At 39.1% G+C, this 144,179-nt stretch overlaps 1 protein-coding gene, 1 long non-coding RNA gene and 1 pseudogene across 6 annotated transcripts; all 3 read right to left on the bottom strand.

Moving 5' to 3' along the window:
* Window positions 1–10,128: 10,128 nt before the first annotated feature.
* Window positions 10,129–22,211, bottom strand: LOC139040753 (uncharacterized). The gene is made up of 3 exons (XR_011495075.1): window positions 20,947–22,211; window positions 17,528–17,643; window positions 10,129–10,792 (listed from the first exon to the last, which is right to left on the bottom strand). It is a non-coding gene; the product is annotated as an uncharacterized lncRNA (long non-coding RNA).
* Window positions 22,212–75,635: 53,424 nt separating this feature from the next.
* Window positions 75,636–113,547, bottom strand: LOC139040755 (olfactory receptor 5L1-like). 5 transcript variants are annotated; one of them, XM_070487727.1, is made up of 3 exons: window positions 98,226–98,362; window positions 79,612–80,296; window positions 75,636–78,456 (listed from the first exon to the last, which is right to left on the bottom strand). In XM_070487727.1, exon 3 carries the CDS (start codon window positions 78,373–78,375, stop codon window positions 77,440–77,442), a length of 936 nt encoding a protein of 311 aa, XP_070343828.1. In that variant the 5' UTR covers window positions 78,376–78,456; window positions 79,612–80,296; window positions 98,226–98,362; the 3' UTR covers window positions 75,636–77,439. The 5 variants fall into 5 exon arrangements, with proteins under 5 accessions (XP_070343828.1, XP_070343830.1, XP_070343827.1 ...); XM_070487729.1 differs by lacking the exon at window positions 79,612–80,296 and adding an exon at window positions 97,256–97,355 and having other exon boundaries at window positions 98,226–98,351; XM_070487726.1 differs by lacking the exon at window positions 98,226–98,362 and adding an exon at window positions 97,256–97,336 and having other exon boundaries at window positions 79,612–79,850.
* Window positions 81,829–97,384, bottom strand: LOC139040754 (olfactory receptor 5D18-like; annotated as a pseudogene).
* Window positions 113,548–144,179: the final 30,632 nt, after the last annotated feature.

The following is a 144,179-nucleotide window of genomic DNA, read 5'->3' as shown; positions in this document are numbered from 1 at the left end:
TAATATCTTATTGTGCTGCTAATTGTAATATGATTTCAGAACGTGAAGCTAGATGTGTTCACACACCTTCCAATGGAGAAATAGCTGTGTGCATTTCGCATCACTCCTGACTTTTACCCAGAGAATGAACTGTTATTTTAGAAACTACCCTAATCCAAAAGGTATTCCCAAGGGTGAGAAGTTGCTCAACATTTCCCAGCATTTCCTCAGCTCAGAGGAGCCAGAAGGAAACACAGTCTACGTTCCTCAGGCCAGGTGTTGCTTTGAATCACCAGCACAGTTTAAAGAGATTTTCACAGTAGCCTAAAAAGAAGCCATTTTAAACTGGTAATTAGCAGATTGTCTGCATTCGGTATTTTTTTTTTAATTAATTTTAAGGCCCAAAGGGCTTTTGAATGGTTGAGCAGCCCCATTACTAGTTGTTTAAGGCTTCTGTTATTAGATAATTTTTTAAATTAAAAAGACAGTGGAGAGCTCCCCTGATTGGAACTGTATTAGTTCCTTAAATTGTTTCTAAGCCTCAAAGCTTACTCATTTAGCTTGGCTTTCCTCATGTCAAAAAGTGCAATTCCTTAGAAAGTACAGATGAAGTCTATGTGACTCCTTTGAAGCCTGACTCCTGATTTCCATCCCTAAACCACAAGATGCCTGCGGAAGGCACTATCAAGATTGGTAACTCCTTCGGTTTATTTCATAAGGCCTTACTCATTTCCAAGATACTTAATCCACCGGGAATATGAAAATTAAACTTAATGTCTTGCAAAATGGATTTTGAATACAAAATACACTGAACTGAAATTAAAGTTACAGCACCTCACTCTTCCTTCCCCTTCCACCATCAATGAGTTGTATGATTTTAAACAAGTCATGTCCTCTTCTTAGGATTCAGCTTCTCCACCTTAATATTACCAGATAGTTTTTATCTTTAAATAAAGTTATAGGATTCCATATTCTATGGGCAAACTAGGATATAGAACAAACTGTGCTTTTAAAAATAAGTACCACAATTATATCTTTGTTCAGAAAAAAACTTGCTATGGTCAACTCATTCACTTAACTCACAGGTTCTTTCATTGACTCAAGATATAGAAAAAACACATGGAACTTTCAAAAAAAGTCAAGAGAAAAGTCTGCCACTGTATTTCAAATTAGTTCATTGTTATTTGGCTAACTTTGTTGGATTACAGTCTTAGATAAAGAAGCCTGTGCTTCATGGATGATTCCCACTCTGCCTGCGCTGTGTAGCTGGCTCTCTTCTGTGGATTCAGACTAGTCTCCTAAGGCTGAGCAAAACCACCTGCGCCATTCCCAAAGGCTTCCAGGGCAGCGGTGGTGGGTTGTACAAGTTAATTTGTATCTGCACTCACTGTTACAGCAAAAACAAATTTTCTTATAAAGGACACAGTGAACTTAGCATAGTTTAGAATCCAGATATAGGTATAAACAAGGAGAATTCACACACACCCCTTCTTCTTCAATCCTGCTTTTCTATCCTTGTAAAAATGTTGCTGAATACCTAAGGTAAAAATAAATCCATCCTCAGATAGAAGTTTGAATAAAATGAAGTGGCAGCAAGTTCATCAAAATAGATATTGTAGCTGCTAGAAAACTGCTCCGGCTCCACAAAATGCTTGCTGGTTTGTGTCTTGTCCCTAAACTCAGCTATGCTTCTTCCTAAGCATAGGGGAAGACATTCTGACTTAGCAAGATTTGATTAAAAAAAAGGGGTTGAGTAGGAAAGATGTTTCAAATGTTCTGACTCACCCTATAAGAGAGCCACATTCCTCCCACCAAACCCAAAGCTTAAGGTCAGTTTCAAAGCTTGAGAGGGCATTTCATGATAATTAATATTGAGTATGTATTGTGTGCATCTGCCTAGGCACTTTTCATGTATTGTCTCATTTAATCTTAACAACAACTGTGATGCTTAATTTCATGTACCAACTTCACTGGGCTAAGGGATGCCCAGGTAGCTGGTGAAACATCATTTCTGGGTGTGTCTGTGAGAGTGTCTCCAGAAGAGATTAGCTTTTGAATCAGTAGACTGAGGAAAGAAGACCACCGTCACCAATGTAGGCATCATCCAATCTGAATAGACAAAAAAGATGGAGGAAGGGAAAATTCCTCTCTCTGTTTGAGCTGAGATGTTTATGTTCTCCTGCTCTTGGACACTGGCACTCCTGGTTTTTGCGCCTTTGGACTCAGATCAGAGCTTATACCATCAGCCCCCCAGTTTTCAGGCCTTTGGACCTGGGCTGAATTATACCACTGGCTTTCCTGGTTCTTCAGCTTGCAGATGGCAGATCATAGATTGTGGGAATTCTTGGCTTCTGTAACCATGTAAGCCAATTCCTATAATAAGTCTCCTCTTATCTATCTATCCAGCTATCTATCTGTCGTCTATCTATCTACCTACCTATCTTATTGGTTCTGTTTCTCTGGAGAACTCTAATACAACAGCCTTATGAAGTAAAATCAATTATTAACTCCAATTTATAGATGAAGAAACACAGGCACGTATAGGTTCAATAATGTGCCTTTGGTCACACAGAATGTATCACAAAAAACAAGGAGTCAGGGCCAGCCGAGTGGTGCGGCAGTTAAGTGCATGCACTCTGCTTCAGCCGCCCGAGTTTCACGGGTTCGGATCTGGGTGCAGTCCTACGCATTGTTTATCAAGCCATGCTGTGGCAGGCGTCCCACATATAAAATAGAGGAAGATGGACACAGACGTTAGCTCACGGCCAAACTTCCTGAGCAAAAAGAGGAGGATTGCCAGCAGATCTTAGCTCAGGGCTAATCTTCCTCAAACAAAAAAAAGCAAGGAGTCAAGTTCAGGCTGTCTTACTCCATAATCCTAATTCTTGACCAGTAACAATAATAACAAAACAGCAATAAAAATTTAAAATATACAACTACATACTGAGGGGACTTGGCGAGAAAAAGCAGAAAAAAAGAAGATTGGCAATAGTTGCTACCTCAGGTGCCAATCTTTCAAAAAGATAATTAATACTGCTATTAACCATTATTGAATGTCTATTACATGACATGCACTATGACATGTCCTTTCTCATTCAATTCTCACTTTCTCCTTATAAGCTAAGTGTTAGTCCTCCCATTACACGGATTCTAAGAGGTTAACTAAACAGCCTGACATCACACAGCTTGTACATGAGAGAGCGTGAGTCAAAGCCTCTGCTTTTAGAGCGCTGTCTGCCCTGTTTTATGAGGATACGAGCAGTGTCATATTCTGTAATTGAGAGAAAATCGAGGGATGCTGGATAAAGTTCCAAGTGGCTGAGAAATAATCAACCAACCAAATATGGACAGACATAGCAAAAACCAATACAGAGGAAAGAAAGGCTGAAGCAGATTTATAAATTAAGCAACGTTATAGTTGAGACAAATTTCAGAACTGCTCTTAGACATAAGTAAGACCCTTTTCCAGCCATGTCTCACTCCACATGCTTAGAGGACCTGACCACTAAATACCCACGTCCTCTCTTCTAGAGCTTGTTTTGGTTATCCAGGACTTCAGAATTCTCTGCCTAAAATGGTCCTGAGCCCTAGATCCAACCTCCTCAGGACAGGCCACACCAATGATGTGCACACCCAAAGACTGGCCCTTAGCAGTAGTTTAAGGGATATAAATAGAGCTTGGATATGCAAACTGGGCTATCTGCCTTTGTGTGGAAAGGAGCTGATGATGGAAAGAGAAGTATGGCAAGCTATGGGCTAGGGGCTGGGGGCCCCTCCACACCATCAGTTTTCAGCACAGATTTGCGATAAATTTAAGAATTTTTAAATTTGAACCGGCCTTCCAGGATAATATGAAGTTATATTTGTCAAGGGAAGAGGATGGAGCATATTTCATGTAAACAATTGTAAGTTTGATTTATAACTTTTAAAGACCCATGTCCTTTAGATCTCCATTCGCACTCCTGCCTTGAGTCCCAAAATGCCAAGGACAGGCCCCAGACCAGCTCTTCTCTTCTCCTTTCCCCTCCCACCAGAGGCAAATGTGCTGCTAGGAGCTCACTGTAGTGTTCGATTGATAGTGGCTAACAAACTCACCCTGTGGCTCCACTGATGAAGCTTTCCAGAGTGTCATTAAATCACAGGTAGGGACAACTTCCTATAACCTCACTCCTCAGTCCCTGCGGAGGACAAGGAAAAAAATCACCCGGCGTTGTGTAGGAATTGCCATTTACATGACACTTCAGTGTTTACTTCTTTAGAAACAGCTGTTTCGTCAATTCATTTCAATGTTCATTAGCTTGACACATAAGATTATGGTGTTCTGTCTACATGATGCCAGAACAACCAGACGATTTAATCAAATTCAGTCCAACAAGCAGACGATTTGCTTTGAAAGAGAAATTAGTTTGTTTGTTTGCTTGGTTTATTTTTTAACTATCAATTCTATTAAATCAACAGAGAAATCAATCATCCCCCACCACCACCCCTCATCCTCTCCACTCCAGCCAATCAAATTCACATAGCAAACACACAAATCCAGATAGGAAGTCAGGCTATTAGTCAGTCAATGTCGGTTCTAGTACTTGTCTTCATCAAGCATCTAAGCTGATATTCCGTGCTGATGAGACATCTGCATCGGAATGCTACATAGCATAGGTCAGAACGCCTAAGCTAATGGACACACAAAATGCACTGGAACCGACACACACTCTAAGAAGGAGTCTTTGATGGAGGTTGCTAGGCTAGTCTTTCCAAGTCATGGTGGCTGCAGTCACCTCTCTTTCTGTCATGGGTAAGCTCACAAAATCCAAAATGTCTCCATGTCACATTCCCACAAGTGTCCAGCATTCCTCTACTGGTTAAGCATAGGAAGAGATTAAATCAAGGTGACCTTATAATAATCATCTGTACCATCATTTGGTGTCCAGGGATCACTTGCCTCAACCCAATTCCTGCTTGGAGGGAAGGGGCAAGACGTCATGTAATGGGAGACACATAAACAGACTTTGAGACTCAGTATCCAGTTGCTTAGATACTGAGTGAGATTCCCATCACTGACAGGCACACTGCAGCATTTATAAACTGAGCATCTAATTGAAATCCATGTGAGAATATACCTGATTCTTTTTCCGCGGGTAGCTGTTAAAAGCAATATAGAATGGTGAGAAAGCATTAAAGGGATTGGTTCAGCAGCCTTGGAGAAAGTGCCCACTCCTGTGGGGATGGTACCTTAGAGAAGTCATGCTCCTCCATTTAAAGAGAGAAACTCTTCTGGCCACAGAGAGCAAGATATTTTCCAATCTAACTTACGAGTCACTTGGGTCATAGTACAGATTTGGAAGGCAGGATGCAAGGAGTGAATTTTACTGATCATTTCCCCTTCCCAAGCAGCATTGCCTCCCAGGATTGCTTTGTTAGAACACAGTGGATCACAGCTTGTGGGAGGTAAGGCCACAGCCCAAGCTAAACAATTTCATTAGGCACATGCTGACTTAGCCCAGATTGCTCTCTTCAGGTCCTGGATCCTACATGGAATTGAATCATCCTCCATCATAATTACCGGAAGCATTTGAAGCAGCTGTTGCCTCCTCCCTGTGGCTCATGCTGGACAGCAGACAGCCTGAGGGTCCCATCCTCTGACAGGGATATGCTTCATTTCAGTGTGTGTGCCTGTTCATTCCACTGCCTGAGCCAGGAGTCTATCTGGCCACTCGCTGCTGAATATGGGGTGGAAAGTTCTCTCCACAACAGCGGAGCATAGCGAAGACAGGAATAGTGCTCCTACTCAACACATAGACTTACGAACACTAACCTTCACTGAGACCTGAACTATGGAATACCGCTGTTAATATTAATCATCATTTATTTATTCCTGCGACATGCTAAACACGAAGCTAAGTACTCTAGACATCATTTTACTCCGTCCTCCAAAAACATCTCTGAGATTCAAAAGGTATGTGGTCATCCACTAGAGCAGAAGGGAAAGTAAAACAAACCCTCTTCTTTGCACAGAGTCTATGAAAATAAGAAGGAAGGAGAAGACATGGAGCCACTGATCCAGAAGTTCTAGGCTGAGGGAAGTTAATCATAGGCAATAAAAACATTTGTGACCACCCACTATGTGGTAGGCCCTGCACTAGATGCTGGAAACACAACAGAAGACAGTGGCATGGGCTTTACACCGGAGGAATATAAAGAAGGTGATTTTTAAACAGTGTTTTGAGGATGAGGAGGGACACAGTTTAGTAGAGGGTGTGAGAAGGATGACGGCGCTAGCTAGGTATCGCAGCATCCCCATGGCAGGATTTCAGTCCGGAGACGAAACTTACTCTGAGGGACGGGGAGAGAGTTGACAAGGAAAGGAAAGAAGGCAGGTGAGCTGAAATTTTACAAAAATGTGCTTCATAGACCCATGTTAGAAGAGAGTCAAGAGCCCTAGCTCATCTAGGACCTCTGCCTCTATGATTGCTGTCGAACACTAAACACCACTAAGGAGGACTCAGCGTTTTGGAGGGCAAACAACAGCTTGAGAATCTAATAAACGATACGTGCCTTCTAATAAAAGAAAATGCACGTGCAGACACATGTATGTTCACACAAAATGATGTGAGTCGCTACGGAGGCATACGAGTATCAGTCCTTAGTTACAAACGTCTTGGGAAAAGGCTAAGTTGGAAAGCTCTTTTATTACATTCTCCATGCATAATGTAGTAAGGAATGCTGGAAGACCTGAAGGAATTGGAGTCTCAGGTTCTGGGGGGTTGGCTCAGCAGTACACCCCCTAAAATGTAACCCCATCTATGACTCCCACTGGAGAGTGTTGGCCAGGAGTAAACAATAACAAACCAATTTAGTCCTTATGACAGCCAGAATGAGATTATTACCCCAATTTTAATGATGAAGAACTAACCTTCCCAAGGCTATAGAACTAGAAATTGACAAACTGAGTACACGAGGTCCCCACGTCTCCAGAAGCTGTCTTCACACTAACTAAACTCCATTGTCTCCCAGGCAAAGAGGATTCCAGGCAAGTGAAAATTTATACGGAGAAGACAGGACAGGAATCTTACTCAGAAAACATCTGCATTCCTCCATCTTTGCTTCTCCATGGAATAGACATGCTAAGGGCATTTTCATCTTCAGTTGCTCTCGTCTTCATTACCACAAAGCAGCCCTCTGGTAAGATAAATCATGCCAGAATGCTACCTTACCCTGGACTACTTTTATTGTCCTGCTGAATGTTCTTTCTTTTTCTTTACAAGAAATGCTTATCATTAATGCAAAAAATTCAATTACTGTTTGGATTTATTTATTCATTAGCTTGATGCACAGCAAACACAATTCAACATTACACTCATAATGAAATCACCATATCTGACAGAGGGAGACAGTTTACATGTTCAGGCTAGACATAAACCAAGCTGACTCTAGCCCCACACTCGTGAATTATGGCCTCCAGCACACCGTGCTAATCATATGACCTGTTTGTTCTCCATGCATATGTGGTGATCAATGGTGACAGTAAATACTATGGCTGCATGAGCGGAGGCTGGAGCAGGAAATGCCCTTCCTGAGGCTGCCTTTCACATTCAGCAAATGAAACAGCAATGCCCTTGCCGGGCCCCTGACCTGGAGAACGTTCAGGAGAAAGTGAGTCTCTGCCCAGTGAGGCTTGTGTGAAGTAGCTTGTCTTACTTCCAAATAATAGGCTGACACAGCCATAATATCACAAGTTAGGCCAAAAATAAGGGAATTCTGATTTTGTCCAAGTTGCCTTCATATTGATGCAGGGGCTTGTATATCTGACTCCCTCTGCGGTTCTTGTTGGAGCATATGGTGCATCCCTGCCTGAGTTCCTGCCACAAGCAGACTCCGGGATATACTCAGTCATCAACAAGAATGTGCAGCTAATTAGGTGTCAGACACAGCAGCCTGGAGCAGGCAGAGGTGGCACTGAGAGTCACTTATGTAGAAGTAGTACTGTGAGGAGGAAGAAAAAGATCCATAAATTTTACATGTACCCAGGTTCAAATATCTGCTCAGCCCCTTACTGTAAGACTTTGAGCAAGTCACTTAATTTTTTTTTCTTTTATAAACTGGTGATAAAACCTACTCTGGATGGAGTGTGTGAGGATTAGAGATGTGAGGGCAGGCCTTCAAGAGTTCATTGGGATGATGATGATTCCACAAGGAGCCATCAAGAGCCACTACGGAAAGGAGATATAAATCTGAAGTCTAAGAGATGAACCAGAAATGTGAGCCAAAGACCATAAATCAATGAGTAAAAAGTAATAACCAACAACAATACACAGAAAGAAAAGGAAGGGCAGTTCATTTTATTCACCATTCACTGGGTAGCTCATTGTAAAGGAACCCAGTTGCCTTCTGGAGCCGATGGTGTTCCATCTCTCGCCTAAGATGCTCTCAATGAATTCTGACCACTCTGGCCCCTGAAAGCTCACCATGACCCTGGTGGTAGCACATAGTTTTCTCCTTCTCTTGAAAGCAGAAGCCCTTTATTACACTGAAATAAAGAAAAACGAAGAGACACAATAAGGACATTTCTAGTCTCAAAGAGTTTTCCTGCTGTTTCTGAGGTTTTAGCCATGGTTTTAAATGATGCCTACTTTAATTAGATTTGATATTTTCCAAAATCCTTTCTGGGTCAAAATATATAATTTTATGCTCCTATAACATAACTTTTAGTTGTGTCTAAGTCAAACCTTGTTTTTCCTTCTTCCTATTTGTATCTGTACAAGACTTGATTGTAGTCTGTCTCCTGCTACATGACAATCTTTATTAGTACCTCTGTCCACAAGACTGTAAATTCCTTGAGGGCAGAGAAACGATTTTATTTCCCTAAGACCTAGCCCGCTTTTGAGGATAGAATATCTGTATAGTAATACGATTATTATTACCTAAGTGGGTGCTCTGAACCACCACACAGCAATGTTGTGAATAGAATAGCTTATTCCCTAGTTTACTTTTCAAGCCAAATAGCTAAAATTATCTGAGGAAAGAGGCACTTTCCAGATTAGATTAGTGTGAAAATGTTACCAACTTGGTCATTACTGTCAAGTTTACCAAGTTAAGCTCTGAGAGTTAAAACTGTGCTTTCAAGAAGATAAAAGCTACAGTTTTTACAAAGTAGAGCTTTAAAATATGTTTACAATGGAATAGCCCATATGAATTACTCAGAAATATCTGGACAAGCTAGCATTTCCTTCTAAAATGATTTTTTTGGGGGGTGCAATTTCTCTTACTAGTCCCACCAGTAAGGATCAACTCAATCTCCAGCTAAACTGTGTAATTCCAATCTGCTGTAAGGCTACACACTGCATCTCTAACTAAAGCCAATGACCTTTCAATTATGTATCAATCAACCATAAGTTGAATTGACAGTGAAACTGAGCAATGGGTTCACTTTTCTCCCCATAATCTGAGTCAATTAATTACAACAAGTTAGGAATGGAGAAAGGAAGTTTTAATTTTATGAGCCAGCATAATCAGGAAGATGGTAGACTAATGTCTCAAAAAAACCATCTTCAAGGATTACAGAATCTTGAAGCAATTATATAGGGAAAGTGGACAGTAAGGAGAGGGTTTAGAAATGTCAGCCTTCAGGCATGACGGATTCCAGGGTCTTTCATTGTTCTTTTCTTCTGTCAGTGATGATGAATATCTTGTAGGTGTGTCTCCCACCTGTGGTCAGTCTGTTCCTAGAGAGAAATTCATAGAAGAAAGTTTTAAATTATCAAGCTATAAGGGAGTACATATGTAAGCGGAGACCATAAATCAGGAGAGCATGTGAATTTTTTATATGTGCAGAGCAGCGAGTAGTCACACAGAGGAGGGGCTGGGGTCATTTAGTGTAACAAGATGGCCTCACTTATGTTCACTGACAATAGTAGTAATAATACCTATCATTTATCAGGGGAGTATTACCTGTATGTCATTACTTGACATAGATTATCTCATTTTCTCTTCAAAACTACCCTCTGAAAGAGCACTACTAATATCCTTATTTTGTAGATAAAGAAACTGAAACCCCGAAGAAGCTATGTCACTATTCAACAGGCACGTGGATGTGTTCAGCCCAAGTCATTCACCAAAACTGAGGTTGAGGAGCAGGACTTAGAGAACATGCCTGAATGACAATGGGCTAGTGAGAACCTTCATTTGTTTTATAGGAACTCTCTCAGCTGTGGCATTTGACAAAATTTTATTATGATTATCTGTCTTGGAATTAGCATATCCTACAAGAAACACCCCTCGGTTAAAAGCAAAGAAATGATGCATTTTAATATAAAGCAGTGACACATCCTTAGTTACCATTGCATTTGTCTATGAACATCATACGGAACCAAATTTCATTATTTCCCAAATTCCCAGAAGTCCTGCAAGAGAAATACACCAGAGAGAAACACAGTGTAAAAAATGAATAAATCCCCAGACCGTGCTGCAGAGGCACAACTCTTAGAAAATCAGGGAAGGAATGTTATAGTTGAAGTGGAAATAAAACTATGTTTTCTACCTAATCCATCTATTTTTACATGTATGAGCTTCATCGTTATTTCAGCACAGTAATGCACAGTTCCAAAACCTTGAAGTGATCATCTTTGATCCTGAGGGAAGTTTGTTGTTGCTCTGAGAATGATGATGGGTTGACCCGGTTATACGAATCGTATCTTTTTGTAGAAAGGTGACACTGTTGGCCCACAATGAATCTCACTGGTACCTTGCTTTCTTGGTTGTGAACAGGACTCTTTCTTCATCTATCAACAACTCCTCAGAGACTGCCTGGCACCTACAACTAAAAGAAGAAAATTGGAGTTAATGGGATTGAACCTGAAAACAAGCTCTGATAATCCAGTTTCAAAAGAGATAATGTGGCAGAGTGGAAGAGAAGGAGGGAAGGAAATCAAATCAACTGTATAGAAAAGCCTATTTCTTTGTATTATCATGGCCTGAGAAGCCCCGTATCCTAACTTGCCTTTTTTTTTTAATTATCATAATCAACTTGAAAAAAGCAGAGAAAATAATCTTTCAAATCCCTGAACACAAAGTAAACCAAACTTCTGTCCCTAATTTAAGAGCCCATGTCTGACTTAACCTAGTTCACAGTATAAAACACTTAGAGAAAATGTTTCTTAGTCCTTTTAGAAAAGCACTCATTCCACATTGCCAGTTAATATCTCACTCTCTGCCCCCCTGCCCTTGTTGACCCACTCCTTGTCTTCCTGACAGCATCTCTCAACCTTAGACGACCCCTTAGGACTCATTGATTTCTCTGACCTCTTGTCCACTCTCAGGGATAGGGCATAATGAAATGAAAACCTTGAACAAGCGAGTAAAAATGATGCAGATGCCCAATGTCAAAGTCAGCCCAGGAGGTGATCAATGAGTTGTGTGATGTCCCAGTCATTAGTTGGATATCAGAAGGGCAGATGTCAAAAGCTCTGTGGAGTGCATAAAAGAAGTGAAAGATCAAACCAGGGCATACGAGGCAAGAGAAAATGGTAACCCAAGAAGGAGATTCTGGCAATACAAAAATGTTGGCAGATGGTGTTTCATTAAAAACAATAATAACAGTAACACATAGCATTTTTTAAGTGCTTATCAGGTGCCAGACCCTGTTAAGCTCTTTCACATTTACGTGACTTAGTCCTTTCATTAGCTCTATCAGAGAGGAATTATTATCCTAATTTTATAAATGAAGAAACTGAAACTCAGAGGGATGGAGAAACTTGTCCAAGGTCACACAGCAGTGAAATGAGAAAGACAGAAATCAAACCCAGTTCTGTCAGACTTAAAAGCCTATTATTCTTAACACCAAAAATAACCCCTCCCTTATATTTCATACCACTAAGTATAAAGTGCCTCCTTTTAAAGCTACATCAGTGAATTTTTCCGACAATGTTATAGTCCATCATAAAGGTTCAAACCCTTCGGCTTAGCTGGATTCTGGGTCCAGCTCCCTCCAAACCAGCCTAGTCCCATTAGCAGTTGTATTTTTTGGCTTTTAGTTCTTTATTCAGAGGCTGAACTCAAGTTCATATCCATATTAGCTAGTGCCATTTGCTCAGTGCCATGGATTGTTCTCATTTCTCATTCTTGGCTCCCTTCGGAATCTTTATAGTCTGTTTTTTCTGGACCAGTTGTTCACTATGACAGCATGTAAAGACTCAGAGCATCCACCAGCTTCCTGCCAGATGGCTGAACTCTAGTGAATGGCCACCAACCTATGGACGGCTGAGCAGTGACTGAATACTTCTCTGCTTAATGCAGAAACTCTTGCAGAATTTCACATGGGGCAAGCCTGGGATTTGACTGACCTCCAGAAAATTCTAAAATCTCAATAATAATAATAATAATAATGATGATAATGATAATGACAGTAATATATAATATTTACCAAGTACTTCTGAATGCTTACTGCGTATCAAGCATAGCTCCGAGCCCTTTAGATGTGTGTCATTTGATAATGTTAGTAACAACTGAGGGAGGCAAGTATTATTATTAGCCCCATTTTATAAGTGAAGAAACTGAGGCCTGGAAAAATTAAGTTATCCAAGTTCACAAAGCTGGAAAATAGTATATCAGGGATTTGAACTGACTATCCAATTTCAGAGTTCCTGACTTAACTGCACCATGTTCTGGTAAGGCAATATTTTTGGATTTATTTGTTGCACAAAAGGGAGCTCAGACCCAAAGCATCAGTCAGGAAGAGCAAAAGGCCTCTGACAGAAGCCTTGTTGACAGTGGTTCATTCACAGTGGGGAAGAAAATAATAGTAACAACTAGCTCATAATGAGCTCCTCCTCTGTGCACTTACATACATCCCGTCACGTAATCTCACAATAATCCTATGAGATATGTCTTAATATTAACTTCAATTAAAAGAGGAAGAAACCTAGATTTTGAGAGCAGTGTGTTGTGCAAGGACGCAGTTGGTAAGTGACAAAGACTGTATCAGATAGTTACTAACATAGTAACAATGCATAACAAACCACATCGAAACTTACTAGCTTAAAACAATCATCATTTACTTAGCTCCCATTCTTCAGATTGACTCTGGTTTGCTTTGACTGGGCAGTTCCTCTGTTCTTTTAGGGATTCCTCATGCATCTCAAGTCAGCTGTGGGTCAAGTAGGCAGCCTTGCTGATCTCGGCTGGTCTGTCTCATCTCTGGGACTCAGCTGGAACAACTGAGCTGACTCAGCTCCATTTACATGAGACAGAGTCTCTGTAGGCAGTCTGTAGAGAGCCCACAGATATGTGCAAGACCTCTTGAGGGCTCTGCTTGGAACTGACTCCATGCTTTCTACCACTCTCTGTTAGTAAAAGCAAGTCAGTAGGCCAGCTCAGCTTCAAGGGTTGGAAAATAGATAGGAAGGGCTGCAAAGGGCACAGGTCTACAAAAGCAAGAACAACTGTGGTCATTTTTGTAATCATCTACTGCAAAGGCGGAATTCAAACCCAGTTCTGACTAACTCCATGGTCCTTATTGCAAATTCAAGTTTGCATACTCCTAAATAGAACATTCAGGAAGTACAATTATAGCTCTTTTCTCTCAGCATTTTAAGTATTTCATTCCTACTTCTTCTTGCTTCCATGATTTCTAAAGAGAAGTCACATGTGTTTCTTATCTTTGCTTCTCTATAAGTAAGGCATGTTTTTTTCCCTCTCTGGATTCTTTCAAAATGTTTTCTCCATCTTTGATCTTCTGCAGCTTGAATACGATATGCCTGTGTGTCGTTTTCTTGGTATTCATCCTGCTTAGTGTTCTCTGAATTTCCTGGATCTGTGGCTTGATGTCTGAGATTAATTTTGGGAAATTCTCAGTCATTTTTGCTTCAACTATTTCTTCTCTTCCTTTCTGTCTCTCTTCTCCTTTTGGTATTCCCGTTACACATATGTTACACCTTTTGTAATTGCCCCGCACTTCTTGGATATTCTGTTCTATATTTTTTCCAATCATTTTTCTGTTTGTTTTTCAGTTTTAGAAGTTTCTATTGACATCTTGAACTTCAGAGATTCTTTCCTCAGCCATGTTTGGTCTATTACTGAGCCTGTAAAAGACATTTTCATTTCTATTATGGTGTTTTTTATCTCTAGCATTTCTTTTTGAGTCTTTCTTAAGATTTCCATCTCTTTTTTAAATTATCTATCTGTTCTTGTATTCTATCTACCTTTCACATTAAAGACCTTAGCATACTAACCAAAGTTGTTTTAAATTCTTGGTCTGATAATCCCAACATCCCTCTGATTTCTGAGTCTGGTTCGGATGCTCTCTCTGTCTCTACAAAGTGTGTTTGTTTTTTGCCGTTTATTATGCCTTCTAACTTCTTGTTGAAAGCAGGACGTGACAGAATGGATAAGAAGAACCCCAGTAAATAGGGCTTTAGTGACGTGGTGGCAAGGTACGAGGGGAAGGGAAGCGTTTCTTAGTCCTGTAAGCAGGTCTTAGTCTTTTAGTGAGCCTGTGCTGTTGGGCTGTGAACTTCACAAGTGCTTCTTAATTCTACCTCCCCCTTAGGGGGGACAAGATGGCAAAAGAGGGCTGGGAAATCCCTTCCCCAGGTAGTTAGACTCGGATAGAACCTCAATAGGTTAGGATTCTGGTAAAGTAGTTTCTCTTAAGCACAAGCTTTTTTAAGACGAACAAAATGCCCTAACATATTTCAAAATGGTTCCTTTTCCTGTCTCCTTACCAGAAACATGAGAGAATTTTCCTCCAATATTCACTGTGAAATCCTGCCAGAGCTCCTAGAGGTAAAACTCACATAAGCGTAGGGACCTTCCTTGTCCCTCATGGAGTTCTTAATTCTCAGACTTTTCCACACTGAGCTTCCAGCAATTTTTCAATTATAGTTTAGGTTTTCCTGCCCTGTACTTGTTCCCAAAGAGTTTTCTGCTCGAGAGTTTCTTCTCTGGTAAGTTAACAATTTTCTGAATTGCCTCTCTATCTCTCCAATTTTGGAGGGGGGCAATGCCTTGTCCTGTGACCTCACTTCTCTGGAAGAGCTAAGAAGAGTTGTTGATTTTCTTCAGTTTATTCATCTTCTTACTTGTTGTTAGACCAGAAAGAAAACTTCCAAGCTCTTTACATGTAGGGTCACAAATCAGAAGTTCCAGATCAGAAACCCAAAGGTATCTTTTCAATAAATATTTATCATGTTTCTATATGTACAAGTACCTAGTGAGCTGGATTTATCTTTCAATCGACTTGTTAGAGGACCCAAAGGAAAAGAGAAAGTAAGGGGTATGAAGATGATGGCAGCTTCAAAGAGGAAAGATTTCAAGTTTGCAGCAATGAATCTGAAATTCCTATAAACTTTGCATACTTTCTGGAGTCAACATCTGGCTCTAGAGAGAGAGTGAGTAATGAGACTAAGGGCAACTTTTACTAATGGGGACTTTACTTATGTGACAGGATGTATGTAAATGGCACCCAAGAAAGCCCAAATTCTTTGAGGCCAACACCAAGAAGCAGTAAAATTCCCATAGGGTTTCCAGTTCCCTGCCCCTCTCTCAGCCTTCATGTGTGCAAAGCATTGCACTAGGCGTTTCGCATCTGTACTCTTCGTTTTAAGCTATATTTCATTTCATAAAGAGCCACACTCAGACAGGAGACAACCCAAGAACCCAACTGACTGACTGATATTTGTGTTTCCATACGGTAGATCCTCTTATCTCCCTGTGGTTGAGAAGCCTCGCCTTGGACCATCCATTGCTTGAGTATCATCAAGAATTATTTCCTTGACCTTCTCATAAAAATGAAAAGTAAAGCAGCAAGCTAATTTTGTTTGGTTCATTTCCATTTTACTATTATTATTATTATTAGTTATGGTTTCACTGCAGAATTCTTCAAAAGAGAATTCAGGCTACGAGAAAACAATCTCTTAAAACTCAAAAATTAAAAAAGTGAAAGGAATGTAAAAATCACATAGCTGAGAAAATAGCTTATTTCACGTCTAAGTTTGCTTTTGTCCTAAGTTGATGCAAAATCTCCTTTAGCTGATAAATACCTTCATTCAAGGCAAGGAACATTTATTTCAGATAATGTCCTTATTCCTGGAGGAAAAGAAGAGGTAAATTCTGAAGTGAAGAATATCCTGGGGAAACAGTTTGGCAAATGAAATGACATTTTCCTGTTCTAATTTAATATCATAAAGGAATAAATATGGGTAACATGGAATCAAATAAAAGAAAAGACTTTTGGAATAATAGAATGTGAAATCAGAGAAGTTCCTGAGAGATCAGTGGCTCCAATATCTTTATTTTCCTGATAAGATCTGAGAAGAGAATTTCTTTGCCCAAAGTCTCCCTGATGGTTAATGGCAGAATTGAAACTAGAACCAAAACCTAAAACTCCCTATTCACTGTCCTTTCTAATCAGTTTTGCAGGACTCACAGTATCTTTTTCCAAAGTCTGCCCCTATTTATCAATGAACTTATATTCTCTTCTTCCAAGCTACCATATAGGGGACACAGTCCATCCTCTAGTAGAAGATGACATGTCAAGTTTTGGTACATAGATGTCACCTAAGGAAGTCCATGATAGAATTCAGGGTGTGTTGAACTTCAGTGGAAAAATATTTTCTTCTTATCTTCAGGTGTCTGTAAGTGAGACTGAGCATCTTCTTCAATCACAAATGTAGGCAACAAACCACAGTAAAAGTAGTAGTTTCTCTGACTTGATCACCATAGAAATCAGATGTTTTCATATCCTTCTGCGGTTTTTGTACATTTTGGAACATCATTTATGTTCGTAATGAGTTTGAAATTATGATACTTATCAGATTTGCTCCTAGATATTAATATTTAATGTTTTCATAAAAAGGCACATACATTGTCGTTTCATGAATGTGCTTTTTAATATTTGGTCATTGGTTTCCTTAGTAACTGGATATAACTTATTTTATGGCAGGCAATCATATGAAGTTGTACAATCCTCCCCCGAAAGTCTTGTGAATCCCAAGATACTTAAGAACACTTCTGGGTCTAGCTACATCTCTGATTTCAAATTGGCTCCATAGTCCCATGGCAGGGGAGAACACCTTAAAATGTGTCCACACTTGGGGAATAAACAAATGTGTGATCTCCCAAGATAAAATCAGTACAAGTAATTAAGCAATTGGCTTGAATTAACCAGATTCGGCAACAAGGCTTGAATGTTAGGGTGTGCTAACACATGGGGTCTGTGCTTCCAGGTTCAAATTAGGGTCGCGCTTGTCAACTCCTCCTGTGCAGCCTTTCCTACTACCCTGTCCCTTCTCCCCTACCCTGTGATGCAACGCATCGGCGAAATTACTGAATCTCTGGGACAAGGCTGGTCCAAGAGGAAAAAAGGGTTTACCTATGGTAAACAGCATGCCGGCAGCAGGGTGAGCTGCAGCCTTGAACAACTCAGAGATGGGCAAGCCAAACAGGGGTAAGGACAGTGTGGACCACAATTCAGTGGAACATCAAGTAACAATTCAGCAGAAGGAAAGCAGCAGCATCAAACCTCACAGCAGGCCCCACGTCACACATTGCAGAGTACCTAGTTAAGAAGTCAGGTCCAGGTCACAGAATGTCTAGATTTGAATTGATTCAGCCTCTTCCAAGATAAGTGATCCAGGCAAGTTACTTCAGCTTCCTGTACCTCAATTTCCCTGTCTGTAAAATATAATAATAGTTGGATCTACTTCATAGGGTTTTGTGGGAAGAAAATGAATAAATATTAGGCTAGTGTATCTAATAGGGCCTGGTACATTGTAAGCACTCAGTAAATGTTAGGTATTAGTGGTATCACTCTCTCTGAATACATGCATAGGACAGCTATGCTCTCTGGCCCATTGTGGAACTCTTCCTGAATGTAAAAACTGCCGTTGGCTTTAACAGCATATTCAAGTTACCCGTGCAAGACCCCTTGGAATCCTCAGAAAATTCTGAGGGATGTATTTCCTGGAAATCACTTGACTCTCTGTTAGTCAACTTGATGAGGCCTCAAGATATCAGATTTGAAGGTATGATTGGAAAGGTGAGGCATGAGACATGGCCATTAGTCCTTCAAAATGATCCTGTTATTTTTGTAACCCTTTAAGATCAAGAGCAATGGCAATTATGTGTGCAATAAGAATATTTAGTAAGTACCCGAATTACCTTCAATTTTAAGACTAAATTTTAGTATCCTAAGTCGTGTATTTTTTTTAACAACTTTTGCCAACTTTTTTTTTTTTCTGCTTTATTTCCCAAACCCACCCCCCGTACATAGCTGTATATCTTAGTTGCAGGTCTAAGTCGTATATTAATCCCAGTTCCTCACGCCTACAAGCAAGCGCCAAGTACCGTGTCTGCTCCATTGTAAGAATGCAATAAATGCCATTAGTTGCAGAATGAGTCCGTGAGAGGACTCTCTGCTTGAATGGTAAGTCTCACAGAATTCACAATGCCTGTGAAGTCTATATTATATTTCATTTTTAATGCAATTGATGACCTAGTATAATATACGTTCTAAAAATATGTTGAAAATATATGCATTTGCCTGAGGTGTAAATAAGTGTCAGTTATTAATTTGCTAATCTTTTTTCCCTGCTACAGATGTTATCTATGGTGTAGTGATCTGGGCCAGGTTATCATTTCTGGCTTTTTATTCTAACCTGGCACTGTCACATTACTTTGGTGACAATATTTTATGGTTCAGTTTCTCTGGAAATAATGGCCTACTTATTACATGTGACAGGGACACGTACTCACCCTCCTTCCTCCCACCAATTCGTATGGTAACTTCAGTTCCCTGTCCACGCAAAGTGACAGTAGCAAGTCTAAACCAATTGCTACTCACTTCTTGACTAGATATCCAGGGAGACCCTAGTGTTTATAAATGTCCAGGGTTGTAAATGGGATGCTTAATCTCCTTGGCCGCTGGGATGCCTGATTGACTGGAAGACTAGTGGCTTTTGTTTTGAAAACACCTACGCGGTCAAAGCAAAGTTGCAACATCCCTGGGAGTGTTATCTCCTGCACTGTGCAGTCTGGAATGATCCTCTAGTCTGCTCCGTGGCTCTAGGTTTGCCCATGTCTACCCTTTCCATTTTCTATTGGTTCCAGTATCCTACATGCTGCTAAAGATCCCCATATGTAGATTCTAACAGGCCCCAGTATCTAACCACTCACAAACTCAGAATCAGAACACCTTCCTTCCCCATTTCCTCTCAGGATTCTGCCATACCTTCTTTTAAGCTCTGAAATACACAATTCTGATTTCTAATAAATAACAGAATTTGAACACTATGTTTGATGTTCTCAATGCCAGCAGAGAACCAACATCTTTCTAGCTAAAGAAGACAGAAAAATGCAAGTTTGAATTTTGATAACATTTTGACTATAAATGGGATATTATGAAATATTCTAAAATTAATTCAAGAAAACATTTATTGAGAACCAGCTCCGTGCTGGATAAGATCGAGGCTATCATGAATGTACCTGACATCTTTGAGGGCCTTCCTTTGAGTGATAAAACTAACACTCTTGAAACACTCAGATCTTCTTAGTTAAGAGTAAGTTTGTTGGTACTGGCACAAAGCAAAGAAAGATACATGTGTTTGTCTGGATGTGGATGAGTGAGCATCATGGAGATGAACTTGGGTTGGATCTTTACATGAATCATCAAATTTGAATCTGCATAAAGTCTGGAGAAATCAAGAATTTGAAATCCTCAGTCACAAGATGCACGCACACACACACACACACACACACACAGGTATCTTAACAAACCTTCTGAAGACAACATGTTTCCTTAATTGCATTTCTGTGCTTTGATAATCTATTAAGCTGCCTCAGTGTTCCTGATAGATCGCGTGGTCTGGCGATATTTAAGTAAGCATATCTTTGTTCAGCTATCTTTCGGTATGGAGATGTATAGCTATACAAACCTCCCGTTTCCCCAGCACAGTCATCATCCCTGGAAGACAGCCTTAACTACATTGTGATCACATTCTTTCATATGGAAAATTAGCTATCAGGAATGCAAATAAATAATAACCACTTGGCTAGGTCTATGGTATTTTTCTTTTGGGATTCCTTTTAGGATGCCTAAAATTTTAAGCACAAAGATCCTACTAACTTCTTACAACTGCAAACAACGGAAGCACTCTTCTGTGTCCTCACTATGCATTCGAACCAAAAAGTTAGGCGCTAATGTCCCCATTTTATAGATGAGGAAACTAAGGCTCAAAGTGGTTAAGTCACTTGACCCAAGACGCATGCCCATTAAGTTGCCAAGTTGGGATTTGAAACAAATTCTCCCTGAACAGCTTCTCTTAATTCTTACTCAGTGGAAGAGGAGGATTCCTTTAACACAGTTCTCTGGTTTTCATGAGGAGGATTTATCCCCAAATACTACTGAACTCTCAGAACACTCTTATTTCTCTGTACAACTGTGGAGTGAATTATCTGATTGGTGGTGATAGTCATTGATCTAAGTTTCTCCAGTGAGTGAATCTGATCTATCAAATGGCTGGAGCATGGAGGATTTAGTATCTTTCTCCTCCTTTCTTTCCCTGAAACAGTGGGAGGCAGTAACCTGCATCCACAGAATTCAACTTTGCTTCAGGTGGGAAAATTCAGAAACTCAAGATTCTTCTCAGCAAACTAACTTTAGTGCTAAAACGAAGACAAATCCTCTAACCTAACCACTACCGAAAATCAGAAACTATTTTAGTTTTCCATTCTCTTGATTCTTTTGTCTTATTTTTCTATTGATTCAGAAATCAGTCCAGGAGATGCAGGCTGTTTTGTAATCTATTGCTCTATAACAAATCATTCCAGAATTTGATGGCTTAAAATAAAAACAGTCATGTTTTTGGCTCACAAATTTACAATTTGGGCAGAGTTTGGCAGGGCGGGCTCATCATGATCCCATGAAGCATCAGCAGCCCAACTGGTGTGAAGGATAGGTTTCCAAGATGGCTCACTTACGTGACTGTCGAGCTGGTGGGAGCTGTCAGCTGGGAGTTCATCTGGGGCTGTTGGCTAGCCCACTCCCTGGGGCTTGTTGGGCTTCCTCACAGCATCATGGCTCAGTTTCAAGGGCAAGTGTTCCAGGAGGCCCAGATGGAAGCTGCAAGTGTTCTTATGAACCAGTCTTAGAAGTCCCAGAATATTCCTCTGCAACATTCTGTGATCAAGCAAATCTCTAAGGCAAACTCAGATTCAAGAGGAGACTTGCCATCTTTCAATGGAAGGAGAAACACAAAATACTGTACCCATTGTTAATCTGTCATAGATGCTATTGATTGAATTTCCTCTAGAAACTCACTGTGCTGAAAGATAAAACTATATACAGAGTAAAATATGAAGCATATAAGAAAACAAATCATATCCCAGCTTGCTAGTTTTTCTGGAAAGTTTAAGAACAGTACCAAAAATATAAAAAGTCTATTCACAAATCTTTATAGTCCTCAGCTTTTTGGATAATGACTAATTCACGGAAGAATTCAGCAACTAAGAATAATTAAATGTTCCAGATCTCATCAGACATCAATATAAAACAGATTTTCTATCATTAAAGCATTTATTTCCTGATTTCCAATTTCTAAATTGTTCCTGAGCAGAACTTTAACCAGAATGACTTTTTAAAAGTTGTTTTTCATCTACTAGGATTTTTCTATTCCCTTACCGTTCTTTCTAAAATCCATTAGGGAGAAGAAAAAAATGACACTGTAAGCCTGAAGATGCCATTACAATTACCTAAACCAAAGAGGCTGAACCAGGTAATCAAAAGATTCTCTGAACTCCTATTTTCTTACAATTTCAATTAACTCTAGCATGATTACCGAAAATTTTCACCAAGACCAGCCCCGCGGCTGAGTGGTTAAGTACGCTCACTCGGCTTCAGCGGCCCAGGGTTTTGCTGGTTCGGATCCTGGGCACGGACATGGCGCCGCTCATCAGGTCACACTGAGGGGGCGTGCGACATAGCACAACCAGAAGGGCCTACAACTAGAAGACACAACTATGTACTAGGGGGCTTTGGGGAGAAGAAGAAGAAAAAAAATTTCAGCAGACACAAACAGAATTAGAAGGAATATGTCATGCCCTTCCAATGTGAGATAGGTGGGTGCTACTAATATCTGTCTATTTTGTCATGAAAGACCTTCACTACCATTGGCCATAAAAGTTCAAGGTGCGTGTGTATGGTTTATAAAGATTATGAGCAGTTTAATATCTACAGGTTTTATATACCAGCTTAAAATCTATTAAGATTTTAATAGATTTCTGAGAGATTCAAAGTGAGATTATTATCTCAAAGGTCTCTTCTGAAGTGGGAAAGAAAAACTTATGGGTTCTTGCTCTTTAATTTTATCAAGTCCAGGAACACAAAAATTTGCCATGTGGAGGTCACGTGGACACTAGAGGAAGATTCTGTTCAATGCCAGCTTTTTCATAGCAGAAGGGAAGGATTCTTCCAGGGAGGCCACAGATCTGTCTGGGAGATCCAAAGCCGTCTCCCTTTTCCTACATTTATTATGAATGCAAGTTTCTTTTTGTTTTTTTGTTTCTTTAAAGATTGGCCCTGAGCTAACATCTGTTGCCAATCTTCCTCTTATTTTTTCTTCTTCTTCCCAAAGCCTCCAAGGTGCCATGAAAGAAGTTCAGGCTTGTCTGCTGGAGACAGAGGCCACTTAGAGGAGCACTGAGGCTCCCCATACGTGAGTCAAGAAGCCTTCTTGGATGTCCAGGCCAGTCAAGCCTGCAGATGATTCCAGGCCTGGCTGTTCTCTGACTGTAATCCCATGAGGGATGATAAGCAAGAACCACCCAGCTTAGACTACTCAATCCATAGCACCCTGAGAGACAATAACAAATTATTGTTGAAGCATCTAAAATTTAGGGTACTTTGTTATACAGTAATAGATAAGCAGAACAAAGCATATGGTGGGGAAAGAAAGGACATTGTGTTGAGAAGAAACAAAAAAGGAAGATGCAGGTTATGCTTGCCAAAATGTAGCATCAAGTTCATCTGGAGCCCTTAACTTTGGAGCTTTCTTCTAACTAGAGGATTCTAGTCTCAGATGCTTTGAGTAGATTTTCTTTATTGCGTAGTGCAGAGAGAGGACCCATCCACCGACAGCCCACAAGAGACTGTGACCACCAACAGTGAATCACAGTTTCCCACTCTCATTTGGTGAGACCACAATGATTGGGAGATTGCTTTTCTCCTTGATATTTCCCTATAAAAGTCTAGTGTGCTACTACAAATACATTTATTAAAGTCTCAGGATTCAATTTACATAATTGAGGCCGTCCAGCTAATTTTAGGAAAATCACAACTTTGTGAAAAACAACTGTTATACAGTAATTATGGCAAAGATGCTCTGCTTTGTGTCAGGCACAGTAAAATCAATAGGTTTAAACATTAAGAACAAACACCTCTAAGCTCTCAATGTCATTTTAAAAGTGAAAGAGAGCTGTTAAGAAGCAGCTTTGCATGTTAATCACAGAGCTCGGGAACATTCTGCGTTAAGATATATGATTTTCAACCTTGTTAAAAGAAATATTGAAAGAGGGAAATTGATTTTTTTTCCCCAGAAAATTTGCCTGTCACCCTCCAAGATAAGTTACTGTTATGTGTGTCCATTAAATAAGTTTATTATATGAAAAGTCACACTCTAAGAAAAAAAAGTTCAGTCAGCATCGACTTCCAGGATTCATGCAGTCGTTTAATTCAAAGAATCAAGGTTAACTGAGCCGATTCTCATTAATGTGCAATCGAACTAGCTATGGAATGGGTAGCATAGAGAATAGGAACAAGTTATACCCTCATTAGGGAAAGTGTGTTGGTCACCTCAGAGACGGATTCTTGGGAATACTGTAATCACAGAAAGAGTAAATAAAAGTAGTGTTATATAAATCTGGCAGTAGTAAGCATATGTGCTAAATGTCTGGTAAAAGAGCATGCAATATTTGGTAGAAGAGATCAGTGAGAGAACGAGGTCATATTTTAAAGTGGAAGAAAACATCTAATCCAAAGATTTTCAAACTGTTTCCACAAAGCCGTGTGTGCCACGGAGATATCTGGGGACGGAGGAAGAGGGGAAGGGAGGCTGAGTGGATGGCTTGTTCTCCCTACCCAGCTGCATCCTCTTTCAACCACAGGAGCTCTGCTTTCACGTGTGTTCTGTACTGAGATGATCACGAGTGCATTTGAAAAAACAAGGAACTCAGAGCCTAAATAATGTGTCTTAGGTGAGTTCTCTCAGAAGATGACCCAGAAAGTGATTCCTAAAAAGGACCAAGGTAAGAGGGTGAGGGAAAGAAAACCAGGGCAGGTGTGAAAAGGTACAAGTTAACACTGCACAATTGGGATTCAGTCTTACTGGGGATCCCCGGGAGATGATGGAGAATACATCTCTGAGAGATTTACTTCACAGGGGTGAAGAAATTGAGGTATTTATTTACCAACTTTCTCCCATTATTGATCGAGGGCTGCTCTCAGGGACATTCATTTCCCAAAAATTCTAGCTCGCAATGTTCACAGGCCGAGATTTTACTTTTCTGCTTTCTACTCCCTTTGTCACATCAAAAGGAGCATCCTCACACACAGGCTCATTTTAAAAAAAGCCATTATCTATAATACATGCTCAATACCCTCAAAGATCCAGCATTTCACAAGGAATGATTTTAGAGTTTAAAAGTTTCCAGCTATTTTTTGTGATTTCTGTTTAAAAATAAAAAATGAGGTGAAAAGACAAAGAATATATTTAGTGGTGACCTTTTCCATGATTTATAATCCCAATATATTTTCAGAAAACTAGAATATTTTAATTTATTGATGGACACAACCAATTAGCACTTACTAGGACCCATTCATTATTAATACTTGGATATTTGGGGATACATGGCTGAGTAAGTTATTTTATGTAACAATTGGGATAGCTGGTATAATATTACTCAGCCAAATGCTCAGTTTTTAAAGATTGATAAATTTCTAAGGGTTATTAATCATCCTCCTTTTGAGTCCCATTTGTTTGATTTTCATTAGCATGGATGGTTTATACCTATATTTAAATACAGTGTATTTTTCAGATAAATTCAACAATAAATTTGAGAAAGAAGGAGCTGATAAACTACCCAGATAATTGCTTTTTCTTTTCATCTCTCGGCGTCATAGACATAGACATATTTCTTGTTGATGATCACATGGGTAGAGATGAAGTGGTCAATTTCATCACCAGTGGAAACATTTATGAAATCCTAATTCACTGGTATAACCTGGCTGCCATCCAGCTAACAGGCTAAATTGGGTCCAAAGTTGATAACTTGCCAAAACGCAAGGAAATTTAACTTTTTTTCCAAGTTTATTCTCTCATAATGAAACAAATATAATGACATAATGAAAAAGCTCCCTTTTCTTCTTAGAAAATCAATCAGTTAATGTTGCCATACGATATAATATTCAATTGAATCACTTGCATTAGAATTGGAGGAAAAGTGTGTAGCCTCTTAGCATGGATATTACCATTAGAACTCAACTCAGTGTTACGTTTCAAATCTTCTAAAATAGAAGTTCTCAGAATTTTGAATGTGACAAAGAGAGAAGGGACCAAAAGAGTGTCACTCAGCCATTTTTTCCAGTGAGGACATATATGTATATCTAACAAAATAAGCTTACTCCCATTCATCATCATCATCATCATCATCTCACGAAAGAAAGACCATTCTAACACCAACAAAGTAGTAAAGATAATCTCAAAATGAAGAATTGCTATCTCACAAAAGGATGTTTGAAAGAATTTAGCCGCAACTGATAAGCTTCCAAATGCAAAATCTTGAGTGTAGAGGAAACACTTGATTCGAGGTTTCATACCATTTTCCCCTTCAAGACAGCAAATACATTGAGATATATATATATATATATATATATATATATATATATAAAATACCATTTTTGCTTGACAATGAATTTTAGTTCAATGATGTACTTATTTAGAATCTTAAGTAATTAGAGAAGCCAAACTGAGATCGAAACTGAGTATATATATTTTTAAAAAATACATCTACACATTTCCAACTTCTCTGGGCCTCTAATCTCATCTTTAAAATAGTGACAATAGTACCTCCTTTATAGGATATTTGCAAAGATTAGATAAGATAATGCATGCGAAACATTTAGCACAGTACTTAGATGTAAGTGTTCAATATATGATAGATATACTATTATTATTATTAATCATCATTATTAAAAAAGAGTAGAATTGTAGAAAACTGAGCATTAAACGTTATTGAAATTTACTCACAAGCACCCCTCAATGGTAAAGAATTAATACTCTTCTTGATAAAAAATAGTTCATAAAATACTATGTTACAGAAATGTAGACATTTAGCTTCCATTTAATTACATTAGATTTACATTTTCCTTATTCTTTGACACTTTACCTAACCCACGACCACTACCACCTCTTATCCCTCCAAAAATCGAAGAAGGTGAAAAGTCTAAAGCAGCAGCCCTCGCCAATGAACAATGGAAAGACTATCCAATCCGGAGACGCTCAGCCTGACCCAAATTTCAGGAAGTCCATAAGAATGTGAAATTATGGGCAAAATTTTGTATGAAAGTTCACTTAGGTGGGGAAAAAGGGTCATTATTGGAAGGTCTATGCCTCTCAAAACAGTTAAGAACCACTGATCCTGTCCCACTCTGATTTTACAGTCGAAGGAATACTACAAAAGAATTGGAGTGACTTGCTCAAAGTCACACACTTCCTAGTGATAGAATTGTGAGTAGAACTAAAGATGTCCTGGTTCCTGGTCCTTGATGATCTGAGCAGAGATTCTGGTGACATTAGACAAAGGATGGTCGAGGGAAGCATGGCGGATCCCAAATGAGATGGACCTTATCAAAGTGGCAAGTTGCTAGACAGCGTGGAGCTTCGTTGTCCATGTCTGAGTGGTCAACCCCAGTCCAGATGTCAATTCCACCACTCATTTGTTGACTAAATTTGGACACGTTACTTAATTTATACGGGCCCTTGTTGCCTCATCTATAATATAAGAATTGCTTATAGCCAGGATTTGGAGAGGATTAAACTAGATCATATATACCAAGCAACTAGAACAATGCTTGGTAAATAAGAAGTAGAAGTTATTATTGGGAGTCTTCCCTTTTCTACAAAGTCTCCTTTGCCCTAGCCAGCTCAGTTCCTCCATAATCTTTCTGTTCTTTCCTCCTATTAACATCTAATTTTGGAATATAATTAAATAAATGTTTGCACAACAATGTTTAAAAGACTGATACCATCTCCTTGAATGTCACCTGTTAACTCTGAAGCAAAGCCCAAGACACGGTGTGTAGTCCGGTGATGGAACTTCAGCTTCAGCAATCAGATGGGCCAGAAATCCATTTCTTTATTTTGCAATGGATGAGGGGAATTCCTAAGCTTTCTTTCCAGGAATCACATTTGTAGGTGGATACCTTGTTCCACTACTTGCTGTGGGACAGACCACGTCCACCCAGTGACAAGTGAAAAGAAGCAGAGTATCCTCAGTCAAAAGCCTTTTCCTGAAAGCCCCCAGGAAAGCAGGAAGCATCTGAGCCAGGCTGATGAAGTCCACGAGGCAGCAAATGTGACTCAGGTGCCTGAATCCTTCGCCTAAATGATTCATTACCGCCATAAAAGAGCAATTCCCTCCGTCGACACTGAATACCATAGCTCTCTGCTCACTGGAAAATATTACCATCTCTAAGAAATAGCAGGTGATTTGTCCTCCATCTGCTTGACATCCCTGCCCAGTTTGTCTACACATTGAGATCTCTGCTGGTTTTATGATTCTAACCATATTTATTTTCATCCTTTTTTGCAAATTAATTTTACCTGCTTTTTATAAGTCAAATAAAACTTCTGGTATTGGCACAAAAGTGAAAAATTCATTTTTTACCCTCTCTTTGGTTTCAGTGTGTAGCTGATGTACAGGTATTCTTTACTTGGTAATTCAGTGAACAATATGCAAAAGCCGCATGAATGACACATGGTTCCTAAAAATGAATTAGTAGCGAATTATCAGCTCCTTTTTACAAAAATTATGATTATGTATGCAGTGTGTTCTTGCTGACATTAATCTTCAATTCATGGGGCACAAGTTGGTCCAGCCTTGTAATAAATGGTTTTAGGCCTTTATTCATAATTCACCTCTTGCTGATGTCTTTTAAATATAGCTAGAGCCGGGAGATAAGGGGCAGAAGGAGGAGATGGTGTTGCTAAGAACTCATTGTGGATAAAGTACGAACAGAACTAAAGTACTGTAGTGGGATCCCAATCCTCATGTTTACCCCTCAAGCACTAAATGGTTTGATTGCCTGTGTATTTAGGGCTGATTAGTGTTCGCAGACTTATTCAGGGATAATTCAATTGCCAGCTTCAAATGCCTGGGTTACCTCCACTTGGTTAGCCCTAGGACTGCTGTCCTCATGAAAAAAAATAATAGTAATAAATAAACCTTATCCTCCTCCTCAGGGTAGAAATGTTCAAAAAGCACTTGGAAGAGGAAAACACAGAATTGGCATTTTTCAAGGTGTTTTCTACCTCTAAAAGGGATTATGGATTGCACTTCTTAATGACCTTCAAAATGAATATCTGCTGCTTATCATTTTTTATGAATCTGATGTATTGGGTATTTTAAGTAAGAGGCACATTCACATAATGATCCCTCAGGCAGATAATATACACGAGAGCTAATTTTCTCGCTCAGGTGCCATCACAAGAAAAGCAAAACATGGTCTATTGGAACAAACACAAAGGCCCTGATCTCTGGCGCTCTCTGGCACGTCCACATCTGTGGACGTGACAAGCAATACTCATAGCTCACAATCCTGAGTCACTGCAAGATTCCACTACATTTTAAAGTTTAGAAGGTGGTCAGTCAGCACTTTATAAGGTTTAAAAAGAAAATAAAGTATGTCTGATGGGCGTTTTCTCAGCCTGTCTATAGCTGACCTCAATCTAGTGCAAGTCTCTTGCAGCAGAAGAGGCGTCCTTAATGCCAAGGCATAGGTGCGTGTCTCCAAACGCTCCCATGTTATCCTGGGTCCCCATTGTTGCACCATCAACAGCTCCTTCTAGGCTCATTCCTACAACTCAACTCTATAAGCTATTTGCATTTCCCGTGCCCCTTAGCTAAAACCCTTTACCCTTCTCCTCCTCCCTCCCCTTCACTGCGACACTTCAGTGATTCACCTCTACATCCAAATGGTTGCGCCATTTTGTGCCTCAGTGCCCTTGCATGTGTTTCCTGCTCCTCGATTGACTTTCCCAGTAACATCCACACATTTTTAAAGCTGGAGTTGAAGTATCCCCTCCCCTGTGAGCTCTTCACTTCCTGCCCCACACTCACCTTCTGGATCAGCAGATCCAGGTCCAACCCCCAAGGGTGTCAACAAGGGTGCTTGGGGTAGTGTCTCTATTTTGGCATCACATGCCACATCATAAGCACTGTGACAGAAACTATTGTCTCCCAATATCCATTTCTTCTTTTTTCCTCCTTTTTTTCTGCAGAAGTATAACTTGTGGAACTCAGAAGAGAAGAAAGTATTATGTCATGAAGTGAATAAGTGAAGAGAAATAGACCTAAGAGTATCCTTTAGTAAGTCTGAGGCGAAAAGAACAAGTTCTCCATCTTTGGAATTAAGGAGCGAGGAGTTATTCCCAGAAGGCCAAGAGAATGAGAAGAAGGTGAAATGGAGAATGACTTAGAGATTCAGGAAATATTTTTCACACTTGCAGTGAAATTAGTTATAGTAATAAATTCCATGATATTTAATTTCCTCGTGTTCCCAGATGTGGCTTACTTCATTGTAATGGGTTGTTCTTTTAGTAAATGTATTCTTTTAAAATATAACTGGATGAATTTGTGCCAATTCTTTTCTTTGGAATTTTTGCTGCAGCATCCTCAGTGACATTATTCTTTGCTTTGCTATTTTGGGTAGGTTTTAGTTTAAGTGTCGGGCTTCTTTCATAAAATACAATCTTGAAGTCTTCCTCATTTGTCTATGCTCTGGAATGGTTTAAATATTTTTCCTTTAATAACAATTAATTTGTCTATGAAATTGTTTGAGATTGTCATCTTTTGGGAGTTTTAAAAATTTCCTCCTTTTTCTTTTAGCGTTATTGGTCTATTCAAGATTTTTCACCCTTCCTTGAGCCAAGTTTGAGAAATTTTACTGTCCTAGAAATTCATCAAATGTGTGGAGACTTTCGAACTTATTAACAAATAGTGAGTATGTATATAAATAAAATCAGTCTTACAATTTTTTAATTTCCTGGCTGCTTACAGCTCTCGCCCAGGATGATGCTTCGTGGTGACCATTCTTATTTTTTCCTTCACCGTATCTCCTTTCCATTCTGGCCACAGTGATAAGATTTCAGCCCAGGGCTTTTGCACTTGCTGCTCCAGCTTTCTTCGTTAGCTAGTGAATTCTTTCACCTCCTTCAGAGTTTAGCTCAGTAATCCCTTCCTCACTAATTAGTTAAATTCCTGCTGTTTTGCATGCTAATATCACAAATCAGTTAAAATATCATTTTTAGTTGTAATTTTTTGATTAATTATGTCTTCGCTATGAGTTGGTACTGTATCTAGTTTCTCAACTCTATATCCCAGTGCCCAAACTGGTTTTTGTTCCTTTCTAGGTAACATTTTTTTTTCTAGATGGCTGCTTATATCAATATTCTTTATCATTATAAATTTAAATTTTTAGTAATATGCAATTAAAGGTCGATTTCTTTTCACAAATTTGAGTGGAAGATGGTGAGACATTTTACCTTCACATGTACAGATTTTTTTTCTTTCAAATTATAAATATTTTCTTTTGATATATTTTTAAATATTTTTCTATTCATTTGTTCTTTCCCCTATATATGAAACACCAGTTAGCTGTTTATAGCATTTCCGTTCTCTACCACAGCTATTCTAGTTTCCTTCATTGATTTCCACATAGTTGGAATGCTTCTTAATTTTATCGTCTGAATCAATAATCAGGTTTTCCGTCGCATCGCCTCTACTTTTTGCTACCTTCGGGTGGATTCTCTCTCTGCCATTTTATTAATATTTCTTTTACAATCCTTGCTTATATAATCCATATTCTTTTCTCAGCTCAACTTATTGCCTTTTATCTTATATCATTTACTTTTTCTAGATGATCATGTCATCTGGCCATGAAGCAGTTTTTAAGTATTCTTCTGGATCTTAGGTAATGTACAAAGGCAAGATTTTACTCTGAGTCTTCTGAAATATACACTTTTCCTTGATTCCCAAGGGCTATGCACCAAAACCTAACTCATTCTTTGTAAAAGCCTCCTAATATTCTATGGTATGGATGTGCCATATTTTCTCTCTCTTTTAAATTCCTTACTAGTACATTTCAGGTTATTTATAGGGTTGGTTGGTTTGGGTGGTTTGGTTTGGGCTTTGTGCCCTTCAAACAATGCTGCAGTAACAATCCTTGGGATATGTTCTTACCCTTACGATTTTTCCTGAGGCTCCATTCGCAAAGTGGGAAATACCACTAACATTGTATAACACCATCTGTGCCCTACACCATTGCCAGCATTCAATCCTATTGATCCTTTTCATTTGGTGATTTTGATAGTTTAAAAGTGGCTTCTCATGGTTTGGTTCTGGTTTGCAAAGGTCTAAGCATCTTTTCATATGCTTATTTGGCATTTTTCATTTTATTTTTTATGAATTGTATCTTTATTATTTTTTTCTTAGTTATGTGTAGAAATTGTCTGGACATTAGAAATCTTAACTCCTGTCTGTTATAAATATTGCAAATAATTTCTCCAGCCTACAAATTGTCTCACTTCCTTGTTTATTACGTTATTTCCCATTAAGACAAATTTTATTAATATGTAATCAAATCTGCCAATCCTTTTCTGAGTAGTTTTGGGCTTCCCATCTCATTCAGAATCTCTCTCCCACCCCAAGGTTACATAATAGTTTCCTAAAGCGTTCGAATGTTTTTATTGTTTTACTTTTTACACTTTGTTCTTTAATCAATCTGGAACATAAGCTATGAGGTAGAAATCCAACATTGTTCTTCCAGATAGGTAGCTAATTATGCCAGTACCACTTATTATGTCAACTATTATTTTACCACTGAATTTAAAAGGCATCCTCATCACATATAAAGGCCTCATCGTGCTTAGATCTGTTCCCAGACCCCCTTTTCTGTGCCAATGATCCATTCTCCCATTCTTATCCCCCGTCACACTATTTAGGAAATTATGCAAAGAATTAACATATATTTTACACATTTATTCTTTCTTGTGAATTTAAAATGGTGTTTTCCAACTTGAAAAATATGAGATTCTGAATGAAATTGCATTAACTACGTGTAATTTGAGAATAGCTTACGGTTTTATGATATTTAGTTTTCCTATTTGAGAATGCGTCCCTGAGATTTCTTTTTAAAGTCAAATATTATTTTTTAAATATATGATTACACGAAACATATTGTTTTGCAACTTGCTTTTTTTATTAAGCAATATAATGTGACTACTTTCCACATCATTGAATATTTTTAAATAATTATTCCAGCTTCACGGTATTAAATTATCAGGATATGTTCTCACTGAACATATAAAATATAAAAGACTTTGTTGAGTTGCTAGGTTTTCATTTTTTTTATTATAACTAGCATTATGTTTTCTTCTTATTACAGCTAGCATTGTACATTGAACTACTCTGCAGATAAATCTCTGATTTATTTTCATAACAAAAAGCAGCTCGCATTCAACAGAGAAGCCACGAAAAGCACAGAAAATCCCAATGGAAAAAAATCTCCAAAGTTCACTTGTGAATCTACTGTCTAAAGACAATTGCATAATGAGGATTTGTTGTGTGTCTTTTTAGTCTTCTTTCTCTCTCCATTTGTATACATGGAGAGTTATAAAAACAGTATCAGATTGTGTAAACATGTTAGCTGCTGGTTTTCTCACCATTATGTTGTGAATGTGTCAACTTTTTTTCCATTTGCTTTTTATTTTTGTTTGAATGTTCGTATCTTCTGTGCCTCTCCACATTCTGTCAACCCCACTGGCTCCTGACACTTCTTTCCCTGCTCAGCCTCAGCCGCTGCCTTGGTAAGTGACTCTGTGGGCACCAACTTGCCGCACACCCAGAGCCTCTGGCTCCTTTCACCATTTCCAGACTTGGACGAGGCATACCCAGTACATGGAATCTGGCTTCCTTCTTGGCTGAAGAAAAAGCGAGAGACACCACCCAGATGTTTGAAGGAAGTAAATCCCTGAAGGATGAATTTTGGTCACGGGTAAACAGGAGATTGAATGAGGGTCAAGATATAAATTCTTTTTCAAGTCTTTCCTCAGAGGATCTATTCCAAGGCACAGTTTTCCAGTACGGTCTGTCAGAAGGCAAGCCATGGCTAGTGCGTGACATCAATTTGCATTTACTTCTCACCCTTCTTTGCCTCATTTTTTTCCTCATGCTTGCTGCTCTGGAAGTACAACTTCCAATAAGGATTAACACTTAAACTTGTTCTCAGGATCTCTTTTCTATGGACCACAGGCTAAGCACCTGCATTGTATTGTATTGTAAGGATATTATAACTCACTAATTAATCTCCCATTGATAAACATTCAAATATTGCTTATTACAAATAATTCTGTTATAACTATACTTATCCAAATATATTTGCACATGTCTCTGATTATTTTCTTAGGATGAATTCATAGACACAGAACTTTTGGAAAGTGGTAGAAACAGTTTTAAGGGTATAGAAGCTTTGTAACAAATTACATTGAAGTTCTTTAACTCCACACTGCACGAGTCAACAAAGAAATTAGTTGGGAATTGCTGAATCCACACTTGAAGTGGGAATCTTTTTAGGCTTAATATATCAAACTTTAGAAACTATGTGGGATAAATAGTCAGTTCTGAGATCAGCCTCTAGCTCCTGCCTCATTAAGAAATGGGTAGTGAGTTGTAATGTCTGTAAGAGTCACCAATATGTTCAGTGGGGTTTCTTCATTTTCCAGATAGCCCATTTTCTATTTGTACAGGAACACTTTCTTCTTTCTTCAGGAATCCTGGGTTTTAAGCACATAGTTTTTGTTTAAGCACTTGTTTCATTTCTACCTCTGACTGCTTTTTGAATTGTTCAGAAAACAACAACAGCAAATAGGTTTTGTTTCTTTCCAATACACTCAGAAAAATTCTAGATGCTACCCTACCCAGTTAATAGGAATATCTGTGTGATATGGTAGTTCATTATTTCTCCGTAACTCCATTCTAAGAGGGCACTAAGTGATTAAAAAGTTCCAAGAATTTCCATGTGCTCCCGGCACTGTCCATGACAGATTGAATAACACATGCGGGCTATTTGGTGCTATTCTGCTATGTATTTTCTCATAGGATAGTTACCAAAGGATCACCATGCCAGGAGGGTGTGTGAAGTGTGGGAAGTTTGAGTGTCCTCATAGTTGAAAACAAGAAACCACTGCTCTAACTCCAGCCCTGTGTTCTGTGTTTGCAAGATTCCCAATTCTACCTGTGATCAGCATCCTGCATGTAGTGGCAATGGGGAAGAAAATTTTTTAAACCGTTTTGATGAGAATATTTGCTTTCTTTTTGATTCAAAACTGAAAAACACATGCTCTAAAGTATTGTACTACTGCGTATATGTCCTGTATACCCCAAGTGACATTTAGTGATTATAAGTTGGGCTCCAAAGTCAAAATCCTGTGTTCAAATACTGGCTCCACCGCTATGTGGCTTTGACAAATTGCCTAGCATTGCTATTTTTTCATCTTACCTCAACAGAATTGGGGTAATAGCCATATCTATTTCGTCGGATTGTTATGAGAATTGAGTGTGTTAATATATGTGACAGAGAAGAGCACCTGGCATGTGGCATGCATACAGTAAAATAAAATAATAGGAAAAATAAAAGAAAATTATTATTTAATCCCCTCTTTCCCCATATCACAGGTGGATAACACCTGATTAAATTATGTGACCTTGGACTTCCTCCAATATTTCCATAGATTTCCAGGGGAGGAAATGAAAGAGAAAAACAATTAATACTAATTCAGTACCTACTATGTTCCAAACCCCCTGCTGTTACACAGGGCTCTTCCTGAGCCTGTTAATTTTGGATGTTCCACATGGGTGTACACTAAAATATATCCATATTCTACATTATACCATTTTTGACATTGAAAAGATGGAGAGGATTTTTATAATTGTGGTATTAAAATCACTATCAACTTCAACTTTCTGGTTTTCAATTAATAACTTGAGGAGAAAAAATATTTTATGCCTCAAACATCTAAAAAGGCCCTTACAAATCTTATGGGTTGCAGGCATTATACCTACAGTAGCTAAGGGATAGTTTGGCCCTCTTTTACGCATCACATTTCTATCACCAAAATAAAATTTCTATTCTGTTGATGAGGAAACTGAGACTTAGAGAGCTTAGCATTCTTTACCAACGTCACCTTAGGAAAGCCTTAAATCCAGAGCTGGCCAAGATCAAAAGCACTTTGCTCCACATTACGTGGCCTCCAGAGTTCCCATCTCTTTCAGCTCCCAGTGGGACTGAGGAGCCTGTTTAGCCCCTTGAAGTAAACACATTCCCCAGGGTTCCTCCTCCCCAAGAAAGCAGCACTGAATCAGAGCTCTCCAGTTCTGAATCCATTTCAGCAGAAAGCCCAGATTTCTGGAACCTCATCTACTCTGGTCAGGTTTCCCATCAAGATTCAAAGCTCTGTGACTTCATGTCGCTGAAGCCCAGAACTCAACATTTCATTTTATCTTTAAACACCCTTTTGTTTCTGTTCTTATCCGTTAGATGTGTGTTTTATGTCCTGTCCGTTAAGCTTTAAATCCCTTTTCCTTCCTGGTATCTTGCCCAGCTATTGGTCAACGTGGCAGTGAGAAATAACCACTTCTCTGAATTGTTTGAAACGAATTGTGAAATTCAGGTCTATAGCCTGGAACTTGTAAAGATAAAAGTCTCGTGTTATCAGTATCAAAATACATCCTGGTGAAATGTGTGGCACCTACGTTTTGTTTCTCTGACAAATTTTTCTAATGTATTAAAAATATTTCTCTTAACTTCATAAATTTTTGCTTGGAAAGAATATTTATCTTATATGCATATAAAGGCTATAGGTGATCCATAAATTCATAGATGGGACCTGATCTTAGCCATCAGAGATGTCAGATAGGTCTAGGCATATAATGACAACTAATTTCTACCAAGAACTTTATAATACGAAACATAATTGAAAGTTCTTTGCATGTCTAACTCATTTGATCCTCTCAGCAAACCCAGGGATTCTAATCCCCATTTTAGAGAGGAAACTGAGGCATAGACGGATGAAGCAAGTTCCTAAAGTCACAAAGCTGGTAAGCGGTAAAGCAGAAATGTGAACCCAGAATCATGGCACCAGTAGCCACAGCCTTAACCACTAGCAATAGCACCTCTCTCATCCAGGGGAAAGCAATTTTAAGGGAGGAAGGACCATGTGAAAGAGATGCTGATGTGATCATGGAGGCAAAAATAAAGAAGAAAGCATTTCTTCTGTTGCCACCCAACTCGGCAGACTCATTTCTGAGCCTATAGCAAAAACTGCAGGAACCTTTTGCTGGGGGATTCAACGTGACTTCCGAGACAAATTATTATGTTTGAAGGTGGAAGAAGAGATAAAGGAGATATTCCTCCACTTAGAGCTAGGAAATAAATAATGACATTTGGTATCAGATGGAGCACTAAGACGCAGAATCCTTTGTAAAGATGTTGGTATTTTCATAAATATACCATGAGCAAAGGCAGCGTTAGGCATGATCAAATGACTTCCCAGAGAGAGTGGATCAAATTTGGGGATCACAGCAAGAGTAGAAGTAAGTATCCTATGCCAACTGGAGGCCAAAGCTGTCAGACTGATATGACAATGTAACCCATCTCCTGATCAGGAGATGCCACATAAGCAGTTGTGGGCTGAAGCCAGTGGATTTTAGATTATTATCCCTACATAATCCATATGTAAACAGAGGCTTGGGAAAATTACAAATATTAATGAATAGATTTAATTCTATCACACAACTAAGAACAATTTTACCAGGATGAAATCCAAAGTTATAACCATGAACACACAGTATAAAAAAATAGCCAAAATCAAGATTTAGAAATGACGATCATATGTTGATTTCACATTTCCATTTCTTTGCTGTTGTTTGATTCTTAATAAGCGTTTTGTCATTGACTAGGGCTTCTTAGAAGACACCAAAGACTTAAGAAATTTGTGAGTATAAAAACATTAAAGGAGAAAGGATGGACCAGTTCCTAGAATGACAAGATGACCCAGTCCGTCAATTGAAAACCGCTACTTTAGAACATCCAACATTAGGGAAGGCAAAGATTTTATTAGTTTTCTGGTTCAGGTCTTAGAACAGTTTTTATACCAACTTAGATTCCTGCAAGGAATACATGAAAGAAGAGTTAAGAAATGGTGTTGGAAAATGTGAATATGGCACACACGCTAAGCATTAACTTATACTCTGAGAGAAGAATTGGAAAGGAAGGAAAAGAACGAGAGCATCCACGCATCCCAATAACTGCGCACATTTGAAAGACATGAACAGAGAAGTGAGACCAGCGATTAGACCTCCATTTTTCCTGGACATGTAACACAGTTCACTGTCTTATAGACAGAACCCAAAACAAGGTGAATCATTAGAGTTACGGTTTCACCACAAGAAATTAGAGTAGGTTCATCTGTCAAATCAATACAGAAAGATCAAAACAAACGCACGATATAATATATCTTTTCTTTTGTAAAATCTTCAGTAATTGGAGTCCTGGTAAATGTCTCATTTTCACCTTGCAGGATATTTTATCTGGAGGTATCAATGATAAAGGCAAAAGCTCTTCTCTTCCTCCGCCCACTATGAGCATAATTCAACAAGAGCAACCTAATTTTGTCATATTATATACTAGTCTTTACTTGAAAGAATATTTTGACAAAAGAATTGAATATACTAAAAATTATAACTGTTTACATACATACAGACACATAAAAGGGAGGAATTAGATCTAAGGATGAAAATAAGCGTATGTTTAACTAATGAAAGCAAAAGATGGTTTAAAGACTAAAAAAAATAGAATGTCTTTGAAAATTTGATCAAAAACAAAAAAGAAAAGAAATATTACTAACATTAAGAACAAAGGAGAGCACAGATACATACAGAAATATTTTAATTAGAAGTAAACGCTCTGTAAAACTTTATAGCAATAAATTTGAAAATCTAGCTAAAAAGGATACCTTCAAGAAAAATTTAACAACGTTTACTCAAAACGCAACAGAAAGTCATAAGGAAAATAACCATTGTAGAAATTTAAAATACAATCAAAAGATATTTACTTTAATAAGACAGAAGATAATGATAATTTTATACCAATTTTGACTAAATCTTCAAGGAAGAAGTAAAACTTTTGTTATAAAAACTATGCTAAGAGCAAATACAGTGATGTGAAATTTCCATATTCCTTTTCTATTTATATGTCACAGATTGCCATAAACTCAGCTACTGAAAACAATACTAATATATTATCTCGAAGTTTTCCTGGGTCAAGAGTCTGGGCATGGATTAGCTAGGTCTTCCGCGCAAGGAATCACCAGGCTAAAATGAACATGTCAGTTGGGACACAAGAATCTTATCTGAACTTCAGTTGTTCTTCAAATCTCACTGTTGACAGAATTCAACTCTTTGCCACTGTAGGACTTACGTCCCCACTTCCCTGATGGCTGTCAGCTTGGAACTTTTCTCAGTCCCAGTGGCCACTAGCCCATTGTCTGCAATGCTTGGCCCCTCCTTCCACAACACAGTACTTTGCTCCTTAAAGATAATAAAAGACTCTCTCTCACTTGATATCACCATTCAGGGAAGGTTTTGACTCTCTTTCAAAAGGTTCATTGGATTAAGTCAATGCCAACCAGAGTATTCTCTCTTTTGATAAACTCAAAGTCAAATGATTAGACTGTTCTTGCATCTGAAAAATCCCTTCCCCATGGCATATAACGTAAGTTAACGACAGAAATGGCATGCATTTCTTTAAGTCCTTCCCCTGATGCTGACGGATTCAGATGAGGATGATGTCCTAGAGCTGGAAAAATCACATGGTGGAAGAACTAGGGGTTTCTGAAGGACCACATGAAAGACTGGATCTCTCCAAGCTGAACACCCACCCAGCACCGGTATCTGGGAAAAGATAGAGTGACATGCTCCTGAAATTTGGGCAGTCATTCAGCAGCTCATCATATACAACAAAAAGTCTAAGTCACAGGACTAACTTCAATACATATCAACGTAGCACATTCCAAATGATGGGAGTCTATTTGGCTCTAATGACTCAGCAGGTAAGTGGGGGGATGGAACCTCAATCAACATCTGTACCGTGAAAAGACTCATTAGTGTCAGGGCTAAAAAGACAACAAGGTCCTTTCTCTAGGGGCTCACAGTCTTCAGGGGAAGATGGACAAAACAAGGAGACTAAAACCATGTGAATGAAAGGTGCATACCCCACGTGGAAGGCAAGCAGGTGCTGTGATAGAGCATGGGGTCCACTGGGAGAGGGGACTGGAAAGGCTGCCATGAGGTGACATTCATATTTGCAGCAGTATGACAAGAAGGAGCCAGCCCTGCATAAATAAAGGGCTCGGTAGCCTTTAGGAAAGCCCAGCAGTGCAGAATCTTGGAGGCACAAGTGAGGTTGGCCAGAGAGGAGGTTAGAGAGCAGGGCAGTGTGGTGAGAAGGAACTTGGCAGGAGAGTCAGGGAGGGAGGGAGGAGAGGGGAGGGCAAGACCAGGGCCAGGGGCAGCTATCATTATTGCTGTGTGACAACCTTTCCCCATCTTTACTCTCTTAACCAACGAACCTTGATTATGTCATGGTTGCACTGGACCAGGAATCCAGCAGCGCTCAGCTGGGAGCTTCTGCCAGAGGCTCTCAGGGGGTTGGGCTGTGCTCGGAACTGAGGCAGGATCTGCATCCCTCCTGCTCTGAGCGCACTCTGGGGTCCTGGAGGGCGCGATGCAACTGAAGGCCTGCAGGCCCCTCTGTCGGTGAGTCTCCTTCAAGGCCAGGCCACGTCGGCCTCTCTAGGGTGCAACCTAGAACACACAGTCTTGTTCCCCAGAGTGAGGGATATGAGGGAGAGAGAGAACACAGGTCAGAGCCAGAAGGAGGGGAGCCCCGGACTGTTTGGGACCCAGTCTCAGAACTGCCTGCGCATCACTGTGCCCTCTTCCACAGAGTAACAGGCAATGACAAACTTCAGACCACAGTCAAGGGGAGTGATTCCAGCAGGATGTGTAGACTGAGGGGAGGGGATCACAGGAGGCCATTGAGGGAGAAGGAGAAGACCTCAGAGGCTCAGTGCTCTGCCCAGAATCACAGTCTAGTTCAAGGTGCAGCCAGGAGTGAACCCAGCTCCGCATCCTCAAGGATGGGGCCCTGGCTGCTCCCGGGCTTCCTCAGGGGGCTCTGAAAAGGCGGTGTTGCTGTAACTGCAGACACACATGGAGAGGGCAGGGGGCTGAGACTGAGAAGTCTGCAGCCTTGACGGGCATTTGGCAAGTTCTTGCCAGAGGAGGAGCCCAGGACAGGGGAACACTTGAGTCTCCCCCTGTCCAGGTCACGCCCAGGGTGGAGGGAGCAGGGGCCACCTTTGCTGAGCTCATGCTTATGCACTTCTGAACTCAATCCCACACTGGAGAATTGGGAAACTGAGGCCTGTAGCGAGGTAGACACTGGCCCATGGCACATAGCAGGCAAGAGTCCAAGCGGAAGGAAGTATTCTGAACTTCTAGGGCAAGACTCGAACCCTTCCCAAAGGCTTTGCTGTCGAAAACAGAAACCGTCAGTTCTTGGGAAGCTCTTGCCCATCCCTTCCTCTGTGGAAGCTGTTTCCTCCTGGGTATCCACAACGTCAGCAGTGACACACACATACACACAGAGACCTTAGACAGAAGGGCAGACCACGGGGTCGGTGCAGAAGAGAGGCAGACACAGGGGAGGTGAGGAGAGGAAGAAAAAAGCCATTAGAGGCATTCCCTACATGGGACACTGCTCCTCCAATTTCACAGCTATTTTCCCACTCGGGCCTGAGGGCATCTCCAAGAACTATGGGCTAGGATAATCGACCCTCCCCCCCACACCTCGTGCAGACTGGAGGCAGAAAGGCCCCGCGAGGCACCATGGCTTCTCCAGGATGAGGAACAGGGAAGAAGGAGCACTTGTGTCTGCGTCTGTCTCAAAGCTGGGACCCTGGCTGCACCCAGACCTTCTCGGAGGCCTGTGGAGACAGGTGGTTTGGGGATCCTGGGGACACATATGATACTGCATGGAAAAGGGGGTGAGCAGTGCCCTGCCCAGAGGACTGCTTGCATGGGTGGTATCCGAGGAGGGGGCTCAGATCACCGTGGTTTCCAGGCAATGATGTAACCTCTTTCACAACAATGCCCACAGTGCAGGGGCCTCCTGTAAAGAGGCACCCAGATCCTCACACTCAGCTCACTTGGCTGGAGACAGCTGCTTCGGAAAGATGTTTTCCTGCTGTATCCTGCCTCACAGCGTCTATGGTCCCCAGACGACCCGGAGCCAAAACCTTTTTACTCGTTTTAAAGGGTGGCTCACCTCTCATACGCCACTCCTATGGCCGTTTGCCAGGAGGTCATCAAAGGTAACACGAGGGGGCCTACATCGGGCTATCCAGCTCAGGCCACCTCTGTGAGCCCCCACTGAACGGCCCCCACCTTCTCCCTTCCGTGGGGGGGATCCTCACTTGGCGGGAACTGCTGGGTGTACAGCTGATCACCTGGTGCTACTGCCATCTTCACATCCCAGGACAGGGCTGGCACCATGGAAAGGGGATTCCCAAGTTACCTCTTAACTGGGCCAAGTTTCCTTCAATTCTTTTTCTGGTGGGAGTCACCGTCGTTTATAGCATTACGTAGTTTCAGGGGTTCATCATTATATTGCGATTTCTGTGTAGATGACGTCGTGTTCACCACATAACGACTAATGACAATCCATCACCACACACATTTGCCTAATCACCCCTTTTCACCCTCTTCCCTCCCCACTTCCCCTCTGGAACCCCCAATCCAATGCCTATCTCCTGTGATTGTTTGCTGCCGTCATCCCTGATTTATGAGAGTAGTCACAAGGCTATTGGACTTTCTCCCCCTGAATTATTTCACTTAGCATAATACCAAGGGAATCGCCTGTGTGGGCCACAAGGATCCCTCTGTTGAGGCATGGTTGCCGTTGCCACAGGTGACCAGGGAGGCAACGCTGTGCCCCGGGCCGACTGGTTGTTGGACTCAACTGCCTGTGGCTGTGATGGTCCTTTCAGTCACTTTATCGGCATGGGGCACCCCAGCACAGTTGCCTGCCAGGTCTACTGGCTCATTCCTGTTGCAGATTTTCTGCTGAGTGAGTTGGCGCCCATCGTGGCTGGCTCCTAGTCTCAGGTGCAGGGGCTAGCTGCAGGCTTCAGGCCTGCAAGGCTGTTGTCAGAATTCTCAGGGTTGCAGCTGTTTGGGCTGGCCCCAGGCATGGAAGTACGCAATATTTTCAGGCTTTGGAAGGTGGGGCCTTTGCCCTATGTGGCTGTTGTAGAAGCTGCTTATTGCAGTAATGCTCCCCCACCCAGCTCAGATCCCACAATCCATCAGGAAAGGCTGCACACCTTAAGGGAGCTCCCAACTGGCCCTGAAGCATCACGGCTCGAAGATGGCTTTGTTCCTCTCCAGAGAGGAACTCTGCCTCTTCCAGCTCAGTCAGCACCATCCCGTTTGGCGAGGGTGCTTTCATCCAGCTTTCAGTTCTTTATGAGCCGTAATTGTGCCAAGAGCAGCCGTAAATTCATTGCATCCATGGGTGGAGAGGAGTTCAGCGTCCACCAAGAACAACATCTTGACAGCTTCCTGGGCAAATGTTAAGCCAAGGCCCTCAGGCTGTCACCTGATTACCTCCTTGATGGAGATCTGTGCAGATGGTGGGGGCCGTGTGTCGGGAGTGGAGAGAGTCACCGAGTGTCAGAGCCCCCAAAGTGACTCAGCCAGTGCTCTGAGGCTTCCTGCCTAACTGCCGGGCACTGTCTTTACAGATCGCTCCTGAGGAGGTCGGAAAGGACAAGACAGATCCATCCTTCCTTTCCGTGATTCTACAGGAAGGGATGATGCGGCACCCGGCCGACACAAGCCAGCGCTGGGCCTGGGTGAGTGCACGTGCTCAGCACACCCAGCACCCAGGGCCCCAGGACACCAAAGACAACCTCAGGTCCTACAAGGCCCTGGTACCACTCCTGCTCCAGAAGGAATCTGTCTCCCCATCTCTGACCCCAACCTGCCCGCACTGCCCAGCTCCTGTCTTGGCCACATTCAAAGTCACTGTCACCGTAACTCTACGAATCCCAGCAAAGAGACTTTTCTCCCATTTCACCTCATGTTTGCTCAAGGGGATCCTTGCATTTTTCTGTACATTTTCCTCTTTCACCCCATCCCCAAGTGTCCATGATGACCTCACAATCCTTCCACACTTTCTTCATGTCTCACACTGCCTCATAATGGATAAGGATGCTTTTCCCCAAAAGGATGTGGGGCTCATTGGGACATGTGTGTTGCTCTTTTGCCCTCCTGAGGAACATGTGCCCATGGCCCCTCCAGATCAGGGGCTGGGGCCTCACTGAGATGCACAACATTTAGGATGGCAGACCGTGGACGAGACTGATTCAGCCCTTCACTGCTGTGGGACCTCCTGTTGTCTTTTCATCAGTGCTGCACTGAACGTCCTGCCTGTCCTCCTGTCCCAATGCATCCCCCCGCAGGGAAAGCCCCCGTCTTCTCCTCTCTACAATGGGCCCTTTAGTCAGAAACCCCAGGGCTGATGCTCTTAACACACACAGGTGCTGTCAATTCTCCGGTAACACCTTGATCTGCTACTGATACTGATACTAACACGTTCGTTCATTCCCCCATCTGATTCTACCTGTAAGACCAGAAGTTTTTCCTACTCTGGGAACTCCTGTCCCACCCCTTGCCAGAAGTCACTGGGGGCTTGAGGCATTGCTCTGACCACCAGCCCCAACCCTCCTGGTGCCCACAGTGCTGCCTCCTAAGCTGCGCCTCTCCTCTGTACCACCCCAGGCTCTCGACGCATCCACAGTGGTCAAGAGTCCGTTTCCCAGGCTGTGGATGGTTCACGACACTGCGCTCAATAGTCTCGTGGATCACCTTGTGCCCGCTTTCCTGCTGGGCGACACCACTTTCATCCGCAGCTTCCTGTTGACGTACATAGCTGTGGCCTCCACACAACAAGTGCTGGATGAGTTCTTTAACAGGTGAGTGCCCTTCTCCTCCAGGACTCTGGGGCTCCAGCTATCTGCACACTGGGAGTCTTGGGGAGGTCCGCGTACCTCTCTGAGCCTCAGTTTGCTCCTTTGAATACTGGCGAGAAGACGGGAACAACCACCAAGGGCTATTGTAGTGACTCAATGAGCTCCTGCCTGAATGGCCCTTTCGAGAAGCTGAGCCCTATGAAAGGTCAGCTGGATCGGCCCTCCAGGGCTCCATTCTAGACAGGAGTCAGTCACATAAGACTCCTCAGGCAGCTGCCGTCCAGTACAGTCAATGTGATGCCCTCCTGTCTCCTCTAGTTACAGATTCATCCTCTCTTGTAGAGTGGACGACGCGCCCACCCGCCTATGGAAAAAGTGAGTGGGCACTGGATCAAGTGGGAGGGCCTCTCCTCTCCACACTGTAAGGGGAGTGTAGGGCCTATGATCGAGCGGCTGGCAGGATCCGCCATCCCAACGTCTTCTGATTCCTCCGGGACGGCAGAGTTCTGAGGGCTTCTCAAATTAGAGAAGAAAACAGTCCAGGAGAGCTCTGGAGGGGGCTGTGGGTGCTGTGGGAGTCCAAGGCAGAGTGGAGTAAGCCACTACAGCACCCAGATGCACCCCTCCCCATCCCAGTCCCACCTCCACTCCCCATTGTGGGACACAGAACAGGAGGTGTCTGAGCATCCTGCTCACTCATCTGGTGGAACCTCCACGGTGGGGGCTCCTCTGCTGCCCAGTGGCCCACTCAGTGCTCAGGGACCAAATGACACCCTCTGTGTCAGCCACTAGCAGGAGGGGAAGGTCACCCACGTGGGGCACCTGGTGAATCAGGCAGCACACAGGCACAGGACCTAAAGTCTGAGGTATGTGGAGGGCAGTGGAAAGCACAGGCAGGAGACAAAGACCGTTGTTCCTGGATCAGTCAGATATTCACTGCACCCTACTGTGTGCCAGTGCGTGCAAGAACAGGGCAGACTGCACCACGCCCTTCCGTCCTGGACTGGCATTCCAGTGGGATGTGCCAGGAGACACTCGAGGACTGTGTCAGGCTTCCCTGAGGAAAAGGAGGGGCCATCACTCCAGGGACCGAGTGCTCTCACTTCCCAAGGTGTTTTCCCAGCCTCTCCTTGGAGACGTGGCCTGTTCTGCCAAGCTGGCCAGGTAGAAGGCGCACGGAAAGTGGGACTGGCCCCTGGACAGGCAGGAGCAGGAGGCACAGGAGCCCAGACCCCCACGATGTACCCTGGGAGGGCAGTATGGAAGGAGAGGCCGGTTCTCTGACTCCGCTGCCCACCTGTCTCTCCTCAGGGCCTTGGCCTTCATTCTTGGAACGTGGATGGAATCCTATCCCCAGGACTTTTTCCAGCCCCCAGACTTTCCCAGCTTGAGGAGAGTATTGGCCTTCCTTGCATTCAGCATGCCAGGCTCGCAGGTGGAGCATCAAGCTCGCCTTCTGCTTTCACAGTCGCTGCACTCTGAGCCCAGCGAGGCAGAGAGTCAGGGTGAGCAGGACTTGGGCTGTGTGACACGGGCGTGTGTGGAGGCAATGTGGCCGGGCCACTCAGCACAGAGCCTTCAGAGGCTGGGGTTAGGCTGAGAGCCATGAGCTGGAGCAGATCACAATTCCCACGGACTCCAGGCATGGCAGAGCTTCTGGAGGGCGGTTCATGTACTGAGTCTCCCTGATTGGTGAGACATTTCCCTTGCTTGGGAGGAACATGGAAAGACAGTCACGTTTGGTTTCTCTGTGTGTTTTTGTACGTGTGTGTGTGTGTGTGTGTGTGAGGCATCTTTACTTTGGGTTCTTCTTTATTTTTTTTCACCATTCTCTTTTTTTAATTCTTGGTTGCATTGACAGTACTTTATAAACTTCCTCAAATTTCAGGTGTACGGTGTTATATATTTCAATTTCTGTGTAGATTACAGCAGGTCTCCCACCCAAAGACTAATTGCAATCCATCACCACACACATGTGCCTAGTCATGGGGATGTGATTTTCTCTTCTTGGATCTGCAGCACCTGCTCCTGAGAAAGATCCCAAGCCAGCTGAATATCGACCCCCTGCTCCAACTCTAGTGCCCACCGCACCTCAGAGCCACAGACCGATGTCCAGCACTGGAGCCGCCTCGAGCCTCAGCCCGGATTGCACTTCAAGCGATGGAAAGACCGTTAACGTTCTCCCAGCGACGAGCCTCAGCCCCTGGAATGCCGCACCACGGCCGATTTCTGCCCCTCCCCATTTACCTCCTGTTCAATAAAGTTGTTTTTGTCTTGCACGTACTTAACGCTTTCCTTTAATATCTCTTGAGATGTTCACTTCAACAGGATGTCATTCCTTTATCCTTTCAAAATGTCCATTTCGAATGACGTCACCAAGATGGTGGAGTCAGTAGTCTTCTCTGTCTCTCTCCCTTCGAATCTACAACTAATTGGACATTCATCGGTTAACAAAGGACATCCATATAACATCTCAGGATGCCTGAGAGTCCCGTGCTGCTATGCATCGGAAGGCGGATGGACTTCCCCCCAGGAGGAGGTGGAGATAGGTGAAATCTCTCCGACCCCCAACCCCCGACCACCGGACAGCCTAGTACCTGCAAGTGGCTTTCTTCCAGCGGACGCACCCATAGCATCTCCATGCACCAAGGGCAGGAGTGTGTGCACACCAGCGTAGCGACGGTGGAAACAGGTGACTACAGCCCTACCTAAGCCCCTTGCGATTACACCTAAGCACAGGGGCAAACCCCAGGGTCTCGCACCAGCGGCAGGGAAAGCCTCTACTCACCATTAGCAGAGAGGCCCTGCCCATCATTCAAACCGCCCGGAAGGTCCTGAAGAGGAGGATGCCAGGCAGTGCAGCAGCCAGCCAGCTGCCACTGGACTCACGGACTCCGGCTGTCTCCCAGACGGCATAGGCTCCCAGAGATCCTGTGGGAAAAGATTGGGGTTGGGTGGAGTTCCAGCGGCCCGGCTCCGTGGCCCAGGGGGGATCTCCAGGCTCCTGCACTGGCGGCAGGGAAAGCCTCTACTCACCATTAGTGGAGAGGCACCACCCAGCATTCAGAACACTGGGAGGGTCCCAGAAAGGAGAATCCCGGGCAGGGAAGCAGCCAGCCAGCCACCACTGGACTCACGGACTCCGGCTGTCCCCCAGACAGGGCATGGGCTCCCAAAGATCCTGTAGAAGAGGACTTGGGTTGGGTGGAGTTCCAGTGGCTCAGCTTCATGGCCCAGGGGGAGACTCTACAGTCCCACAGCAGCCTCAGGAAAAGCCTCTGCACAGCACTAGTAGAGAGGCCCCACCCAGCAATCACAAGGCTGGAAGGCCCTAGGGCAAAAGTAGCATAGCTAGGTGAGCTAACCACAGACTGCAGAAGATACCCATAGCTCTGCTGTGACCTATAGTGGACAAGTGAGATTTTGTGGGCTCCGACAGTGACAGAGCTGCGAAGATAGGTGATCCTGCTCCCCACCTCTTGGAAAGCCCTTAACACTGCTGCAGACCCTAAGGAGGGAGCACATCTAGGTGGTCTGCAACAGTAGGCACTAGCAGCCTGAAGCCCTCTTGTGATTGCCCCCACACCTGATGAGGGACCCCACAGGACCACTGCGACTACAAGGAGGGGCGCACGTCCAGTTAGCAACAGCTGACAGGGTTCCTGGTCGGTGCAGTCTAAACAGCTGCTCCCCTACACACACCAGTAGAAACAAGTGGAAGCAGTAACTAAACTCTCTCTCTATGTGGAGGCACAAATCTATGCCATCAAGCAGTAAGAAAAAATATATTAAATCTCCAGAACAGAAGGAAAATGACAGGAAACAATCACAAAGACAATGAAATCTATAACCTAAATCACGATGACTTCAAAACAGCCATTATTCAAAAACTCAACGAGTTAAAAGAGAATACAGATAGACAACTCAACGAGTTCAGGAGCTATGTCACAAAAGAGCTTGATGCTATAAAGAAGAACCAATCAGAAATACTGGAGATGAAGAACGCAATGGAGGAGATTAAGAAAAATGTGGACTCTCTGAACCGTAGGGTTGATACTATGGAGGACAGAATTAGCAATTTGGAGGAGAGGAATACAGAAATGCTGCAGGCAGAGGAGGAGAGAGAACTAGGACTAAAAAGAAATGAAGAAACCCTCCAAGAATTATCCAACTCTATCAGGAGATGCAACATAAGGATTATAGGTATACCAGAGGGAGAAGAAAAGGAGAAGCGGGCAGAAAGCCCACTCAAAGAAATAATGGCTGAGAACTTTCCAAACCTTGGGAGAGAGATGGAACTTCGTGTGACAGAAGCCAACAGATCTCCAAACTTTATCAATGTAAGAAGACCAACCCCAAGGCATATAGAAGTGAAGCTAGCAAAAGTCAACGACAAAGAGAAAATACTAAGGGCAGCCAGGTAGAAGAAAATAACCTACAAAAGAAACCCCATAAGGCTATCAGCAGATTTCTCAGCAGCTACCTTCCAGGCTAGAAGAGAGCGGACTGATATATTCAAAACTCTGAAGGATAAAAACCTGCAGCCAAGAATACTCTACCCAGTGAAAATAGCCTTCAAATACGATGGAGAAATAAAATCTTTCCCAGATAAACAAAAGTTAAGGGAATTCATTGTCCCAAGACCTCCTCTTCAAGAAATGCTCAGGAAGACCCTCATACCCGAAAAATCAAAAAAAGGAAAGGGGTTACAAAACCAAGAGCAAAGGAGATAAGTAGAAGGACAATAACAAAAAGTAGCAGCTCTCCATCAGAACAGGTTAGCAAATGTTAAATAAAACATTAAAGATAAAAGGAAGGGAAACACCAAGAATAAATCTAATCCTGTCGTTTTAACCACAAACTCACAACACAAGAAGGAAGAGGAAAAAAAATCTGACGACAACAACCTAGAAGGGGAAGAGAAAAGGGATGGGATGTTTTAATTCAAGGAAATAAGAGGCTATCAGAAAATGGACTATCTCATCTATGAGATGTTTCAGACAAGCCACCTGGTAACCACTAAACAAATAACAAGAATAAAGACACAAATTACAAATAAGAAGAAAGCCAATACAGAAATTTACATACCTGAATGAGTAATCTAAACATCATGGGACGAGAAACAAAGAGAACAGGAAAACAAGTGATAAAGTGGCAGCAATAGGCCCTCCCATTTCCATAATCACTCTAAATGTAAATGGATTGAACTCTCCAATCAAAAGACACAGAGTGGCAGGATGGATCAAAGAACAAGACCCAACAATATCCTGCCTCCAGGAAACACACCTCAGCCCCAAAGACAAACACAGACTCAGAGTGAAGGGATGGAAGACGATACTCCAAGCTAAGAATGAACAAAAGAAAGCAGGTGTCGCTATATCAAAGTAGAATTCAAAGCAAAACAGATAAAGAAAGACAAAGACGGGCAGTATATGATCATAAAAGGGACACTACACCAAGATGACATAACACATAAATATATATGCATCCGACACAGGAGCACGAGTTTGTAAAGCAACTCTTAACAAAACTAAAAGGAGACATCAACAACAATACAATAATAGTAGGGGACCTCAACACCCCATTAACATCAATGGATAGATCATCCAGACAGAAAATCAACAAGGACATTATAGAATTAAATGAAAAATTAGACCGGATGGACTTAATAGATATATATATATAGAACACTTCATCCAAAACTAGCAGGTTACACATTCTTCTCAAGTGCGCAGGGAACATTCTCAAGGATAGACCATATCTTGGGAAACAAAGCAACCATCAATACATTCAGAGGGTTGAAATAATATCGAGCATATTTTCTGATCATAATGCTATGAAACTAGAAATCAACTACAAGAATAAATCTGGGAAAGGGGCAAAAATGTGGAGACTAAACAACATGCTACTGAACGAAAAATGGATTATTGAAGAAATTGAAGAAATCAAATGTTATCTGGAGACAAATCAAAATGAAAACATGCCATACCAACTCATGTGGGACGCAGCAAAAGCAGTCCTAAGAGGGAAATTCATCGCAATACAGGCTCACCTCAATAAACAAGAAAAATCTCACATAAGCAACCTCAAACGACACCTAACAGAATTAGAAAAAGAAGAACAAACAAAGCCCGAAGTCAGTAGAAGGAGGTAAATAATGAAAATTAGAGCAGAAATAAACAACATTGAAACAAAAAAGACAGGAGAAAGGATCAATGAAACAAAGAGTTGGTTCTTTGACAAAATTAACAAAATCGACAAACCCTTAGTCAGACTCACTAAGAAAAAAAGAGAGAAGTCTCAAATAAAGAAAATTAGAAAGGAGAGAGGAGAAATCACAACAGATACCAAAGAAATACAAGGGATGATAAGAGAATACTATGAAAAACTATATGCCAACAAATTGAACAGCCTAGAAGAAATGGATAAATTCCTAGAGTCTTACAACCTCTGCAAACTGAATCAGGAAGAAATAGAGAATCAGAATAGACCAATCACAAGTAAGTAAATAGAAACGGTAATCCAAAACCTCCCCAAAAATAAGAGTCCAGGACCAGACGGCTTCTCTGGAGAATTCTACCAAACATTCAAAGAAGATTTAATACCTATCCTTCTCAAACTATTCCAGAAAATAGAGGAAGATGGAGCACTCCCTAATACATCCTATGAAGTCAAAATCACCCTGAGCCCCAAACCTGACAAGGACAACACAAAGAAGGAAAACTACAGGCCAATATCACTGATGAACAAAGACGCAAATATCCTCAACAAAATTTTGGCAAACCGAATACAGCAATATATCAAAAAGATTATACACCATGATCAAGTGGGATTTATACCAGGGACACAGGGATGGTTCAACGTCCTCAAGTCAATCAACGTGATACACTACGTTAACAAAATGAGAAAGAGAAACCACATGATCATCTCAATAGATGCAGAGAAAGCATTTGACTAGATCCAACATCCATTTATGATAAAAACCCTCAATAAAATGGGTATAGAAGGAAACTACCTCAACATAATAAAGGCCACATATGACAAACCCAGAGCCAACATCATACTTAAGGGGCAAAAACTGAAAGCCATCCCTCTGAGAGCAGGAACGAGACAAGGGTGTCCACTTTCACCACTCTTTTTCAACATAGTACTGGCGGTGTTGGCCACAGCAATTTGGCAGAAAAAAGAAATAAAAGGAATCCAAATAGGCAATGAAGAAGTAAAACTCTTGCTGTTTGCAGACGATGTGATCGTATACATAGAAAACCCCAAAGAATCCATAGGAAAACTATTAGAAACAATCAACAGCTGCAGCAAAGTTGCAGGGTATAAAATCAGCATACATAAATCAGTAGCATTTCTATATGCTAACAATGAACTAACAGAAAAAGAACTCAATCCCATTCACAATCGCAACAAAAAGAATAAAATACCTTGGCATAAATTTAACCAAGGAAGTGAAAGATCTATACAACAAAAACTACAAGACTTTCTTGAAAGAAATTGATGATGACATCAAGAGATGGAAAGACATTCCATCCACATGGATTGGAAGAATAAATAGTTAAAATGTCCATATTACCTAAAGCAATCTACAGAATCAATGCTATCCCAATCAGAATCCCAATGACATTCTTTACAGAAAATGAACAAAGAATCCTAAAATTCATATGGGGCAACAAAAGACCCCGATTTGCTAAAGCAATCCTGAGTAAGAAGAACAAAGCCGGAGGCATCACAATCCCTGACTTTAAATCATACTACAAAGCTACAGTAATCAAAACAGCATGGTACTGGTACAAAAACAGGTGCACAGATCAATGGAACGGAATTGAAAGCCCAGAAATGAAATCACACATCTATGGACAGCTAATCTTCAACAAAGGTGCTGAGGGCCTACAACGGAGAAAAGAAAGTCTCTTCAACAAACGGTGCTCGGAAAACTGGACGGCTGCATGTAAAAGAAAGAAAATTGACCATTGTTTTTCACCATTCACCAAAATAAACTCAAAATGGATCAAAAACCTAAAGATTAGGCCTGAAACAATAAGTCTGCTAGAAGAGAATATAGGCAGTACACTCTTTGACATCAGTTTCAAAAGAATCTTTTCGGACACTATAACTCATCAGACATGGGAAATAATAGAAAGAATAAACAATGGGACTTCATCAGACTAAAGAGCTTCTTCAAGGCAAGGGAAAACAGGATTGAAACAAAAGAACAGCCCACTAATTGGGAAAAAATATTTACAAGTTACTTATCCGACAAAGGGTTAATCTCCATAATATACAAAGAGCTCACACAGCTCAACAACAAAAAAATCAAACAACCCCATCAAAAAATGGGCAGGAGACTTGAACAGACATTTCTCCAAAGAAGATATTTGGATGGCCAATAGACACATGAAAAGATCCTCATCATCACTAATCATCAGGGAAATGCAAATCAAAACTACACTAAGATATCACCTTACACCAGTTAGAATGGCAAAAATATCCAAAACCAAGAGTGACAAATGGTGGAGAGGTTGTGGAGAAAAAGCAACCCTCATACATTGTTGGTGGGAATGCAAACTGGTGCAGCCACTATGGAAAACAGTATGGAGATTTCTCAAAAACTTAAAAATAGAAATACCTTATGACTCAGCCATCCAACTACCGGGTATCTATCCAAAGAACGTGATATCAGCAATTCCAAAAGTCCCATGCACCCCTATGTTCAGCGCAGCATTATTTACAATAGCCAAGACATGGAAGCAACCTAAGTGCCCAGCAACTGACGATTGGATAAAGACAATATGCTATGTATATGCAACGGAATACTACTCAGCCATAAAAAGTACAAAATCGTCCCTTTCACAACAACATGGATGAACCTTGAGGGTATTACGTTAAGTGAAATAAGCCAGACAGAGAAAGATGAACTCTGTATGACTCCACTCATAGGTGGAAGTTAACATATAGACAAGGAGAACTGATCGGTGGTTACCAGGGCAAAGGGGAGGTGAGGAGAGGGCACAAAGGGTGAAATGGTGTACCTACAACGTGACTAAAAATAATGTACAACTGAAATTTCACAAGGTTGTGAACTATCCTAATCTTAATAAAAAAAAAACAAACGTCCATTTCCCTGGCCAGGAGGACGCTCACAGTGTTGCCCAACCGTCATCCTGACCTCATTCAAGAACACTGTCGTGGAAGGGAAGCCCTCTCCCTGTTCGTCTCTCAGCCCTCCTCCCTCCCACCCCGTCCCTGGGGCCTGCTGAGCTTTCTGGCTCTATGGACTTACCTCTGCTGGGCTGTTCAGCTGAGCGGATGCATCCAAGACGTGGCCTTTTGTGTCCGGCTACGTAATATCAGAGGAGTATGGTTAATCACATTTTAAATTAAAAATACAGTTTTTATTAGGGAGAAAAATCCCTGCTCCATCAAAGCTTATGTATGAAAAATGAAGCCCCCATGTTGACTATTGTCTTTATCTGGGGATAGGCACCACATTTAAAGGGTGACACGAGAGCTGGAAACCAAGAGGAGAATGTGTGGGGCCGGGAGACACCTTTCACATCGTTTTCCTTCCTGGATGGGCCACGGTTGAGTTGATGCAACGTGCAAATTACAGAACATGTTTACCGCATATTACACGCTTTGATTGGTTACAACTATCTTAAGGAATAAAATACCTTACCTACGTTTCTCAGGATTTGGATTGATGATTTCTTTTTCATTTCGTAAAATAATGTTTTAATGTGAGTAAGGAAAGAGGGTCCACTCCTCCGACTGGGACATAAGTGCCCACAACAAGTGCCATCCATCTTTTCACTCTTCGCTCTACAGGGCAATGATCTTTGAGGACCCATGTGCCTGCACGTATATAGGTGTGTGTGTTAAGCAGTGTGAGTGAGTTTGGTGGGCAGGAGCCCAGGGCTTTCCTATCCTAGGACCTGATGTCCCACAGGGGAACAGGGACACTCAGTCCTGTCCCCCTGTGCGTTCTCAGTGGCCACACATCGCCTTCTACCAAGCAGCCCCGGCTTTGAAGGATTGGCCCATCTCCATATGTTCACTCCATAATCATACTGAAAGGTCCATGTGCGTCCATGCATCTCTGTTTTTGTAGAACAGAGCCCTAAAAGCAGACATTCTGCCACCATGGATATACTCATTTCAGGGTTTGGCTGCTATTTCTGAGATCTACGCTTGCTTCATCGAGTTTGAGTCTTTGTTAATTCTCCCCAAATCGCCCCAAGACATAGCTGTATAGTTTTTAATTGTGACTCCTTCTAGTTGGGGCATGTGGGACACAGAGTCAACATGGCCTAATGAGCGGTGCGACGTCCAAGCCCAGAATCCGAACCCTGGGCCACAAAGCGGACGGCAGGAACTTAACCCCACGGCCATGGGTCCAGCTCCCACGTTTGAGGCTTGTTTGGGAAAGCAGGGACTCCAGAGACATTGGAGGTGGCACCTGAAGGGGGAGGCTGACAAGACAGGAGTCAGGCCATCAGGGTCTCTGGGAGTGGCCCATGGAGCCGAGAAGGGCCGGCCGAACACCCTCCCTCAGGTATCCCCCCCTACAGCATCTTCTGCCCCAAGTCCCGGAACACTCTTCTGCCAAGCCCCTTCCCACGACACACCCCCGGCCCAGGGCCCCTCAGCCAGCCCGGCACACATCCTCCACGATTCAGCTTCTAGGTAGGGCAGCCAGGCCCTGCTTCCCAGCCAAAGGAGACTGTAGGCCAGACCACTCCTTTCTGCACCAATCTCTCCCCTGTCTTAGTCCCCTTCTCAGGAAGAAACCTCTATGGGCAGGTCAGGGCCACATCGATGTGCCCTTGAAGGTGTCCATCCAGATAAAGCTTTGAGTTGCATCACCAACAACACTTGAGCTTGTGTGAGCAAAGGAGACCTTTAGGAAGCAGAGCAGGGGCTGCTGGAGCTGCGGGCTGGGGAGAGCCTCGGTCAGGGCCTTTTGCCCTGGGCAGAGCCCGAGAAACACCCCTCAGCCTCCTCCACCAGCAACGCCCTGTCCCCCTGCCGCGACAGCCCACCTTGGGGTCCCTCACATTCAGTATGTGCAAGGGAGGGGACTCTGCTTCCTGCTAAACAGTCCAAAGGAAGGGAAGTGGGGAGCCCTCCCCTCCTTCCAAGTCAGCTTATGCGGGGTCCACTTCCTCCGAGGCTGTGGGGCAGGCCATGGGCGGCAATCTCTCTCTTCTCTGACACAGGATGGAGCCCCCCAGTCAGAGACCATAGGTCGTCACAGAGAGGAAACAGGACCTTCCCTGGAGGGAGGGAGAGGAGCTCCTCTGGACAGGGAATAAGCAAGGCTGGAGAGCAGGGGGACCACGCAGAAGGGCTGCCATGGGCTGGGGCAGTGCCACAGCGGTTTCACTACACACACACACACAGTTTTTACCCTCTGAGGTAATGGAAGTGTTACCTATCTTTATTACAGAAATACAGTCCCAGTATTGATGTATCCTAAAGTATGACATTGTACTCCACAAGCTTAGACTATGTTATGTGTCCATTAAATCACAATTGAGCTGGAACAATTTCTTAGAAAGGAGGAAAAGGCCGCTTACAGAATGACAGAAGATATTTGCAAGTCACATTTCTGCTAAGGGGTGAACATCTAGAATATGTGAGAAACTCATACAACCCAAAATCCAAAGAAATAAATTTACCTCACTGAAAAATGGGCAAAGCAACTTGAACAGAGGTTTCTCCAAAGAAGACAGGTCAGTGGCCAAAGTCTAGGAAAAGATGTTGAACATCCATCACCCACCATAAACAAGTGCAAATCAAAACGAGATGTCACGTCACACCTGTTACCATGGCTCTCATCACACACTCGTGCAAAAGATAGTGTTGGCGAGCATGTGAAGACATTGGAACCCTGGTGTATCCTGTCGTGCTAAAGGTAACATTGTGCAGCTGCTATAGGAAACTCTATGGAGATTCCCCAGAAGGATTCAACCTGGAAATCACATACACTCCACTAATTCCATTCTTAGGTATATATCCTCCAAATTCCAAACAGGAACCTGAAGGGACACAGGCACTCCCATGTTCTTGGCAGTGTTGTTCACAAGAGCCAAGCTGTAGAAACGACCTAAGTGTCTGTCCACGGATGAAGGGGTACAGAAACTGGGGCACAGACTTAGAAGGTGTAGCCGCCCCTGACGTAGGAAGCATTAATAATCACTGGAAAAGGCTTGCCAACAAACTGTGACCCGGAGGTGAGAAGGCCAGTTAGACAATGATGGGTAAGACCTCCAGGGGGAGGCAACCCAAGCCAGGCACTGGTCGCCCGGGGGCACAGACAGAGACACAATATCAGGCGCAGGAGGGGCCGTTGCCTAGGAGGCCTTGCATGCTCCGAGATAAAATATAGGAGCACAGCAATAACATGATAATATCAAAACAGAGGCCGAGGGAGGGCTCCTTGAGAAATCACTAAGAATTCTTGGCATTCACAAATTACATTGTTCAGAACACCTGTGTATGTTTAACAGATGTAAGCTATGTATACGTTGAAACACTGGTTATAATAAACTCAGAGTGGCCATCAGCCCTCTCCGCATCTATCCTGATGTGTACATTGGATTGCAACAACGACACAAGGCAATATTATTTTGCCTTTGTAAAGAAGGAAATTCTGCCATAGGACACGACGTGGATGAATCCAGATGACATTATGTTAATGGAAGAAGACAGTGACAGAGGGATAAAGAATGCATGGTTCCACTCCTGAGGGCTATCTAAAACAATCAAACTCACAGAGGCAGAGACTACGACGGTGCTTGTCTGGGAGTGGCGGAGGAGAAAACGGTGAGCCGCGTTTCCACGGCTCATACAGTGCACAAAGTGTATTGACGGAATCCTTTCATGACACGAACAACAGAACATTTTATAAAGTAGAAAGCTGCCTAACACTGTTGCCCTGCCCTGGCCCTGGTCCTGCCCTCCACTCTCCTCATATTTGTATACTCAACATATTTATACTTGAATCCAAATTTACGAGTTATTCTAAAGACAGGATCACCCTAACTGGGCAGTTACTTTGGACTGAACATGAATAATTCTCCCTGCCCTTTCCAATGTTTGAGGGGATGATTTCAATGGCTGCCTAGTGTTCCTTATCATGTCTCGTACATAACTAGCTGTTTCCATTGTCCCTGTCATCATCTTCCTCTATCAAACATCTCTGGATGGTGTCTGGAAGTGGAGTTCAATTGATCGCAGCTCTAGACAGCTTCCAAATCTAGAATGCTTCACGGAGCTTCCGGAGCACTTTCACTTTCTCCTTTGCACTTCGGGTGGCAGGCGTTGACACCAAAACTCATCTCCCCCTCTACATTGGGAGCTCCTTCCAGGGCAAGATGCCTCTCCATCACTTCTGCCACCAACTCTTTGCACAGTGCCTGACATATGGGAAAACCTCAACAAAGATTCAAAACACACAACAAATCTAGACAAGAGACTCATTGTTGCAGAGAACTTCAACTGTCCATCAAAATCCATCCTCCACTTCTTGGGGCACGGGGCTGCATGCCGTGGTCCAGCCTCCGTGGTGGCCGATGACTACTTCTTTGCCGAGGGAAGAGAAAAGGAACTGACTGGTGCCGCTCTGGACCCGGCTGATAACATCCTCCTGCGTGAATTTCCTTCTGTTCTTTCCAATCATGCTGATGGATGCAGATGAGGATCATGTCCGAGGGAGGGAGAAGGCACACGATGGAAGAACGATGTGTTCCTGAAGGCCATGTGAAAGATTGTGGTCCCTCCATTCTGAACACCCACCATGCACTGGTATCTGGGAAAATAGATAGTGCTATGCTCCTGTAATTTGGGCTGAGTTTTGATAACTCATCACATGCCAGCAAAAGTCTCAGTCACAGGACTAACTTTAGTCGTGATCCACCTAGCACAATCCAAATGATGGAAGTCTATTTGGCTCTAAGGACAGAGCCAGTCAGTGGTGGGATGGATCTTCATTCCACACCTGTGCCACGAGCATGCAAGAGTGCTGCTGCTGAAAAGACCCGACAAGCTCGTGCCCCCAGATAAAGATCTGGAAGGGAAGCTGGCCAAAACCACGAAATGAAAACCACAGGAATGAAAGGAGCAGACGCCACCAGGAAAACAAGCCCATGCTGCTATGGAGCACCAGGTCCAGAAGGAGAGGGCCCTGGAAGGGCTGCCACGAGGTGACATTCATATTTGCAGCAGCATGACAAGGAGCCAGCCCTGCCTCAATCCAGGGCTCCGTAGCCTGTAGGAACGCCCAACAGTGCAGACTCTTGGAGGCACAAGTGAGGTTGGTCAGAGAGGAGGTTAGAGAGCAGGGCAGCGTGGCTAGAAGGAGCTTGGCTGGAGAGTCAGGGAGGGAGGAGAGCGGAGGGCAAGGCCAGGGCCAGGGGCAGGGCAACAGCGTTAGGCAGCTATCGTTATTGCTGTGTGACAACCTTTCCCCATCTTTATGGGCTCAACCAACGAACGTTGATTATGTCACAGTGGCACTGGACCAGGACTCCAGCAGCACTCAGCTGGGAGCCTCTGCCAGATGCTCTCAGGGAGTCAGGCTGTGCTCTGAACTGAGGCAGGATCTGCTTCCCTCCCCCTCTGAGCGCACTCTGGGTCCTAGAGGGACCCCTTGCAACTGGAGGCCTGCGTGCCCCTCTGTCGGTGGGTCTCCTTCAGGGCCAGGCCTCAGCAGCCTCTCTAGAGCACAACCCAGAACACACAGGCCTGTTCCCCAGAGTGAGGGATCAGAGAGAGATAGAGAAACAGCTGAGAGTGAGCAGGAGGAGAGCCCTGGACTGTTTGGGACCCAGTCTCAGAACTGGCTTCGCATCACTCTGCCCTGTTCCACGGAGTAGAAGGGAATCACGAACTTCAGGCCACACTCAAGGGAGTGGATTCCAGCAGCATGTGTAGACCGAGCAGAGGGGATCACAGGAGGCCATTGAGGGAGAAGGAGAAGACCTCACAGGCTCAATGCCCTGGGCAGAATCACAGTCTAGTTCAAGGTGGAGCCAGGTGTAAACCCAGCTCGGCATCCTCAAGGATGGGGCCCTGGCTGCTCCCAGGCTTCTTCAGGGCGCTGTGAAAATGCGGTGCTGCTCTAACTGCAGTCAGACATGGAGAGGGCAGGGGGCTGAGACTGAGAAGTCGGCAGCCTGGTCGTGCATTTGGCAAGTTTCTGCCTGAGGATGAGCCCAGGGCAGGCGAACACTTGAGTGTTCCCCATCCATGTCACGCCTAGGGTGGAGGGAGCAGGGGCCACCTTTGCTGAGCTCATGCTTATGCACTTCTGAACTCAATCCCACACTGGAGAATTGGGAAACTGAGGCCCATAAACAGGTAAACACTGGCCCACGGCACATGACAGACAAGAGTCCAAGCAGAAGGAAGTATTCTGATATTCTAGGGCAAGACTGGAACCCTTCCAATAGGCTTTGCGGTGGACAACAGCAACCGTCAGTTCTTGGGAAGCTCTTGCCCATCCCTTCCTCTGTGGAAGCTGTTTCCTCCTGGGCATCCAGGACTTGAGCCGTGACACACACGTACACACAGAGACTTTAGATGGAAGGACGGACTATGGGGTGGGCTCAGAAGAGAGGCAGACACAGGGGAGGAGAGGAGAGGAAGAAAAAAGCGGTTAGAGGTATTCCCTACATGGGACACCGCTCCTCCAATTTCACAGGTATTTTCCCACTCGGGCCTGAGGGCATCTCCAAGGAGTATGGGCTAGGATAATCCCCCCCATGCAGACTGGAGGCAGAATGGCCCCACGAGGCACGATGGCTTCTCCAGGATGAGGAACAGGGAAGAAGGAGCACTTGTGTCTGCGTCTGTCTCAAAGCTGGGACCCTGGCTGCACCCAGACCTTTTCGGAGGCCTGTGGAGACAGGTGGTTTGGGGATCCTGGGGACACATATGATACTGCATGGAAAAGTGGGCGAGCAGTGCCCTGCCCAGAGGACTGCTTGAATGGGTGGTATGAGGGGAAGTGGCTCAGATCACCGTGGTCTCCAGGCAATGATGTAACCTCTTTCACAACAATGCCCACAGTGCAGGGGCCTCCTGTAAACAGGCACCCAGATCCTCACACTCAGCTCACTTGGCTGGAGACAGCTGCTACGGAAAGATGTTTTCCTGCTGTATCCTGCCTTACCACGTCTATGGTCCCCAGAAGACCTGGAGCCATAACCTTTTTACTCGTTTTAAAGGGTGGCTCACCTCTCATACGCCACACCTATGGCCGTTTGCCAGGAGGTCATCAAAGGTAACACGAGGGGGCTTACATCGGGCTATCCAGCTCAGGCCACCTCTGTGAGCCCCCACTGAACGGCCCCCACCCTCTCCCTTCCGTGGGGGGGATCCTCACTTGGCGGGAACTGCTGGGTGTACAGCTGATCACCTGGTGCTGCTGCCATCTTCACATCCCAGGACAGGGCTGGCACCATGGAAAGGGGATTCCCAAGTTACCTCTTAACTGGGCCAAGTTTCCTTCAATTCTTTTTCTGATGGGAGTCACCTTCGTTTATAGCATTACGTAGTTTCAGGGGTTCATCATTATATTGCGATTTCTGTGTAGATGACATCGTGTTCACCACATAACGACTAATGACAATCCATCACCACACACATGTGCCTAATCACCCCTGTCACCCTCCTCCCTCCCCACTTCCTCTCTGGAACCCCCAATCCAAAGCCTATCTCCTGTGATTGTTTGCTGCCGTCATCCCTGATTTATGAGAGTAGTCACAAGGCTATTGGACTTTCTCCCCCTGAATTATTTCACTTAGCATAATACCCTCCACGCCCATCCATGCTGTCACAGAAGGCCAGATCTCCTCCTTTCGGATGACTGAGTAGTATTGTACGGTGTATATATGCCACATTTTCCTCATGGGTAACTAGGTTGCTTCCAAGTCTTGGCTATTGTCAAATATGCTGCAAGTTACACAGGCATGCTGACATCTTTACGCATTCGTGTTTTCACATTCTTGAACACATACCCTGTGGTGGAATAGCTGGGTCATACTGTAGTTCCATTCTTAATTTTCAGAGGAATCTCCATCCTGTTTTTCGTACTGGCTGCATGGGTATGCACTCCAACCAGCAGCGTAGGCAGGGTCCCTGGTCTCCACATCCTCTGCAACACATGTTTTGTCCTGTCTTGTTCATTAGAGCCATTCTGATGACTGTGACATGAGATCTTGTGGTAGTTTTGATTTCAACTTCCCTAAGAAGTGGTGAGATTGGACATCTTTTCATGTGCCTGTTGGCCATCTGTCTATGTGGGTCTGGAGTGGAGAGAGTCACCGAGGTGTGAGTGCCCCCGAAGTCAGTCAGCCAGTGCTCTGAGGCTTCCTGCCTGGCTGCCGGGCACTGTCTTTACAGGTTGTTCCTCAGGAGGTCGGAAAGGACAAGACACATCAGTCCTTCCTCTCCCTGACTATACAGGAAGGGATGATGCGGCACCCGGCCGACACAAGCCAGCGCTGGTCCTGGGTGAGTGCAGGTGCTCAGCACACCCAGCACCCAGGGCCCCAGGACACCAAAGACAACCCTAGGTCCTACAAGGCCCTGGTACCAGTCCTGCTCCAGAAGGAATCTGTCTCCCCATCTCTGACCCCAACCTGCCCGCACTGCCCAGCTCCTGTCTTGGCCACGTTCAAAGTCACTGTCACCATAACTCTACGAATCCCAGAAAAGAGACTTTTCTCCCATTTCACCTCATGTTTGCTCAAGGGGATCGTTGCATTTTTCTACACATTTTCCTCTTTCACCCCATCCCCAAGTGTCCATGATGACCTCACAATCCTTCCACACTTTCTCCATGTCTCACACAGCCTCATGATGGACAAGGATGCCTTTCCCCAAAAGGATGTGTGGCTCTTGGGACATATGCGTTGCTCTGTCTTTTGCCCTCCTGAGGAACACGTGCCCATGACCCCTCCAGGTCAGGGGCCGGGGCCTCACTGAGCTGCACGACATTTTGGATGGCAGACCGTGGACGAGACTGATTCAGCCCTTCACTGCTGTGGGACCTCCTGTTGTCTTTTCATCAGTGCTGCACTGAACGTCCTGCCTGTCCTCCTGTCCCAATCCATCCCACTGCAGGGAAAGCCCCCGTCTTCTCCTCTCTGCAATAGGCTCTTCTGTCAGAAACCCCAGGGCTGATGCTCTTAACACACACAGGTGCTGTCAATTCTCCGCTAACACCTTGATCTGCTACTGGTACTGATACTAACACGTTCGTTCATTCCCCTGTCTGATTCTACCCACAAGACCAGAAGTGTTTCCTACTCTGGACACTCCTGTCCCACCTCTTGCTAGAAGTCACTGGGAGCTTGAGGCATTGCTCTGACGGCCAGCCCCAAACCTCCTGGTACCTAGGATGCTGTCTCTGACGCTGAGCCTCTCCTCTGTGCCACCCCAGGCTCTTGACACATCCACAATGGAGAAGAGATCGTTTCCCCGGCTGTGGACGGTTCACAACACTCCACTCGAGCGTCTGGTGGCTCACCTTGTGCCCGCCTTCCTGCTGTGCGACACCACTTTTATCCACAGCTTCCTGTTGACATACACAGATGTGGCCACCACACAAGAGGTTCTAGATGAGTTCTTTAATAGGTGAGTGCCCTGCCCTCCCCAGGACTCTGCGGCTCCAGCTACCTGCATGCTGGGAGTCTTGGGGAGGTCCGCGTACCTCTCTGAGCCTCAGTTTGCTCCTCTGAATAATGGGGAGAACAGAGGAACAACCACCAAGGGCTATTGTAGGGACTCAATGAGCTCCTGCCTGGACGGCCCTTTGGAGAAGCTGAGCCCTATGAAAGGTCAGCTGGATTGGCCCTCCAGGGCTCCGTGCTAGGTAGGAGTTAGACAGTCACAAAAGACTCCTCAGGCAGCTGCCATCCAGTACAGTCAATGTGATGCCCTCCTGTCTCCTCTAGTTACAGATTCATCCTCTTTTGTAGAGTGGAAGACGCGCCCACCCACCTATGGAAAAAGTGAGTGGGCACTGGATCAAGTGGGAGGGCCTCCCCTCTCCACACTGTGAGGGGAGTGTGGGGCCTGTGATCGGGTTGCTGGCAGCACCCGCCATCCCAACATCTTGTGATTCCTTTGGGCAGGCAGAGTTCTGACGGCTTCTCAAAGAAGAGAAGACAGCAGTCCAAGAGAGCTCTGGAGGGGGCTGTGGGCGCTGTGGGAGCCCAGGGTGGAGTGGAGGATGCTCCTACAGCACCCAGATGCATCCAATCCCCATCCCAGTCCCGCCTCCACTCCCCATCCTGGGACACAGAACAGGAGGTGTCTGAGCATCCTGCTCACTCATATCATAGAACCTCCACGGTGGGGGCTCCGCTGCGTCCCAGCGAGCCCACTCCCTGCTCAGGGGCCAAATGATACCCTCCGTGTCAGCCCCTAGCAGGAGGGGAATGTCACCCACATGGGTCACCTAGTGAATCAGGCAGCACAGAGGCACAGGAGCTAAAGGCTGAGGTGTTTGGAGGGCAGTAGGAAGCATGGGCGGGAGACAAAGGCCATTGTTCCCTCATCGGCCAGATATTCACTGCACCCTACTGTGAACCAATGTGTGCAAGAACAGAGCAGATGGCCCCATGCCCTTCCCTCCTGGACTGGCATCCCAGTGGGATGTGCCAGGAGACACTCGAGGACTGTGTCAGGCTTCCCTGAGGAAAAGGATGGGTGATCACACCAGGGACCGAGTGCTCTCACTTTCCAAGGTGTTATCCCAGCCTCTCCTTGGAGACGCGACCTGTTCTGCCAAACTGGCCAGGTCGCACGCGCACGGAAAGTGGGACTGGCCCCTGGACAGGCAGGAGCAGGAGACACTGGAGCCCAGGCCCCCACGGAGGTACCCTGGGAGGGCAGTGTGGAAGGAGGGGCCGGTTCTCTGACTCCGCTGCCCACCTGTCTCTCCTCAGGGCCTTGGCCTTCATTCTCAGCATGTGGATGGAATCCTATCCCCAGTCCTTTTCCAGCCCCCAGACTTTCCGAGCTTGAGAAGGGTATTGGCCTTCCTTGCGTTCAGCATGCCAGGCTCGCAGGTGGAGCATCAAGCTTGCCTTCTGCTTTCACAGTTGCTGCACCCTGAGCCCAGCGAGGCAGAGAGTCAGGGTGAGCAGGACACGGGCTGTGTGACACGGGCGTGTGTGGAGACAATGTGGCCGGGCCGTTCAGCACAGAGCCTTCAGAGGCTGGGGTTAGGCTGGGAGCAATGAGCTGGCTCCCATCACAATTCCCACGGACTCCAGATACGGGAGACCTTCTGGAGGGTGGTTCGTGTACTGAGTCTCCCTGATTGGTGAGCCGTTTCCCTTCCGTGGGAGGAACATGGAAAGACAGTCACGTTTGGTTTCCCTGTGTGTGTTTGTCCGTGTGTGTGTGTGTCTGTGTCTGTGTGTGTATGTGTGTGTGTGGCATGGTTACTTTGGGGTATCTTTTTTTTTCACCATTCACCCATGTTAATTCTTGATTGCAGTGACAGTACTTTATAACCTTACATAAATATCAAGTGTACAGCCTTATATATTTCGATTTCTGCGTAGATTACAGCAGGTCCCCCACCCAAAGACTAATTACAATCCGTCACCACACACATGTGCCTTGTCACGTGGATGTGGTTTTCTCTTCTTGGATCTGCAGCACCAGCTCCTGAGAAAGACCCCAACCCAGATGAACATCGCCGCCCTTCTCCAACTCTAGTGCCCACCACACCTCAGAGCCACAGATTGATGTCCAGCGCCGCAGCCACCTCGAGTCTCAGCCTGGATTGCACTTCAAGCAATGGAAAGACCATTCACGTCCTCCCAGCAACGAGCCTCAGCCCCTGCACCGTGGTCCCACCACTGATTTCCGCCCCTTCCCCTTTACCACCAGTTCATTAAAGTTCTGTTTTGTCTTGCACATGCTTAATGCTTGCCTTTAATTTTTCTTGTGATGTTCACTTCAACAGGATGTCATTCCTGGATCCTTTCCAAATGTCCATTTCCCTGGCCAGGAGGATGCTCACAGTGTTGCCCGACCGTCATCCTGACCTCATTCAAGAACACTGTCGTGGAAGGGATGGCCTCTCCCTGTTCTTCTCTCAGTCCTCCTCCCTCCCACCCCGTCCCTGGGGCCCGCTGAGCTTTCTGATTCTATGGACTTACCTCTGCTGGGCTGTTCAGCTGAGCAGACACATACAAGATGTGGCCTTTTGTGTCCGGCTACGTAATATCAGAGGAGTATGATTAATCACTTTTTAAATTCAAGAAAACAGTTTTTATTAGGGAGAAAAATCCCTGCTCCATCAAAGCTTATGTATGAAAAATGAAGCCCCCATGTTGACTATTGTCTTTATCTGGGGATAGGCACCACATTTAAAGGGTGACACGAGAGCTGGAAACCAAGAGGGGAATGTGTGAGGCCGGGAGACACCTTTCGCATCGTTTCCCTTCCTGGATGGGCCACGGATCAGGTTATGCAATGAGCAAATTACAAAATATGATTATCGCATATTACACACTTAGATTGATTACAAATATCTTAAGGAATAACATACCTTATCTACGTTTTTCAGAATTTGGATTGACAATTGTTTTTCATTTACTAAAATAATGTTTTAATGTGAGTAAGGAAAGAGGGTCCACTCCTCCGACTGGGAAATAAGTGCCCACAACAAGTGCCATCCATCTTTTCACTCTTCGCTCTACAGGGCAATGATCTTTGAGGACCCATGTGCCTGCACGTATATAGGTGTGTGTGTTAAGCAGTGTGAGTGGGTTTGGTGGGCAGGAGCCCAGGGCTTTCCTATCCTTGGACCTGATGTCCCACAGAGGAACAGGGACACTCAGTCCTGTCCCCTTGTGCGTTCTCAGTGGCCACACATCACCTTCTACCAAGCAGCCCTGCCTTTGAAGGACTGCACCATCTCCAATTGTTCACTCCATAATTGTACTGGAATGTACATCTGTTTTTGTAGAACAGAGCCCTAGAAGCAGACGTTCTGCCAACAACTGATACACCCCTTTGGTGGGTTGGCTGCCATTTCCGATGTCTAGGCTTGCTTAACAAAATGAGAAACAAAAACCACATGATCATCTCAATAGATGCAGAGAAAGTATTCAACAAGATCCAACATCCATTTATGATAAAAACACTCAATAAAATAGATATAGAAGGAAAGTACCTCAACATAATAAAGGCCATATATGACAAACCAACAGCCAACATCATACTCAATGGACAAAAACTGAAACCCATCCCTCTCAGAACAGAAACAAGACAACGGTGCCCACTTTCACCACTCTTATTCAACATAGTAGTGGAGGTTTTGGCCAGAGCAATTCGGCAGGAAAAAGAAATAAAAGGAATCCAAATAGGCAACAAAAAAGTAAAACTCTCACTGTTTGCAGATGACCTGATCTTATATATAGAAAACCCCAAAGAATCCATAGAAAAACTATTAGAAACAATCAACAACTACAGCAAAGTTGCAGGGTATAAAATCAACATACATAAATCAGTATCATTTCTGTATGCTAACAATGAACTAACAGAAAAAGATCTCAAGAACTCAATCCCATTCATGATCGCAACAAACAGAATAAAATACCTTGGGAGAAATTTAACCAAAGAAGTGAAAGATCTATACAATGAAAACTACAAGACCTTCTTGAAAGAAATCGACGACAACATAAAGAGATAGAAAGACATTCCATGCACATGGATTGGAAGAATAAACATAGTTAAAATGTCCGTACTACCTAAAGCAATCTACAGATTCAACGCTATCCCAATCAGAATTCCAATGTCATTCTTTACAGAAATTGAACAAAGAATGCTAAAATTCATACGGGGCAACAAAAGACCCAGAATTGCTAAAGCAATCCTGAGAAAGAAGAACAAAGCGGAGGCATCACAATCCCTGACTTCAAAACATACTACAAAGCTACAGTAATCAAAACAGCATGGTACTGGTACAAAAACAGATGCACAGATCAATGGAACAGAATTGAAAACCAAGAGATAAAACCACACATCTATGGACAGCTAATCTTTGACAAAGGAGCTGAGGGCCTACAATGGAGGAAAGAAAGTCTCTTCAGCAAATGGTGCTGGGAAAACTGGACAGCCACATGTAAAAGAATGAAAATCAACCATTCTTTTTCACCATTTACTAAAATAAACTCAAAATGGAGCAAAGACCTAAAGATTAGGCCTGAAACAATAAGTCTTCTAGAAGAGAATATCGGCAGTACACTCTTTGACATCAGCTTCAAAAGAATCTTTTCGGACACCATAACTCCTCACATGAGGGAAACAATAGAAAGAATAAACAAATGGGACTTCATCAGGCTAAAGAGCTTCTTCAAGGCAAGGGAAAACAGGATTGAAACAAAAAAACAGCCCACTAATTGGGAAAAAATATTCACAAGTTATTTACCCGACAAAGGGTTAATCTCCATAATATACAAAGAACTCACACAACTCAATAATAAAAAATCTAACAACTCAATTACAAAATGGGCAGGGGGCATGGACAGATATTTCTCCAAAGAAGATATACGGATGGCCAATAGACACATGAAAAGATGCTCATCATCACTAATCATCAGGGAAATGCAAATCAAAACTCCACTAAGATATCACCTTACACCTGTTAGAATGGCAAAAATATCCAAAACCAAGAGTGACAAATGGTGGAGAGGCTGTGGAGAAAAGGGAACCCTCATACACTGTTCTTGGGAATGCCAACTGGTACAGCCACTATGGAAAACAGTATGGAGATTCCTCAAAAAGTTAAGAATAGAAATACCTTATGACCCAGCCATCCCACTACTGGGTATCTACCCTAAGAACCTGAAATCAGCAATTCCAAAAGTTCCATGCACCCCTATGTTCATCACAGCATTATTCACAATAGGCAAGTCATGGAACCATCCTAAGTGCCCAGCAACTGATGATTGGATAAAGAAGATGTGGAAGATATATACAATGGAATACTACTCAGCCAAAAAAAGGACAAAATCGTCCCATTCACAACAAAATGGATAGACCTTGAGGGTATTATGTTGAGTGAAAGAAGCCAGACAGAGAAAGATGAACTCTGTATGACTCCCCTCATAGGTGGTAGCTAACATATAGACAAAGAGAATTGATCGGTGGTTGCCAGGGGAAAGGGGGGTGGGGGGAGGGCAATAGGGGTGAAGTGGTGTACCTACAACATGACTAATAATGATGTACAACTGTAATTTCACAAGGATGTTAACTTTCATAACCTTAATGAAAAAAAAAAACAAAAAATGTGGCAACAATGAACAGAAACAACTGATTGAGCTAACAATCAGAGATAGAGAGGGAAATCAGGGAGGACAGCTCACAGAAGAAGTGATTGATTATATTGAAACCCTGAAAAGAAAGTTTAATAGCAGAACATGTGAGTAGCAAAGAACGTGCTGCTCCCCATGCACATGCTACAACTAGTAGCATGGCACAGAGTTCCTGTGACACAGCAACTGTGTAGAGCAGAGGGTTGCAATGGGCCACAAAGCGGTCATTGGGCATCACAGCAAATAGAATTGATTTAGTCACTACAAATGTGCAAAAGAAAAAGGATTGCACCATACATCTTGAAAATGGAATACTTTTGTCTTCTGCAAGTAGCTTCAGAGCATTGTGGGAACAATGATAGAAGAATAGTAGAAATCCACATAGAGGTGGCTGAGAAAAAAGTACACGGGGGTGTGTAGTTAGTGTTAATTTTGATGATCACAATCATTCCAAGATTCCCTATCACACTGAAGCTGTAAATGGCCAGAAATACCAAGAAGAGGAGAATTTGCAGTGCCGGGTAGTCTGAGAAGCCAAAGAGAGTAAGTATGACCCCATCAGTTATATTTATCTCTGCCAGAAACATGTTTCCTGATGGTAAGATCTGAAAGTCAGTCTTGGAAATAATACATTATGGAAAGCAATTGACACATGAAGCATACTTCACTCTCCCCTGTGTATAGCATAAGGTGAAACAAAATAGATCTGTGTTATAATCCTGTTAGGTGTTATGTATCCAAGATAGGAATATCTAATGTTTCAGAAAAGAATTACTAGTTAATTTTACTTCCTCAAAACTTATAAAACTTAATTCTGTTCATGTTCTGAAATATGACTTTAAAGACTTACAAATGGAATAATATGAACTCAGGAAAATTAGGTGGTAACATGTAATCAAATCCTCATGTAAGACATTCTTATCTCACTGATTTTGTGCATTGCACAAAGAAAGGCCTAGAAAAGTGAAAAGAAAATGTTTTTTATGTCCTACAATTACTAATGACAGGCAAAGCATCTAAAATAACTTCTATAGTTGGAATGAATTTTTATAAAAAGATGTGCATATATTGTGATATAAAGAAAGAATTGTCTGTATACTTAATCATATCCATATTTTAAATATCAGTTTAGCACTTTAATGGCCATTCCTATTTTGACTACATAAGTCAAATATCAAAGTAAATAATTACTTATGTTTTTCAACGAAGAATTTCTATTGAACTGCCTTTTTCTACAGGTAAGCACACAGAAGCCTGAATAAGTCATGACTTCTTCAGTGACAGATAGATATCAGATGATCAACCTACAGGTAGAACTCAGATTCTTAAATTCACAGCCATGTACCCATCACTCTATTCCAGGCTCTGACGTACATGATAAATTGAGATATTCACATTTTTATTTTGTAAAGACCACATTTTCACAATTTTTTGCTAATTCTTTTGACCATTTTAAAGACAATCTTCATACTATAAAACTGTGAAAACCAGTCCAATGAATGTGTTGAGGGCCACAGAGCTGTTCTGAAGATCAACGTGAAGATGAAATGTAGAGAATGGGAGTTAGAGAAACATCCTTGTTCAGGAATAAGTATGATAAGTACCCTTAAACATTGAGAAAGACTCTTCCCTTTTCCAGACCCTTCTTTCCTCTCTCTGTAAGATTCTAAGAATACTCGTTCTGTCTCCCATTACCTGCCAAGAATGTAGATGAGTGTTAAGATATCTCCACACTCTAAAGACATTTATGATAAAGGAATTCTTAAGACAGAGAGAATGGTGGGGTTTATCAAATTGGTTACGAGGTAAAACCGCCAGTTAAATTTTAATCTCATATAGATAACGAATTTTTGCTATAAGTATGGACAGACTCATACTAAAAATTCATTCATTGTTTATCTGAAGTTCAAGCTAAATTTAGCATTCTGTATGTTTGTTTGCTAGATCTGGCAATCCTATATCCAGAACAACTCAGAATGTTATGGTCAGGAACACATCCCAGTTCTTCTGGAACTTTCCTCTTTTTGATACTGTAAATCAAGCATGCAAGGAATCCCTTCAACTATAATTCTTTATAATGAAGATTTTTCTCAGACTATCATTTCTGGTAAGGTCATCTCTGTTTCTGCAACTCTAGAACCAGACGGTTCCAGATATTCCATCACTAAAGGTGAGAGGCCCCAGATAACACAGAATTCTCAATGGCCCTGTTTGTTCAGATATCCAAGGATTTAAAAATCAATCAGAAGGCAACGTTTTCATGTCAATGATCAATATTATAAAATTATTTCTTAATTCCCTTTTTCAAGGTTTCTCAGCTAAGCACTATTGGCATTTTTCCCTGGACTATTTTTTTGTGATGGGGAGCTACCCTCTGCATTGCACCATGTATAGCAGCATTTCTGGCTTCTATCCACTAGATGACAGTATCACCCTAATCCCCAGTCCCTCCGTTGTGACAATCCAAAATGTTTCCAGACATTCTCAAATGTCCCCTCGGGAACCGAGGAGGATACATAATTGCCTGTAGTTGAGAACTACTGCTTTATTTTCTTGACTCTGGTAAATTTTCACATTTCTTCTGTTTGAATTCAACTTAAAACTAATATGCAAATTAAATATCATGGTTCCTTATCGGCCAAATGATGTTATTTTATGGATTAAACAATTTGCTTTATTTTTGAATCTGTGAAGTGTGGTATTTAAAACCTTCTTCCTTATCCTTTCTTCCCTTTTTTTCTCTTTTTTCCCTTGTGAGCCAGTATTCTTTTTTCACCGTCTACAATCTTATTTAGAGTAAGTCCTGTTTATTATAGTTCTCCAGAAGGTTCATTTTATTTCTTTCAATTCTATTTTATTTAAATACCTCTTATTCTCCCATGCACAGCATTTCCAAAAAAATCACAAAAGCTCATGGACATATAACTGAAAACCTTCAGGGCCCTTCTATTCCCCCACTTTCAGGAAACAGTTATTCCAGACACTGCTATGGAGGAGCTCAGCTAAGCCAGGTTCTCCAGACAAAGCTCTGTAAACAGAGGTACTTCCTGTTCCAGATACTTAATGTTTACAGTTGGCTGAAAAGTTTCTCCAAATGATTTTTCCTATGAGGAACTGACTGAATCTAAGGCATCTTCTACATATCTCACATGAAAAAAGAATGTCCGTATTTTCTCTGAGCTACAAACCACCTGCTGGTGGAAAAGGCAGGCCCTCTTCTGCCTCTGGAGAGCTAGTCTATGGGAGTTGCCGACTCTTGTATCTCCTTCCACTCCCTGTCCCACCAGGACTGTAGAGAAAATTACTTGCCTTATTCTCCAGAGGACTTAAGCAATTAAAATTAACGATTATTTTCTGATGTATTTCTGGTTTCCTGGAAAACCTGAAGAAAAACAACTTAAGCTTAAGAATCATTTTATATAAAAGTTCATTGAAAGTTTAAATGTCTTCTCTTCCTGTTGCATGATAATTCGCATAGTCTCCCCAAATTTTTGTATAACAAATCATAGTAGAAGTTATCTTTTTTATTTACTTGACAAATATTTTTCTCTTTTTTAGTACATTGTTTATTTTCTTCAATTTTTCTAGCTTTTTGAGGTATAATTGACAAATAAAAATTATATGTATTTAAGGAGTACAACCTGATGTTCTGATATACATATACATTGTGAAATAATCACCACAATCAAGCTAATTAACATATCCTTTACTTCAAATTACTATTTTCTTCCTTTTTTGGTGAGAATACCTGGATTCTATCCTCTTAGCAAGTTTCAAGTATACAGTAAAATATTGTTAACTTTAATCACCGTGCTATCCATTAGATCTTCAGAATTTTTTCAGCTTGCATAACTGAAACTTTGTACCCCTTGACCAATATGTCTCCATTTCTCCCTCCTTAGTTGCTGACAACCACCATTCTACTTTCTGCTTCTACAAGTTTGTTTTAGATTGCACATACAAGTGAGATCTTGCAGTATTTGTCTTTCGAGAAATATTTCTTAAGTATCTACCGTGTCCCTGGTCTATGTAAGGCTTAACTGCTCCCAGTTACACTAAGTACACTGAAGGAGTGGGACCTGCTCAGGTCCCTCAATTATAATAAGAATAATTGTTATGATCCTGCTAATGGTATTAGGAGCAGAGGATCACCTCATATATATTGCTGATAGGACTAGAAATGGAAATTTGGTTTCTCACTGTCCCAAGACGTAGCTACATCTGGCTAGAACCAGCAGATTAGGGTTTCTAAAGTTATTGCAAACATCCTGGATACTGGATAAACAAATGTATTGTGTACTGTTCACAGTATGATAACATCTTTTCTTCTAATTTGTCATAAAGCTTTTATCCAGAAATCTGCAGTCCTTTAAAATACCACATTGCTGCAAAATTCTTTATCTGCCTTCTCTATCATTGGCATTTCTCTAGATCCTAGTTTTATCATTTCACACTTGTACTGTTCAATAGTCTCCAAGTTGGTCTTTAAGCCTATAGATTCACTCTCTTATATCTGTCTGCCACACTGCCACTAAAACAACTTTTTTCAAAGGAAGTCAACTTACATTTAGATATTTGTTTGAATATGCATAAAATATCTGTGGAGTATGTATTAGGCATTTTTCACATGGTAGAGAGAAAAGAAGTGGACCATGGAAATATATCACTTATTCTAAAAATAGATACATTAAATAAGCGTAAACGAAATTAAAATAAGTAACTGAAAGTTATAATGGCAAATCGTTCCCTGGATTGTAAATTTGAGTGACTCCTAGTCACTTATAGGTGCATATCCAAGTTCCTAAAATTTCTTCCCAGATTTTCTCTACTAGACTTATCCTTGTCCACTTTCTGTACAAATTTGTCTGCATATGTAATTATATCTATCTACCTCTATCTTTGTCTATCATCTATCTATCTATCTGTATACTGTTTTACATATCTGCACATTTGTACAATGTCTCATTCATCTAGATATCCTTAACTTACCACTTATCTCATTCATCAACAAAACACTGCTGAGTCATAAAACTTTCCAAAAACTGTTTCTAATTTCTCTAGACAAAAGTCATTATTCTTTGAAAGTCATAATTTCTGTGAATAATCCTTTAATTATTCGTTGTACTACCAATTGGATGTAGTTATGGGTTTATATATTTACACGGGTTTCTCTCCAGCTACAGTGTGGGTTCCTGGATGTCATGAACAATCTCTCTTTCATTTGTGTATCCTCCTCACATATTTCTATGTCTACTCATGAATAAAGGCATACATATATAAGTATTATTGAAGCAGATCACTTAGCTTTGTTTTCTTTACCTGAAATATTTGGATTAACTCTGATGCTCTTCACATCAGGAGTAAGAATGTGCTCACTGTTCAAGTCTATGTATTAATTGCTGCAGCCAAACCTAGATCTCAATTTTATCTTCTAGTCTTCCGATCCTTCTTCTATACCACACTGACCTTTGGCCTTGTAGTGTAAGGATCAAATGGTCATGCACGGGAAAGCCTTGCTTTAGTTATGAAAATTAAATTTAAAATGTGTGATGCCATATGTACTCAATTGTTCATTTTGTTTTGTTTTCCCTGACAGAATTCTAGAGAAGAGCTCTAGCATTTGAATCCCTACTACATTTCATCTGCTTCTTAAGACATATTTTCACCCACTATAACATCTCTGAGTTTGGATGTATCTTACAATTAATGGTAAGAAATCATTGTCTCATAGTTGAACAAGTAAAGATTATTTCCTGGGTGTACATTTAGTGATGGTGAATCTTATAATACTTGAACTATGAAATGGTAATGGACATAGAGATGAAGAGTGCGTGGTGAGAAACATTTCACAGGTAGCATTTCTGAGAAACTTGGGAACAGTGTCCTCATCTATCCACTTGGGATAATCCTGCCAAATTTGAAAACAAAATGAGACTTATTCCTGTCGAAGTCTTATCTTTCAAAATAAAGTCTGGGGATGAGACTGAGGAGACAGAGTCTAGTGGATTTGCCTAAAATGACAGATAGTGACATAAGTAAAACCAGCAGTAGAATAACTTGTAGTGTTTTTGTTGTTATTTGTCTGTTTGCTTATTTGTTTTGCATATGCCTCAGCTAAATCTCATCCCTTGGTGACCTAAGAAAATCAAAACAAACAGACAAATAAATCCTGACATAGACGTTATTAGCTTTAAATGTGTAAAGCATGTTCTGCTGTAGAGCAACAATATCCTGAACAGGCTCTAATTCCTCTATTTTCAAAAATGGTTCTGCTTAGAATCCATATACTAGCAAAGAATTAAACAAGTTGGTAGAGGAGAATTAAATTTCAAAATATGGTTCATTTTAGCCTTTAAATTATTTTCTCAGATCTTAAAATGGTTATTTGTTGAAATGTTAAATTCAATTTTTTAAAATTTCTGAACAATACATTTTTCTGTTTATTGAGTATTCTTTTCAAAAGCCATTTTTCATCTGGTATGAGTAAATAGTCATATAATTGAGTTAATTTACTTCTTGGAGTGTGACTACTAAATAAATCAACTGTTACAGCAAAACATTTGCAAGGAACTCTGTATCTTGTTCCCATTAAATGTGATGTTTAATTTTTGTTGCTTTTTATGGACATCCTCCCATCACCAAGGATTCTTGTATACAGCTAAGGGCACAACGTTGTTCTGTCAATGTATTAATATGGCAGTGGCTAATTGATAAGAGATAGTATATTTTAGTCTTGCATAATACCAGCAGTCTCATAGACAAATTTTGTATTTTGAATGTTAAAAAGCATTATAAAATAATGTATCCTTATTCTTTACTAAAGAAGATGGAGTAAGGACTGTAGGATATTTTCCAGGGTCTGGTAGAAGTATCAATGCTAAGAACACAATTTATTAAAATATTTAATTTTTAATATTTAATAGACATATTACATTCATTACAAATTAGATATATTACATACAAGAGAGAAGAAAAGGATACTCAATAAATGGTGCTGTGACATTACTATATAGTTTGGGAAAGGGAGTTGGACAATTCCTTTGTAAGCTTTCATTCATTCAGCAAACATATGCAAAATAAATAAAAATCAATAAATTTAGTACTTATTAAAATTTAAGATAAAAATCATACAACGATGAGATAAAATATAGAATGGAGCAGGATTCATTTTCACTACATTCTTTTTTAATTTGCTAATAATTGAGTATAACTACATAAAAAATGTAAGCTAAATATCAAAAAGAATGCCAAATACATAAAATTAAAAGACATTAACAAATTGTGCAGATATTATCCTCTGAGGTTAATGTTTTTAAATGTAAAATGTCTTGTAAATTATTATGAAGAATATTAACACCCAATGGGAGTAGGAGCAAAGTGAACAGAAACCTCACGGAGAAGAGTTTAAAAATCATTGAACATTAAATACATCTATTTTTCGAATTCTTCTTTTTTTCTAGTCTGTCCCTAAATTTTAGTTTGACACAGAAATAAATTATCCTTTGAATAAATCATCATTATAATGTTTCCTGTCTAATATAAACATATTATTATAGAGAAGATGTTTCTTTTTACACTTTTTCTTGCTGTTTTATGTGCTTTGACTAAATCATTTTATTTGACCCAAGAAAAAACATAGAAGTAAAGTTTAATGCTGGATCTACATTTCTATGATTCAGTAATTCATATAATGGACTTCAGTTATTTACGACCATTCCTCACCCCCTTCACAAATACTGAAGAGTGTGTGTGAATAAGGATTGAAAGAAGAAATGTGGTTTAGACACATAGAGAAAAGGAGAAAAAGATCATTTCATCAACAGTAAAGACACAACCAAAAACATAAACAGGGGTTAGAAGTGCACTTATCTGTCACAGTAGTCATTTGATCCACAATATTGTAAAATAAGCATGAAGATAAAAATTGAAAGATAAAGTGAAACAATAGGCTGAAGTCAGAAATGTTGCCAGTCATAACAATGGTTATTAAATGATTGCAAGTATATATAAATATACTACATATAGTAAAACATATGAGAGAGACAGAGTGATGCAGAGAGAGACAGAGAGACAGAGACAGAGAGCTAGTTATATGCCAGGAATTACTCTAAGCTCATTGCACATGACAAGTAATATAATTTTTCTAAGATTTCTGTGAAATAATTATTACTAATGTCATCATTTTTCATCATAGTCTCTGAAATTCCAAAAACACTGGACATTGCAATGACAACAACAAAAAATAATAAAGAAAGCAAGAAATAGCAAACAGGATATGTACACATTCTGTGCATAATCTGACAAGGGTGTGTTCTTCATTGTAAAATAATAGGAATTCAACTTGGAATTGAATCATATTTTCCTTAATGAATACTGAAATAAAATGTGACTCTTGTGATTTCTTCATTAAGCTTATGAAGCTTTTACAGCAAATGATATGTGTATCTTGAGTCCATTAACCATACTCAATTAATTCATTTTGAATAAATAACAGCAAAGAAGTAATCTGTAAATTCCAAGATATGCCTTGTACATGGAAGAGGCACACAGATAAGTGAATCAAAAAGACTCACTCATAACTACCTGCTGCTTGACTGTTACCTCCACTTCAACACTTCAACACTGAAGTCCATCGCTGTACCCTTTCACCAGTCTCCACTTTGGGACACTGAGTCCTGTTAATAAAATATTCTCTAGGAAAATATTTTGGAGCCCACCACTTTTCTGAGAGCTTCTTGCACATCCTTGTTTCTCAAGCTATAGATCAGAGGATTCAGCATAGGGATCACTACAGTGTAGAACACCGTGGCTACTTTGTCAGTATCCATACTGTTGCCAGAACTGGGTCGGCAATAAATGAAAAGGATTGTTCCATGGAAGAGAAGGATGGCTGTGAGGTGGGAGGCACAGGTGGAAAAGGCTTTGCATCTTCCCTCTGCAGAGCGCATCCTCAGGATTGTGATAAGAATAAAGAAATAAGAGGTGAGAATGATCATGATGGTGATGATTTCATTGAAATTGGCCACAATGTATAGCAACAGTTCACTCATAGTGACATCAGAACAAGCAAGAAATAAGAGAGGGGGCAGATCGCAAAAGAAGTGGTTAATCACATTTGACCTATAGGATGGGATCTCAAGAGCTAAACACAAGTGAATCAGTGAACACACAGTCCCCCAGAGGTAGCAGCAGGACACCAGCTCCACACAAAGATTGTTGGACATGGTGACGATGTACAGCAGTGGGTTACAGATGGCCACAAAACGGTCATAGGCCATCACAGACAGCAGGATGACCTCAGTTACCACACATGTGCAAAACAAGTAGAATTGCACAGCACACGCCAGGAAGGAAATGGCTTTGTCTTCATTTAAGATATTAGCTAGCATCTTTGGCAGAATGATTGTGGAGTAACAGAAATCCACAAAGGACAAGTGACTGAGGAAAAAGTACATGGGGGTGTGAAGTCGAGAGCTGACCTGAATCAGTGCAATCATGCCCAAGTTGCCCAAAACTGTGACTCCATAGATGAGAAGAAACAGCAGGAAGAAGAAGACTCTCAATTCAGGGACCTCTGCTAATCCAAGGAGAATGAACTCTGCCACAGGGGTGCAGTTCTCCTTGGCCATGTCCCCACTTTATTGAGATGGGAGAACAATATTAGTAGTTATTCTCCATTGTATGATCCCAAATTCCATTTTGACTGTCTCCTAAAAAAGACATTAGAATAAGTAGGATAGTTAATTTTTTCAGCAAAGAAATAGTAAGTTGCTTTTGTGAAGTTTAGGAAAAGTTCAGGCATTGTAGCATACAAATGCATAGAGCTCACAGTTAAAATCACAGATCACACAAAAGCATTCACATCCATAAAAGCCTATACAATTCCTTAAACTAGTCCTATACAATTAAGAGCTTGAAACTGAGTCATTAATTATCTAATTAGCCATATTATTTTTTGAAACTAAAATCTCTATTTCCCTTTAATCAGTACTGGAAATAATGGGATCCCAGGAAAGAATTTTTGTAATACATAGTACCCTTCTCTTTTTTCCACTGAAATGATGATGCTTATTAAGATATGCTTATTTAAGTGTTAAGCCACCAGTGCTGATTATTTTTTCAATATGTTTTAGATGAAAACAGCAGCTTTTATACTCTATATTAGCATTTTTTCTATAAAATTAGCATAGTGATTTTGTTAATTATACAAGTCAATGTCAACCATTGTTCCTGGAATTGGTACCCTGGTTCAAACCTCCAGTAACTATGACTCCGAAGCCTTACAAAGACCTACTTGACAAATGAATCCCCTGCTTTAAATCTATTTGTAGAACTACTCGAAGATGTGAATATAAAATTATTAACACAAATGCTTGCTGCTGCATTGCAGCATTGTTTATGAAAATAAAACTTAGAAATAAAGTGTCAAACAAGAGGAAAATAACTCACGTTATGGTACTTATACATTATGGAAAAGTATGCAACTATTAAAATGATATTTTGAGGAACTTTTAATGAGCTGAAAAATGGCTATGATAAAATGGCAAGTTAAAAAACAGTAAGCCAGATTGTACAGGCAGAATATTGTATCTGTTTATATAAATTGTGTTGTTTACTTAATCCTCACAACATCCATGACACAGAAGTATTTTGTTCCAATCAATTTTTTTTAAAAAAGCAATGTAGAAACTTGCCCGAGTTCTCACAAAATTTAAGATTTATGGAGTAGAATGGGGAAGGAGGGTGTGATTGTTTTTTTAATAAAGGAAGGATACATTCAAGGCCTTTGACAAACAGAAAATGACAATAGATGATGAGAACACTCTCATTTGTTCTCTCCTTCCTGACCGTTGGTAGACACGTACCTGACTGTGAGGCACTAGTTGGTAATCCCCGGAGGAAAGAGAATCTGTATGAAAACTCACTCCAGCCAAGTATTTTCCTGATTCTTCAAATGATTTCAAAGAGTTGAAGGATGTATATATTAAGAAATCCCATTTTGAAAACAAATAATTATTCTGATGATATGGTTTCTCTCTTCAACAGTCAATAAAAGTAAGTTATTTATCTTTTTCTGAGTATAAACTTCTTCCTTTTTTCAAGCCTAAAGATGAAAACTCAGGTTGTTGATTACTTATGAAGCAGTGGTTCTTAACCAGGAGTTGTTTTGATTCCCGTGGGAAATTTGTCATTGCCTAGACACATTTTTGCTTGTCAAGATAAGGAGGGGCCCTGCTGACATCTAGTGGGTAGAGACTAAGGAGGCTGCTAAACACTATGATGTATGTGACAGTCCTTGCCCCAGCCCCCACACACACCAATAGCACATGCAAACACCAAAATATTATCTGGCCCACACATCAATAGGACCAAGGTTGAGAAACCTACTATGAAGAGACATTTCAAAGTGCTTTGCACAAGGCCAAAATAGTTCCTCTCTTTTCTGCTTCCGAGGTGGTTCCATGTCTGTGTTCCCACACGAGCAGTCCTGAGGACAACTTACTACCACTCTCAGCATCAGAGTGACTATCAGGAAAATCTCCATGCTCTCTTTACCACATTCCATAGAAGGAGTTAATGTGAGAAAGGAAAAAGAGGGAAGGAGAGAGAAATCAAGCATTCTTTCCAATTTCTTGACATTCTTTTCCCTCTTACACTAATACTATTACAAGATACTTGATTCTGCAGATTAAACTGTTCTCATTTTCCATTAAGCTTATTTTTCAATATAGAAATGGAAAATATTTTCATAAATGAGTGCTCAAAACATGGCACTTCTTAAAACACTCTCTACTTAAGAGAAAGCTAAATACAGATTTTTAAAAATGTGTCTAATACCACTGCCTTCACTTACAATTTCTCCTTCTCTTACACAAGGCTATAACAAATTATCCCATAAGAAAAAAATAGCAAGCATCCAGATCCCAGAAAATGTCATTCATGTCCATTCCCAAAAACCAGAGTGTAGTCCAACTAACCAAACTGTGGGATAGATATTGCTTCCCCTATTTCTGAAGATGCTATGATGGAAAATGTTTTAGGCTTTATGTTTTTGTGTGGGTATCTCTGGGGCCCATATTTCTTAAGCTTCTCCAAATCATCATTGATCTCTGTGGGACATCAACATGATATCGAGAAAACTACAACTTGAGACTCAAACAATTAATAACTCCTAGGAGAGATAAACAGGGGAAAATACTATCACAACTTGGTACATATTATTATAATTTAACGTGATTACTTCCAGAGTTCATGATGAATTTCAGAGCCTTATATGATACATCCAAGCATTGCTCTGTGAGCCAGGGATCGCATTGCCTTAGTGAAATATATGGATAGGTCTTATAAACTTTGCCTGTCTTATACTCAAAAACTCCTTCCTGGAGGGCATAAGGGCTGAAGCCACACCAGAGTTCTGACAAATACCAGAAAGGGGTGGGGATAATGAACTCTTTTACTGAAAATAATAATAATTTCTCACATTTCTTGACCACTTCCTATATTCTGGTACTATCCTGAATACAACTATTAACAAATTTCATCTTTATAAAAATAAGTGAGCCTGGTATAGTTGTGTAACTTTATGAGTGAGGTGACTGAGGCATAGTCAGATCCAACTTGCCCAAAGTCACACACAGAATCACTGACAGAATGAGACTAAATGCTGCATTTTATATTGTGCCACACATATGACCCTGTGAAGAAAAGCAAAGCTACTGAAGGGTGCTGAGATATCATACTCCTTATTCAATGACAGACACCATTAAATGGGATTGCCTCGAGGACCTCTCCCAGGTCTGCTCCTTTTCTGACCGTATAATGTCTTCCTAAACCAACAGTGTTCAAACTACTGTCTGGTGTTTGTGCTCTTGGATATACCCAACATTTCAAGAACTCCATCGATGTAATTAGTTACAGGTAATCACTTTTGAAATTCTCAACGACCTATACATATTTTCCTAAAATTGATCCATCTGATCATTTTCTGAGTTTGAAGAGTGTTTCCAGGTCTGTGTTCCACCTTGCACTCTCACAATCCCATTTCTCACATTTTTCAAAACTAAGGATTCCTCTAACTATTTGCATATTACTATGTGAATTGCCCCAATTAGAAAAATGAAAGCAAACTTCCAAAACATAAGGACAATTTGAAATACTGTTTTTCATGAATCCTGTAGTTTTCTTTAATGAAGACACTTCAAACCCATGGCTTGACTTCTTGTCATACTCTGAGATATAGTACATATTTCTTTTCATGGAAAATGATGGCATTAGACATGGATTTTAGCCAATACAGTGATGTTTTGAAATCAGATATATAGTAGATTGATGACACGAATTTTTAACATCTATTCTTTTTGTTCTTAGTGCACCATGAAAGTATTGTCACAAAATGCATCCTCCTGAAGGAGAGAGTCCCATGACAGAAAAACTAAAAGACTATCTATAAAGAGTATCATTGGCAGTGATGTTTTATATCATCTCAGCAACCCACATACAGGAAAATTACTTTGTTTATCTATTTGTCTTAGACTTAAAGACATGGCAGGAGTTTTTAAAAACTGATTTAAATATACAAATTTTATTGAAATTGATTTCATGGTCATTATCCCTAAATTGAATAATATCAATATGAAGCTCTCAGTTTTTGATGAATTGTATTTAAAACACATATAATAATACCATTGTAGTAAAATATTGTATTGTAAGGCTCAATGAAATCAACAGTATGTTAAATTTTCTAAACTTCTCAATTCCGTTGTTTTAATAAAGGTAACTGTAACTGGAAGAATAGCAGATATGCTTAACTGTTATATAAGACTTGGAAAGTCTTTGTGGTAACATTTTCAGAAATTAAGAAAATGCGTGGTTCTTTATTTTTTTTTTCTTTCTTTTTTATTTTTGAGGAAGGCTAGCCCTGAGCTAACATCTGCTGCCAATCCTTCTCTTTCTGCTGAGGAAGACTGGCCCTGAGCTAACATCCATGCCCATCTTCCTCTACTTTATATGTGGGACGCCTGTCACAGCATGGCTTGGCAAGTGGTACATAGGTTAGCACCCAGGATCCAAACCAGCAAACCCCAGGCCACTGAAGCAGAACATGAGAACTTAACCGTTGAGCCAGCTGGTGGCCGTGAACATGGGTGGTTCTAATGATCGCATAACAAACCACTCCAAAACATATTAGTTAAAACCAATAGCTATTTATTGCACTGGTCAGTATTGCATGAGTCAGTAAGTTAGTTTCTGTTGATCTGATCCTGACATGGCTGATCTTGGCGTGGTTAGCTATGTGTATGATATTAGCTTGGTGGGTTAGATGATTGGAGGCTTCAGACTCAAGTCTGGTGTCTATGTTTCTCATTATCCAATATGCTAGCCTGTGCTTGTTCACAGAACAGCTTTTTAAGGGACTATGAAAATTCCAGATTGTGAAAGATTCACAAGCCCTCTCAGAGGCTTGAAACTAATGCGGTGTCACTTCAGCTAGACAAAGCTAGGCACAAAAACAGCTTACATCCCAGGAATGGAGAAAATGATTCTGCCATTTGATCAGAAGAGTTGAAAGGAGGCTTGGATACGGAAAGGACTAAAGAATTTGAACCAAGTTTTCTATGTCCCTGGGTAACAACTCCTTTTGAAAGATATAATTTCCAAAATTTTGACCCTTAGCAAAATTGGAAGACAATCTAATTTTGTTTAATGCATTATCGAAAAATATTTTCATGAAAGATCATTGTGACAAATTGTCACATAACTTGGATGGAGTTGAAAGAGTTGAGTGATATTCCTATTAAAGCACTATTTCTGGCAGAATTTCTAGTCTCATTTACATTTAATATGACCGAATAGTCTCAGTATTTTCATTTTTACAAAATGGAAATATAAATGATTCTGAACCCTCTTGCTTTCTAAAATTAAGTGATGTCTTTCCAAGGATACATTAATTAATCAAAATAAATAATGCAGACATATACTCATAATATTAATCATATGAAGAAATATGTCCTAAAATATTTTTTAATTTTGATTAATTATATTTATCCAAATTTTCAATGCAATTATATTTTTAATTAGTGGTGCAATTATTATTGAATCATTACAAGGTTAACTCAATACAGAAAGAAAAACTTCTGATTTTCCCAAAAGCATCATGAAATAAAAAGTATGAATCTGATTAATAAAATTGTAATGTTCAGTGGGGAGAGTAGGATTGAATATAAGTTCAAGAGAAGGAAAGGCACAAAGCTTTTTCAGATATTATTTATGTCTTTTAAACAGATTATGCTATGCACTGCAAATTACACATTTTGCTGCTAAATTCATGATGAAATATTTTATATGTAAAATTAAATTCTTGAGAAGTACATGACCAAAAAATGTGAAGGCTACTAACGTAACTCATGTTCTACATAGAAGCTACAGAATCTACCATAAAGAATCTGAAATGTCACAAATTGAAAAAGAAAACAATATGACTGTATGCTGGTATTTAGTGGAAATTGTACATCTGATGTGTCTGGAGTCTTGAATGATTGCATTAATTCCATCAACAATGGGCCAGGTCATTTAAATATCATATGCCGTGATTTCCTCAAAGTAAAAGCAAAATGGGTTGCGTTAGTTCTACCACAAAATGTGGTCATCCTTGTTCCAAGCAGGACAGAAGTAAAATAAAATTCTCTATAAAGAGGCATTAATCATCATGAATTCAATTTAAGATTAATATAAATAATTTTTTAATTTCAAAGAAAATTAGAAATTGTGTAATTGCTAAATATGTATGAAACAAGAAATTTGTGAATACCTAGAGAAACAGAAGTCAATAGAAGAGAAAAGCATTCCTTCACCCGACATCCAATATCCAAAACACTGTTTCTTACATATTTTATCTTTCCGTACAATGGGGTTGTTTCATTGATTTCTTATCATATAATATACATGAATGCAACATTTTGATAATGATCATAAGTTTAAAATAATATGAACATTCCAAATAAGTGTTTTGAATCCATATAAAATTATCCCCCACCTTAGTTGTTCTGCCTTACCAAAACACACTTGGAAATTTATTTCTTCCATTATACTGATGACTAGCTTGGAATTTTATGTAGACACATTGAGTAAAGAGAAGCAAAAGGGTTTACAAGACATTCAAGCAAAAGTGAGTTATTGATGTTAGAGAAATCTAGTATTTTTTATTTACCAGGTGAAATAGGTCTTAACGCTAATGACTGCCTGGTTTTCACTTTATTTTGAATGAAGTTACATAGCTGATTAATTTTCAACACTTGAGGCAACTCCAAACAGGATTTTTTTTTTTGAGGAAGATTGGCCCTGAGCTAACATCCGTGCCCATCTTCCTCTATGTTATATGTGGGACACCTGCTACAGCATGGCTTGATAAGCAGTGCATAGGTCTGTACCAGGGATCCGAACCGGTGGACCCAGGCTGCTGAAGTGGAGAGCGCTAACTTAACTGCTATGCCTCTAGGCATACCCCACACTTTTTTTTAAGGTGGATGTTCAGTTGAGGATTCAGAGATTACACTGATGTTCAGAAAAAAGAATCATAAAGAACTGATCATGTTTTTGACGGGTTATAGGCAAAATGATAGCATAAAATACAGATTGGGTAGACACTCATCCTGCTTACTTTTTGCCTATAATATTTTTTGAGATCCACTCTACTATTTCTCAGGCTCTGGTGGAGCCTATCACAGCTTATCATCCTGCCATACAGGAGCTCCTTTGAAACCCATTCAGAATACAGATCACATATTACCAACTTTCCATTCATTCCAAGTAACCTGTATACACAAAAATACACACACACACGAATACACATACATGCATGCTATAAAGTATTCGCTCAATAAAAAAACTGCTGCATCATTGACTCAGTACTACATTTTGGTTTCCTTGATCTTACCATGCTTCTGTCTTCTCAACAAAGCTTGTTGAAATGTGTCTCCTAAAATTCTGTCTGTTCTGTTATCCAAGGACAAATTCAAACAATATCTATTTTATGAAGGAATTTCTCTAAAGTCTTTAAATGGATTTGAAACTTTTCTTTCTCTCAAATTCTCTATGATATTTATTATTTTCTACCTTAGACAAAGGTCACTTTCTTCACTGCCCTACTGTCCACACTGGATTTTACATTCGTTGAAGGATGAAAACTAGTTGTATTTTAACTGCTATTGGTACTTTTGTGAGAGATATTCACATATTTATTGAAAGCGTAGTGTATTACATGCATAATAAAGAGGACAAAATTGTTTATTGAGATTATACAAGGTTTTACACATGATATTCATATAGCCTTTTAATCTTCACAGTCAGGTTAAGAGCTATTTTATGTTATCTCAATTTTGTAGATGAAAAATTCAAGATGAGAGAGATGGCTGTCTTATTTTCCAGTAAGAGACAGAGCCAAGTTTACTCTGTTTGAACCAAAATCCATGATCTTTCCATTATACAAGATTAACTCTTCATAATTGTAAAGGTTTCTTTAAAATCAACTTTTATGTGCAGTATTTATTTACATGTCAGGGACAAACTCTACTAAAATAATATTCCTTTTCTCTTTCTTTCTTGTTTTTTTGAGGAAGATTAGCCCTGAGCTAACTACTTCCAGTCCTCCTCTTTTGGCTGAGGAAGACTGGCCCAGAGCTAACATCCGTGCCGATCTTCCTCTGCTTTATATGTGGGATGCCAACACAGCATGGCCTGCCAAGCAGTGCCATATCCGCAGCCGGGATCTGAACCTTCGAACCCCACGCCACCAAGAAGTGGAACATGCGCACTCACCCGCTGCGCCACCAGGCCGACCCTAAAATAATATTCTTAATAAGGAAATAGTTTACTGTCCACTATTTTGCTTACTGTAGCCTTGACATCCTTATTTCTCAGACTGTAGGTCAGAGGATTCAACATGGGGATCACCACGGTGTAAAACACAGATGCCACTTTGTGCGCCTGGAGTTTTTGGAGTTGGGCACACAGTAGAGGAAGAGGATGGTGCAGTAGAAGATAGTAATGGTGGTCAGGTGTGAGGCACAGGTGGAGAAGGCTTTGCAGCGCCCACCGGCTGAATGCATTTTGAGGATGTTGACAATGATAAACACATAAGACATGAGAATGATGAGTAGTGTGCTGACCCCATTCAAGGTGGCAAAAATGAAAAGCAGCAATTGGTTGACACAAGTATCAGAGCAAGAGACGGACAGCAATGAGGAGAATTCACAGAAGAAATGATTAATTGTGTTGAAACCTTGAAATGATAACTTGATTGCGGAACATGTGAATATCAAGGAACAAGCTACTCCCCATGCATATGATCTGACCACTAGCACGGCACAGAGTTTCTGGGACATGGCAAATGTGTAGAGCAGAGGGTTACAAATGGCCACAAAGCAATCATAGGCTATCACAGCTAATAAAAAGAATTCAGTTACTGCAAAGGTAGTACAGAAAAACAATTGTACTACACATCCTATAAATGAAATTGTTCTGTCTTCTACAACTAGGTTCACCAGGGTCTTGGGAGTAATGATGGAGGAATAGCAGAAATCCACAAATGAAAGGTGGCTGAGGAAAAAGCACATAGGGGTGTGTAGTTTGGGGTTAATTTTGATTATTACAATCATCCCAATATTCCCTACAACAGTGACACTGTAGATGGCCAGAAAAATCAAGAAGAGAGGGATTTGCAGTTCTGGGAAATCTGAGAAGCCCAAGAGAGTGAACGTGGCCCAAGTTTTATTTCTCTCTGACAGCAACATGGTTTCTGTTTGTTAGAGTCTGAATCAGTCCTGAAAACAAAAAGATTAAGGAGAGTGAGGATATAAGAAGCTTGGTTAACTAACCTTACCAAGACTGGAAAACAAAGCAAAATATCTTTCAGGATTTCTCTGTGTAATTTTTATTTACGACATGCTCAATGTCTAAACTTTTCAAACATGATAACCATTTAAAATTTTAAATTTTTCTTTAGGTAAAAACAATACAATTATTGAATTACTTTTTTAAGTTCTCAATTGTAATTTTTTAATATTTAAAAATAAGAATACGAAATCGAGAGATTTATAGTTATGTTGTCAAATATTTTCATGACTTTTTCAGCTCTCCTTGAACATTGTAAGTTCATAAAAGATAAGCCTAGCATAATGCAGTGACTGATTAAGTCGGTCCTATAGTCAGTAACAAAAATGAGAAATTTCTGAAAATATTAATTTTTGCATTGTACACTCACACTGTGACATTAAGAATGAACACCCCTAATACTTTACATCTGTGCCTTTATTGTTAATTCCATATAGCACTTTAATCTTTGCTTTTGGATCTGACTCAGTAAATCTGTTATCAAAATTAACCTTAATTAATTATTTTCAGAGTATGCCCTTCAGTTCAAGGAGTCAATCCTTCCTGAATACTTATGCAATAATAAAAATGGAGCTGATGATAAAGATAATGTAGTCTACTTCTTTATTGTGGAGGTGACAAAACAAAAAGCTGGAGAGTCTTGGCTTTCCCAATGAAATGCAAATAAGGACCAATCTACATACTATGACTAAATCCCAGATCCCCAGACTCCCAGCCCTGTATCCATTTTATTACACCAGACTCTGATCCATATTCTAGTCTAGATGCTAACATATTTCCTTTATTAAATCATCATACTTTTAATTGACAAACTAGAGACTCTAAACCTATGGGAAATAGTCCAAAGACAGCATACATGCCACAGAGTTATACTAGAAAGCAACATCAAGATGAAATAGGAATGACATTTAGGGAAATTTTCTCTCTCAGGAATAAGGAACTATAGTAAAGACTCTGACTTAGAAATTGCCCCTTCCTAAGTCTCTGTCTTACTCTCTTTCTGTTCTCCCTTCAAGACATATAGGATATTCATTCTATCCTATATTATGTATGAAGGGGAGAGATTATAAATTGAGGTAGTATTGCACTCTGAAGACATTTCATGAGGAAATAGTGATACAAGAGAATTATATTTCTCTAAACTGTTGCCAATACTTCTAAGATCTTACCATTCTGGAAAACTCTTTATCATTTGTGGTAAGATTATCTCTGGTCTCAGGACCCAAGAAATAGATTTCAGATGGCTCATCAATAAAATGTCAGATCATATGCAAAACTGAGACCCTCAATGGTCCTGTTTCTATACCCATAAATTTGAATATTAAAGACAACCTCAAAAGACAATCCATTGCAAAGCCAGACATTCTAATTATCAAGCTTTTTTTCTTAATACAATATTTAATTTAGCTAGGGCATTTAAGAATTCATTTTCGGCCAGCCAGCCACGTAGCCAAGTGGTTAAGTTCACGTGCTCTGCTTTGGTGGCCCAAGGTTTCACCTGTTCTGATCTTGGGTGCTGACATGACACCACTCATCAGGTCATGCTGAGGCAGCATCCCACAGAGTACAACCAGAAGGACCTACAACTACAATATACAAGTATGTACTGGGGGCTTTGGGGAGGGAAAAAAAAAAAAGATTGGCAACAGATGCTAGCAATGGTGCCAATCTTTTTTGAAAAAAAAGGAATTCACTTTAAACTAATATTATATACTTAATATAATGCCTCTTGTGTCCCAAATGCTATATAGAAAATATAACAGTTAAAATCTTCTTTCTTATAATTCTTTCCCCATTTTGTTGTAATGTTTGCTCTCACAGGACAACTGTTTCCTGCTTTATAATCTTAATTAAAGCTGGTCCCTTTTAATTTTCACTAGACAGTCTATTCAATCTCTACTTGTTTCATTTTATTTAAACATTTTTGTATTCTAACTTGACTCCCCTTCAAAAATTTTACAGAATCAAGACAATGCACAGTCCCTCAAATTCTCAGAGCTCTTCTCTCCCCATCCACACCAGTAGCTGTTGTTCATGGGCTGTTAGTGAGGAGCTCAGCTGAGCCAGGCCCTCTAACGCAAAGCTCTGTAAAGTAAATGGTCAACCTCTTCCTTGCATGTTCAGATATGTAACTTTTGACTAAATATTTTCAAGAACTGTCTAGATATAAAAGGCAAGTTCCATCCCTCATGTTGTTTTCTACATACCACACATTGAAATTAACATCAATCTTTCCGCAGAATCTTAAAACAAATCTGCTGATGGCAAAGGAAGGACCACTGCAGGTTGAGAGTGATGTATGCATTCTTATAGCTATAGTCACTACCTTTGGGACAGGAACCCTAGAGACCACCTATTGCCCCATTGTCTTGAGGTCATTAAGTAAACAGTTAAAATCAATGACTTTTCTCTGATGTAATTCTTGTGTACTAGAAAACCTGGAGCAACATGAGGGGCATTTTATTTATATGAAATGAAGTTTCATTTAGTCTCTTCCTCCAGCCCCCAATCACTTCCACACCTTCCTACAATTATCAAAACTATGTAATTATAGAAGTCATCATTATCTGGTATTAACTGATTGACTACTATATGCTGGGCACAACCCTCTTCCTCTATACCATCCATTCTTACCATATCGGACAAGTGTGAAGATTCATCTTTTAGGTCATCGTGATCCATAGAGAGCTAAAGCAATGATATTTACAAAGTTAAATATTAATTTGGGAAAACCGTCTGTCCTGTTACTTTAAAATCTCTGTCCTATTTTATTACTCTTTCTCCCCTCTACTTTCTCCAGCTAATCTGGCCGCCTGGCTTTTGTTCCTCACTTTTTGTTTCTCAAAAAATATCACACACTCCTTCCTTATGGTCCTTTCTACCACTTTTTTTGTCTACCGTGGAATGCTTTCCCTTAAGTTTTTGTTCAAATGCACCTTTTCAGTGAAAACTTCCATGAACATACTATTATACTCCAGGGGTTACTGCATTACCCAATTTAGTGTTTCAAGTATGTAACATGGTTCAAATATATGTTTAATCATTATTTATTACATTCTTTCATATTGTTTGTTTCCCCCTCCTAGAATAAAATGTCCAGGAAAGCAGAGAATATATTCACTGATATAGTCTAAGTGTCTAGAACAGTGACTAGCATAAAGTAAGTATACCATGAATCTTTATGGAATGATAAACATGACCTTTCAAGGAACTGGGAATAGAGCCAAACCTACCTGAACCATGAAGGGTTTAAGTTTGAGAAAAGAGATACTTCACAAAGAACAATAAGGATGCTTTAGATGTGATTATTGAAACTGGGCAGTCAAAATAAAAGAAAAACATGCCAAAACAAATGTGCACTCTGCTGAATTTTCTCTCTAGTCAGAAACCAGGGAAAGAAGGTTGAGTACGTAATAGGGATACATAATTGCTAATTTTTCTTTCCTTCATTCATTGATTCAATAAATATTTATTACAGGTTTACCCTGAGCTGGGTACTCTCTTAGGTATTGGGGAAAAAGACAAAGAACTCCCCTTTGTCAACAAATTTATATGTAATTGGGGGTACAAAAAACCAAAAAATACATAATTTCCTGTAATTATAAATGGAAGAAACATAAAATTGAAGGTGTCATTTTAAACCGGGAGCTCAGCAAAGACCATAGTGAGGTGTTATTTGAGTATCGACCATTATGAAGTGAGAGAGTAAATTATGCAAATACCTGGGGGAAGAGTGTTGAGTTTTTGCCAAAGGCAGCAGCAAATACTACTGATTTTCAAATCGACAATCAGGTTTGTTTTTTTTTAATGCATCTCAATAATTTGCAGTTTGTGGTGATATTTCATGCCTTCTAAATCCCTTTTGTAAAAATACAATGGGTTTTTCAGAATGACATTATTTATGGCAGAAAGAAAAACAAGGACATCTATCTGGGACATTTATGGATGTCCTTTAAAGCTGTATTTATGCCACAGTGTTGTTATTTATTAGAACGATAACAAAATATGAGATGACATTAGTTGAGCACTTTTGCAGTACATTTTCATTAATAAACTACCATGAAATAAATTCAGGTCTGCAATATGAACTGAGATTGTAAATGTAAAAGAGGTTTATCAATGTAATTTTCAAACTTTAAGTCTTTTGAAGGCATTCATGAAAACAAAAAGTACTTCAGCCAATGCTGCAAGTCTCAAAACAAGGAACTACAAGAACTGCTTTCTACACCGATATTTTTCCTGTCCCAAATGTATTTTTGGCCAAAAGTGCTGTGTGAAGCCCAGAAAACAGGACTACGTGTGGTGTTCTTTGTCCTGAAGGGTTGAGACATTTTAGGGACAGCGAGTCCATGACTTCCAGTCTTACAAATTTGTGTCAGTTAAAATATAATTATATGTTTAGGGTATTATATTTCTCTATCAATCCACTTGCTAACAGAACTAAGTCATTAAAAGGAATTTATAAAAAATGTAAACTGATAAAATAAACATTCAAATAAACACTCATGTCAAAATTACACCTAATAAAAATAATAATGTATTCTTAAATAATTTAATACCAAACTCATGTTTAAATTTCCCCAATTGCTTCAAAGATATATTTTTACAGTTAGTTTGATTCAAAAATCAAAAAAATATCCTTGCTATAACTAAGCTTTCTCTATTATGTAACATTATGTTCTATTATGTACCGTTCCTCGTGTGTTTGCACGCGTGTATGAGTTTGTACACATATGTGTGTTCGGGTAACTTTTTGGAAAACATGGACCGTTTGTAGAATGCTGCAAGTTCTGTATTTAGCTTATTGCTTTGTCATTTGTCTTGTTCCTGCACCAATGTTTGTAAATTGATACTCACATCAAGATTTATTACTTCAGTTTCACTCTGCTTCTTTTAGGCAAGAATTCTTCATAGGTGGTTCTGACTACTTCTGGTTGCACCAAATTGTAAGGTACATGTTAATTAGTTCTCCAAATTTTAGTGCCACTTAGTCTGATCTGTGGATTCAGGTAGCGTCAGCTTGATTACTTCCTTTTAACAGTTCTTATCAACTTTTCACTTAATGATTTTACTATCTATTGAAAGCATTTCCTTGATCCTTTTTTTATTGGGAGCTCCAAAGTTGTGATTTATCAACTCAATCCTTTTATCTGCTCTTATTTCTTCTGAATTTCCCCTCATAAACTATTAGGTAATCCTGATATAAAGTTCATAAAGGAAAGCCAGTATAAATATTTATCTTCTTTATTTACCAGTTTTCAAAGTAATGATTTGATCCCCCAGCAAAGTTCATTTAATAGTAACCAGTGACATTATTTTTTGTGTTGTTGGCATCTGGATTTAAATGTTTACATTTAAACATATTTCATGCCTTTAAATTAATTGCAATCAACATTCATTTTTATGTTAATTGTAAGCCAGTGGGAACCATTTCAAACTGCCTTCTATATCTCTTTGAAATGATTCAACTAGCTGTTAAAAACATTCTTGCTTTCTGGAAAATTAAGTTGCTTAAGGGTCATAACATTTTCTACCTCAGCCTTCAAATCATTTGTTTTTCCAAAAAGTTCTGGTTCTGTTTAGAGATCAAAGATTTCCCTTTAGAGAAAATTTTGGGAATAGGGATGTTCATTGCTACCAGGTTGTCACTATGAGTGACACTATTTTTAAGAGAAAAAGTGTTTCAAACTAAATTTCTATTTCAAATTAAGATGAAAAGTTTTTTGCATATCTTCTCTTCCTTTAGAGCTGTAACTCTTTTATGTTTGCAACTTTAGTTTCAACGATATTTCAATAGTTACTTATTTAATTTATAGTAAATAAACATTACACAATGAGGATATACTCTCAAAACGCTGTGTTTAAAGTCTTTTATAGAAACACTGTGTGACCATGTGTCCAACATTATAGATTCGTTTGTTGTTGTTTTAAATTTTAGAGATTTTTTGTTTACTTTTTGAGATAAATATGTCTTTTAAAGTATGTAAAATATTACATTCCCCCAAATCAAAGCTAAATTATAACTTACATTCCTAAAAGTTTTCTTTCATCTCTTCCTATCTTTATTAGTTTTTGTTTTATCTTTCCCTCTTCTCTCACACAATTTATCACACTACAAAAATTTTCTGTCTTGTCTTTATTCACATAAGAAAATCTCCTGTAGGGCACTCCATTGCAATATATAGAAAGATTCCTTTTTCCATTTTCATAGCTGTATACTTCTTTATTCTGACCCATAGTTTAATCAACAACCCTCATATTGGATTTTATCCAGTCTATGGATATTATAAATAATGCTTGGGAATATGTGATTTATACATAGTTTTGTTACTCTATCTTTGGAATAGATTCTTAGAACTATGAATGCATTGAAAGAAGATAAATGCATTGAATCTAGATTGCTTCAGGTAGCATGGACATTTTAGCTATCTTTATTCTTCTGATCCATATGCATGGAATGTCTTTCCATTTCTTTGTGTCATCATTAATTTCTTTCAGCAAAGTCTTGTAGTTTTCATTGTATAGGTCTCTCACTTCCTTGGTTAAATTTATTCCAGGATATTTTATTATTTTTGTTGTGATTGTAAATGGGATTGTGTTCTTGACTTTTTCTGTTAGCTCATTATCAGAATATAGAAATACAGCTGATTTTTGTAAGTTGATTTTGTACCCTGAAACTTTGCTGTAATTGTTGATTACATCGAATAGCTTTCTGATAGATGTTTTAGGGTTTTCTATATATAAAATTATGTCATCTGCAAACAGCAAGAGTTTCAATTCTTCATTGCCTAATTGGATTCCTTTTATTTCTTTTTCTTTCCTAATTCCTCTGGCCAAAACCTCAAGTACTATGTTGAATAAGAGTGGTAAGAGTGGGCACCCTTGTCTTGTTCCTTTGCTCAGAGGGACGACTTTCAGTTTTCCCCCATTGAGTATGATTTGGCTGTGGGTTTCTCGTACATGGTCTCTATTATGTTGATGTACTTTCCTTCTATAAACAATTTGTTGAGAATTTTTATCAGAAATGGATGTCGGATCTTGTCAAATGCTTTCTCTGCATCTATTGAGATGATCGTGTGGTTTTTGTTCTTCATTTTGTTAATATGGTGTATCACATTGATTCATTAGCAGATGTTCCTGCAAATCAGAACCATCCCTGTGTCCCTGGTATAAATAGAACTTGATCACGGTGTATGATCTGTTTTAATATATTGCTGTCTTCCATTTGCCAGTGTTTTGTTGAGGATTTTTGCATCTATGTTCATCAGTGATATTGGCCTGTAATTTTCCTTCTTTGTGTTGTCCTTGTCTGTCTTTGATATCAGGGTAATGTTGGCCTCATAGAATGTCTTAGGAAGTGTTCCATCTTTTTCAATTTTCTGTAATAGTTTGAGAAAGATAAGTAGGAAATCTCCTTTGAATGTTTGATAGAATTATCCAGAGAAGACATCTGGGTCTTGGAGTTTTATTTTGGGAGGTATTTGATTACTGTTTCGATCTCTTTAGTTGTGATGGATCTATTCAGATTCTCTATTTCTTCTTGATTCACTTTGGGGTGCTGATAAGAATCTAAAAATTTATCCATTTCTTCTACGTTGTCCAATTTGTTGGCATATAATTTTTCATAGTATTCTCTTATAATATTTTATATTCCTGTGGTACTCATTGTAATTTTGTTTATGATCTTGAAGATCGAGCTCTTTGTTTCTGTGTTTTGCTCTGACCCCTACATTGGCCAGAAGATTATTTTAGTGACTGCTGCACTCAATGAAATAAATAGCCTAGTGATTATTCTTACTTCCAAGTGCAATTCTGGGTGAACAAACCCCCAGCTTCCTTAAACTCCCGCAGCTCTACTGTACTCCCATAAGGGGAAGTGAGTCCCAGTGGGACCACGGGAGCAGGTGGTAACAACCCTGAGCCCTAGCTTGATCACTCCTTTGTCCAGTGGGAAAATCCACAGTCCCACCACAGCTCCAGGGAGAGACTCAGCTCAGTGTTAGTGGAGAAGCCCTGCCCACCAAGCACAAAGGCTGGTGTGCCCTAGGAACAGATGTGGCATATCTGCAGCACATAGGAAAGTGCCCTCAGCTGCCACAAATGTCCACAGTATTACAGCATCCCCAAAGGGGCAGTACAACTGGCAAGACTGTGGGAGCAGGTGGAGACAATGCTGAGCCCCTGTGTGGTTATTCTCTTGACCAGTGGGAGAGTCCAGGATCCCACCATGGTCACAGGGAGTGGCACAGGCACAGACTCAGTGGGGAAGCCCCACCTATCAAACACAACAGCTGTTTTAAAAGATACTACACTTTTGGGGCTGGCCCCGTGGCCAAGTGGTTAAGTTCGCACGCTCCGCTGCAGGCGGCCCAGTGTTTCGTTGGTTTGAATCCTGGGCACGGACATCGCACTGCTCATTAAACCACATTGAGGCAGCGCCCCACATGCCACAACTAGAAGGACCCACAACAAAGAATATACAACTATGTACTGGGGTGCTTTGGGGAGAAAAAGGAAAAAATAAAATCTTTAAAAAAAAAAGATACTACACTTTTTACATGATCACTATGCACAAAGTTTTCATTGTTTTATCATTCTTTTTTTTTACTTTAAACTGTTGTCAAGCACATTAGGAATACTCTTCATAAGTTCTGATAATTGAATAACATCCAAGATTTTTTTCTTATTGGCAAAATCACAATAGGATTTTGAACTTCCAGCTGAACTATAATGTTAAGATAGGATTGCAGGGACAAGAAAGCAAAACAAAATAATTTTTAAGCAGAAGATAGTCTGAGCCAATGTAGTAATAGGGATGCTCATGTTCCTATCAACTAGAAGTAGAGTTTATGCAGGTAGCAGTAAAAGATAAGGTTGGAGGATCAGAAGAGCCAAATTGTGAAGAGAATGCAGTTGGGGTCAGTGTGGTTGAACTCTTTAATAGGATCCCATGCCAACAGAACAAGTAAGGAATGATGAAGAAGTTGTGGTTGTCAAAAGGTACAGATATTGTGAATGAAATTGATCCCATTCTAATATTATGATATATTGACTCCATAAATAGATTATGTAGACAGAAAGAGGCAACTCCCATTTCCATTTTAATTTGGAAGGAAGCATTGTGTCCTGGATAGCATCTCATTGTGTGAGCCAGTGGTTCCCAATAACTATGAATAACTGTGTAGGTACCCTGCAGTGTCAAGTAAATAGCAGTGAGAAATATATATTGCAATAAAGCATCTAATAAACCAATTAATGTCCTCGAGATTTCTGGAACACAGAAGAAAAGTAAAAGGAGACTCTGACCAATGTCTTCAAATATTTCAAGGCTAAAATGTGAAAGACTGGCTGGTCTTGTTTACTGTGTATTCAAGAAAGAGAATTAATTCCATTAAATTAAAAACCACAGGAAAACCAATTTCAGAATTAAGAAAAAGAACTTTCTCTCCAGAGTGTCCAAAAATAGAATAGTATGAATGATTCTTAGCATCCCTTTGTTGCTCAATTTTATTAATAGGATATAAGAAGAGGTTATAAAGATAAAAACTTTAATGTAAGTAAAAGGAACGGGGAGGTTCTTGAGGAAGAATGTAGACAAACAATAAAACTCCTTAGGCTGACCTCGTAGCGCAGCGGTTAAGTGCGCATGTTCTGCTTTGGTGGCCAGGGGTTCGCCGGTTCGGATCCCAGGTGTGGATACGGCACTGCTTGGCAAGCCATGCTGTGGTAGGGATCCCACACATAAAACAGAGGAAGATGGGCAAGGATGTTAGCTCAGGGCCAGTCTTCCTTAGCAAAAAGAGGAGGATTGGCAGCAGTTAGCTCAGGGCTAGTCTTCCTCAATAAAACAACAAAACTCTACGATGTTTCTCTGCATTTCCCATATTCTGTGACTAATCCTCATATTCATAGGAGCTCTAGCTAAGATCACTTCATTTTGGGCGTTCCCAAATACTCTATTGTTTTTAAATTATTTTTATGTTTCTCAGATCTCAGAAATTAGAAGTATCTCATGGATTGGTTTAACCACCCTTTCAAAAAAAGTGACTCTTACACTAATTAAGTAGCATGCTCTAACCTTCCTAACCAAAAGGGATTTGGTTCAATGTAAGACTTATTAATTCTTTCCTTCAAATGAGGATACCATTCATGCAAGCATATATAAGTATGTAAGTATAGCATACAATAAGAAGAAATTCAATTCAAAATAGCCTCCCAAATCCAGTATGATATATACATATATAGCTAGAGATAGAGATATATAGATATTAGTATAGATGTAGATAGGTAGATAGAGATATAGATAGCTTTGATAATGGAAAGTATAAACTGTATGCCCATGACTAGCGCTCTGTGTGTAGTATAACTCTCAATTAATGTGATTACAGGCAATTTTCTTCATCTTTCTCTGATCTAAGTTGAGTCTACAATCTGGCACATATTTCAGAAAAGATTAAAGAGTTAAGGTACACTTGATATTGAATCTCTTAAATCTCAGTTTAGTATTATTTGTTATTAGAAAAGAGGTAATTTTTTTTCTTAAGGTTATTCTAATTTGACATAAAGAGAAAGAAATATTGGTTTCACTTACTTCCAACATTGCCAGTTCAGCTTTCATCTATTTGTAATCTCATTATCAACCAAATTATATAGGAATTGGCAGAATTCTTTCATAAGGTCCAGTACTACAAAAATCCCTCTGCAAATAGTAGCAAAGTATGAATTTCTTTCCTTTACAAGTGGTACAAATACAATAACGACTAGATGGCAAAGTGATACCATAATTTAAATCAAGACACTAAAATCACAGTGTATTAATTTCTCTAAAGAGTAACAGAGAAAAGGAATAGAAAACAAGATGTTCACAGTATGAATATACCTTGAAGATCGTTTATTCCATCCTCTTTCTTTCAGGGATAAGGGACTATATGTGCAAAGATGATAAATTACGTAACAATTCAAGCATCAACTCACCTTTTATTTTTATCCTGTTTTTCTGTTTATTAATTTTAAACTAGGAGTAATGTGTTGTCTCTTGGTTGCTTACACATCACACAGTTCGAGTAATAAAGAGCATTAACAGTTCATTTCAATTCATTTATAATAAGTAAATACACAAATAAAAGGGATCAACAATATATACAGATATTAGTATAAAGACAAAAATACAAACCTTCCTTAAAAGATGAGCAAAAAACCCAAAATGGTGAAAAGTCATTTCTCTAGATATATACACACCTATGAGTATTACATATCCGTATAAATATACATGCATGTGTATGATGTAAAATATCTTATACATGACAAAATATTACAGAACTGAAACAGAACATACTGATTAATAAATTTAAGGACATGCTTAAATTCAACACTGTGCTATATACATGAGAAATTCATAAACAAGGAGATTCAGTAAAGTTAAAATTGAAGAATAAGTTAGTGATCCCTAAATTAATTTCATTGTCACAGAAAATATTCTGAATGATTTCAGTCCTTCAGTCTTTGTTGTGGTTTGCTTTATGATCCAGCAAATAGTCAATTGTAGTAAATTTTCTATGTGCACTGAAAAACATACGTATGCTGTTTTTGTTGGTAGTCATATTCTTTGAAAGTTAACTAGTCAAATATTTCAATTATGTAATTCACAACTTCTATATTCTTAGATATTGTATTGCTTGTTTATTCATCAATGGGAGAAGTACGTTAAATTCTGCCATGGCAATGAAGGACTTATCTATTTCTTCTTATAGCTCTGGATCTTTTCTTTACCTGTTTTGAAGATCTATTATCAAGTGTATGGATATTTGAATTGTAATTTCTTCTTAGTTGGTAGAGCTCTATAACATTTAGAAATAATCCTCTTTATATTTAGCAATTTTATTTTACTTAAAATATAGTATGTCTTATATTATTATAGCTGCATGAGTTTCTCTAGAGAGACTTAGCTCTGTGTCTCGTTTCATAATGTTTAAAGTAGATAAACACATGCATAAGATACTACTCAGAAATTTACCCAGGTCTATACCCCATGGAAATATTTATGTTCATCAAACAATATAGCAAGATTCTTCGTACTGCCACTATCTGTAATACCTGCAAAGTAAAAAACAAAAACAAAAAAACTTAAAAAGCCATCAACATTTTTACCTTTATAATTTGGGATATATTCAAAGAAATTTGCAAACAAGATGAATAGATGTTATAAATATAATGCTGAGCATAAGAAACTAGATACAAAAATATTCTGTATAGTTTTATAGTTAAAAACATAAAATATTGATGTTATAATTTATATAGTAATTTTATTTGAATTAGAGAAGGTTGGTAAATGAAAATGATCAAGCGTGCCTTGAGTTTTGTTAAAGTCCTTCTTCTTGGTCTCTATGCTAGTTACAGAGCTGTGCTGATTTTGTAAAAACACATGCTGGCTTTCATGCACTTTTTTGTATGCATGTTAAAACTAAAAAAATAATTACAATTTGATAAAGGTATTAGAAAAAAGGAAATAAAATGATGTCAAAATCATGACATGTGACAAAGGAAAATGCAGACCATAAAGTTTTAAATGTAGTAAAAGAAACAAACACTATATCACAAAAGCTAGAATCCACAATGAAGATATAGCAGTTATTAATATTTATATATCTAATGACAAAGCAATGATTTCCATAAACCAAAAGCTATAAGAGATGAGAGGAGAAGTAACAGAGACTCTCAATTCAAGACAAAAGGAAAATAACAAACAGTGGCCTACTGGTTCAGTTTGCATGCTCCAATTCCTTGGCCCACTGCTCACCTGTTTGAAATGTGGGTGTAGACCTACACACCACTCATCCAAGCCATGCCAGTGGTGGCATCCCACACAGAAGAACTAGAAGGACCTACAACTCTAATATACCACTGTGTACTGGGGCTTTGAGGAGAAAATAAATAGAGGAAGACTGGCAACAGATATTAGCTTAGGACCCATCTTCTTCACACGCACAAAAAAAGAGAGAAATAAAGAAAAGAAAAAGAAATGACATTTAGTAACTAAGGTTATAATCCCAAATAACACAATCGCATATATATCATGGAACTCCAGTAATAAGACATACAATTTTTTTCAACTGCACATGAACATTCATGAAAACTGACTATATTTTAAACCAAGAGTAACCACAATAAATCCAACAAAAAATAAAATGTAAATAACATTCCCTGAATACTAATAGATACAACGTAAATAGATAAAAATGTAAACAGCATTCCCTGAATACTAATAAATCCAAATATAAACTAATAACAATGTTTATCAAACAATAAGGCATTCCATTTGAAAATGTAAAAGCACGCCATTAGAAAATAACAAAGGAAAAATATAGACCACGACTGCAAAATTACTATATGAGATATATACTAGGCAAGTTTCAGAAGAAATTTTATGGAAATGCATATTGATATTATTAAACTCATTAAATGAAAATAAATAAACACTCCATTCCGAAGGTCGAAAAGAAGGTCTTAAGATAATAACACCTAAAATTCCATCTTCCCACTCATCCGCCCAAAGCCCATTCAGACCAGATAAAGCAAATGAACTTCCCACACTTTCTGCATCACTGTAAGGAAGATAATCTTATGAAGTTGAAGATGCCTATAAGTAGAGAAATATTTATCAAAAGTAAAAAAAACTATCTCTGGCCCTCCAATTACCATAATTCTATGAGTGACCAGTGAAGAAGTCTGAAGAAATGGTTTAGAAAAGAGAAAAGGGAAGTGGAGATACTGTTAGTAATATAAAACAGATAAAATCAATAAGAAAATTCCTCTTACATAACCAATAATTAAAAACACCTCCAAAGTCTGATAGAGGACAGCATTGGATACAGGAAAAAGTATAGCAATTATACAGGATTTGAGGTGAAAAACTCAATGAAAAATATTTCTAAAGGAAAGTAGGGAAGGAAAACAAGGACAGCATCCTTTAGAGTTGTCATGGTTAAGAGAAAAGGAAGTATGTAAGTGTTGTTTTTAAACTACACACACACTTCACTATACTGTCAGAAGAAAGCAATAAAGCCTCTTAAACCAGAAATCTTGTAAACCGAAAAGACCCCTCAACTTAGTGCACAAAGTTAATAAAAATGTCTATATCCACACACTGTTTCTATAAGGGCGGTGAGGGACACAAAATAAGAGTCAAAATGATTTTTAAAAATCCCCAAAATAGTATACACAAAATAAGCAGAAGGAAACTATAACATAACATTTTTAATTGAACTAAATATCCTTAAATAGTACCTTAGAAATATTAAAAATATGCCTTGAATAAAAACTTCAAAAAAATACAACCTAAATAGAAAAAAGAGATTATACCTAAAGAGAGTTGACTGATCTCAATAAAGAAATTGAAGAAAAAAATAATAGGAAAAAATCAATGAAATCATATTTGGGTCTTTGGATAGATCAATACAATTAGTAAATGCACAGCTTTTGTATCAAAAGAAAAAGAAAACATTACCAATATCAATATTTAAAAAGGATATCCTGGGGCTGGCCCCGTGGCCAAGTGGTTAAGTTCGCGTGCTCTGCTTCCTTGCCCTGGGGTTTCACTGGTTCAGATCCTGGACATGGATGTGGCAATGCTCATCAGGCCATTTTGAGGCGGCATCCCACATGCCACAACTAGAAGGACCCACAACTAAAATATACAACTACGTACTGGGGGCAGTTAGGGAGAAAAAGCAAAAAGAAAAGAAAAAAAGAAATTTTTAAAAAAAATAAAAAAGATATCCTATAGATATTAGAAAGATAATAAGCAAATACTATAAATAATTTTGTCATTTTTTATCATATACCTCATATTTATCTTTCTCTTTAGATTTGCCAGGACTTTTCTTATTATGCTAAACCAATGTAACACATACGTGAAATAAAATGGAAAGCTTTCTGATGCTGTCTCATACATTTATTTTTAAATATACTATTATAAAAGGCTTAGTGAATTCAATAGCAAAAATTTTATTTCAGATTTTTGCATATCTGTTTGCAAGAGAAATTAATCACATTTTTAAAATATTATCTTTAAAATTTGATACTTAGAATGAGATATGCAGATTTCATTCTTTTCCTATATTCTGGGAAATCTAAAGACTTTTATAGAATTCATTTAGAGCTGTCAGTCCCCAGCATTTAACAAAATACCACTCTCCATTCCTCTTGTAAAGTAAAGGAGAGAGAAGCCAATTATCATTCTTATTCATGAAAATGAAATGAACAAATATCTCAAATCAAGTTTTCTATTTCTTCTTGTGCATACCTTGATGTATTAAAATGGCTGAGTAGGCACTCCCAGCTTTCCTGCTCCTCCAGAATCACAAAAAAAGAAAAAAGCAAATACTGCCAGAACAAACTATCAGAAAACTGGAAAACCACCAAAGATGTACAGCAACCAAGGTGATGATAAAACAAAACAAAAAATAAAAAGTAACTTAAAAGAGGTAGCAAATTTTTGCGGCATTTTTACTTGCCCTTGGCCACCCTCTCCCTGGTGTGGTTGCATTCCCAGTGTGGGATTCAGAACTCTCGTTCTGGAGGGAGCAGAAACAATCATATTTGCAAATTATTGTGTATGTCTATTCTTATCTGTCTGGAGGCTAGGAGGCTACGTGAAAGACTGATACAAAGTATCTTTTCTTCCATCTAACACAAATCTCAGGTGGGAATAACAATGGGTATTGCGTGAAAACACTGCAAGATGAATAAGAATCTACTGATGCCTAAATTCCAGAAGAAAATACAGAGCAGAGTTTATTCGGGAAATTAGGACATTCAAAAGCACGTCTGAATATGGGGGAATTAGGAAGATATGTTCATGTTCAGGGAAAGATATATGCTCAGAAAGAACTTGAGAAGACCCTAGGCTTTCATCTTTGGCAGATCCCTAGGCTCAGTATAAGCCTGGCTGATTGTTGAAAGAGTGTCCCAGCCCTTAGCCAATCTGCAAAGCCTGGAGGACAACTTCATGCTGTCTGCAAGAGACTCACTTTAGACCCACAGAAACAAATAGATTGAAAGTGAAAGGATGGAGAAAGATATACCTTGCAGAGGATAAGCAAAAGAGAGCAGGTTTGGAAGTACTAATATGAGACAAAATAGACTTCAAGTCAAAAATGGCTACAAGAGAAAAAGAAGGACATTATATATTGATAAAAGGTTCAGTTTGTCAAGAAGCTATAACAATTATAAATATATATGTATATATATATATGAGCCCTGTTAAATTTTAAAGATCTTATTGACTTTATTCCATGATTCCTGTATCAGGCAACATCCAGTCTAGCAGATAGAAATGAGCTCTGAAGAACTATACAAAATGAAAGACTTTTATTGGAAGAAGGGAGCAGGAACAAGGAAGTTATACTAGGCATAAAAACAGATTGGTTGCTGCAAGGTTACTTTCCTTTAGGGGATGGCAGGAATCTATCATGCAGATTACCTGACTAGTGAGGATCAGACAATTCCTGATTGACCGACTTCAGATTCCACTTTTGGAAGAGCCAAAACTATAATTAAGTCAAGTTTTGGTTTGGTAATGTTGGAATTAGCATAACTGACTCCATTTTGGACCTGCTGTCTTGTTTTTAACAGTCTCAAAGTATATGAAGGAAAAATTGAGAGAATTGAAGACAGACATAGAGAGTTCTACAATAATATCTAGAGAATTCAATATAACGCTCTCAATAACGTATAAAACATCTAGACAGAAGATCAATAGTGTAATAGAGACCTTAAACAACACTTAAAATAACTAGGCCTGATAGACATATATAAAACATTCCACCCAACCAAAGCAGAATGCACATTCTTAACTAGTGCACAAGGAACATTATCCAGGATAGACCAAATGTTAGGCCACAGAACAAGCCTCAGTATACTTAAAAAGATTAAAACCATACAAAGCATCTTTTTTTTCCTTTTTTTTTAATTGAGTTAATGATAGGTTACAATCTTGTGAAATTTCAATTGTACATTAATGTTTGTCAGTCATGTTGTAGGAGCACCACTTCACCCTTTGTGCCCACCCCCCACCCCACCTTTCCCCTGATATCCACTAAACTGTTCATAGTCCATAATTTTAAATTCCTCATATGAGTGGAGTCATACACAGATTATCCTTCTCTCGCTGGCTTATTTCACTTAACATAATTCCCTCAAGGTCCATCCATGTTATTGCAAATGGAATGATTTTGTTCTGTTTTACAGCTGAGTAGTATTCCATTGTATATATGTACCACATCTTCTTTATCCATTCGTCTGTTGCTGGGCACTTAGGTTGCTTCCATGTCTTGGCTATTGTAAATAATGCTGCAATAAACACTGGGGTGCATAGGACTTTTGGGATTGCTGACTTCAGGCTCTTTGGATAAACACCCAGTAGTGGGATGGCTGGATCGTATGGTAGTTCTATTTTTAATTTTTTCAGGAATCTCCATACTGATTTGAATAGTGGCTGCACCAGTTTGCATTCCCACCAGCAGTGTATGAGGGTTCCTTTTTCTCCGCAACCTGTCCAACATTTGTTGCTATTAGTTTTAGATATTTTTGTCATTCTAACGGGTGTAAGGTGATATCTTAGTGTAGTTTTGATTTGCATTTCCCTGATGATCAGCGATGATGAGCATCTTTTCATGTGCCTATTGGCCATCAGTATATCTTCTTTGGAGAAATGTCTGTTTATGTCTCCAGCCCATTTTTTGATTGGGTTGTTTGATGTTTTGTGGTTGAGTTGCAATAGTTCTTTATATATTAAGGATATTAAGCTTCTGTCAGATACATGACTTGCAAATATTTTTTCCCAGTTAGTGGGTTGTTTTTTTGTTTCAATCCTGTTTTCATTTGCCTTGAAGAAGCTCTTTAATCTGATGAAGTCCCATTTGTTTATTCTTTCTATTGTTTCCCTTCTCTGAGAAGGCATGGTGTCGGAAAAGATCCTTTTAATACTGATGTCAAAGAGTGTACTGCCTACGTTTTCTTCCAGAAGCCTTATGGTTTCAGGTCTCACCTTTAGGTCTGTGATCCATTTTGGGTTTATTTTGGTGAATGGTGAAAAAGAATGGTCAATTTTCATTCTTTTACATGTGGCTTTCCAGTTTTCCCAGTACCATTTGTTGAAAAGACTTTCTTTTCTCCATTGTATGCCCTCAGCTCCTTTGTTAAAGATAAGCTGTCCAGGGGCTGGCCCCGTGGCCGAGTGGTTAAGTTCGCGCGTTCCGCTGCAGGCGGCCCAGTGTTTCGTCGGTTCGAATCCTGGGCGCGGACATGGCACTGCTCGTCAGACCATGCTGAGGCAGCGTCCCACATGCCACAACTAGAGGAACCCACAATGAAGAATACACAACTATGCACCGGGGGGCTTTGGGGAGAAAAAGGAAAAAATAAAATCTTTAAAAAAAAAAAAAAAAGATAAGCTGTCCATAGATGTGTGGTTTTATTTCCGGGCTTTCAATTCTGTTCCATTGATCTATGCACCTGTTTTTGTACCAGTACCATGCTGTTTTGATTACTGTAGCTTTGTAGTATGTTTTGAAGTCAGGGATTGTGACGCCTCCCCCGTTTTGTTCTTTTTTCTCAGGACTGCTTTAGAAATTTGGGGTCTTTTGTTGCCCCACATGAATTTTAGGATTCTTTGTTCTAATTCTGTAAAGAATGTCATTGGGATTCTGATTGGGATGGCGTTGAATCTGTAGATTGCTTTAGGTGGAATGGACATTTTAACTATGTTTATTCTTCCAATCCACATACATGGAATGTCTTTCCATCTCCTTATGTCGTCATCCAAATTCTCTCAGAAAGGCCTTGTAATTTTCATTATATAGGTCCTTCACTTCCTTAGTTAAATTTACCCCAAGGTATTTTATTCTTTTTGTTGCGATTGTGAATGGTATTGTATTCTTGAGTTCTTTTTCTGTTGGTTCATTACTGGAGTGTACAAATGTTACTCATTTATGCAAATTGATTTTATACCCTGCAACTTTGCTGTAGTTGTTGATTACTTCTAACAGTTTTCCAATGGATTCTTTGGGGTTTTCTATATATAAGATCATGTCGTCTGCAAACAGCAAGAGTTTCACTTCTTCCCTCCCTATTTGGATTCCTTTTATTCCTTTTTCTTGCCTGATTGCTCTGGCCAGGACCTCCAGTACTATGTTAAATAAGAGTGGTGATAGAGGGCATCCTTGTCTCGTTCCTGTTTTCAGGGGGATGGCGTTCAGTTTTTGCCCATTGAGTATGATGTTGGCTATGGGTTTGTCGTATATGGCCTTTATTATGTTGAGGTAGTTTCCTTCTATGCCCATTTTGTTCAGAGTTTTTATCATAAATGGCTGTTGGATCTTGTCAAATGCCTTCTCTGCATCTATTGAGATGATCATGTGGTTTTTATTCCTCAGTTTGTTGATGTGGTGTATCACGTTGATTGATTTGTGGATGTTGAACCATCCCTGTGTCCCTGGTATGAATCCCACCTGATCCTGATGTATGATTCTTTTGATGAATTGCTGAATTCTGGTTGCCAAAATTTTGTTTAGAATTTTTGCATCTATGTTCATCAGTGATATTGGCCTGCAGTTCTCTTTTTTCGTGGTGTCCTTGTCAGGTTTTGGGATCAGCATGATGTTGGCCTCACAGAATGTGTTAGGAAGTGTTCCATCTTCCCTAATTTTTTGGAGTAGCTTGAAAAGGATGGGTATTAAATCCTCTCTGAAAGTTTGGTAGAATTCCCCAGGAAAGCCATCTGGTCCTGGGGTTTTATTCTTTGGGATGCGTTTGATTGCTGTTTCAATCTCTTTCCTTGTGATTGGTCTGTTCAAATTGTCTGCCTCTTCTTGAGTGAGCTTTCGGAGACTGTAGGAGTCCAAGAATTTATCCATTTCCTCTAGGTTATCCATTCTGTTGGCACATAGTTTTTTGTAGTATTCTCTTATAATCTGTTGTATTTCTGCAGAGTCTGTTGTTATTTCTCCTCGCTCATTTCTGATTTTGTTTATTTGAGCTTTCTCCCTTTTTTTCTCTGGAAGTCTGGCTAGTGGTTTGTCAATTTTATTTATCTTCTCAAAAAACCAGCTCTTTGTCTCATTGATCCTTTCTACTGCCTTTTTCAATAGTATTTATTTCTGCTCTGATTTTTATTATTTCTCTCCTTCTGCTGACTTTGGGCTTCATTTGTTCTTTTTTCTCTAGTTCAGTTAGGTGTGCTTTAAGGTTGCTTATTTGGGATTTCTCTTGTTTGTCAAGATGTGCCTGTATTGCGATGAATTTTCCTCTTAATACAGCTTTTGCTGTATCCCATATGAGTTGGTATGGCATGCTATCATTTTCATTTGTTTCCAGGTATTTTATTATTTCTTCTTTAATTTCTCCAATGATCCATTGCTTGTTCAGTAGTGTGTTTAGTCTCCACATCTTTGTGCCTTTCTCAGCTTTTTTCTTGTAATTAATTTCTAGCCTTATAGCACTATGATCTGAGAAGATGCTTGTTATTATTTCAATTTTTTTAAATTTGTAGAGGTTTGTCTTGTTTCCCAACATATGGTCTATCCTAGAGAATGTTCCATGTGCACTTGACAAGAATGTGTATTCAGCTCCTTCAGGGTGGAGTGATCTATATATGTCTATTAAGTCCAATTGTTTTAGTTTTTCATTCAGCTCCACTATTTCCTTGTTGATTTTCTGTCTGGATGATCTGTCCATTGATGTGAGAGGGGTGGTGAGGTCCCCTACTATGATTGTGTTGTTTTTAACATCTTCCTTTAGGTCTGTTAATAGTTGCTTTATGAATCTTGGTGCTCCTGTGTTGGGTGCATAGATATTTATAAGCGTTATTTCTTCTTGATGAAGTGTCCCTTTGATCATTATATATTGTCCCTCTGTGTCTCTCTTTACCTGTGTTATTTTGAAACCCACTTGGTCTGATATGAGAATTGCAACATCTGCCTTTTTTTCCTTGCTATTTGCTTGAAGTATTGTCCTCCACCCCTTCACCCTGAGTCTGTGTTTGTCCTTGGGGCTGAGGTGTGTTTCCTGGAGGCAAGAAGTTGTTGGATCTTGTTCTTTAATCCATTTTGCCACTCTGTGTCTTTTTATTGCACAGTTCAACCCGTTCACATTGAGAGTGATTATTGATGCATGTGGACTTAATGCTGTCAATCTTTCGCTCATTATCTTGTTTTCCTGTGTTTCTTTTCCTGTGTGCTTTAGACTATCCATTTAATACTGCAATTTCTTATGCTGGGTTTCTTAGATTTTTCCTTATCTATGATTTGTGACTCTGTTCTGTACTTTATTTTAGTGTCTACCTTGAAGTTTGTATTTAGAATCTCGTGTATAATATAGTCTATTCTCTGGTGGTCTCTTACTTACTCGACCAATACTGATTTAGACCCTTTGCTCTTCCCCTCCTAAATAATTATTTTCATTTTTTATTCCAACTTGTCTTATTAACTGGTAGTTAGAGTGCTAAGATCGTCCTTGTTTTGGTAGTTTCCTTATTTTTACCCTAAAGCTATAGTTGAATATTTGCTATCCTGTTCTGGTTCTATCCATCGGTCTCCCTAGTCTGTGGCTTGTGTCCCCTTTCTCCCTTTTTCTCTTTTTTCAAGTATGAGAGCCTTCTTGAGGATTTCTTGTAATGGAGGGCTTTTAGTTACAAATTCCCTTAACCTTTGCTTGTCTGGAAAAGATTTAATTTCTCCCTCATATCTGAAGGAAATTCTTGCTGAATAGAGTATTCTTGGCTGAAGGTTTTTATCCTTTAAAGCTTTGAATATATCACTCCATTCTCTCCTAGCTTGTAGGGTTTCTGTAGAGAAATCGGCTGACAGTCTGATAGGGGCTCCTTTATAGGTTATTCTCTTTTTTTTCCTTACTTCCCTGAGTATTCTTTCCTTATCATTCCTATGTGCCAACTTTACTATTATGTGCCTTGCGGAGGGTCTTTTTACACTGACAAATCTAGGAGATCTAAAACCCTCCTCTACACACATTTCCCCGTTGATCCCTAGATTTGGGAAGTTCTCTTCAATAATTTCGTTAAGCACACTTTCTGCTCCATTTTCCTTTTCCCTATTCTCGGGAATTCCTATGATCCTTATGTTCTTACTCCTCATTGAATCCATTATCTCTCGGAGATTTTCCTCATTTTTTTTAATTCTTAGTTCTCTTTCTTCCTCTGTCTGGCGCCATTCAGCCTGTCTGTCCTCGATTATGCTGATTTGCTCCTCTAGGTTGCCTACACGGGCATTCAGGAAATCCGTATTCTGTTTTATCTGGTCCATTGTGTTTTTCATCTCAAGTAATTCTGTTTGATTCTTCTTTATGATTTCAATCTCTTTTGTGAAGTAACTCCAGAACTCGGCTTGTTTCTCTATCTTTCTCTCTACCTCATTGAGTTTTTTGATTATAGCTGCTCTGAATTCATTATCATTTAGTTTACCTAATTCCAAGTCCTCAGGACTTAATTCTGTGTTTTTATTGTTTTCCTTCTGGTCTGGGGCTTTTATAAATTGCTGGATGGTAGAGGAGCGGTTTTTTCTCATGGTGGTAGAATTCAGTTGCAGTTACAGCCTGTCGCCACTAAATGGGGGTCGGGAGTGGCGTTAGCTCTCCGCCTTGGGGCAAGATGGCTGCGCCCACTGGCTTTGCTGGGGGGGAGTGGCTGTTACGTGCTGGTCTGGGTTCAGATCAGTTCTGTTCTCTGGTCTCCCAAGGCCCTTGATTTATACGGTCCCCACGGACGGAAGCTTTCCCCCCCATCAGCGGGTCTCCACTGAATCAGCGGCAGGAGTCCTGGATGATCCCCTGGTCATGCGGCCCCTCCCCTGCACCTGCCCGACCCGCGCCGCAGCATCGCAGACTCTAGGGGAGGGAGCGATGTTCTCTCCTACCGTTCCAGCGCCTCCAAGGGTGTAAGCAAGGTTATGATCTCCGCCTTCTTGGTAGTGTAGGTCTCTAACGAGCTGGCATTATGTTTATTCTCTGAAATTCAGTTCTTCCAATCTTTTGTTGTATTTTGGAGGGGAGAGAATCCCGGGTCAGCTCACCCCGACATTTTGCTCCGACCCTCTCTATCTGATACATGTTTTGAGAATATTTTCTCCCAGTCTGTGGCTTCTCTTTTTATTTTGTATGAATTTTTCAAAGATTAAAAGTTTTTAATTTTGATGAAGTCCATTTTATCACTTTTTTCTTTTATGATTTGTGCCTTCTTAATGTCCTACTTAAGAAATCTTTTCTTAACTCAGGACACTAAAATTTTCTCTTGTGTTTTCTTTAAGAATTCCTATGGTTTTCTTCCTTTTGGGTTTATACCCTATTATGAATTTCTTTTCCCATATATAGTGTCCTGTAAGAGTTGAGAATTATTTTTCTGCCTATGACACCATTAGTTTAAAAGATTTTCCCTTTGCCCATTGAATTGTTTTGGCAACTTTGACTCAAATCAATTCACCCTGTACATGTAGGTCTATTTCAGGACTCTCTATTCTGTTCTATTGAGCTATATGACTATCTTTTCACCAATAACAGAGTGTCTTGATCACTGTAGCCTGAGAATTAATTCTTCCAACATTGTCTTTCTTTTTTAAATTGCTATGGCTATTCTATATCCTTTGATTTTCGATATAAATTTTAGAATCAGTATGTCAATTCCGATAAAAAAGCCTGCTGTGATTATGACTGGGATTGCACTGAATCTATAGATTGAATTGAGGACAATTCATGTCTTAACAATATTGAATCCCCTGATCCATGAACATAATATATCACTTTATTTCTTTAACCTCTCTCAACAATATCTTGCTGTTTTCATATATATCTTTTGTCCACTTTAGCCCTAATATTCCATATTTTATGCTATTGTATATAAGTATTTTTTTAATTTAAATTTCCAATTGTGTGCGGCTGGTATTTAGAAATACAACTGATCTTTGTGTGTTCGCCTGTATCATATAACATTGCTGAATTCATTTCTTGGTTCTAGCATCTTTTTGTAGGTGGAGAGTACTTAGGATGTTGTAGATAGACAGTCAAGTCATATACATAAGAAGACAGCTTTCTGTCTTCCTTTCCAACATGCATGTTATTTCTTTTTCTTGCTAATAAAACTGGTTGAGAACTCCAGTCTAATGCTTAATAGAAGTAGTGAGGGCCGACATCCTTGCTGGCTCCTGACCTTTGGAGAAAAGCATTCAGCCTTTACAACATTAAATATTATATAAGTTGTAGATTTTTCATAAATGAGCTTTTGTCAGGATAAGAAAGTTTCTTGCTATTCCTAGCTTCTGAGAGATTTTGTCATGAATAGATGCTAGCTTTTGTCAAATCCTTTTTTCTTCATCTACTGAGATAATCATATGGTTTTTTTTCTTCAGTCTGTTAAAACGGTGAATTACACTGAACTCTAAACACTAAACCAATCTTGCAGTCCTACAAAAATCCCACTTGTAAGTGAGATATTATCCTTTATATATACTGAGGATTCAGTTTGCCAAAAATCTGCTACAACTGAGAAATTAAAACTCTGTAAAGCCCTAAAATTCCGGAACATAAAAAAAAGGTCAATATGCATATGAATACCTAACCAGAAGTAATAATTCTAAATAATGTCACATAAATTATAAATATAATTCAACTGAGACATCAGAAGAAAGAACCACCGATAATAACAAACTGCAATAACAGGAAGCAATAGGTTCAAAAAGTTTCATGTACAAACTGTAATGATTGAAGGAGTTTTTCTTAATTTCTCTGGAGGTATGAGGGGTTGTCAGGTGATCTGAGTTCCCTTTTAAAAACGGCTTGTTTATCAGCCTGACATTTTATAGCCCAACGATTATAGCTTAAAAAGCTAGTTATAAATCAAATTATATTCCCACTGGCTTGTATTATAAATGTTTCCTATGTTTACAGTAAAAGTAGTTTTCAAAATTATACACTAAAAGAAAACTATAGTTTAATAATGTATCATTACTACTAACAATAGGTCACACAAAGTTCAAGACTTTACTGAAACCTAAAATTTTAACTTCTATATCTTTGAGACTAGTTCCCTACAGGGCTACAAATTCTTTAATGACAAGACCAGAAAAGCCCTATACTCAAGCATACTGTCTCCATAAGCAATTTTTTTCCACTAAGTATGAATTTCTGCATGCAAATCAAGTCTTATCTTTTTAAAAGCTAATATAAACAATATAATAACAGACAAGAGTTGACATCTGGTACTTACTATGTACCAGGCCCTTCTATGCCCTTTATGTGTTTTATCTCATCTGATTCTCACAGTAACTCTATAAAATAACTGCTGTTGTTACTTACACTTTTCAGATAAGCAAACTGAACAAAGACAGATCACGTAACTTGCTCTAGCTTCACAGCCAGAACCTAGACAATCTGGCCCTGTGTCTGAGCTCTCACATTATATTGCCTAACAACATTAACTTACAAAATATAAGTTATACATTTGTACTGCAAAGACAGCCAGTGCAAAACTAATCTTCTCAAGGGCTTATCTACAGAAACAATAGAAAAACTTTTTGATTTCTACATAAGTTTTCAGCAGACAATTGAGGAAAGACCTTGAAGTGTAAATTGTAACCTATAAAGTTTACTGAAATTTGACAACTCAAAAGGAAGGAAAAAAGCAATTACTAAAGTGAGATTAATGGGTTGACCTTCAAGTTTGACACTGTTTCACACTTGACGGGGCAAGTGCTCCTAAAACAAGCACAGATAATACAGGAAGACCATATCATACATGCTCTGCTTAAAAATCTTTTTGTATTTTACCTTTTGGTTTCGGGGTAAATCTTGAGCATGTGATGGAGGCTTATAATTCAGGACTAATCTTCTAAAGTCCAAAAGATTGAATAATGACTGAAAAAGAACAACAATTTAAGATAACTAAGGGAAAATTCTATTAACAAAACCATAAAAATATGACGGGTCTTAGAGATTTGTTTTTGACAATTATACTGCTTATACACAGAACAGATGCAATTAGCATAAGACTATTTTCTCCCCAAGAAAAAGTCAAATTTCTTATACCTTAACATACTATTCTTGATCATTAACAATATTTATTGTGTTGCAAAGCAGAAAAGTATACATGGACAATGCAAAAATAAAACCCCACACCATATTATATTACTAAAGCTTTCCTTATATTACTACGTGCTTAACAGTTTCCTCAAAATAGAAGATAAACAAATGTAAAGTCTACAACTTTTCAGACACGTTATGTTCACTATGAGTTATCTAGACGTATCAATTCTACAAGGATATAGCACAAATAAACTTATAATAATTTAAATTTATTTAATAATAATATATTGTATATTATATTATAATATATTATTATATTATTTATTATATTATCTGTTATAATATAATGATAAATAATTTATTTTGTAAATAATTCTAATTCATTTAAAATAAACAAATTTATTTATAAATAAATAAATCAGATGCTCAGTGATAGCAGAGCAAAGAAATTACATATTATCTCTGTGCTCAAGGAGACACACAACCTAGAAGGAGACACACATATAATTATAACAATAGAAATATGATTCCAAGATACTCTAATTCAGATCATACAGAGCATAATGAGAGCATATGAAAGACGTCCGTGGGAAGGTTTCCTGGAGCTGTTTTTTAAACTATAACTTATAATCCATTAATGTTATCACGATGAACATGTTTAAAACATGAAGTAAAATGCAATGGAAAACATCAGAACATATCATACACTGTAAATTCACCACAGGATACTGTTTGTAAAATTTTTCTTGTATATATTTTATATACATGTGTACATGTAAAGTGTTTTACAACGTAGACTGTCTTCCTTTCTGAGAATCACAGTTGATAAAGTTTGAAAATCACTGGACAGGAGGCAATGATGTATTAAATCTTAGTAAAGATGGGTTAGCCAACTTGACTAACACATAGATAAAGGTGGCACTACAAATAAAAACAAAGTTTTGTTTAGTAGGTGGGTGTTTGGAAAATTGGCCTAGTATATATAAGAAATAGAGTCAGATATAGATATATAGATATAGATGTGGATTAAAGGCCTAAATATGAAAGGTAAAACCATAAAGCTGATAACAGGAACTGTAGGAAAATATTTTGGTTATCTTGCGATCTGGAAGTATTTCTTAATGCAACAATATGAACATGAGATAATTCATTTATTTATTCATTTAGCAAATATTTATGGAGCACTCACTACATGGCCAGACACAAGGAAGACAGGCAAAAGAGAATAAAATATATTAAGTCTCTGCCCTGATCACAATCTTGTGATTACAAGTTAAAACAATGAGTATAGACATTATAAATCAGAAAAAATGTGAATACAATAATAGTAGACCAAGCTCAGAACCCTAGGGAAAAAGAATCATTTAAAAGCCAGAGGAACGATGAGAAAGACAAAATAAGAATAGTAAGGGAAATGGAGAGTATGAGATCACAGAAGAAAAAGGAGTAGAGAAACCAAGGGCTTTCACATATAGCTGTGTATCAGAATAACAGTGGAGCTTTAAAAGGAACCTGTGCCAGGGGCCTCTCAACAAAGACACAAAGTACCACAGAAGATTCTGAAGCACATCAAAGAATACCGGCAAATTTTAAGAAGGACAAGATGAGCATTACTCTCAAAGGTTGCCACATTCCAGTAAAGTAAGGGCAGGAAAAACAACCTTTGGATTTGTCAATTAGAAAACCATCTTTTCAGTAGAATGGGAGAAGAACAGCAGTAATAAGTACTGAAGAAATGAGATATAAGTAAGGGGGGCAACGTATGGGCTGTTCTTATGAGGAATTTAAATTGGAAAGAGAATATGGACAAATGAGGAGAATCCCAGTCCTATTTCTGTGCTCTGAGTTCCCGCTGGAGAACATTTTCCTGCTTCCTGAACACCCAGTAGAATTTCATCTGGTGTAGGTCTGCTGGTGGTGAATTATTTCACCATCTGCTAAAATCAAAATTGTTCTTACTTCATTTTTGTATATTTTTGCTAGTTCTAGAATTCTATATGGCCAGTTAGTATTTCCAGCACTTTAAAGATCGCATTTCTGTTGGGAAGTCAGCTGTTAGATTTATTTTTGCTCCTTCATAGAGGTGATATATATCTTTTCCAACTGGCTACTTTTAGGATTTTCTCTTTGTCTATAGTTTGTTCCGTTTTATTATGATATGCCTTGTCACAGTATTCTTTATGTCCATACTACTTGATTCCTATTCCTTCCTGAATCTGTAGCTCAATCTCTTTCATTAGGTTTTGAACACTCTCAGTCATTTCTTCAAATATTACTTTTGCCCTATTCTCTTTTTACTCTCCCTTGAACCACAAATACACTATGTTAGTACTATTCACCATGTTCAAAATCTCTTATATGCTCTTATCTGCATTTCATGGCTTTAATCTGAAAATGTTCTTCAGACCAACTGTCTAGCTGACTAATTCTCTCTTCAGCTGTTTCTAATATGCTGCTATAATTCATCCATTGATTTTGTGACTTTGTTATATTTTTCAGTTCTAAAATTTTTATTTTTTTAATAGTTTTTAGTTTTCTATCAAAATTCTCAATCTGAAACAAACACACACATAGATAAGGAGAACAGATTAGCAGTTACCAGAGGAAAAGCGGATAGGGGGCAGGCAAAATGGGTAAAGGGGCACATGTGAATGGTGATGGATAAAAACTAGACTATTGGTGGTGAGCACAATGCAATCTATACAAAAACTGAAATATAATAATGGAAAACCGGAAATTTACACAATGTTAAAAGCCAGTTAGACCTCAATAAAATAAAAAAAAAAAACAAGAAAAAAATCCTCATTCTGGTTTTTAATTCCTTGAGCATATTAATAGTTATTATATCAATTCAATTTTCAGGTTTTCCTGTAGGCATATTTCTATTGCCCATTATTTTCTATTAATTTTTAGACACATCTTATTTGCTGATATGACTGATTACAGCTGATGTGAGTGCTAGACATTATACACGATGAACTGGAGAAAATTCAATGATGATATTATCTTCCAAAAGAATTTACATTTGCTTCTGGCAGAAAGCAAGAGTGAGGCCATTTGCAATCCAAGATCAATTTCATCCAATCAATTCTGAGATGAAGGTGGAATTCAGAAACCATAAAGCACGCTTTATTTTCGGGTCTCAGTTAATCCTAGGTTCCAGCCCTTTATAATTCTAACTGAAAGTCTGAGGTGTTTACTAGGGCTCTAAATCTGTGCAAAACTTTGCTTAGTTTCCCAGCCATTCAGCAACTATTTCTGGAATTGCCTCGAGAATAAAATCAGCCCAAAATGTGAAGCTTACTCTCTGAACCTCTTGTTTTCTCAAAGCTTAGCCTCAAAATTACTCACTGCTTTAGGGTTATGCGATGTCTTCAAAAAGCTGTTTTTGTTTTTGTTTTGTTTTGTTTTGCAGTCCAGGAAAATATCATCAAGAAGCTGGTCTAGAACAACCTAACAAGTTATCACCCGAAGTAGAACTTGTGACCATCACACAAATCATAGAGATTAACTTTTTTAAGTCCAAAACACTCTGTACTCTAAATCACAGTCATAATAGTAGTGGTCAACATATTCCTCCAAAAGGGGTGGGAAAGGGTAAATATCACTACTGCCTAAATTGTGTTTATGATTGATGCACACTGAAAACAAGTATCCTTTCATTCAGTCTAAAGCTAAAATGTGAATTCTGAAGAGCACTTGCCGAAATGGACTTTGCCTAAACTCCTGCTAACAGCAGAGAGCTATGAGAGATGAGAATTCAAACAATTTGTGGAAAACAAAAAGAATAAGGACAAGAGAGCAAAGGAAGACATCAACTGTCTGTAATGGAGGATACCAAGGAGAAGCAAGATAAATTCTCCTTGGTAGATTTAAAAAAAAAATGAAATGGTACCACGTAAGTTTCAAGGTAAGGTAGGGACTAAACGTAGATGGCCTGATTACAAGATGAAAGTCTGGATACAGAGCAATTAAGTCCCTCTGTCCTTCCCAGACCCAGAAGATCAGACAACTACTCCCTCCGTGCGTGGCATACAGAAAGTTTAGTCTTTGGATATAACTGAACTTAAGTGACTGAGGTTCAGGAAAATCAGTCGCAGTGTGTGCCATGGTAGGAGAGGGCATGAGATTCTGGGCTACAAACAGGAGGATTAAGTAAAAACTCGCCAACTGAGCCCCAATCGACCCTTCCCGGATCCCCTTTCTCTAGACCTGCTTCTGGAAAGCCAGCAACAGTGCTTAAAACAAAAAGAATCACAATCCAGTCTGGATTTGAGGCAGGGCAATCTTCTGTGGGAAAGTACTCCCCCAACCCCCCTAAAAATGGATCTAATATGTTCGAGCAAATAAAACATATTATTGATAAGACCATAACAGAGATGTTGGAGCATATAGAAAGTTTTAAGAACAAGTATATAGAAAACAGAAAGGAAAAATAATGGCAATTGACAATTCCAGGAAAACAAAAGATTTCAAAGGGGTAGTCGTAGTAAATCAGTGTAATATGTAAAGTCACAGAAAACATCAACACTACTGACTATTTTTAACTTGTAATATAAGTTATGTTGGGAGATGAAAGGAAAGGCAATTCTAGGTAGCTGAAATGAAAGAGCTAAATCCTCATTCTTCTCAGCAGGAAGGCATGTCATTTAGAAAAATGAGATAGGAGAAACAGCTAGAAGTGGCTGTAGTTGCCTTTAAGGAGTATGATATAGGGAGGATTGAGGCTGATTACTGTTGTTTTTCACTGTAAGCCTTTTATTGCTATGGGGTTTTGGTTTTCTGTTTGAACTATGTACTTACGTTCTTTGATGAAGATTAAAGAGATAAGAGCAAGTAATGTGAATAAACATGTTAAATGATATCTTGAGATTTTTTGAAAACTTGCCACATCTTTTCAATCCCATACAGCATTAGGGTGATAGAAGCAATTAAAGTCTTCAATTCCACCATAAATAATATATGGTCCTTTTTGGTTCATTCACTCACTCATTCAATAATTACTTAAAAGGCTCCTCCAATGTGTCAGACACTGTACTGTATACTGGTATAGAACAATAACCTAGAAGATATGTTCTCTGCCCTCAGGATGCTTGTATTTTAGTCAACCTGTAGTTACATGATTTATGAGTAGGGTGACCATATCCTTCATTATCCAAGGATGAAAGAGGGCTTTATGACTAATTAATAGGCACTAGTGGATCTACAAGAGGAATAAACTGGACTGTACCAGGCAAACTGAGAAGCATGAGCACCTTACTTCTGAGCATCTCAGAAGCATCCAAATAGGAAAGGTGCTAAGGATCATCCTGAGAATCTACGGATTACACTCCAAACTAGAGAGAGAGGAGAATACATACCTCTAAATAACTACCTCACTCACGGATACCCTAGTGGAGAAAGTAGCCCCACTTAGTGCTTTTTACATAAAAATTCATTTGAACAGGATTAAAACAGTCCTGACTAGATAAGGGGTCGATGCTCAATCTAAAGACAGTCAGGCTAATATTGCTAGCATCCAAAAGACTATTTAAGCTATTCTCTGTAAAATCTTCTCTTTGCCTCTTATAATCCCTTTCTGATACTCTACCACTTTTCTCCCAAATTATCGGTCCCAATAGCTAAAAGAACAAGTACAATAAAGCTCTACCTTTTGTAGCCTACTCCCACTACCTACTCCAAAGTTAGCAGTTTATAATCTCAGTAACCTTCTATAATTGGTAGATATACTTAGAAGGAAAAGAATCCCAGTTGCTTCCTACAAGTCCTGCCAACTAAGTAAATTCCATCCCTGAGAAATTTTGTAATTGAAACTTTACAGTACATTTACGTCACAGTTTGAACAAGCTCCAACTCACTTTGGAAAATATAATAAAACACTTCCAACACTAATACAGACTTCCTGCCCAACTTTTCTTTCATAAGTGAGAAGTTCCAATTATGATGATAAACTGTTATAGCTCAGATTATGTCTATGGAATTAAGGAATAATGTCAGAAAATGAAAAAACAAAAAGTTTTTATTACTAGAGATGAAAATAAAAAACTACTTAGAATAATTATAGTAAGGAAAAAAAAAAAACCACGAAGTGATCTTCAGACAAATTTTTTCCCGTCCACAATTTTCCAAAATTTGACGCTTAACATTTTTTTCCAAATCCCCAAGTCAATATCTTAATAATTCACTATAACTCAAATTTTTTAAGGTTAGAGGTTACTTCTCCTAGGTGTCTAAATCTCTCCAAAAGAAAAAATAAGTAATTCCGAAAACCTTATACTTGCCTATGTTAGGAGTGTGGTAAAGCCATGCTACCAGTTAAGTAGCCACTAATCTAAGATAAAACTTAAAAATTAGTAAAATTACTTCAAATTTTGAAAACAAGCGATTTTTCTAGTTCATTCTGCTCTCTACCAAAAAACACCAAAAATTTGAAATGTAAAGCAAAATCTAAGGTCAGCAAATAACACTTAAGATAGAAATAGATAAACAACTGATTCAAATTTGAATTAAGATATGAGAGGAGTTTAACCTATGAAAATGATAGGTTATGATCCCCATACCTATTATTAGTAATTTAGTTATCATTTCAAACAGGCCTCTTACAATACGCTGTGGAAAAATAAAGAACTCCTCTTCTAACAAACAAATATTGATTATTTCCAAGTACTTTCTTTCTTCTTAAAGTTTTCTAAGAGAAGCGTCTAATCAATGAGCCTCACTTATTGGCCATAATAGCGCAGAGATAGCATCCACTTGTCCAAATAGAGGCAGCGAAGCATATTCATGAACACTCAGATCACAGCCTTCATAGTGAGCTTCATATTTTAAAATGATGTCTAAATTATAAAATTTAGATTGGACAGTGAAATGTAAAACCCCTTACTAATAGTGCAAGTAAAGTAAAGCAAGATAGCCTATCAGGAAGATCGAAGAGACTCTAAGATAGCAAAGAAAATGTTAGATATTGTTGGGATGTAAGTGAATAATTCATGTGTAATCAAGCCTAGGAACAAAGCTATTATTACAGATTTAGGTTAATCCAGGTATTCCTTAATATTTCAATAGCTTGGAAAAGAAATATACATACATACTACATGCTAACTAGTGTTTACCATAGTATATTGAAGAGTGAGGCATAAATCCAGAAAGCTAAAGGAATTCAAATTGCATGGTATCATGTGCCAGAAGCAAAAAAAGTGGGGGAAAAGGTTGAAATTTATTACACTGAAGTGGAAAAAATGGTAAAATTACAAATTAATATCCTACAGAACACAATTAACCTTATAGAAAATGAACTACATAACCAAGTTAGCTGCTTTAATATCACATGAAAATTTACACTGTCATACATACAGGTTTGGAAAACTACAAATGAAGAGATATTTTTAATATAAAAAGAAGTGGCATAGACATCCAATGATTTTATTATTGATTGATTGATTGATTGATTGATTTTGAGGAAGGTTAGCCCTGAGCTAACTACTGCCAATCCTTCTCTTTTTGCTGAGGAAGGCTGACATCCATGCCCATCTTCTTCTACTTTACATGTGGGACGCCTACCACAGCATGGCTTTTGCCAAGTGGTGCCATGTCTGCACCCGGGATCCAAACCGGCGAAGCCTGGGCCGCCGAGAAGCAGAACATGCGCGCTTAACCATTGTGCCACTGGGCCGGCCCCTACATCTTAATGATTTAAAAAGTACTCATCAGGAACACTAATTAATAAGCTACAATTCTACTGTATTAGCAAAATAAACATAAATATTAATTTTCCTAAAGGGTTATTATTCATAGATTAAGGAGATTGTTAAGGTTTTGCAATCTAATAACATTATTAATGTCTAACTGAGAATGGTAAAGAATTATGACAATAGTCATCACATAAAAGAGTAAGAAAAAAAAGAAAAGAAAATTAGTTAAAATTGAGAAGAGGACAGATATCTATGCATACAAAGATTTTTCATTTTAGAATAAGGGGCTCAAAAAACATTCCATTAAGGGCTTCCCAAGTTAGAAGGAACATGTGTTATTCTTGATTCATCAATATTTATTCTTTACATCATTTTCACCTATACATTGAGAATTATCTGCCAATCTATACCCTCCTCAAATGAAATGCTTCCTTGTATTAAAAATAGTATTTAAATGACTATAATTCTATGAATAACACTTTCCATTATATACAAATAAATCTAATCACAAAAAAAGCAGTTCTAATTTCACATCTTGGTTACATCCTTCCCTTAATTTGCAAGACATACAAAAATATTTTCTTTACATTCTGACAACAATTCTTAGCCGGGAAAGAGGAGAAATTAATTCAAAATAATTTCAAATAAAGCACAGATAGTACTCTAGTGTTAAAACTCCATACCGGGAGAAGGAACAGAGTGGGGTGGGGAATACTGCAATCCCCAAACTAGTTTATTAGATAGAAAGGCATATTAAAACTTAGCCTGCAGTTATGTTTCAAGTATACAACTTAAAAGAAACACAACCCCAAGCCAGTTTCTATTGCTATCGTGCCCACCAAATCAGATCTGCAAAAAGACCCTTACCTGAATAACAGCACTAAACCAGCAAGTATTACCCACATTCTTTAGTCCAACAGGAGCTTTGTCCTGCCTTTTTCTATCGTAAGGGTTTCGAGAATCCCTCCAAACCTCCGTAGGTGTCCTCTTCAAACAGGCTTTATTTTCCGCTATGCTGGCTTCAAGAACTCTTAAGCCATGGGGAGAAAATGATGAAAAAAAAAAATAAAGTATTAATCTAGTGCCGTACCCTAGGAAATAGCATATCACAAACTAACTATTTTAATTACTTAAGCTCTGGATAACGTATTTGAGGAAGTAATATTTAATGCCAACTTTACTCAAGTAGAGGTTAGCTTTCTTTAAGAATATAGCAGCGGCAATGCCAACAGATCAAGAGACATGCAGTTTTCCTCAGAAAAATGAAATTTCAAACACAAAAAGACAATGTTACATAATATAGAAAGTATGTTAAATTATGTCAACCAATTACAAGTTTAGTACCAGGAATATAGCACCTAGACAAGTTTTCTGAGTAATCACTTTATTAAAGTATATATTTAAAATATAACATAATGACTCGTTTTTATAACAATTACTTTGAGTCATCAAGAAAACATCAAAAACTGGGCAAACTACACTTTTACTCCTCTGACCATTAATTTCCTTGCCTATAAAAAATGTTAAATAACGTAAACTCTGGGATTCTTTTCAGTTCTAGATATCTATGACTCTATGACAGTTAAATAAAGGCAGAGAATACTTAGTGTTCACTTCTTCACCCAAAAGTTTGCCTAGCGAAAAATCTAGTGAAACAAATATCTACACGTCAGAATAATAAAAGGCTAACCTCCTGAAAATAAACTCAGCCTACAGAATATCTTAAATATATCTAAACGCAGCAAGAGTAATGCTACTTTGCTCAATGACGTTTTTCTTGCTCTTAAGCAAGAAATTACATGCTGGAAAACTGCCTGCTCAAGACATGTGTTACTTAGTGTTCTAAATAAGCCTTAAGTAATATTCAGGTGTCTTAACCCATTTTATGTTAATTACAAAAACCTCAGCAAGAATGAGTTTTTCCAATTTTTTGGCTTCCTGAGATAATCTCATTCATGCTACATCATCTTTATGCTCAAGATTTTGCCCGACTAGATCAATGTCAAAATAATATAGCTATGTTTCTTAATGATGGGGAAAAAGTGAATTGTTGTATTAGCTCTCACTGCAGTATTTGCAACATGACATTAGACACAATGTAATAGGACTCCAAATCATCATTACTTAAAATAACTTATGTGAAAATAGAATAAAGTCTTTCTTTGGGACACAACGAAACCACATACTAAAAGAAAGTAAGTAACAACAACAGTTGTTAAAATGTAAAGGTCAAAGTAACCTTATATACTTAAAAATAAACAGGTTACACCTCTGTCACTTTTAAGTGTGATCCATCATTAGCAGCAGTATTCTCTGCCCCAAAACTAACTCTCACATGCGCCCTCCACCCCTGGGCTTTTTCTCTTAAACTATTTACTACTAAAGTATACCAGAATTTCTTGGAAGGTATTTAGGTAGATAAATTGGGTCAGAAGAAAATCAGAATTTATCTAGAACATCCCACTGTGGCCAGAAAGCAAGTTTTCAAGAACCTAAGGGAAGATAAAAAGTCAGAGCCAACTTGAGAGGCTTCCTACTGTTCAACTGCACAGTTCAGGATAATACAAAACAATAGCAATAATACAGTGGATTATGTACAAAGCAACTAGGTTATGCTCAAAAGAGAAAAGTTAACAGTATGCAAAACGTATATGTAACACAAAGACTGCTGTATATAGAAAGGTATATTTAATTTCTTATTGACTTTCACAAACGGGAGTGTTTTCATTTGAAAGTTTTGTTCCTTTTGTAATGCACATGTACATTTAGAAGTTTAAATAAAGGGATCTTATTTGTATCTTGGCAATTCAAGATGAATGAACAAAAACAAGCAATGAGTTCTGGGGGAAGAAGCAACAATACCACAAACAGGAAAGAAGAATTAGTGCCAGAGGTCATACACAAGAGAGAGAAGAGGCATCCGGCAATTGACCAGCACCTGCGGGCATGTACAATCACCATTTAAAAGGAGGATTCTACAACATACTGTAAAAGTATAAACTGGTCAAAAGTCTAGGAAAACTACACTCAATCCTGAATCTCCTGGTGGATAAACCTCTACCATTACATATTTTTAACCTACTATTATAATAAAATACCACTAAGAAATGAACCCTTAATAATGTCAACAGACCAGATCACATCCATCATAACGACCAGGCAATGGGTCACATAGACATTTGTTATGAAAAACATGAGAATACCTAATTTCTACAAAATACACCCAATCTGCAAAAATTAAAATGCATATATGAGTCACACGAAGTAATAACAAAAGGAAATTCAGCCTCAAGACCAGATTGACTTAAACTAGGTCTCATATTGCCCACAAATGTCAACGACCCAACCCAAATCTACAATCCAGACTGCCCTGAGATAATGATATTCTTCTTATTCTAGATCTGGTTAAGATTACTAAAATCCAGGAAGGTTTTTTTTAATGTTTTGATGCAATCAATTCCCTCACCCTCCTTTTCTGCCCCCTCCTACACAGAAAATACACCTCTTGATTTGTATGTTTACACACAAATTTGTACGTTAAACATTACATTAATGGCATGAGCTAACTTACGTCAACTTTTTGGTTCCCTTGCCTAATCTCTCCCCGTAGGACTGGGAGAACGTATGGCCTCAAATGTACTTCCTAGGACCAAGTAGCTTGCCTGTACTGTTTGTTATACTATTCCTCAAAGCAAGTGGGAAGGGAAAGAAGGTCAAGGATATAAATTGAAGATACCATCTCCCCAGCATTCCTATGTACCCTTTTTTACAGAGGTAAAATTAGGTACAAACTGTAATAACTGTTTGATTAGGACTCAAGAGATACATGCTCATTGCTGCTCAAAGTTACCTAAGATACAAAAATAAAAGAATATCCATTTCCTAAATTATATTTTGTGTGTATTATGTGTACATATATATAATTATTCATATAACTCAATTCTGTCATATGGTAAATATCATTCATTATCACAAAAGTATAGGTGTTCAAGAAATAGGTTTATTATAAATTCCTTAGCCACACCATATGGTGAAATTATGGTACTAAAAGACAGTGGATGAAAGAATGCCATGACTTTGTGATCTCCTTGATTTAGAGCTTACAACTCATTCAGTTTTGTATCACCAGGGACTTACAACATGCTTCAGTGGGTTTCCTCCTACCGCCTCCTCCAGGATCATGAAGGACTTTACAAACACATCTATTACACTGCACCAAAAATATTTATTAATTACTCAGTCTCTCCCATTAGCATGTGGAGGGTAGAAACACACATCTGTTTCTTCGCTAGAGCTTACATGATAAATATAGGGGCTAAACGAGTGTTTAAAGTAAATGGATGATTAAGATGTTAGATGATGCTATACCTCTCTTATTTTTTAGCTAAAGCCCATCTCCAGCTAAATATTACTCTATTCCCAAGCCCTTGACCCCTTCTATAGTCCAGTACTGGTTTAATGAACATAAACTTTCTATAACGCCAATTTCTACATAAGGGTCCCTTCCCTGGACTCACCAGACTAAAGCCAGTGATACCAGCCAGGCTTTAAACTAGTAAAGAGTATGCAAGAACTATATTCTAGGCATTAAAGCTGCCAGGAGAGAGAGAGAAAAAAAGGAAAAACAAAAAACAATGCAAATCTCAGAGAGCTCAGAAACAGCTCATAACAAAATGCCCAGAGAGGCAACCCCAAAAGCCACAATCAAAAACCAAACCCCCTACACATCACCTGCTTTCTTATCTTCCCAACACTGGTCATGACCATGGCATTCAGCAATAGAAAAAGACGACAAAATGTTTTGTGTCTCTTTTTCTCCCATACTGAATGTTCAGAGAACTTAGGGTAAATGTTCACCTTCCCAGTGAAATTTTATTGCAGTGATTGGGGGGGGGGGAGGGTTTGCTTGTTTTACTTTGTTTTGTACTGTTATTTAAACCGAATTATAGCAGTAATCTTGAAAACATTCCACTTTAGATTATCTAAGTCCATTTTGGGGAAGCAGCATACTCACTGGAAAACAAGCATTATCATTTAAGCTGTATAGATCATCCAAAAAGAAAAGAAAAAAGCAGGAAGTGAGGGAGAGAAGGAGAGAAAGAGAGTGGAGGGAATCATCTTGTTGACTGCCTTCAAAAAAACCTATTGCGGGACCTGGCCTGGGGCTGAGCGGTTAAGTTCCCGCGCTCCACTTTAGCAGCCCAGGGTTTCGCCAGTTCGGATCCTGGGCAAGGACACGGCACCACTCATCAGGCCATGCTGAGACGGTGTCCCACATGCCACAACTAGAATATACAACCATGCACTAGAGGTTTTGGGGGAAGGAAAAAAAGATTGGCAACAGATGTTGGCACAGGTGCCAGTCTTAAAAGAAAAAAAAAAAACCTATTGGTATTTTGATTAGATCACACTAAACTCTAAGTCAATTTAAGGAGAACTGATCAGTTTTACAACGTTCGGTCCTCCAATTTGTGAAATAGACTATATTTCCAATCATTACATATTCATTAATGTGTCTCAATGATATTTAACAATTTTCTTGGAGTATTTGCACATTTCTTATTAGATTTATTCCTGGTCTTTAATAGTTTTATGTGTTTTAAATGGTAGCTTTTAAAATTTCACTTTCTCATTCTTTCTTATGCATAGAAATATAATTTTTTTATATTGATTATTAATCAACATAGCTAAATATTCTTTTTTTCTTGGTAGGAGTACTTTAGGGATAATTTACATATAATAAGATATAGAAATCTTAAATGGACAGCTCATACACCCATGTGACCACCACAGACGAAAATATAGAAAATTTCCATTATTCCAGCAAAGCCTCTCATGCCCTTTTTCAGCCAACAGTGCCGTCTTCTCCATCCCTCAATAATCACCATCCTGACTTCTATCACCATAAACTAGTTCTGCCCGTCCTTAAACATCACGTAAACGGAATCACACAGCAGTTACTCTTTTATGTCAAGTTTCTTTCACTCAGCATTTTGCTTTGAGGATTCCTCCACATTTTTGCCAGTACCAGGAAAATGTTTTCCATTATATTGCTTACTATTCCATTGTGTGAATATACCACCCATTGTTTACTATTCTGTTCTTATATTTGGTCGCTCAGTTTTTAGTTATTATGAATAAAGCTACTCTACACTCCTTTCTCAAGGGTCCACACCTAGGAGTGGAAATGCTAAGTCCTAGCACAGTATGTGTTGAAATTCATTAGAAATTCCCAGTTTCCCAAAGTGGTTATGCCATTATTCATTCCTACCAACAGTCTATGACAGTTCCAGTTGCTCTACATGCTCAACACTTGGTATTGTCAGTCTTTTTAACTTTAGCCATTGTGATGGATATACAGCGGTGCCTGTTCTCTAATGAGATGACTTTCGAGCTTGCACTACCCAGATCGCCACCATTGCTTCAATCTATCATCACATCCACCACAGCAACATGTCCACAATCATATACTAAGTACCATTTAAGGGACTCTCTGTTTCTAACATAGAAGCTACCACTGCATGTCAGACATGTGACTCCTGCCAAAAGTTGACCTGTTTCTCTCATGGTGAAGGAGGCCACATTGCATGGGGTGTGGCTGCCCACTCCTGGCAGACTGACTATATCAAACCTTTGAACAGCCCCCTCCTGCCCCAATCCTTCTTAGGACTATCAGTGGTACTTCAGTGTTGTTGACACTTTTTCAAGTGACACTCGTGCTGTTCCAGTCTGATCAGGCAACTCTGGCCCTTAGAACTAATATGCTTCATATTTTCAACCATTCCAGACCACTTGTAATCTGACACTGGTGTACCTCTTACCATAAAAAACACTCAAAAAGGAATGATAGTCAAAGCAGTCAATGGACCTCCTATGCTCCCTATCATCCAGACAACTGGTATTGTTGAGCATTAGAATTCTCCTCATAAATCAACTTTAAAAAGGCTGTAATTGCCTCCCTCACTTACTCCTGTTCCACACATATTCTTAGGGAAGCTCCCCCTCACAGCTGCTTCCCAGGTAATGATCAGAATGAAAATGAGAGGAGTTATGGAGACCAACTTAAAAATTCAGAATTCTACCCTAACCATTCCTGGATATGATGCTCTTTTCTTTCTCCAAAGGGCAACTCTAGGCCGTCCTGGTTGGTAAACCCTCCAGGAGGCTCCCAGACTTAACTCCAGTTCAGATACCTGGATTTCTGTGTTGAACTGAGTGGTCTTAGAATGCAAAGATAACCACTATTTGGTTGAGTACACTGCTCACCTAGTTCCCCTACAGTGGCAAAGTGGGAGGCACAACGAGTCCATGTTAATTTTATAAAAATGTCTTTGTTCCTCTTGTACCTGCCCTTCTGGAGGAAAAGTCAGGTACAAGTAGGAAATTACTGGGAAAAAAGGTAAAATTACTGGGACACACAGATTTTGTGGCAGGGGAGGCAATAGAAGCACCCCACGTCTAGGGGTGTAGGAAACATGGAAACAGGAGGGATAGTAATAATCTTTGTCTTTCAGAACTGCCCTTGAAACCTTAGTCACAAAGAAAAGTGCCTTGGTGAGACTACCCCACACAGTTTCAGAGTATAAAATTCTGGCAGTTATTTTCTTTCCATTCATTTTTGAAAACCATTTTATTATTTTCATGCGTCTTATTGCTGCGTCAATTTGTTTCATTTGTCACTAACTTTAGGATAATTCCACCTTTCTTCTCTGAAAACTTTTAAGATTTTCTTAGTCTTTTCCTTTTTTCCTTCTTTTCTGCTGTGGAAGATTCACCCTGGGCTAAAGTCTGTCGCCAATCTTCTTCTTTTTGTATGTAAGCCTCCACCACAGCATGGCCACTGACAGAGGAGTGATGTAGGTTCACAGCTGGGAACTGAACTCAGGCCGCCACAGAGGAGCACACCAAAATTAGCCCCTAGGCCACCAGGGCTGGCCCAAGATTTTCTCAGTCTTAAGTGCTCTGGACTAACACTATAATGAATCTGCGTAACGGTTTCTTTTAATTTTCCTGACTGCGATTTGTTGGGCCTCATGAAATTACAGGTTATCTTTTCACTTCTGAAAAATTCTCAGTGATTCTCTCTTTAAATTTTGCCTAACCCACTCTCTCCTCTCCGCGTGTGTAACACCAATTAATGTGTGTTAGACCTACTCACTTTCTTCTCCATATTTTCCATCCTTTTAGCTGTCTTAGAAGTTGGATAATTTCTCCTCACATATCTTCCAGTCTACTAATATGTCCTTTAACTACATCCAATCTGCTATTAAACCTAGGTCCTGTACATTTTTTTTTACTACAGTAATTCTGGTTTTCATTTTCAGAATATATTTTCAGTTCTTTTTCAAATTCGTCAGGGCATATTTTCAAGCATTTCTTGTCTCCTTTAAAAGCTAAAGTATAGTTCTATCGATCACCATATCTAAACACATGAGTGCATTTTTGCTGCCTATTATTTTTGCTGATTCTCACAGTGACTTTTTTCCAATTATGCTTGGTAATTTTGACTAGTGGAACTTGCAGAACTTCTAAAGTTACTGAAGGGGATTCTTTGAGGCCAAGGATAAAGACAACTTCCTAGAGAGAGAACGCATTTTTGATTCTGCCAGGACCTATGGACAACACAAATCCAACACCATTTAAAACTAAATTCCCAAGTCGGTATTTATTGGACCATTGAAGTGACACAAATTAGCTGCAAAACATGGTACAACTTCTCAGGGGCAAGTCTCATCACCTCCAACAGCACCCTTCAGAGCCAAGGTAACCATCTTTGCAGTGCTCTAGGAGTTCTGAAAGACGGGGATACTTCTGATTTACCCTTATTGTGAATATGTCACCCTTTGACAAACAACTTAATAAGGGGCAAGATCTCCTATTAAAGATCCTTACCATACACAATGTTCTTTGACTTATTTCTTCCACGTTCAACAAGGATATCATAACTGAAGTTTATACACATAAGCCAATTTATATACAAGCAAATATTATCATGTCAAAAACTGACTTTCAGTGTGCTGAACTTACTTCTTTGGGTTCCTGCTTTCACCCTGATTTCAGTAAAATTTTACAATATTTTATATCCAACAGAAACAACACAAAATTCTGGTTGCTTCCACTAGAAAATGTGTCTTAGTCTACTATATTTCTTGAAATAGTTGGAGATGTGTTTTTTGTAACGGTTTTAACTAGAACCTAGCCCTACCTTCTATCCAGCTAGTTCAAAGTCATTTCACGAGGCAAGCCATTTTCACAAGAAATATGCCAGAGACACAAACCAGTCCCAATGTAGCTCATTAGTAAATTTCAACTAACCATACTCTACTTGTTCTCTATCTAAGCAATGACAACCAAGAGATAACTATAATATAATACATCCAATGCAGACATTAAGGAGTAATTATATTAAGAATTACACTTCCAAGATGTTCAACATAAAAAATTTTACCATGAAATTTATGAATGCCTAAACACAGGATTGTAAGATATAAAAAATAGGCTTTATCTCATCTAATTATACATAATAATGTAGTATTACAATTGTGTGAATTCATATTAAAGTATATCTATTGAAATATAACCACAGTCAGATGATTCTAGGATTTTCTTTTGGCAAGATTTTGTCATATGAACTTGGGTAACGAACAAGTAGTTAAATTTACTTTTAAGCATGACATATAATTTGCATCATTTTCCCTTTCGAATTTAGACTTCCAAGCCTTAATAAAACCCATAGAAACAAACACATCTTTGCTAAATGTTTAGCTAGAATCCTGACATTTCCTTTTTACTGATACAATGTGATTTACATATGTGCTTATTAACTGCCTATTTTGCATTTGACACTGTTAACTGTAAATTATAAAACTTACACATAACAAAAAAATAACATTTAGCAACAGTAAATTAATATGACTTTTTACTTCTACAGAGTATAATTTTATGTAAAATTTTACAGCATATTACACTATGCCAAATCTCTGTAAGGTTATCTACAATAAAAGTATTTATAAAATATATACTATTTTAAAAGTACATTAAAATGTAAAAGACCAAGAATAAAAAAGAGCAGTATCTTATTTTCTTTTCCATTTGGACAAAGATAAGTATCTAAAACAATATATAACATATACATTGAACTTAGTAACAGATTAGGAATAGTTTTAATCCCTTAACTTTTAAGTTATTTCTACTGTTTATTATCTAATTAATTAGTACATGTTCTTTTAATGAGAAAACACATAATATAAAACTACTGATACCATTTGGTATATAAGCTTCCAGAGTTTTTAAAATTTATATACTACTATAAATTCATAAAAAGTACACTCTTTAAAATAATATTTGTAACACAGTATATATTCTGTTTTATAACCTCTTTTTTACATAATAGATCATTCCCCTTAAATATGAAATCCAACTCATGGATTTCATGATTCAAATATTTCTCAACAAAGCTGAAGTACTGTCAAGTTTTATAATATTCAAGATAATTATTTCATTCCAATCTATTTCTTTAAGACAAAACCTAATTTTATAATTTCTCCAAATCCTTTACAAAATAAGCCTAACTAAAATGTCTAAAGATAGTTTATGTATTTTTGGCTTTCATTTAAAATTACTGGTGTTAAATACTATTAACTGCAATGAAAGAGAATAATGAATTTTAATTGTCTTTCCATCTTAAAATAACGTCTTAAAAAGTACTTTCCGAAGTATCATTTAAAAACATTAAAAAGTATTACTAATAAAAATTATGTGCCTTTGCTAAACATAGCATTTTGAGACAACTCCTACAATACAGTAATCTCAGATTACTTAGAAAGACATATACTATTGATACTGTGCCAAGGGAAATTATGTGAGGAAGCTGGCACATTCTGCTACCAAACAACTCTGCTACAGAGAAAAGAACACTGGAGTCATAAGACCCATCTTAGCTGTGTACCTTTGGAAAATCATTTAACCTCTTAAAAGATATAGTTCTTCTTCAGTAAGACAGAGTTATCACTGCTTGCAAAGAGTTGTTTAGAAGATTACACAGTCATGCGTCACTTAACGACAGGGATACATTCTGAAAAATGCATCATTAGGTGATTTCGCCATCGTGTGAGCATCCTAGACAGTACTTACACAAACCTAGATGGTATAGCCTCCTACACACCTAGGGTATATGGTACTAATCTGATGGGACCACCATCATATATGCGGTCCATCACTGACCACAATTTCATTATGCAGCACATGACTGCAGCTAGTTATAATTTAAGGTTTTTTTTAGTCAACATTCTTTTGTGATAAAATCAAATTTATTTATTTGATCCTTCAGTAGATCAAATTGCTTTAAACTAAAAAGTTTTCCTTATTAAATCAAAAGATGCATTTTATCACATCTCTTAGAATCTTGCCTAATTCTTTAAAAAAAAAAAAAAAACCCCTATAAACATACTACCATATTATAGATCAGAGGTTGGTAAACTGCAGCCCATGGACCAAATCCAGCTGGCAGCCTATTTTTGTAAATCAGGATTTACTGGACCACAGCCACACTCATTAAATAATGTATTATCTATAACTGCTTTTATACTACAACACCAGACTGAGTAACTGCAACAGAAACCATATGGTCAACAAAGCCTAAAATATTTACCATTGGCCTTTTACAGGAAAATGTTTGCAGACGCCTTCTATAAACGACTATAAATTGAATTGGACGATGTATCCAAAACGGATTAGGAGGAAAAAAAAAAATCAGAGAAACATTGAAAATACACCTAAATTTAGTGCCCATAATGCCACTCCAAAGTCCTAAAAATCTAAGCTTCAAACGCAATTGGAACTAGAAAATGAAAATTTTGGTTACATAAAATATAAAAAAAATACTGAAATATATTCATAATTTATTTAGAATAACAAAGTATATTTTGTGCCTCTTGAAATTAATTAAAGCCAATTATTATTTCTATTATAAACAGAACTTATATCCACTTTATATAAATTAGGTTTTTACCTGCTAATGGCTTGCTCCTCATCAGTCATTCCAGTCTCCCTGAACGCCCTGTTTGATTCCGCCAAACTCAAGGCAATTGCTCTCTGAAGATCATCTTTATCATCTCCAGTGAGATCAATCACATCTGAAAAGCAAAACTAACTTTCTCAAAATGAAAAGTCAAACAGAATGAAAGGTAATTCTTATCATGGAGATTTTACACCCACTATACCCTTTCAAACCAAAGTCAGCACCAACATAATTCTCTATAAGATCCTTTCTGAAGAGAATACAAACATTTTAAATGGAACATACTTCGAAACAATGTTCCTCTCTGTAAAATATAGCTAAAAGCAATAAGGGCATAAATATTTTTCATTACAGAGGAAACAATATTTACTATGAAGTCCCTGATTAAAAGTATATAATAAGCAGGAAGACTGCTAAAAAATTTCTTTACCAAACAAATTTGAAATTAACATAATTAAACATTTACATTTACGCTTTTGGAAGTTAATCCAAATATACACACGTTACAGTTCATCCACAATACCACCTAGACGTTGTCTATCAAAGTATAATAATTAACAACTGAGCTCTCAAAAATTATGTTTCAGAAACTAACTGACCGTAGATATATATACGTTTATATACACATTGTTTTAAAGTCTGGAAGAATGTGCCAAATTGTCAACAGTGGTTAAGTTTGATGAAGAGGGTTATGGAGGAGGAAGTGTAAGGATCTCTCACTTTCTATTTCAAACACTTCTCTACCATCTGAATTATTTAATAATCATTCAGTTTACTAAATAATTTTAATTTAAAAATGTTTGCATTTCACAAAAAGAAATACACTAAGCAAAGAAAATAGTTTTGATGCTATAAGTATTCTTTTTCCAAAGAATAAAGGCTACAACTATTACCACCTACAGAAAAAACACTTTTTAACCAATTTCCCAGTAGATATTCATCAATTTCCTTAACCCAAAAGATGCCAATAATACTCACATTATTGTTTAAACAATGGTAAGAACCATAATATGTTGCCAAGTAGGGGATTATAAAACAATATGATGAGAAAGAAAAAACCATATCTGTTATTACCTTATCTTTGTGTGGTTGGGATTTTGCTTCTGGGTATTTTGGACAAGTTTTGTATTCCTTTCATTTATTTGTATTTGAGACATGTTAAAAACTAATTTTTTTTCATTGTAATCCTAGAATTTTATAAAAGGGAGACAAACAAAAAGGAGTAGGTGATGGGAGATAAGATGCTTGCATTTTACCATCTAGCTATAGGGTTACATACAGAGGCTAGAAAAGAATATTCCACACTTAATAAGAAATAAATAATATATATTGGCCTATTTCTATTGTTATCCACACTTTTTCTCCAAAGGGTAGCTTACAAGGATATTAAAAATATTAGAAATAATAACTGGCCATGGAAGATTTTTTTTTAATGTTCTTAGAAAGTATAATAAAACCTCACAAAAATGTAGTAAGTAGGGTCCAAAAAAATTCAGTCAAGTAAAATGTAGAACACATAGCAAGGTAACTGAAACGATGGAGCATGCCTAGATCTATCAGCAGGCCAAAGGCTTTCTGAGTCCGGCTTACAAGACCTAAGTACAGGTCGACCACGGCTGAACATGGGTGTCACCGGGGTATAACAACTTAAATATTGATGAAGCAGAAGTCAGGACTAGAGAGGGATGAAATGGCCTTATGAAAATGAGAACTACCTTGGTCATTAAATAATGACTAGAATAGAGGTGAGTAAAGAGAGAATAATGGAAGTAAGGGAAACAATTTGAAAATCACCAAGCAGCAGAAAAACAGGTTTTGGGGATATGATCAATTAGCCCTCAGACTCCATTCTCTCATCCTCCAAGTATGCTTTATTCAACTATAGAAGCTGGAAAGATTAAAAGATACAAACAAATCTATTTTCCCAATTCATGGGCAGTTAAGGTTCTGGATAAAATTTAGGTTCCACCAACTGGATGCACTAACATGAGCTTTGGAAGGCAGAGTGAGGGGGAAGCCCTACTCCTGCTGCTTTTGGCTGTTCTCTCCAGCATGACTGAAGAGATGTGGGTTGTTCCACAGTGGCATTCCAGTGTCCAATTTCCAGCTTCAGGGATGTCAAGAGATAAGAGTAGAAGCGGCAACTAGACTCTGCATTCCAATGTCCGGGCAGAGCTCAGCGGCAGTTACCTAATCTTGGATGCTTATTCTTCTCTGGGCTGCTGCTACAGAAGCATGTTCTTGAACCCAGGAGTCCCAGAGGCAGCCTCCTGATTCACTCACTCACTACCCTCCTGATTGTGGCAGAGGGAGAGCTTCCCTGGCTGGCGAGTCCCACAAGAATCCAGGAGTCATTTCTGAAAGCTGAGCTAGAGATCCTCTCTCCAGTGCTTCCAGTGATTTCTTTAAGAACCTAATCCTCTGGATTAAATTTCTTCTATGAAACTATCTAGAGTGTTTACTGTTTCGTGACTGACAAGTAAACCAAACCAGCTAAGGCAGAAACTCACTCAGAAATAGCAACAACTTAAACTTAGAGCTTTTTCATAATTTATCAATTGTAACTCAAGCAACACAAAAGCAAAACACAAGGCAAGATATTTTTAACTCTATCTGATACAAGAGACAGATAACTGACATTGTGAGAAATGAAGTATATCATCATAAGAATAAAAAATGGCGGCGAGACTTCAAATTTAAGTCTTCTATTAAATCCAGTGGGCTTTCCTCCACAGCAGCAGTTCTCCAAGTGGAGTCCATGGATCCTCAGGGATCCCCTATGGCCCTATGAGGGAAAGGAGGTCTTTAAGTAAAATATATTCTCATAATAATATTAAGGTTTTATCTGCCTTTTCTACCGTGGTCATATTGGCACTGATGATACGAAACAACAATGCATTAAACTGCTGCATCTTAGCACACAAATCAAGGCAGTGGCACCAAGTTGTGTGAGCAATTCATTGTTATTACTCACAAATAGGCACACTCGTTACTCAAAAAAGAAAAAGCCAGTTTCTCTTAAGTCCTTGATAAAAAGGGAAAAATCAATTTTATTAAATCTCAAATACTGATTTAAATTTTCTTTTAATTCTACATGACAAATAAGAAGTATGCACAGTACTTCTGCTGTATATCCAAAGCACACTGTTGCTAAAGAAAAAACACAAGCGCAACGCTTGAGTTGCAAACTGAACTGATTTTTTTTCATGGAACACTATTTTTACTTGAAAGAACAACTGACAAACCACAAACTATGATTATGCAGACTTGAGTATTTGACAGATGTTTTCTCGAAAATAAAGTGAACCTGTCACATGAGGGAGAATGAATGACAGCATTTGTTGACAATGATTAACACAGAATTTTCAAGCAAAAATCAGAATTTTGGAAAACTTGTTTCTACCATTATGAGCTTGATATTTCCCCAATACTTAAAGGATTTCTGGTGAAATCAGGTGATATTGACAATTTTAATTTGTTTTATGATGCAGACATTCTTCCAAGATTTGGAAGGAAATCTTTTCCAAATTACCAATGCACAGTATTACAAAATCATGCATAGGTAAACAATCCATTCAAAGAGCAAGGTAAGCCATAAAGACGCTTCTAGCATCTTCGGTCTTTGACCCTGGATCCTGACACAGAGCTTCTAAATCACTTGGAACTTCCTGGGTGATAGGAGCATCTTTTGTTCTCATGAGACGACTCTTGGTGGCCTCCTGTATAGCTTCAGGGTGGGCACTGATCACCAGAAAAACCAAACCATGATTAGAAGCTTGGAACTTTGAGCCTCATCTCCCATCCTCTGGGAAGGAGAGAGAGGCTGGAAATTAAATTAATAATCAATCAAGCCCACCTGATGAAGTCTCCATAGAAATCCCTGAAGTACAGGGCTCTGAGAGCTCCTAGGTTAGTGACATATCCACATGGTGGGAGGGTGGCGTACCCAAATCCATGAGACAGAGGCTCCTGCACTCAGGACCCTTCCAGACCTTGCCCTATGCATCTCTTCATCTGGCTATCCATCTGTATCCGTTATCATATTCTTTACTATATAATAAACAGGTAAATGTATTTCCCTGAGTTCTGTGAGCGACTGTAACAAATTATCAAACTTGAGGAGGGGGTCATGGGAACCCTCAATTTGTAGCCCAGTCAGAGAGAAGTGTGAGTAACCTGGGAACCCATTACTTGTAACTGGCATCTTAGGTGGAGGCAGTTGTGTGCAACTGAGCCCTTAACCTGTGGGATCCGATACCAACTCCAGGTAGTGTCAGAATTGAACTGAATTGCAGGACACTCAGCTGGTATCAGAAAATTGGTCGGGTGTGGGGTAAAAACTCACATATCTGGTGTCAGAAGTATTGAGTGAGGGCAGAGGAAGAAACAAGCAATAGTAGCCTTTGATGCTAGAAAGGTTGGTTGGCGAGAAGTTATTGGTCCTTAACTGAAAAGCTGAGACTTTTTCCTTTAAGCAGTGGAGAAAGTTTATTTATTATTTGTAGCTTCACTATAATTATCATAATTTTTTCCAGGATGTTCCCATTACTCCATAAATCCTCTTCTTTCCAGAAGATATTTTAGAACAATACAGCAATCGTGAAAGACTATTATAACTTACTCGCATACTAAATACAGATAAGATTTTAAAACCAGATATTAAGAAAATAAAATGCTATTTCACTAGAATGGTAAAACCTGAATTTCTTCTTTTTCTGGAGTTAGGGGAATGACTTCCAAAAACACGTAATGAACTATCAATTTCACAATGAAAACTAGCCCTCTGTGATTTTCTTATACGCTCACACTCAAAAAGGAACATAGAATAAACTTGGCGGAAACAATTTCTAATTGGCCAAACTAAATAAAAGTTGAGCCTATGCAAAAATCCCATCCAAATACCAAAGTGTTATAAATATTTTTATATCTGTACCAAGCGAGGACCTTGGCAAAACACTCAAACTTTGTTTTAACCAACCCTCCCTCTAGTATTAGTGTGAACACAACTCAAGGGCACAAGCATGTTAGTGTTAGTTGGATACCAGTGTAGAAAATCACACATTACAAAAGCCTATGAACAGGAATCTTCAACATGTTCAAGACTGCTCGAATTAAAACATTTTTTCTGTAAGGTCACAAGTATATATACCAAAACATAACACTCAACCTAAAAAAATCTTGTACATTCCAAAGAGTTAGCATTTGAGTAAAACTTAAATACCAACTACCAAACATTTTTCTGCTAAATCTGAAATACAGGCAATCATCAACTGGTCAATGAAGCAGACTTTAACTGTATGCATTGTTTACAACTCATAACTCATTTTCCCATGAAGACAGTGTATGAAATGACAAAAGCCTTCCAAGTTAGTTCAAAAGAAATCCACTTAGCCCATAATCTAATTGAACTACAATATATGCAGAGATTTTGACTTTAGAAGAAAGTGATTTTCCTTGCTTTCCTTATTTACATAAGCCCAGGCATAGGTGAAACACTTTTTTATATAACCACATTTATATTTACCACCAGCGAAGATCTCTAGGCAGGGGAATGATATGAGCAGAAAGAACTCTGTTTTGGGAGTGAGGAGGTTAAGTGTTGAACAACAGTTGGAGAAGAGTTGTAGTAAGAATATGTATCAGGGCAGGAGCAACTAAAGGAAAAGTACGCAGACAAAAACTCATAGAACTGCAGACTAAATGGCTGACTTGGGAGATTATGAAGAGCAGTAAAAAAAACTAAACCTTTAATACAAAATAAAATCACTGGGTCCCCAGAAGGATGGGGATGCCCTTAAGAGAGAAAGGCAAATACGAACACAGGGATGGTCAGCAGGAGCTGAGAAGGGAGAATACTACCATTCTCGCCCTCACTCATTCTGCTTCAGCCACAGTGACGTCCTCCCTATTCATCTCCTGAGCCAAATATACTCCTGCCTGGAGGCCCCAGCCTGGGATGCATTTCCCTCAGACATCCACGAGCTTCCCTCCCTCACTTCACTCAGGTATCTGTATAAATGTGACCTCATCCAAGAAACATTCCCTGACGGATCCTCTATCTAAAATAGCATATCCCATGCCTGACCTACAACCGCAACCCTGTCACCATCTGTCCCTTGACCTTGCTCTCTTGTTCTTCATGAACTTACCACTGCCTGACATTATTTATTTATTGCTTACTGTCTGTCTTCCCCCTATATAAACTGACACTTTGTGTTTTTTCTAATGGCCTAAAAACCTATCTAATACATATTAGGCAATCAATAAATATTTGTTAAGCAAATAAAGGTTGATATCTAGACTATGGAATAGAGATAAAAATTAGTGAGTCATCTTCATAGTGGCACTAACTAGAAGACTTAAGAACATAGGCTTTATCCATATAAAATTTTTTCTAGTAAGTCAAAGGACAAATAGAATAAGGTATCACGTTAAAAGAATACTTAAAATCAAGAAGACATAAATAATGTAAATTGTGTTTCCTACCTGACTCTCCCATTCTCCTCTGCCCTCAGTCAGCTCTCTTAAGATGTTCCTACTTTTCTAATCTTCTTACTGCGGAACTCAGGTTCTCTACAACAGTGCTCTCCACTAGAACTTTCTATGATGATGGAAATGTACTATTATCTGCGCTGTCCAGTAGGGTGACCACTAGCCACATCTGCCTACTACTGAGCATTTAAAATGTGTCTAGTGCAACATAGGAACTGAATTTTAATATTATTTAATTTTAATTTATATTTAAATCTAAGTTGTCACATGTGCCCGTTGGCAACTATGTTGAACAGCTCAGCTCCAAATGGTCTTGTTCTGTTTTTAATAATTCCTGCTAAAATTATAATGGCAGCATTGGTAAGAAGGCAAAGTGAATAGCAAAGGAGCCATTTGGGAATTCTGTCATCAACTTTACTATGTTTTCAAACTAAAATTGTGAAAAAAAATTAAAGTTAACATTCTATATGAGTCAACAAAAAGTACAAAGGTCCATGGCTACCATTCTTCCCTAAAATTAAAGAAAACTCACAAAGTTATACAAGTCATTCTACAGAACATTGTAATAGAACGTAAGCCTAATTGCATGCAATCATTTACAAGTAACTTTCAGAGCATTGTAGAATCTCATTTTTAAGCTTAACCTTAACTTTCAGTGAATCATCAAAACAGTTTTCTACATTAGAAATCTCTACGGAAAAAGAGATTTAACTTTCATGGCATTAATTTTTTTCTATCTGAAGTTACTTGTTTAACAAATGTGGGGGGTGGGAAAAATACCAGGGTTCAGTTAATAAACTCCTAAACTGCTGAACATACGTGATCTGCCCTCAGCAGAGATGAGAGCACTAGACCTGGATCTGTCACTTGTCCTTTAGATCACTTTGAGGCTGGCCAAGCAACATAACTACGAGCAGAGTTCTAGGACAGAACTTCAACATTTTTCTCACTTTCTATGCAATCCTTACCAAATAAACCGATTCTAAATTGGTAACACTTAACACTTACTCCAATGTGTTATATCAACTTCTCTAAAACTTAAGCCAATATGTGGCATTATTTTCTGTGCTAAAATTACCTACCCAAATCCCTCTTATCTTTTGATCCATTCTTTGATTGCTCAATTGTAGCACATCTCGTTCTGGTGGGCATATACTGTTTCTTTCCTGTTTTAAAAAAGTTCAAAAGAATTTAATGATCATGAAAGAAAGAATATTACTATTTAATTTCAAGTGGGCAAAAGCCTGGTATGGTCATGTCTATGACAGAGTTTGCCATCACACAAAAACTTCAAAGAATCTCTCCTCTGACTATTAAGTTCACCTACGATATCTTAGTATCCTGCATTGCTGCCTCCTTGCATTTGCATTTTTTACTGCCAAACTCCAACACAATTTTATTTCCAATTTAAGCTGGAGGTGGGAGGCACTCATCTGACAATTCACAATATCCAATCTGGACAGGAAATCCAAGTAATGAAAAAAAGTACCTAAAAGTGTTGTTAATACTCTAAATGATTTGGGCTTTTTCCCAGAATTCAACAGAGTATTAAATTACAGTATAGAATGTTACCAAAACAATATCAAACACCAGGTACACCACTTCTTAATTCTCTATGATACAGAATACAAGCTTTCCTTGAAATGTTTCTTTTTCTTCTCTCAAAAATGGAAGGTGAAAATGCACTAAAGGCCAATCATTGTCCTACTAACTAGTGAAAATGTAACAACTTCTTGAATATTAAGTGAAGGTTCAAAAATATATGTTCTTCAAATCAAGTGACATAATTTACTTTATCTTCTGATGTACCCAGGTATGAATAAATGAAAATTTCCCCACAAGCCCCAAATGTAACTTCTATGGGATATTTTAGTTTAAAAGCTAAATTTTTCTAGTCATTAAAAACACATGTATTTTATTCCTTCTAAAAGAGACGCCCAGTCATAAACAGTTATATTCTAGCTTATACAAGTAATCATATGTATTTAGCATTAAAGACTTTCACGTCAAAATACAGATGTTTTGTCACTACTACAACCAATAGATGACACACTTAAAATTAGCCAGGCTCTGTCTATGCTATAGTCCTGTCTGTAATAGACTTTTTACTTAAAAAAGAAAACAAGCAATTAAAAAAAATAAAAACTCCTGCCATATTTGAAGAATTAGTTAAGCCATGGTCAACTTTCAAATAAAAATATATTTCACATAAAGTTAAGAAAATGTTCAAAAAGAGTTTTTGTATCTAGAACATTGCCTTGAAAACTTCCTCAGACTCTGATCACTCCAATACTCCACATTCCTTCAGCGCGCAGGTAGTGTTTTCAAAGGAGGCCTGTGTCTGAATATACATCTTTTCTTCCCACGTTTTACCACTCCTTTCAAGAATTAAAAATACATGAAAGATTTCATTTCTTATCAGCAATATAGCATAATAATTTAAAGAATCTGCTAAATGCATGACATCTCCTTACTTTCTCAGTTTTAAACTATGAAACACTATTATGACACTGCCAAATTTAAATGCTGGATCAAGACTATCTCCAAAAGGCAGCTGTACTTCTTAGAACTTGATAAAATATGATACAAATTTGTTAACTGGAAAAGAATTATTGTTATTCATCGGCTACTTTTTCCCAGTTTGATACTAACATTATTATAATGAAATCACCACATTATATTTCTACAACAGTTTTCCTCAATAATCTCAAAGCAACTTTATGGACACACTATCCAAATTAGTGAATTCTTTTTTTTCTTTAATTTTTATTTTTTTCGGATGTACATCATATTTCAAATTCTGGATACATTACATCATGTTCACCACCCGAACACTAATTATAGTGCATCTCCTCACATGTGAGCCTAATCACCCCTTTTGCCCTCCCCCTTCCCCGCTTCCCCAATGGTAACCACCAGTCCAATCTCCAATGCTATGTGGTTTTTCTTTTTGTCATTTTTATCTTCTACTTATGAGTGAGATCATATGGTATTTGACTTTCTCCCTCTGACTTATTGCACTCAGCATAATACCCTCAAGGTCCACCCATGTTGTCACAAATGGCTGGATTTCGTCATTTCTTATGGCTGAGTAGTATTCCATCGTGTATAAATACCACGTCTTCTTTATCCATTCGTCCCTTGATGGGCACCTAGGTTGCTTCCAAGTCTTGGCTATTGTGTATAATGCCGCAATGAACACAGGGGTGCAAGTATCTTTATGCCTTTGTGTTTTCAAGTTCTGTGGATAAATACCCAGCAGTGGAATAGCTGGATCATATGGTAGATCTATCCTTAATTTTCTGAGGATACTCCATACTGCTTTCCATAGTGGCTGCACCAGTTTGCACTCCCATCAGCAATGTAGGAGGGTTCCCATCTCTCCACATCCTCTCCAACATTTGTTGTTTCCTGTCTTGTTAATTATAGCCATTCTGACGGGAGTGAGGTGATACCTCATTGTAGTTTTGATTTGCATTTCCCTGATAGCTAATGATGTTGAGCATCTTTTCACCGTGGGTGTGTATGTGTGTGTAGCTCTTGAAAAATATCCACTAAGTAATTTTATATTCCACTTGAAAGAAATGGTAGAGAAATGGAGTTTCTGGTTTATCTCAATTAATTGTCATACTGAGCAGATTGCTTGCTGTTGTGGTTTCTTTATCAATAAAATGTGCTGTGCTTCTAACCAGGATACTAATTCATATTTAATATATTTAAAATACAGATGTCTGGGCCCCACCCAAGAGCCACTGAATCAGAGCCTGGCAGGGAGGAGCCCCAGCACCAGGAGATCACTACTGTGCTGTCTTTCTCTTTGTGTTGTCTTTCTAGGAGCCCTTTTCTGGGTATAGCAACTTCATGTCTTTACCTTCTACCTTGTGACTCAATCTCTTACTTCCCCACAAAACGTGCTTGTAACTGAGTCGAACAAACATAGGCGTTATTTATCTATAATTCACAAGATGATTTCAATCTTTGAAATCTACATTACTTGGACTCTTGCAAAAAGATTTTCAAGAGCAGTCCCTTCTGGTTCCTCAATAAGTTGGAAAGGCCTTGACTTGAATCCAACATATTTGGTGTTATGTTATGCCTGATATCATTCAGTTCTTACTGTGAGCTTCTCAAAACAAAGATGGCTTCTATTTGGCCTGGAAGAAGGAATGTGAAATCATCTGAACCAAAAACGTGATGTCCTCACTCTGGCTAAATTGACAAAATAGTGATGATTCTTCAACTGTCCGAGGCTGCATTTAGA

This window comes from Equus asinus, chromosome 17 (assembly GCF_041296235.1).
Source record: "Equus asinus isolate D_3611 breed Donkey chromosome 17, EquAss-T2T_v2, whole genome shotgun sequence".
Classification (NCBI taxonomy): Eukaryota; Metazoa; Chordata; class Mammalia; order Perissodactyla; family Equidae; genus Equus; species Equus asinus.
Note: the sequence above shows the minus strand (reverse complement) of the source record. Positions and strands in the feature narration are given on the sequence as shown.

Bases quoted from the DNA above. Each gene is read 5' to 3' on its own strand.
- LOC139040755 (XM_070487730.1), bottom strand. From the start codon at position 78,375: ATGGCCAAGGAGAACTGCACCCCTGTGGCAGAGTTCATTCTCCTTGGA.